The sequence below is a fragment of the Ostrea edulis genome, chromosome 8, assembly GCF_947568905.1.
Source record: "Ostrea edulis chromosome 8, xbOstEdul1.1, whole genome shotgun sequence".
NCBI lineage: Eukaryota > Metazoa > Mollusca > Bivalvia > Ostreida > Ostreidae > Ostrea > Ostrea edulis.
Genome location: NC_079171.1, coordinates 50,060,262 through 50,204,440, shown reverse-complemented (window position 1 = coordinate 50,204,440; position 144,179 = coordinate 50,060,262). Strand labels below are relative to the sequence as shown.

The 144,179-nt window shown below is 34.8% G+C and overlaps 2 protein-coding genes across 4 annotated transcripts; both read left to right on the top strand.

Annotated features, from left to right (window-relative positions):
• Nucleotides 1-25,217: 25,217 nt before the first annotated feature.
• LOC125661867 (transient receptor potential cation channel subfamily M member 2-like) lies at nucleotides 25,218-60,788 on the top strand. Its single transcript, XM_048893994.2, has 22 exons — nucleotides 25,218-25,616; nucleotides 33,063-33,122; nucleotides 34,347-34,509; nucleotides 37,998-38,194; nucleotides 39,124-39,250; nucleotides 39,646-39,793; nucleotides 46,476-46,587; nucleotides 47,200-47,311; nucleotides 47,613-47,896; nucleotides 48,043-48,150; nucleotides 48,394-48,459; nucleotides 48,813-48,999; nucleotides 49,706-49,843; nucleotides 49,924-50,023; nucleotides 52,404-52,635; nucleotides 52,731-52,793; nucleotides 52,963-53,115; nucleotides 55,325-55,591; nucleotides 56,576-56,768; nucleotides 57,216-57,375; nucleotides 58,725-58,897; nucleotides 60,197-60,788. Exons 3-22 carry the CDS (start codon nucleotides 34,347-34,349, stop codon nucleotides 60,307-60,309), a joined length of 3,096 nt encoding a protein of 1,031 aa, XP_048749951.2. The 5' UTR covers nucleotides 25,218-25,616; nucleotides 33,063-33,122; the 3' UTR covers nucleotides 60,310-60,788.
• A 26,563-nt stretch (nucleotides 60,789-87,351) lies between these two features.
• LOC125661865 (transient receptor potential cation channel subfamily M member 2-like) lies at nucleotides 87,352-136,965 on the top strand. Of its 3 annotated transcripts, XM_048893989.2 has the most exons (22): nucleotides 87,361-87,545; nucleotides 87,627-87,801; nucleotides 88,399-88,559; nucleotides 88,832-88,915; nucleotides 89,252-89,384; nucleotides 91,082-91,235; nucleotides 92,559-92,670; nucleotides 94,133-94,241; nucleotides 99,230-99,492; nucleotides 100,220-100,327; nucleotides 101,894-101,959; nucleotides 106,448-106,646; nucleotides 109,292-109,441; nucleotides 123,152-123,251; nucleotides 124,982-125,213; nucleotides 125,855-125,917; nucleotides 128,582-128,734; nucleotides 130,319-130,579; nucleotides 131,026-131,218; nucleotides 134,628-134,787; nucleotides 135,688-135,839; nucleotides 136,305-136,965. In XM_048893989.2, the coding sequence occupies exons 1-22, from the start codon at nucleotides 87,492-87,494 to the stop codon at nucleotides 136,424-136,426; spliced, it is 3,204 nt and encodes a 1,067-aa protein (XP_048749946.2). In that variant the 5' UTR covers nucleotides 87,361-87,491; the 3' UTR covers nucleotides 136,427-136,965. The 3 variants fall into 3 exon arrangements, with proteins under 3 accessions (XP_048749947.2, XP_056002351.1, XP_048749946.2); XM_056146376.1 differs by lacking the exon at nucleotides 130,319-130,579 and having other exon boundaries at nucleotides 87,360-87,545; XM_048893990.2 differs by lacking the exons at nucleotides 134,628-134,787; nucleotides 135,688-135,839; nucleotides 136,305-136,965 and having other exon boundaries at nucleotides 87,352-87,545; nucleotides 130,473-130,579; nucleotides 131,026-131,159.
• Nucleotides 136,966-144,179: the final 7,214 nt, after the last annotated feature.

Sequence of the window (144,179 nt, the reverse complement as noted above, 5' to 3'; positions counted from 1 at the left end):
GCGAACAATAATAGTAAGGTCTTCCGCAGGAGACGGAAGACCTTAATAATAATAAGAAAAGTGAAAAATCAACAATAGAATAATAGAAGGGTCTTCCGCTGAAGACGGAAGACCCTAATAATAATAATAATAATAATAATGAAGAAGAAGAACGCCAACAATAATAGTAAGGTCTTCCGCAGGAGACGGAAGACCTTAATAAACAGTAGAATCACTAGAAGGTCTTCCGTTGGAAACGGAAGACCTTAATAATAATAATAAGAAACAGAGTAAAAACAATATGTTCCCAAACTTTGTTTGGGGAACATAATAAGAAACAGAGTAAAAACAATATGTTCCCAAACTTTGTTTGGGGAACATAATTATGTATATTTATTTACCTAACTCCTAACTTTTAGGTTTTGGAGTCTAAAATAATTTAACAGGAGCCATCAGAGAAAGACTGGTGCAACCTGGTAAATATTTGATAAACCTGAATCTGAATTGAAATACTTACAGCAATTTAATGCTTTCTAATCCCCCAACTAATTAACAAAAATCAGGGTATGTGTGTGACCGGTCGACGGGGGATGTTTACTCCTCCTAGGCATTTAGAAATAGTATACCAATATACCAAAACAAGATCATATCCCAATTCCCCAACTCTGTCACCCCTCCTCTGACTAAAAAAGCCGGATTTTTTGTTTCTTCGATAAAAAAAGAAATAGAAATAAAGTTATCATTTAAAAAATTGTTATGGAGTACTCAACACAATTAGCATGGATACATCTTGGAATAAATACAGCTTGAAATAAATCTTAAAAGTAAGGAATTTATTCATTTGTGAATTAATTAACTACCTTAAGGAATATTCATATCATCATAAATATCTATTTTCTTTTTACCAAAATGAATCCATTTCAAAACAACAATAAAACAAACACAGGTTGTTCCATAAGATATGTTAAGACAGAACTGTAGCAACTCAATTTTTAAAAGGAATACATAAGCCTGATTAACATTCAAAATTGACATCACGTTTCATGATTTAATGCTCTGCATAGCGCGCCATACATTTTACATGCATCGTCATCTTGCTTAAATCGCATAGCAAATGTATCGGTGCTTCAATCGCGGAGCAACTTTATTGGTGCTTTCGTTAATAGGTCTGTATTTGTTTTATACTGTATATAATAATGATTGAATGCCTCATTTCTTAAATTGCACCCACAATTTTTTTCGGGTAGACCTACACGAAAGTGACACCAGGCTTGTGCATTGTTCGCCCGTCATTTACGAAAACATACAAAACATTGCATTGGAATTAAATATTGCAATTAACCCCCCCCCCCCCCCCCCCCCCCCCCCCCCCCCCCCCCCCAGTATTTAGCATTTAGATTTTAAATTCCACAATTTTGTTTACAAGCAAAGACAAGCACAATGTTATGATGATGCGCTAGTTGAACATTGTAAGGCAGCAGATATCACGGAAATTGATTAATCGCGAAATACATATACACAACATTTCTGAAATTTCTCAATGCATGAAAGCCTATTTACAGGAACATGTATATAATATTTATTATAATTGTTTTGATTGGACAAATATAAATCTAAACGAGAATTTACACATCAATAAATCCAAAAACGCTATGTATACATACGCGCCTGAAAACAAATAATATAGTACGGGGTAACTATAAAAATATTTGAAATTGATAATTCTGGGCACGAATTGGAATTATAAGAATAAAACATTCTTTTTGAAGAATATATTGATGTGTAAACTTTGGACATTTTACTCACATACTTCGCATTTTTATTCAGTTTGAGAGTTTACATATCGAAACATTCCTCAAAAAGAATGTTTAAACCTTTATTATATACTTTCAATTTCATCTCCTCTTTTTTTTTTTAAAGCTTGCGGGCATATTTCACACGATATATGCCCGGAGACATTCCGGCCCGAAAACATTACGTCACAATCAATACACAAGCAAATTACTACGTCGTTAATTTTCAATTTTTTCGTGTTTTTCATCTTTTACTCAGTTAAATTAATAAAGAAATTGATGAAAATAAATTATTGTTAGTTTCTAAATGAAATTGAAAGTATATAATATAAAGGTTATAGACTTTGTATGGAAAAATATGACGAACTCGTTTTTTGTCGCGGACGGACCTCGCAAGCTCGGTCCGTGTACGCGCCAAAAACCTCGGTCGTCATATTTTCCCATACAAGGTCTATAACCTATAAATATTGAATAAAAATTATTTCCACAAATGTTGGGGAGATGAATCTTCAGTACCTTATATTACATAGATCACTGTGACTTTATCCACTGTGTTGCGTCTTGATTAGCATTTATATGTAATTATTTTGTCACACATTTTCTTTTCTCCCGGATACAAGTACGTCGCATATTTTTATTGTGACGCAAAAATACGGTGGATTGACATAAGGGGTGGTGGTGTTTAGAACAACACTTTAAGGATGTACTCGTAAAAAAAACCAAAATCTAATACGATATAAGGGCATCAAGGGGCCATCTAAGGGGAATACAGGTAGAGTTTACTTGTATTTTATCTGGATGGTGAATAATTAAAGGGAAAGCAAACACAAAAGCATACAATTTCAGATTTCAAATTTCAAAATGATTTTGAATCATTTGACAGATGCATTAAATGACGAAGATGTAGAAAACTTTATGTATATCAATAGTGTGAAAGATCTTTTTAAATTATTTGAGAAATCAGAAAATGTTTAATTAAGATAACTTGTTCTACTGTATGCAGATGACACAATATTATTCTCAACAGAACTTCAGTATCAATAAGATGTGTTTCATAAATATTGTAAAACTCGGCACTGAAAGGTCATTAGTATTAAGTCCAAAATTATCATTAACCAATCCTACGATTATCAAATAAAAAACATGAAAGGCCATTAGTAATAAGTACTTCCACGACCAACACAGTTTTTAAATATAACAATGAAATTCTTAAAATAGTTGATAGTGATGCATTCTTCAAAATTTTATTTTATACTGAAAAATTACAACAGTCCTTAGTTTAATTACATAAAACATATTTGGAATGATTGTGGATTATCTTACCTATGGCAGGATGCGACTCCGCTTAACAATATAGTTTTTTTTCACATTTTGTATGATAAATTCAAACAAAGCCGAGCGAGTGATATGTATATTAAGAACAATTCCTTAAAAGTAATTACAGTATTTCAAACATACAATCTGTATAGAAAAGTACTTAGATTACCTCAAAACGTTTGAAATATTTTAATAAATTTAGAACTGGTAATGTAAGATAACCAGGATAGAGAGACCTACCTAGATAATGTAGAATTTGTCAACTGTGTAACAGAAATGGTATAAATGTTGAATATCATTATATATTGGATAGTACTGATATCTGTAAAACACGCTAGGTAATCCCATGTTTCACAACATTACTACACAAATCCTAACATTCATGAATTTAATCAACCGTTCAATGTAACTAACAGAAACACATTATCAAATTACGTATAATCATAGATATTAAGATGGTGGTGGTGGTGGAGGGGGGGGGGGGGGGGGTTATCTGGGTTAGACATTCTTTTGAAAGCGTTAATCATAGCTGTGCTCTTTTTATCGCTATGTTTGTAATTTCGTTTCAGGTGTTTTCGACTTGTTAACCGAGCAGTTCTCAAATCAATAAAAATGTGCGGGGTGTACACCCGTTTTCGCATGGGCTATTTAGATGGGTGTGCGAAAATATAGTTTGTTTATCGTGGATATGTAAGAAAACATGATTGTATAGTCGTGTAGAAAAGGAAGGCCTTCATTTAAATTGTAAATTTCATGATCCCCGGAGTAGAGGTTCTGACTCCAGGATAGTGCCAAGCTTGGCATGTAGTGTTTGAATGTAGAACATTTCAATAACATCATCTTTAATGCTATTGATACCAACATTAAGACTTAATAAATATCTAGAAGGGACAGGTAGTCTTTTACAGGGCCGTAAATTACATGGAGGCGGAGGAGCCAGCTGCCTCCTCCAACTTTTGAGCCAAAAAAAATTAAAATTTAAAGTTCATTAGAATTTATGTTGTTTCCAATAACTAAGAACATGATACCTCCCTTAAAAAGCATTCCAAATCTTTCTTTTAGAATGAGTTAGTCAAGTAACATCTTAGAAGGCCCTAGAATCAAGGATTTTGCACGAAACGTGTTCAGTGTGCACAAAATGTGCTCAGCGTCTGGAGGCCTGGGCGGCCCCCAGACCCCCGCCTAATTTCCTGCCTCCTCCAAATTGAAGGTTAATTTACGGCCCTGCTTTTACCAAAATTGTAAAAATTATGATACCAAGGGTAGGATTTTGCGTTCCGTGGTGGGACCGAATTTATTATAATGACTTATGTTTATCAACGTTCTATAAAGTTTATATTTCAACACGGTTAACAGTTTCAGGACATGGTTTCCTATTAATATCTCTTATTTTCATACGGAAAATGTATCATTTAGTTGTTGATTGATTTATTGTATATTGTTTAACATCCCTCTCGAGAATATTTTACTCATATGGAGACGTCGCCACTGCCGGTGAAGGGCTGCAAAATGTAGGCCTATGATCGGCGCTTATGGCCATTGAGCAGGGGGGATCTTTATCGTGCTACACCTGCTGCGACACGGGACCTCGGTTTTTGCAGTCTCATCAGAAGGACCGCCCCATTTAGTCGCCTCTTACGACAAGCAAGGGGGTACTGAGGACCTTTTCTAACCCGGATCCCCACGGGATTCATTTAGTTGTGACATAAGGACTAATACATGGACTTCTGTTGTTCCTACTTGTGAACATTTCAGACAGAATCTATTAAGTCAGCTAAGCGCTTTTCAGTACTTTGATTTCTTTTCAGCATGTTTGCTTTTGTTTTGTAATACTTATACATGTATGCATCTTGTTTTCAATGCTTTACTTATTTGTATTGTAAGGATATAAAACATTGATTGGTTGCATGATTAAATGATGATTTTGTTTTAGATTATAACAAATTCTGTAACCAAGAATTAATAGAATAGCCAAAAATTATCAAGTTTTCGTTTTAATCGACCTAATGACGTATACAGATTCAGGATCTGAACGTGGACAGTGACGTTATATTACTTAAGGGGGGGGGGGGGGGGTATGAAAACAGGAAAATGACAATGAAGAAAAAACCCTTTCTGATAGAAGACAAACAACCAAATTAACAAATATTTCTAAAATTCACATTAATTTAGTTCCCCGGTATTTGAAAGAAATGTGTCCAAATATTTCGGTAATTTATCAATAATTCTGACGAGTACACACTTCCTAGATGTAGACTTGAAGAATATGAAAATTAATTTATACCTGACACAGTTAGAAAATGTATTATTGTTTAGCTCAGAAATAAGGAGGATAGCTTCAATTGATAAAGAAAGAAAAAAAAAAGGAAAAAAAACGCATGAAAATAACTTCATTTAAACAACTTTTATATTACTCATATGGTCATCGATATCTTAATATTATTCATGTCAAATTAAGACATTCTTTTATTTTGAATAATGATCTTTATCGTAAAAATACCATTGCCTCTCTAAATTGTAAATGTGGTCATAGTGAAGATGCCCACCATTTCTTCTTTGTGTGCAACAGGTACACTCAAGAAAGAAATTGATTTTTTTTTCAATGAACTGTTTCAGCTATATGTCATTGCTGTTGTCGATACCCACCTTTTATTATGGGAAAATGGACAATTTCAAAATGATGTGTGGATTTTTAGAAGAACTATAACATGTTTTAAATACATGTAGACCACCATATCATTGATATATAAACTATTTTTCATGGTATGCCTAATTATGTATCTATGCATACCGGTATACATGAATATATACAATACAATATGTTCAAATCAAATCAAGAAAAAAAAATGTGATTCAGTACCAGAAATAAAATTTGTTGTGTGACTGAAAAAATACATACGTATACGGTGTCGGAACGACATATTGGCTAGAAATGAGTAATACATAGTTCTAACGATGTGGAGCGTAACGTTGCGCGACGGGGCGGATCTAATGAAGGAGGGTGTATTGTGCAACTTCTTGGTTTCCCGCATCTGAAAATACCAACCGCTCACGTCAAGTTTCCAATTCCAACTCCTTGCATTGTTATGTTCTGATAATGTGAAACAATTTGATAGCCCCCCCCCCCCTCTCTATATCCCACAGTCCCCCCCCCCCCCCCCCCCCCCCTCTCTCTTCCGTCATTGCCTTAGCGTTAGTTTAGTATGCACGCACATGATAAAATAATAATAATGCCATTTACTAATACAGCGATATTGTACTTTTTCTATGAATATATGCAACTGTATAAGCTTGACATCAAATGATAGTGATAAACTTGAATATATCTAAGCTTTTTAATGGATGCCAATGAATTATCATGAGAGTGATATAAAACGGTTTATATGTAGGATTTTAATTATTTCATTGTGAAAAGTTAGATTGAACATTGAAAACCACAAAGAAAGGGGAAAGCAGAAGTCCCTGAAAAAAAAAGTTGCATGAGGTGGAACTCACTCTTCAAAATTCTGGATCCGCGCGTGTATATTGTATGTTGTAGCACTCGCTCTAACTGTATTACCGTCAACATTACGAAAAATATAAAGACTAATCTCATAAATGTAACAGAGAATGAAAGAATAAAAAGGCAGGGGAAACACGAATCCCTGTACAACACCATCCAGAAGTGGGACATTAAGAGAAAATCGATTGTTTAGTTCATCTTAACTCAATTCTCTGGACAATTCCGGCTTGAGTCATTGAGTACACACATACTGTTTATTTAAAAAAAAAAATACAAATTACGAGATACTGGATACAAACATTAAAAGTTCATGTATATGATCTATTAAAAGAGAAGAAGATAAATAGTAAAATATTGAAATATGAATAGGAACAGATAAATGTTAAAGAGCTTGGTTTTTGTTTATTTATTTTTTTTTTAAAAGTGGATTTCAGGAAACTTTACATTTTATTTTCGCACTAAGACACGACGAGAAGGATCCAGGTGGTGAAGTGAGAAAGTACAGAAAAAAAGTAATGGTAGGTGTGCACGGGTATCGTTTAAATATAAATTTCTTAATTCCCATTGAAAAATAATCTGCATACAGTTACATCGCGCAAGGTATTGGTGTTACTTTCATAAATGCATAATAAAATGCTTCCTCTGTGGTTTTTTTACAGATGCATATTTTGTGAATTATTAAAGTCTTATAAATCAATGGCAAGGAAAATATATAAATATAATTTATATATAAAATATAATTTACACGCATTTCATGAGCAATAACGCAGATGTCGTCAATTTTCGATGTCCCGCGTTACATAAAATAATCATACGCTTTATTCACGGATTAATACAATGATTGTTTTTGTCCCAAATACGTAAAAATTGGTGCATGATTGTGACGTCCTTATCTAAAGACCATAAACCAATTACTTTAAACATTCAGTTCATAGAATTGATATAGCGACCTTGAAAATGGCAAAGACAGTGGTGTCCCGTGTTTGTAGATAGACTCCAAATGCAAATCATCATGACCAGTAGCATAGTAGCATGCCTAATGCAGGGAGAAGTTGACTATCCTTGTTCCATTTATAATGTACATATATCATGAAACACAGTGTGTCCCAATATTATATAATTCTGAGTATATCCATGAAGTAGACTGATTTTATCGATGTCCAATGAAATGTCCTTATTCTACAAATACCGCGCTTTTTAAACAATTCTACCATTTTATGTCTTATTTCTAAGCATTATTCCAGCGCGAATATTTTAATGAATATAACTTATAGAAAGTACATAAAATTTACTATATAGAATATACAAGATTTCATTTTAGCCTGCGTCCATTTCGGAAAACGAAAAGATACTTAATGTTCAAATAAATGGCCCATGTGATTTTGTCGCGCAGTGACGTGACGTCAATGTACACAACCTACGTCCAGCTAAACGTAAAATGTTGCTATTATTTTTTTTTTAATGATCTAAATTAAAATGATTTTTAAAGCCAGTATACAAGGCTATAGCATGTGTATCTCATATATATGTTTTACTCTGGTAAATATACTTTAATTGGCTTTATCAAATGACAATTGTACAGACTACATTTTGTTGCATGTACTACTGTATGTATGCATATAAAAATTCAGCATTGAACAGATACACTTACGGTGTGTAACACTTACGGTGTGTAAAACGTTGCAATATTATACAAATCTTGATTTATATACGAAACTTTTTAATCATATTCGATAACCTTGTTATTCAGATGCGAAAAGTTTGAGTTATATTCGATAATCTTGTTATTTATTTACATTTGGTAACCTTGTTATTTATATTCGATATATAAATCTCGATTTATATTCCATAATATTTGATTCGTACTTGATAATGTTGATGTACACATGCTAGATGTACGCATGGATTTAGTCATATTGATTGTAGGTGAAATGCAAAATTTCAAAAATTAATAAAAGAATTGACTTCATTGACCATGTTCTGACCTCGGGTATCTTAAATTTAACTAATAGAGCTACTCTGCTAAAATTAAACTTTAATAAATATACAGCACTACCAGCCGTGAGACATTTGACCAAGGCTATTGTCTGAATTGAGTAGTTGACCTTGCCCTAATATGCTGAATAAACCCAGTAGCTATGTCGAAGTGAAACAAAAGTAGGAATCGAAATCAATATATCTCATTCTGTCTGTGGAGCAAGTACTTCCGGTTTGTTGCACCCTTTAGATCGCCCGGGATCACGTGATTAATTAGGGTATAAAAGCAGCGATTTCAGAGCTCTTAGTCAGTTCCAGACTGAAGTCGACCAGTGTTAGTCCAGTGTACAGCTTAGGTGAGAAATCAAACTCGGTTAACAAGTCTTACGTGTCTGTATAAGGCTTTCGAGACTTTGTTGTTTTTATTACGAAAGGTGTGAATGTTATTTCACTTAGTTAGGAAGCGCACGCGGTCCAGGACTGAATAGGATATTTGTACATATTTTTAATTAAAATACTTGATTGAGAGCTTTATCATTTATTTCATTTTTCCTCAAATTGCTCAGACAGAGCAACCGCATCTTCGAACCCAGAAACGTTACATAAATTTGGTGGCAGCGTCGAGATTCGATGAGGAATATTTGTTTTATACATATAATCAATTCTTAAATTAAACACCTACAATGGGCGATAAAGTGGATGAGGAAATTTCATTCCTGGAGAAAAGCTGCGAGCAACTGCGCAAAGAATTAGAGAGGTATTCTACCCCTGTAGATAAACGTGCGCAAGCACGCGATTCGGGAATAGATTTTTCAGTTGATCTAGAAAAAAATGTAGAATTAAATTTTAGTCCTCAGATTCCTACTATTCATGCAATGCAATGATAAAGCAGTGGAGTAGAAGGATTTTAACACCTATAGGAAGAGTCACAGTCATTAAAACGCTTCTCCTCCTGAAACTTAATCACTTATTTTCTGCACTACCAAATCCCAGTCAAGAAATCATAAACTCATTATCACTGGAACTCTTTAGATTTATATGGAAAGCAAAATGTGATAAAGTTAAAAGAGTAACGGTTACTTAGAAATGCATGTTGGGTGGACTTAACATGACCAATATAAATAATTTCTTAATATCTTTAAAGTGCTCATGGATTCAAAAAGTATTAACATGCAACCCATCCTGGATGAACATTTTTTAAGCTTCTTATGGAAAAGGAGTGGTGAATAAAATCTTAGATTTTGGGGATGAATATATATGATGAATATATATATTGTCTGCTGAAAAATACTTTTAATCCATTTTGGACTGATGTTTTTACTTCATGGATGAAGTTTTCCAACATGCACCAGCCTGTAACATCCCCTCCCTTAGTAGGAGGTGGATGTGACACAGCTATGAACTAGCTGAGAGCCCCACGATATAAACTTTACACACTTGTTCAAGAAATTACTATTTTCTATGAATATCCACTGACCTTTGAACTACTTAAGTGGTCATTTGGAGGGTACGCATTAAATAGCTGCCCCTTACTTTCGTAGCAGGTGGGAGGAAAGTCGGTTTTGGCGCAGAATTAGTGATCATTTATTCAAGTGCCTATGATACTAATGTGGGTCGGTCAGGAAATACATGCGCCATTGCTTCCTTACTCTAAAGAGTCATGTGAGCACAAGCACCAGAACGGTGGTTAAATATAGCGTGTTAGATCTTATGTAACCCACCCCCCCCCCTCCAATGAAAGAAAGATATACATGTATACATATATCACAAATTAAATGAATTGAATGTCAAAATCTTGTTAGAGTATCGGTGACGTGTTGAACAACCTCACCTTTATATTTAGGACCCTGGCGGGTGTGATCGATTGCCCCTGGAGTATTTCGCCCATGTGTTAGTACTCCAGAAGAGTAAATGGAAGCTCCCACCCCCTCTCTCTCTCTGTCTCTGTCTCTCTCTCTTCTCTCTCTCTCTCTCTTTCTCTCTCGTAGAGTAAAATAAAACGTTTCGCATATGAATATCAAGATTTCTCGCATGTAAATCAAAATTTTCGCATATAGATATCAAGATTATCGAATACAAATCAAGTTTTCCGCATATGAATAACAAGATTATTGAATATATGTAGCATATAAATCAAAATGTGTATAAATGCACCGTTTTACACGCCATATACAGTACCATTCAAACTTTCATATAATATTAGGGACGAGATCAAAAGTTCAACATCTAACAACAACAAAAATCTAAATTCACATAGTTTTCACGAGACCATCCCCCGCAAAACTAAATATGATATATATAATCGATTCACAAGTAAAACATACGACTATAAACAACACTGTGTATACCTGTTCTATTGTTTATTCACAAATGACAGTGAACATTAAAACGTTAAAATGTGATATTATTTGGAGGTTTTTAACTCTCACTTCAACTCACCGTGGTTATTATTATTGTTATTTTATTCATCTATAAAGCGCAAAATTACATATACGGGTAGTTTCTATGTGCTGGTTGTTGTGTTTTTTCCACTAGAGTGTGATCGATGTCGGATGACAGAAACGGACCGGCAGGAGTTTTTAAACACCCCCTCCCCTTTCCGCAAAACTAATTGAATTTCAGATTTTTATATGACATCGATCTTTTGATCCCGCCCCTAACCGACCGCCTCCAGGCTGGTAACATGTTTTGATTTAGTAAATAAGCCATGTGCTCATATATATACACTGTACGAAACTAATTTCGTAGCTCTTCTCTCTCTAAACATATGGGACGTTTTGAATTTATGATTAAATAATTTTTCACTTGCATGACGCCCCCCCCCCCCCCACCCGCCCAACAAAACTCGATTGTAAAAGCTTAAATCTATAATAGTTTTAAAAAGACTTTTTTATTTTATTATGGATTTCAGAAAGTGGATGAGAAAAAAAAAAACATCACAAAGGGAAAGGCTTTAAAGGCATAGGATCTAAGATATTGGTAAAATTTTGTATGTTCCAAAGGGGTGACAAAATTAAAGATCATAACTAGAAAATCACAAAAAGTCCTATAGAATGTTTACAAACATATTGAATATGATAGTAATTACAAAATAATTCCCAGTTCTCATTTGCCTAAACTGGTACCCTGTTGACTTCACATCTCTTATGTTTGTGTGTAGCCACCAATCAGCGGGGTACCAGTTTAATATAGTGTCCTCCAGACAAACATTTTATAAAGGGCTAAAACGTCTAAATGACTTCAATTTCAAAGCGCTGCAGCTATATATAACTCATAATTAATTGTACAAATTTGTTTTGTTTTTTTTAGTTCTTGCAAAATATTGTGATGTCATTTTTTAGATAAAAAATAGATGTACATGAAACTCCAAAAACGCCGAGAACTAAAGCTATCATTGTAGAATAAAACCAAAAACTATTAATCGAACTGAATATAAACAAATGTCAGAGGTGGTGAGAAAGTACAGAACAAATCGGGCTAAAATGTGAGAGAAAGAAACACAAAGAAAATCTAGAAATTCATTAAAACATACAACTAGCCATGCAGTATATATCCCAGAAAAAATCTACACTTTTTTCTTTACTGTGTTCAAATTTCTCAGAGGTCATTCATAAGAATTGCAAGCCTTATTTCATAGAATGGTTAGCTGTAAAATGCGAAAAGAAATCAAAATGAAACGAAATCTACCGAAGCGAAACGAAACCTACCGAAACGGGTATCCTTATTCCATGCGACATGCCTGCTGTTGTAGGGACAGTGAAATAAATTACAGTACGTATACAGCTGCACTTTGGAGTATTTCGTCAAAAATGTTTTTGCATTTGAATTAAGAATTCATATTTTTTATGAATGTACACTATACACGTACAAAGATTTATTTTGAATTTTTGAACGATAAATCATGCATGTGCTATAGTTATGGTATTACAGCTTGGAGATAATGCATTTGTTTAAAATGTGACGATTCATTCGTGATTCTTTTGCTACAATTTATGACATTATAAGCGTAACGTAAAGTGACACCAGTACCGTGCGCTTAGTGTGTGTATTTGGAAAAAACTATCTGTGATTGAAACACGAACCCCCCCCCCCCCCCCCCCCGATAATGGCCAATTCCAAAGATGGCCAAGGTCACAAGGACAAAAATCTTGGTACCAGTAGAAATATCTTGTCACAAAAAATGCTCATGTGCAATGTGAAAGCTATAGCACTTACTGTTCAAAAATTATTAGCAAGGTTAACCTTTTGAAGAAGTAGGTCAAACTCCAAGGTCAAGGTCACAGGGTAAACATGTTGGTACACATGGAGAGGTCTTGTTACAAGGGATACTGATGTGAAATATCAAAGCTCTAGTACTTGCTGTTCAAAAGTTTTTTATCTGCAAGGACAAGGTTATAGTTTCAGACAGAATGACATAATTACAGAATGACAAATTGACAGACAAGACCAAAACATTATACCCCCAATCTTCAATCTCGGGGGCATAAAAATCCACGTTCAATTTATACCTCTTTTCTTTTATATTTGTTTTGAAATTGATATTGCTCTTATCATGCAATAAATGCATGTTTGTAATAAACAAGTTCGATGGAGTAAGCTGACGGTCACACCCGCCGTGAGCCTTATTTCCATATTGTGATCAGGTAAACGGTGTCATCCGCATGCGGAAGGCTGGGGTTCGAATCCCGACCACGACAGACCTAAGTCGTTAAAACTGGTAGTGACAGTTCCATCGCCAAACGGTCGGCTTCAGATGTGGATGTCAGGGGTCCTCGGAGATGACCTTAAAAACGGATGTTCCATGTCACAGTACATGTAAGTGTGCACGCTAAAGAGCCCTCGCTGCTTAATGGCCGTAAGCGCCGAGCTTAGGCCAAAATTTAAGCCTTTCACCGGTCTTGCATCGTCGGAAACCTACGGTCGGTCGCTCTCCGTTTACCTCCCGTGGAACACAACGCCAGTGTTTTCGCATAACTCATTAAAATACATGACTTTACGTGACATAACGAGGACCAATGGGAATCGCCGTAAGTATTTTCGGAACTCAAAGTGTCAGCTGTAATGGTGGAGCCCATGAAAGAGTGTATATTTTGCTGTGTCATTCTCAAAGATATATAGATGAAAACTCCAGACTTTGCACCCAACATGGCTGATTATTTTGGCTAATACTTCCCTTCAGTTTTACATATGCCCCCCCCCCCTTTCGGAAATCCTGGATCCGCCTCTGGTATGTTTATCATCATGACTCCTAATAAATTCAGTCATGCAAGATACAATTTAAAGATTAGATGCAAATTTGAATTAAAATATTGTCTTACAATCCCGTTCAGATGCCATTTTGTAATTAGCGTAGGTGAGACATCAATTGCGTTTACACGAGAGAAGTATATAAAGAAGGTCCCAATTACTGGCTGAAATTGTGCTGACAACACAACTGGAACAAATTACTGCAGTACCTAATACGCAGGCAAGTTTAACATACCTATATTAACCGATGAAGTAAACGCTTGGTAACAGGCTTTTTCCTCTCCTGTCTTTATAGACACAAATACACCCCCGTTTCAATAATGCAGATAAAGCATATCGCTGAAAGTTTTATAACTTGTCCAACTTAAACATAGCCAAAATCTTCGCTTCGAAAGCATGTTTTTTTATGCTCCCGAGACTGGAAATAAGAGTTTTTTTTCATTGGTTGGATATCGCATTAAGGAATGGTAAAGCGACCAATCGCATATATAAGCCGAAACACACCTTCCAGCGAAAATACTGGCGTTGTGTCCCACGAAGAGCGACTGACCGTGGGTTTCCGACGATGCCGGTCTTGGTGGACGCCTCCATATGAGTGAAAAAATCTCGGGAGAGACGTTAAACAAAATACAATCTTACCAAACTTGAATCTCATACAAGGAACAACATTGGATGATTTAATTTTAGCTTATTGCGTCATTCTCTGTCCCAAACCCATGTTTTGAATTGTGACTGATGTCAAGGGTTAATGTGGGGTAACGAATCAATAACCTTTGACTTGTGAAGATGTTTTACACCCTGAATGACTCCATAATTATGTCCCAAAGTGACTGTAACATATAATAATATTCAACATTTAAGAAGGAAGTACATTGGCAAATGTAAATATAGTTATTTATCTGTACGTATATTGTTGGTATTGAATATCTAAAATCAATCAAAATACAGAGTGTTTTAACTGACTGAATTGTTTTGTAGATATCGATGTAGATGTATTATGGAATATATCAAAATGCTATCAAATGTGATCACCTCTCACTTTGTTTAATAATGAAAATCATTCAGGAATTTGACATAGTGTACATTAAAACCCAAAGGCATTATAACACTAATATCATTTCAATTATCGCAGTCATAATTCAGGTTAAATCAAGATACAAATCTTATTTCCAATAGAGTCATTACTAGATCATCGCTCTAATCAAAATGGCTCCTCAATATTCGAAAAAGGGACGTTTCAGAATTTAAGTTTATACATTCGAGAAAAAAATAGCAAAAGTCATTTCGGACAGACACAAGTTCTAGTTATTTTGCATTATTTGCAATGACAATTTGATAATATTATAATGAAATATTTTAAATACTGTATGTTAGGATATCTCTGGTTAAATAGGATGATAGATAAGCGCTTACCATTCTACACAATAAAATCCTGATATGTCTTTCAAAATTCACAAAACGTACATTTCACCTTCTTCTTAGCCTATGTTTGTTTACTATGTTGAATATGTTTCTAATACCTATCGGTCGACAATCTTAATTTTTGGTGCCATTGTAATAGAAAGTTAAACACTCATCCTTTCATTAACATAAAAAAGGACCGCCCTTACGATAAGCAGATTTAATTAACATACAGCAGTAACTACCACTTCGTTTAGATATATAATTTACACCATCTTGAGATGTAAAAATAACACTGTGTTGATATAGACAATTAACACTGTGTTGAGATGTGTAATTAAAACTGTGTTGAGATGTGTAATTAACACTGTGTTGAGATGTGTAGTTAACACTGTGATGAGATGCATAATTAACACTGTGTTGAGATGTGTTATTAACACTGTGTTGAGATGTGTAATTAATACTCCGTTGAGATGTGTAGTTTACACTGTGTTGAGATGTGTTATTAACACTGCGTTGAGATGTGTAATTAACACTGTGTTGAAATGTGTTATTAACACTGTGTTGAAATGTGTTATTAACACTGTGTTGAAATGTGTTATTAACACTGTGTTGAGATGTGTAATTAACACTGTGTTGAGATATGTTATTAACACTGTGTTGAGATGTGTTATTAGCACTGTGTTCAGATGTGTAATTAACACTGTGTTAAGATATGTAATTAATGCTGTGTTGAGATATGTAATTAACACAGTGTTGATATGTGTAGTTAGCACTGTGTTGAGATGTGTAGTTAACACTGTGTTGAGATGTGTAATTAACATTGTGTTGAGATGTATAGTTAACACTGTGTTGAGATATGTAGTTAACGCGGTGTTGAGATATATAGTAAACACTGTGTTGAGATATGTAATTAACACTGTGTTGAGATATGTAATTAACACTGTGTTGAGATGTGTAGTTAGCACTGTGTTGAGATGTGTTATTAACACTGTGTTGAGATGTGTAGTTAGCACTGTGTTGAGATGTATAATTAGCACTGTGTTAAGATTTGTAATTAACACTGTGTTGAGATGTGTAATTAATATAATTATACCCCCGCAACAAGTTGTGGGGGTATACTGGAATCGGGTTGTCCGTCTGTCCGTCTGTCTGTCTGTCTGTCTGTCGGTCTGTCCGTCCGTCCGTCTGTAGACGCAATGGTTTCCGGGCTCTAAAGCGTTATCCTTTCCACCTACCGTCACCATATCATACATATGGACTACCCATGGGATGAAGATGTTCCCTATCGATTTTTGGGTGAAAAGTTCAAAGGTCACGCCCACTGGACATCGAAGTAGCAATATGGTTCGGTTTGTCATACCATTTGTTTTTTACTTTCACAAAAGAGGTCATTTATACCTATTACCAACACCCTTTGGGAGATTGGGGTAAGCGGGGGGTACTCTTAGTGAGCATTGCTCACAGTACCTCTTGTTAACACTGTGTTGAGACGTGTAGTTAACACTGTGTTGAGATGTGTAGTTAACACTGTATTGAGATGTGCAATTAACACTGTGTTGAGATGAGTAATTAACACTGTGTTGAGATGTGCAATTAACACTGTGTTGAGATGTGCAATTAACACTGTGTTGAGACGTGTAGTTAGGACTGTGTTGGGATGAGTAATTAACACTGTGTTGAGATGAGTAATTAACACTGTGTTGAGATGTGTAGTTAACACTGTGTTGAGTTGTGTAGTTAGCACTGTGTTAAGATGTGTAATTAACACTGTGTTGAGATGTGTAATTAACACTGTGTTGAGATGTATAATTAACACTACGTTGAGATGTATAATTAACACTGTGTTGAGATGTATAGTTAACACTGTGTTGAGATGAGTAGTTAACACTGTGTTGAGATGCATAATTACCACTTAGTTGAGATGAGTAGTTAACACTGTGTTGAGATGAGTAGTTAACACTGTATTGAGATGCATAATTACCACTGTGTTGAGATGAGTAGTTAACACTGTGTTGAGATGCATAATTACCACTGTGTTGAGATGTGTTATTAACACTGTGTTGAAATGTGTAATTAACACTGTGTTGAGATGAGTAGTTAACACTGTGTTGAGATGAGTAGTTAACGCTGTGTTGAGATATATAGTAAACACAGTATTGAGATATGCGATTAACACAGTGTTGAGATGTGTAGTTAGCACTGTGTTGAGATGTGTATTTAACACTGTGTTGAGATATGTAATTAACACAATGTTGAGATGTGTAGTTAACTCTGTGTTGAGATGTATAGTTAACAATGTGTTGAGATGTGTTATTAACACTGTGTTGAGATGTGTAATTAAGACTGTGTTAAGATATGTAATTAACACTGTGTTGAGATGTGTTATTAACACTGTGTTGAGATATGTAATTAACACTGTGTTGAGATGTGTAGTTAACACTGTGTTGAGATATCTAGTTAACACTGTGTTGAGATGTGAAGTTAATACTGTGTTGAGATGTGTAATTAACACTGTTGAAATGTGTAGTTAACACTGTGTTGAGATGTGTAGTTAACACTGTGTTAAGATGTGTTATTAACACTGTGTTGAGATGTGTGATGAACACTGTGTTGAGATGTATAGTTAACACTGTGATGAGATATGTAATTAACACTGTGTTGAGATGTGTGATTAACACTGTGTTGAAATATGTATTTAACACTGTGTTGAGATGTGTAGTTAACACTGTGTTGAGATATCTAGTTAACACTGTGTTGAGATGTGTAGTTAACACTGTGTTGAGATGTGTAATTAACACTGTGTTGAGACCTGTAATTAACACTGTGTTGAAATGTGTTATTAACACTGTGTTGAGATGTGTAATTAACACAATGTTGAGATGTGTAGTTAGCACTGTGTTGAGATGAGTAGTTAACGCTGTGTTGAGATGTATAGTTAACAATGTGTTGAGATGTGTTATTAACACTGTGTTGAGATGTGTAATTAAGACTGTGTTGAGCTATGTAATTAACACTGTTTTGAGATGTGTTATTAACACTGTGTTGAGATATGTAATTAACACTGTGTTGAGATGTGTAGTTAACACTGTGTTGAGATATCTAGTTAACACTGTGTTGAGATGTGAAGTTAATACTGTGTTGAGATGTGTAATTAACACTGTGTTGAGATGTGTAGTTAACACTGTGTTGAGATGTGTAATTAACACTGTGTTGAGATCTGTAATTAACACTGTGTTGAAATGTGTTATTAACACTGTGTTGAGATGTGTAATTAACACTGTATTGAGATATATAATTAACCCTGTGTTGAGATGTGTGATTAACACTGTGCTGAGATATGTAATTAACACTGTGTTGAGATGTGTTATTAACACTGTGTTAAGATGTGTAATTAACACTGTGTTGAGATGTGTAATTAACACTGTGTTGAGATATATAATTAACACTGTGTTTTGATGTGGAGTTAGCACTGTGTTGAGATGTGTAATTAACACTGTGTTGAGATGTGTAATTAACACTGTGATGAGATGTGTAATCAACACTGTGTTGAGCTATGTAATTAACACTGTGTTGAGATGTGTGATTAACACGGTGTTGAGATGTATAGTTAACACTGTGTTGAGATGTGTAGTTAACACTGTGTTGAAATGTGTAATTTACGCGATGTTGAGATATATAATTAACACTGTGTTTCGGTGTCTAATTAGCACTGTGTTGAGATGTGTAATGAACACTGTGTTGAGCTTTGTAATTAACACTGTGTTGAGATGTGGTTAAAACAGTGTTGAGATGTGTAATTAACACTGTGTTGAGATGTGTAGTTAACACTGTGTTGAGATGTGTAATTAACACTGTGTTGAGATGTGTAGTTAACACTGTGTTGAGATGTGTAATTAACATTGTGTTGATATGTGCAGTTAGCACTGTGTTGAGATTTGTAATTAACACTGTGTTGAGATGTGTAATTAACACTGTGTTGAGATGTGTAATTAACACTGTGTTGAGATGTGTAATTAACACTGTGATGAGATGTGTAATTAACACTGTGTTGAGCTGTGTAATTAACACTGTGTTGATATGTGCAGTTAGGACTGTGTTGAGATGTATAGTTAACACTGTGTTGAGATGTGTAGTTAACACTGTGTTGAGATGTGTAATTTACGCGGTGTTGAGATATATAATTAACACTGTGTTTTGGTGTCTAATTAGCACTGTGTTGAGATGTGTAATTAACACTGTGTTGAGCTTTGTAATTAACACTGTGTTGAGATATGTGGTTAAAACAGTGTTGAGATGTGTAATTAACACTGTGTTGAGATGTGTAATTAACACTGTGTTGAGATGTGTAATTAACACTGTGTTGAGATGTGTAATTAACACTGTGTTGAGATGTGTAATTAACACTGTGTTGAGATGTGTAGTTAGAACTGTGTTGAGATGTGTAATTAACACTGTGTTGATATGTGCAGTTAGCACTGTGTTGAGATTTGTAATTAACACTGTGTTGAGATGTGTAATTAACACTGTGTTGAGATGTGTAATTAACACTGTGTTGATATGTGCAGTTAGCACTGTGTTGAGATGTGTTTTTAACACTGTGTTGAGATGTGTAATTAACACTGTGTTGATATGTGCAGTTAGCACTGTGTTGAGATGTGTAATTAACACTGTGTTGAGATGTGTAATTAACACTGTGTTGAGATGTGTAATTAACACTGTGTTGATATGTGCAGTTAGCACTGTGTTGAGATTTGTAATTAACACTGTGTTGAGATGTGTAATTAACACTGTGATGAGATGTATAGTTAACACTGTGTTGAGATGTGTAATTAACACTGTGTTGAGGTGTGTAATTAAACAGTGTTAAGATGTGTAATTAACACTGTATTGAGATGTGTAATTAACACTGTGTTGATATATGCAGTTAGCACTGTGTTGAGATGTGTAATTAACACTGTGTTGAGATGTGTAATTAACACTGTGTTGAGATGTGTAATTAACACTGTGTTGAGATGTGTAATTAACACTGTGTTGAGATATGTTATTAACACTGTGTTGAGATGCATAATTAACACTGTGTTGAGATGTGTAATTAACACTGTGTTGAGATGTGTAATTAACACTGTGTTGAGATGTGTAATTAACACTGTGTTGAGATGCATAATTAACACTGTGTTGAGATGTGTAGTTAACACTGTGTTGAGATGTGTAATTAACACTGTGTTGATATGTGCAGTTAGCACTGTGTTGAGATTTGTAATTAACACTGTGTTGAGATGTGTAATTAACACTGTGTTGAGATGTGTAATTAACACTGTGTTGATATGTGCAGTTAGGACTGTGTTGAGATGTGTAGTTAACACTGTGTTGATATGTGCAGTTAGCACTGTGTTGAGATGTGTAATTAAAACTGTGTTGAGATGTGTAATTAACACTGTGTTGATATGTGCAGTTAGCACTGTGTTGAGATGTGTAATTAACACTGTGTTGAGATGTGTAATTAACACTGTGTTGAGATGTGTAATTAATACTGTGTTGATATGTGCAGTTAGCACTGTGTTGAGATGTGTAATTAACACTGTGTTGAGATGTGTAATTAACACTGTGATGAGATGTATAGTTAACACTGTGTTGAGATGTGTAATTAACACTGTGTTGAGGTGTGTAATTAAACAGTGTTAAGATGTGTAATTAACACTGTGTTGATATGTGCAGTTAGCACTGTGTTGAGATGTGTAATTAACACTGTGTTGAGATGTGTAATTAACACTGTGTTGAGATGTGTAATTAACACTGTGTTGAGATGTGTAATTAACACTGTGTTGAGATGTGTAATTAACACTGTGTTGAGATGTGTAATTAACACTGTGTTGAGATGTGTTATTAACACTGTGTTGAGATGCATAATTAACACTGTGTTGAGATGTGTAATTAACACTGTGTTGAGATGTGTAATTAACACTGTGTTGAGATGTGTAATTAACACTGTGTTGAGATGTGTAATTAACACTGTGTTGAGATGTGTAATTAACACTGTGTTGAGATGTGTTATTAACACTGTGTTGAGATGCATAATTAACACTGTGTTGAGATGTGTATTTAACACTGTGTTGAGATGTATAGTTAACACTGTGTTGAGATGAGTAGTTAACACTGTGTTGATAGATATTGGATTTCCTTCACTTTAGCAGTGTCACGCTCAGCCAGTCTTTCTTATTGAGGTTGAATGACACAATATTGAGTACATGATTTCGTCTTGCATATATGTAGCTGTTTCATTTTCGTTGAGAGATCGATTGGTAACAGATATAACTATAAATTTCTTAAAAGCAGAAAGTCCCATGGCAACAGTCACAGAAATGACTTTGTTTATGGCGTATTTGACACTTTCAGTTCATTGTTGAGTAATTACATGTAATAAAAAAAAACTGTTTATATAGGAATTAGTATATGACCTCGCTTACTTCTTGTTTTGACAATAATCTGGAGTGAAATGAAGTCTGTCATAATTTTGTTTTAATAATCTTTATTATTATATACCAAATAACCACAAAGCTTACATTTCTTCGATATCAATACAAAAATCTTTTTTTAAGAATATGATTAATATTTTACAATAAATATGATGAAAGGGATAAAAATTTAACAATAATTATCAAAATTTAAAGTTTGAAATTAGATAAATTCTCAAAGAAAATATAACATTATTTAAGAAATGAGGTATCATTTTAAAATATCTATCGGGATACAAATACAGGTTGGTCGCGTGATTATATTCCATAAAGCCCGAATTTCATAAAATTTCTAATTGTGACTTTTTGTCCATGGTCCCATGGTCATTTCGTCCATACTTTTTTGTCCTATGACTTTCTGTCCTACATGCTTAAAAGAAACTACACAATGTATACTGTGTAAACTTAACATTAAACGTACAATTTGTTCTGAGCTACCTGGAGTTTTTTTTTTAAATGTTTGTTTCTTTTTAATCGCTGGACGTGCTCGCGCCGGCAATTATTAGGAGGGTACTCAACAGTCTTCCAATCAAAGGCACCTATCGGCAAATTTACAGAACAAATAGTGTAAGGAACAATAAAAATGTCCTTCTCATGCAATTGCGCTTCAGTCTAAATACCGACCCAGTATCATATATTTCTTTAAAGTATTTAGAATGATCTTGTGCTGCAATAGCAAACACATGTTTTGTAACATGTTTTGAAATGCGTTGGAATACGTACATGCATACATCATGTACAATGTAAATAAATAATTATGTATATATGAAACGCTGGAACACAAGGATGACTTCCTGTTTTCAATGCAATTTCTGCTGCCCTCGTTTATAAAACAATACGCCTTTTGATTTTACAAAATGTCGATCACCCCCATACTATCAACTAAGCATTTTACGTTCCGTTCCATTTTCCATTCCACGTTTTAGCAACACACAATGATTGTTTACAAACAGCCAAACCACGCGATATCTTCCACCGATTGTGACAGATTGAGAATGTTGTTTCACAAATATAAAGAAAATTGAAAATGAAAAAAAATTAAATACCGAAAAAGAAATAACCCTTCAAATCTTATTATTTCTTCTCTGGTATTCACCTTTAGAAATGATTTTACAAGCCTATCCAATTAATAAGAGGTTTTCATTCCCCTGAAAACAACATTAAAAAGATAAAGTTACAATGGCAACCTCTTGTTTTGCTCTCTCCCTTTACCTGTGAAAATGTGATCGCCATTTGATAACATTCTTTCCATTCTCTGCCCATAGATATTGCTGTCATAGTACCACAATTACAATATTCTTGTAAAACACGTTTTAACTTTTATACAAACGTTTGCCTACTGCCTTGTACACACGAAGAATTCAATTTGCATTAAACGCAAGTTAATGCGAATTAAATCTGAACTGCGTTCACACGGACATTTTAATACATGTGTATTATACTTTCGTTCAAAGTGTGTTCTGCAGCTATAGCAATTTTACCAGTATTATACTATAATACTAAGCGGACATATTTACACCCTAACTTTTAATTTAGAGATAACGTTATGTAATTTTCAATTTAATACAATAATTCTACGAAACCAATATTAGATTTATGTATTTTTTCTTTGTTCTATTAAATTGAGAAGAATGAAGTTTGATATGAAAATTAAAGAAAATCACAATATTGCTTTGGAATCATTTGAAAAGCATTCAAAATTATATAGATCTAAGCCTAATTTCTTTTATTTTACATGTATTATCAATTACCCCATTTTAATCCTCACCTTGAGTGCCAGGGGCCCCTGGATTGGACACATCTATAGCACAGTAATTACAAAATCATATATATGTGTCAATTATTACATGTATTAAAGAAAATAATGTTACATAATACATTATTGTGTATACTTGTAATTAGAAATAGGGAAAACTGTTGGCTGCTATAATATTGTTAAATTCAGAAATTTGATTTCAATGCTGTATGCAAGTAAACAAAACATAGCTCAAGGTATTTTAATTCTACACAAGAGAATTCATTGTTTACTCTGCGCTACGCTACTAGAGACAGGACACCTCAAATACTGAGTTTCTATGTCATATAAAGGAGTTATTATTACATAATATTATATAACATATGAATATTCATAACGTACGGTGCATGCAAAAAGGGGTTTAATCATCATCTAAGGCACCATGGATTGGATACATTTATATAATACAAGTTTTAGACATAATTAAGAAATTGTTTGAAAAAAGGAAAAATACTTTCCATGTTTTAAGTTAAAGTGTGATACTAACATATTAAAAAGTATACACAGTTTTACAAAATACAAGATACAATATGTAAAAATCTAAGTGGGGTTAATTCGATTCAACATTTCTTTTGAATGTGAGATAAATTGAGATTATACTCTTACATTTGATTTAGATTATGGGGTATACTTTTGAGATTTCATCAGGCGAATAAATATACCTTCGGAATCATTTGAGAACGGTGGAATGTTATGAGGCAAATATGTGAGAATTTATCGAATGATATAAAATTGTTTTCGAATTATTTGAGAACATTCTTGAGATTGTCGAGAAATACAATTACATTTAATCGAGATGAAATAATAAGACATATTTCTAACATTTTATCAGAGGAATGCAAATTCTCATGGGTTAATGGTTTTCAATGTTTCTCTGAGTGGTATTGTGTGGTAACATTGTGTTGAGGAAAAACCAAATACTCTTCTTCTTAGATGTCATTTAATAAAAAGGTGCATATAGCACTGCGAAATGCGTTCATTTCATTAATTCAACAGTCCCATTATTTTATAAATCATTTTTGCCATAAGGATCGAACTAAATCGAACAACAATATGGATTACTAGAAAACATTTTCAATTTTTCATTTCAGGAAAAAATATTTCATAAGGAAATCCCCATCTTAAATACTAATATAACATGCATCTATACATGTAATTGTTTAGAAAAGTGTTCCAAGCTTCCAATACTTTATTCTTTCCTTTATTTGGCAATTGCAGCAAATCATTGGACATTTTGTTTTGATGTCAATAGTACTATCATAACTTGTATATCCATATAGCATCATTACAAGTCAAACCTAAGGATTTTCAATACTTTCAGTACTTTGATTCATTTTGGAATTGTCTTTCATACCATCAACGAAAAGCATAGTGTAGGTGCATTGTACATTTTGTTTTAAATTTAGTATTATGATATAAACATTTAAGACGCTGGTTAACATTTGTTTTGATATTGTTTTACTATCGTTAATTTGATTAATTAATTGAAAATATTCAAAGAAACAAATATGGGAGGAAAATAATTCAGCTTATACACTAACACAAGTTTTGATACAGATTTCATTGCTCATTCATCCGGTTATACGATAGAATAGAAAACGAAAATACAATTTCGTAGAAACTCTCGATCAATATTTTAAATGCTTGTTCATTCAAAACATTTTCAGAAAATCGTTTAAATCACCCAAGACACACAACGTTAGTGTCATGTGTAGTCAGCACGATATTGTGCAACAGACTTAACCAATAAAAGGATTTTCTATACTAACTGTTAGAAATTTAAATATCCATGCACAGAACAAAAATGTTACCAAAAAAGTCAGAACTTTGATATTGAATTCATTATAAAAAAAAAAGAGAAAGACAAGGGATTGATTATTTTTGTATGTCTTGTATGCACATCTCGGAGCAGGAAAAAAAATCCCGCATGTGCAATAGTAGAAAGTGTGATCCAAAGAAATGAATTTATGAACTATTTTAGTTAGCCAGTGTGAACATACGTGTCCCTTTCCCTCTCTCCAAAAGGACAGGCGACAACCAATCTCGGAAGTGAACGATTTCATGTCCCAACAGGCGAGTGCGGAAGGCAGGTAGGGCGATAATTTTACAGGTGTAATTTCATGTAAAAGACCTTTGTGTTCATCTCGATGTTGTACCTGCGTCCAGTCATTTTGGTATAAATGTAGACCGGTGCTGCGATGCTGACAATAGCTATAATCAATTCATTATGCCTTTATACCTGGCTTCTCATAGATAAGATAGCGCGCCTCGTCATATTGCTTGCTTCTTTGAAATATGCTGCTGCTTTTTACAATGTATGTGAATTCAACGTTCGTTTTTGTTATGTTTAGTTTTTCTTCTATACATTTTTACCTGTATATTCTTGCAGGAAATGTTTTGTTTAATTTGTGGTATATCTGCATACATTTACATGTGTGTGTTTTTGCTTTTGATGTGCTTTGTTATAGGTAAATGTGATAGTCGGTTAAAAATGCCCCGTTGATTTGTTGTATGTAATAAAGAAAAAAAAAACTTACTTCGAATAAATAAAAAAAAACATTGCCTTACTTTTCGGCATTGAAATACACACAACTCTGGTATAATAAATACTGCTTTACTTGACTCAGATGGAAAGGTAATGGACCTCGCTATGAAAATACTGCCATGGAGTTACGCAGGTTTGCTTAACACATAAAGCATTACAGACGGTAGAAGTGAATAGGTTATTTGAATAGTAAAATCCTTTCTTTACTTTGTTAAAAGGGATATGAAGATCGTAAACATTGCAGAATAAATTGCATAACATGCGTCGCAACCATTGCGAGATCGACATAATCATTACCATGTATATGATACAAAATAGTGAATAATACGGCCCAAGGGCTAATATTGGTTGCGGGTTGATATGGAGTGCGATACACATTTTGCCATGTATCGTTTTTATAATATATTTGATAATAGTGAATTTTAAGGGCTCATTAACGGATAAAAGTTAGAAACAACAATTACTGTTTTTGAATGATTTAAGATATCTATTGAAGACAGGCACCGGTGTATGACTTAAGATAACAATTTAGATACACTGTTTCCCTTGTTTTTAGTTTAATATCACTATTCGCTAAATATCATCGCTACAATTTGAACAACTCTATAAATTCCCCAAGTTCTCTAATTCTCCTCGCTTACGATTCCAACGTTCTCCCTCCCATTTCTATCCTTCTCCATTCGTTTGCAAAATTATATCGTTTGCTTTCAAGAAAAAAATTCCGAGGTGCTCCGAATGAAAACTAAGGTGTTCCGGAAACGTACAGTAAGGAGTGAAATATAGGGTGTTGATACAGGGTGTGTGATGAAGGGCGCGTGCCTGTGTTCATATGAGGGATGTAGAAATCCTGTATTATATAACAAATATATAATAAATAATTATACTAACCAGGGTATGTTTCACTATGTTAGTGAATATTTCGTTACAGCGTCGTGTTGTAATATCACTCGACACAAGCTTCTCATTTTAACAACATATAAGACACCCAGCCCATCGCAATGACTTGTTAATTTAAACTTATATTTAATTTAATTTTTGAATATTACAAGATATGTTTTCAATTATGTTAAAAATATAGAAATATTTAATTTTTCTATTTGATTCTTTAACGCAGCCTACTTCTATTGGCACCAGAATTGAAAGCTTTAAGTGTGCATTCAATTAGGTATTGTACAAGCTATTAATTACATCAACTACATCATTAGCAAATATATAGAACCAGATTTCCTCCACAGTGAATTCTATTCGCTGTAGTTTATAGCTAACATTTTAGTGGGAAATGTGTGGTGTTTTATCTGCATGATTTTATCTATGAAATGCTATATAGATATTTCCCTGGCAGTATACCAAACCTTTTGACAAAAGTCAATGCAATTGTAAAGCGCTTTTTTTTTTATAATTTCAAATCACGAATTCTATGGTAGGTCTATTTGCATCCTCCTAAACAAATAAGTTAGAATAAAATAATTTAAAGAAAATGCATTTGTTTTAAAATGAAGCGTGTTTCTCGACTATTTTCTGTAATACATTCTAAAACTAAATATTCATTTTCGTTCTCGCATCCCCCCCCCCCCCCCCAAAGAAAACCCCACTTGCACAGAATATCCATGCAATTGTTATAACGGCCCAAAGAAAAGAAAAAGAAATATTTGTCCAAAGCAAAACCCAGTTTTTTTTTTAAATAGAAGAATAAAAGGTTTTCAAAAATCAGCATTGAATTAAATTGTTTCAAATTAAGAGGTTGCATCGATTTTGATGTCATTTATGTTTGTTTTTTTTTTTGTTTTTTTTTTTTTTTTTTTAAATTATGACGTAAATCGCCTAGTCATGTTCCCTATGTACATTTTTTCCTTTATTCGCTATAACCTTCACAAGATAAAATATAAAGCCGGAGAACTCGAACGCATGTACCCGATGTGTTTTGGTCATGATTTAAACTTGTAATTGTCACTTTAAAATGTTCCTCTGTACCAATTAACGGAAATTCAATATCTTAACGTCGACATCTTAGTTGAACTTCAATGCTTTTTTTCCGCTTTAAAAATTGAGGTTTTGATACAAGACCCTGTTCAACCTCGTATTACCGTTGTCTTTTTATGTAGAGTGTGGTTTTGACGTATGATTTAAGATCCGTCATACCTGTTCACTATTCGTTCTGATGTTTCAATTACATAGCCTTTAATATCTACTGTCACCATCAATTACATACACTCAATTAACTTATAAGCAGTCATGTTTATCTCCATACAATTTAACAATCTTTAAAATCAACCAGGTTTGTTTTTAGAATAAAAAAATCAGATGACGCCCATAAAAACTTAAGGTCGCTCGCTATACTTGGAATGAGTTTATCAAATCAGCATGGAATGATTTAATCAGGAAATATATGATATGTAATAGGTACATCTATCAAAAAGGCAGGAGATATGCAATTCCGGATAAAAAACAAGGTTTTAAAAATTGTATTTCAATAAATATGAACAATAGATATGCTACACTCTATCCACTGCACTACAATGAAAGACAAACAACTAATCGATCGATAAAAATAATTTCACAAAACATTTAAATCGCCATTTTGAGATGTAGTGTCATAAAAAGTGTAAATCTTTGTGTAATGATAAAATAAACAGAAGTTTTAAACGCAAGCATAGATCTAGAATACGCCCATACATGTTGATCGGTGTGTATTACCGTATACGTACATATCTTTTGACAGGGCGAAATTAAATTAATTACATTTGATTTCTGGATGAAACATGTATTCATTGTTTTTAGCACCCCCACCCCCTTCGTCGCCGATTTTCCAAATATACTCAATGTCTGTATATTTCCTGCAAGTAGACATTTATTCCTTGATTGAAACTTATAATATTTTACAGAACTGGCATTTCTCTTAGCTTTTGAAAAGAAACCAAGGACCGTGTTGTTAATAGAGGTCAAATGCTAATGCTGAATACCTGACCCACTTCGTTAAAGCATGTAAAACACGTGTTCTAATGGATCCTAGTATTCTCTAAAGCATGTAAAACACGTGTTCTAATGAATTCCTAGTATTCTCTAAAGCATGTAAAACACGTGTTCTAATGAATTCCTAGTATTCTCTAAAGCATGTAAAACACGTGTTCTAACGAATTCCTAGTATTCTCTAAAGCATGTAAAACACGTGTTCTAATGAATTCCTAGTATTCTCTAAAGCATGTAAAACACGTGTTCTAATGAATTCCTAGTATTCTCTAAAGCATGTAAAACACGTGTTCTAATGAATTCCTAGTATTCTCTAAAGCATGTAAAACATTCCTAAAGCAGTAAACCCGTGTTGAAAATGGAGATCACAAATATTCAATCTGTGACAGAATGTACATGTACCCCCTAAAGTTTCCAAATTTAAGGTAAATCGTGGTTTACAAAAAAATGTACTAAACGATAAAAGAAGCAATGATTTCTTCCACTCCCGGAGAAATAAATAACAAAATATATTGATTTCCCGAATTACTTCATTGGGAGAACTTTAATTTTTTTGCAAAACCCCTTAAAATTGCGTCAAAATGACACCTTATAAAAATGATAGAAAACAGTACAAATGACTAAATAGGAATATATTTCAAGCCCTGTAAAATCTGTAAAATACAGGAGCTTCCGGGGGTTCACCCCTACCAGGGCTTTGTCCTGGACCCACTGGGGGCCTCATGGCGGCTCCTAGATCCACTACTTCATAAAGTGGCGTTCCCCGTAACCGCAATTCCCGGATCTGTCTCTGCCCTCTTCATATGAACTGTCAAAGTTAAAATCGTAAAGACTACCTTTCCATGGTCGTATTCGTCTTAATTTAATCCATAATCTCTGTATTACTTTAATCGCAAAGATTACACCATCATAAAAGATTCTTGATAGTGGTAAGCCGTTTACATTTAATTCCCATAGACTTTATGCAATTCCCTACTTTACACAGAGCCTTTAAAATATGAATACATCCTTGTACATTTCTATACCGTTACACAATAAATATATAATGGATATACTTGTGTATTATTACTACAGTAACTTGATCCGAATCGAGTTGACAGGCGCGGATCATCAGATCACACGAAACGCGAAGCGTGATCCGACTCTTCTGATCAAGTTACTATAGTAATGATTAACTTTATCATATACCCACTTAAGTATTTTTAGATCCACATTTATAAGATAATAAATGTAATCCACAGAGACCAGTAGCGGATTTGAAGGGGGCGCAGTCGCCCCCCCCCCCCCCCCTAACATATTTAAGGTAAATCGCGGTATCTTGTTTCGGAAAATGTACTAAACGATAAAAGAAGCAATGATTTCTTCCACTCCCGGAGAAATAAATGACAAAATCTTTTGATTTCCCGAATTACTTTATTGGGAGAACTTAATTTTTTCCAAAAAAATTTGGGTCATTTTATTGATTTCACCTTATTTTAAAAAATGATTGAAAAAGTACAAATGAGTAAGTAGGAGAAATATTTCAAGCCCCATAAAATCTGTAAAATCCAAGACCCACTGTCTCATAAAGTGGCGCCCCCCGTAACTGCAATTCCTGGATCCGCCCCTGGAGACATACAGTGACATTATATTTTGTGTACACAGTTTTGTTTGACACGCGGTCGATATTTTCCAAAGAAAAAAAAATGCATTGACGTATTGTGACGTCATCAGATTCAGAGGATACTGAATCGTAGTGTGGTGATCCGAAAAAGGGGATCCCACTCTATGAAATGCACAGTATAAAAAAATCCACCGAAACATTGATGGGTATATTGTAACTGTATTTAGTTAATGTAATATTTATTGATTGACTATATCTCTCGACAATTTTTCATTCATATGGAGATGTCACAAAGACCGGTGAAGGGCTTCAAATTTCGGCCTATGCTCAGCGCTTACGGCCATTGCGCAGTGAGGGTTCTTTAGCGTGCTACACCAACATTGCACTAATTTCACCCTTGCTTTATGATCCCCTACACATATGAGTAGTATTTAGGCCTAACGATGTCTTTACGTTATAAAGTGGCGGATCTACGAGGTAATGGAAGAGGGCATATTGTGCTATAGAAAAACAAACTTCTTGATTTTACCAACCACTCACGTCAAGTTTCCAGTTTCAACTTTTTGTTAATCCTGATAATGCAAAGCACGGCGGTACAGTCCCTGAAACGTTCTTCTTTCCCATTTGAACGGTGAACGCAGTGAGCTAACAATGAACGCATGCATAATGCACGGTGAAAGCAATTTAGTGAACGGTGAGCGCACGGTGAACGCAATTTGGTGAACGGTGAGCGCACGGTGAACTCAAAGTGAACGATGAGCGCATGGTGAACGCAAAATGGTATATTCTTTCGGTATATTTCGGAGTTTCCCCTTGGATTGTACTTACATTTAGTATTTCTCTCTGTGTGTGTCTGTCTCTCTTTCTGTCTCTCTGTCTTTCTCTCTCTCTCTCTCTCTCTCTCTCTCTCTCTCTCTCTCTCTCTCTCTCTCTCTGTTGTCTTAGCGTTAGTTGAGAATGTATGTACAGGATGGAATACCATAATTATTTCTATGAAAATAAGAAATTGTAAGCTTAACATCAAACGATGGCGATAAATAGATTTAGACTTTTTAGTTTATGCCAATGAATAATTATGAGAGTGGTGTGGGTTTTAGAAAAACGGTTCCTTTAGGATTTATTTATTTTATTCAAATACAAATTTAAAATGACATGAAATATGTTCTGCAAAAATATAATGCAAAAATATATTCCACATACCCAATATATTAAACATTGAAAATAACAAAGAGGGTGAGTACAAAGGGTACTGTCTACAGGCACTTCTGTTTTTGATTGAACCCCTAAAAACCAGCAGCATGAGGGTAGAACCCACTTTTCAAAATTCGGGATCCGTGCGTGTACAAATGTATATTTAGTAGCGCTCGCCCTAACGGTATTACCGTCAACATAACGAAAAATATAAAGATCAATCTGACAAATGTAACAGAAAATGAAAGATCGAAGGCAGGGTAAACACCGACCCCTGTACAACACCATCCAGAAGTGTAAACACCGACCCCTGTACAACACCATCCAGAACTGTAAACACCGACCCCTGTACAACACCATCCAGAAGTGTAAACACCGACCCCTGTACAACACCATCCAGAAGTGTAAACACCGACCCCTGTACAACACCATCCAGAAGTGTAAACACCGACCCCTGTACAACACCATCCAGAAGTGTAAACACCGACCCCTGTACAACGCCATCCAGAAGTGTAAACACCGACCCCTGTACAACACCATCCAGAAGTGTAAACACCGACCCCTGTACAACACCATCCAGAAGTGTAAACACCGACCCCTGTACAACACCATCCAGAAGTGTAAACACCGACCCCTGTACAACGCCATCCAGAAGTGTAAACACCGACCCCTGTACAACGCCATCCAGAAGTGTAAACACCGACCCCTGTACAACACCATCCAGAAGTGTAAACACCGACCCCTGTACAACACCATCCAGAAGTGTAAACACCGACCCCTGTACAACGCCATCCAGAAGTGTAAACACCGACCCCTGTACAACACCATCCAGAAGTGTAAACACCGACCCCTGTACAACACCATCCAGAAGTGTAAACACCGACCCCTGTACAACACCATCCAGAAGTGTAAACACCGACCCCTGTACAACACCATCCAGAAGTGGGTCATTAAGAGAAAATCGATTGTCTAGTTCATCTTAACTCAATACTCTGGAGAATTCTGGCTTGAGTCATTGAGTACACACATACTGTTTATGAAAAATACAGATACTGGATAAAAACATTAGAAGTTCATGTCTATGATTTATAAAAGAGAAGATAAGCAAGTGTTGCCTCACAATAAAATATTGATATATCTATAGAAACAGGTATACTTTAAAAAGCTTTGTTTTGTTTATTTCTTAAATGGGTGGATTTCAGGAAACTTCACATTTTATTTTCGCACTAGGATTCGATGTGAAAGAACCCGGTGGTGAAGTGAGAAAGTAGAGAAAAAAGAAAACTAAAGGTAGGTGTCAAGGCCATCATTGAATGTACATTTCTTAATTCCTATTGAAAAATAATATGAAAAAAACACCTGTCAATCTACATGTATATCTAAACCAGTTTTGATTTGTACTTGTACTATTTGATAAATGATTCTGCCGGGGTAGAATTAGGCGCATTCAGATCCTCCATTTTGACACAGTACCTTAAAACCCGCGGGAGAAATGACATGTGATTGTTTAATATTTACATTCACTGAATCTTTTCTCGGTGGTCAAGTTTGATACAATTAAAAAGTATCTTTTTAATGCAAGTGTTCCTCGCACTTTCATTATTTCTAGTAAATACATGTTTTAGAATATTGACTTGGTGTACTATTCATAATTTGTTTCATGAAGCAAGCAGTCGAAGGGGACTTTAGGTTTGCGCTCCGTCTGTCTGTCCGTCAGTCCTGCAAATCAGTTTAATGTACTGGTAGATATTCATTTGATATTTGGTACATTGCTTTGTCATAACAAGTTACAGTTCAAGGTCGAGTTTCGTCTTGGTCTGTTGATTTTTCACTAAGTTATGGCCTGGACCTGGAAAAATAGCATGCATTATCAATTTTCTGGATTTTTTTATGTGCTTGCAGATATTCAGTTGATATTTGGCACATTGCTTCCCCTTAACAAATTACAGATCAAGTTCAAATTTCCTCTTGGTCCGTTGATTTTTCACTAAGTTATGGCCCATGGGCTAAAAAAATAACATGACTTTTTTTAGTGTGCTTGCAGATATTCATTTGATATTCAGTACATCATGATGATTGCTTTGCCATAACAAGTTACAGATCGATTTTGAGGATTAGGTTTCTAAGTGAAGTAGGCTGACGGTCATACCGCCGTGTGGCCTATATGCATATTGTGATCAGGTAAACGGTGCAATCCGTAGTCAAAACTCGAATGTAACGAACGGCCTAACAACTGGTATCAAACACGTCAAATAGCATTTGACCCAGTGACAAGTTGTATTTGTAAATTAAATCGTCGTAATGACCATATAATTTGCGAAATGCTGACTTTAAACGAGTCTGTTGAAACTCCTGAGACATCAACATATTTATCAGTAGTATGCCTCCATCTAAAAACCGATCATACGCAGAACATGATCTTGTGTATAGCATTAAACATAAAATTAAATGCAATAAGTTTATTTTCAATTTTATTGCATTTGATGAATGATTTATGATTTCGATTGTCATTAGATGTCTGACGTACAAGGTTCTTGGGACAGAATAAAGGGCAAAGTGAAGAGCACCCCGACTATGGTGTTTTCCGTCATTGGTGATTCCGACAGCTTTGTCCCCAGACCCTGGGCCAAAACAGTGTTCCAGACAGCACTGATAGAGGCGGCTAAAAATGGAGGGGGTAAGTAGGACAATCACGCGTATCAATTCAATTTTGAAAGATTTTACAAAGGATTTTATTTTGTGGCGGAAGGATTGTTTAATCTAAAAACTCTAAATTCGAATGCATTTACCGCTTATGTTTTATCAAAAATATCGTCCATATTTATACTCATAGATGTTTATATCAATTTCGTAATTTATGGTACAAGTAGTAGAGGCTGAGGGCTAATGTTGTAAATGAATTCAACTTCAGTTTCCCAAAATGGACCTGAATAATGAAGATTACGAGCACCGAACAATCCAATAAATAGTTTCTCAAAAACGTTTATTAATTTACACCCAATTTTGTATAAAACTTTTAACATTTTAGCCAATATTTCTAAAATTTTGTTCATATTTCCCACTTTTGTAAGTGTCATTTTAAATTTTGAAGCAAAAATTTGTAGCATATGTGCAACGCGAGAAACAGACAATACCTCTATAATGTTCTTTGAACTCTCAAAGTCTATATGATGATATTTTCCCCGTATTCTAAGTTCCAAAATGTCAATTTACTCCCGATGCATTAAACTTTCTTTATCTACGTGGTTAGAAGACATGAGCATGCATTAATTTCAAGTAATAATGGATTTGTATTTCTTGTAAAATGTTGATACTATTAGACGAAACAAGTAGACGTACACAATTCTCAAGTAAATTTGGTCAAGTTTAACACACTACAGCTCAATGCCAAACACAAAAAACCCATGTTTAGCTCACCTGAGTCGAAGGCTAAAGTGAGCTTTTCTGATCAAAATTTTCCGTTGTTTGTCGTGGGCGTCGTCGTTGTGGACTTAAACGTTTCACATCTCCATCATCTTTTACAAAACCACTGGACCAATTTCAGTCAAACTTGGTACGTATCATCCATGGATTCAAGTTTGTTCAAATGAAGGGTCAACCCCCTTCAAAGGGGAGATCATCACGAAAATACAAAAATATGGTGGGCTCATTTGAAAATGTTCTTCTGAAGGACCACTGGACTAAAATAGTTCAGACTTATATGAAAGCTTCCTAACATAATTCAGACCCAAGATTGTTGAAATCATGGATCCCAGAAGTAGGGTGGGACCACAATAGAGGATCAAAGATTAACATGCGAATATATAAGGACAATCTTTCAAAATCTTCTCAAGAAGCACTGGATCAGAAAATTTCAAATATGAAAGCTTTCTGACATAGGACAGATTCAAGTTTGTTCAAATCATGGTACCCAGGGGTGGTGCCGTAATAGGGGGGGGGGGGGGGCGGTTCAACATTTTACCTGCGAGTATATAGGGTAAATCTTTTAAATCCTCTTCTCAATATCCACTGAGCCAGAAAAGTTCAAGTTTATATGAAAACTTCCTTACATACACTGTAGTGTATCTACAGAACTGTAGCTCTCTGAGAATTATTAGGACAGATAAGAGAGCTAAATATCCACCCCTTATTAAAACCTTCGATTTACGGCGAACAATTTTTCCTTCCAAATTTTGTATACACGTATATAATCTATATGGAAATACCTCGGTATTCTGTGATGCCTGGCCTTATGACTTTGTCCTGGAGGTTTAACCTACTTTAAAATAAAAATTCAGAAATCTTACCTATCTAATATCTCCTAAACTATTTAAAATAGAGCTTTTATATTTTGTATATATATTTCTTATAGCAAGGTCTTCATATCATACCATGACAGTACCATGATCTATGACCCTGTGACCTTAGCCTTATCCAGAACAGCAATATCATGTCAGTCATATTGGCGTTGCGGCATCTCTGTGTTATGTGAACTCATTTGCAGTGATGTTGTGATCCTTTGAGACTAGGTTGGGGCCACAATATGGGGTCAAATCTTTTCATGAGAATAAGAATTGATTATTTAAAAAAATCACATCTTAACAATGGCAGGGCCTCGGCGACCAAGGTGTGCGATGTGGCCCATGAGCCTCTTGTGTCTTTTTGATATCATAAACAAGGGTAGATACAGAAAGAGGGTGGGTTCCAGGGTGTCCGGATCCCCCTTTTTTGAGGACAAAAGTTTAAGTTATTAAATTTTAACGAGTCTTGAATTATGTGAAACGTGTATACTTAAATGCTTCATTCCAATTTATCAACACCAGTATATTATTTAATTCTAGAATAAATATTTACGATATTTTTCGTCGGATGCTAGTATCACTAAATATTATTTTTGTTAAAAAGTATATGTAACATACAAGTTTTGTTTAAGAAGTAGTTCTACTTAGACAATTTGAAAGTAATAAAGAAGTGCCAAGAAATGCTTAGAATTCAGGATTTTGCAAAGTTTACCCCAGCAATTCTTGGAGCCTAGGCGCCCTCACATACCCGGCTTTTTAGGAGAAACCTTTAATTCAGCTTTATTTCATTGCGAAATAAGATCTGAGTATGGCGATTAGAATGACTAGAACTTTGGAAACAGGTAGTTCATAAACTAAGCATTTTCATGTACATGTATAAAATGTCTCAAGATCTCCTTAAAGATGATATGTACACCAACAAAAGGTATAAATAAGGTGGGGGTGTATGTTATCAAAAGTACGTAAAAGATCAGGTTCAAGCCCCCCCCCCCCCCCCCCCCCTTCTATGTAAAAAATGTAAATCTAATTCCAAAATATTGGCAATAACACAAGATTTAGGTGCGTGTGGGGACCTGAAACAGGGCACCATGAGAGAAAAGGGGTTGTCCCCAAACGTGTCTTTAAAAGGTTGTCTCGTGGTATGTGAGGTAGATCTGTCTTGCTGAGGACAGATTTATATTAGCAGCACCAATACATCTTATTTGCAATGCAAGGATAAATCGATGCTTCAGCAAACACGAGTACCAAACATTTTTGTGACGTTTCTGAAATCACTGGACATTTACAGTGTTTTCAATGTTCCTAACTGTCAAAGTCTGGGTGTTTTTTTTTCCAATGATCCTGATTATTTGAGTCTTTCCACATCGGTCGAGGTAACTCAGTGGTAGAGCGTTCGCTTCGCAACCATAACAGTAAGGGTTCTTTATCTTGCCAACGCCTGTCGTGATACGGGGCCTCCGTTTTTTAAGGATCTCACTTCTGAATGTCGAGCTGTTGGTGAAGGAAGGATCACTACCTATGTTTACATCTTAGCTTTCACTCTGCCGTGGCACCACCTCCTAGTCACGAAGGAAATATTCTACCACTGGGATATCGCAACCGGTCACGCGTTGTATGAATCAATGTTACTGGTCTAATACGATAGACTGATATCTAAAGTTCTGTACACCAAACTGTATGACGTCATAACGTCCGTTTTACATTAACTTTTAGCACATTCTAAATTGAATGTGCAGTAAACTAAAATAATACGCCAACGATAAAAAAAAAACTTATTATCCATGGTAGTTATAAATCAATATGAAAATAGAAAAGAGTATTTCTGTATTATAGATAGAAGTTGAAAGTAAAAGCAAGGTCAATCTGTTTCTTGTGTATGTTACAGAATCGTGGATATTATACCGAGGTCATGACAGTGGGTTGTCCGATATCGTACACGAGGCTTATATAAATTATGGAGACATGGAATTCGGAACAGAAAACGACACGAAGCCAATGGAGGACGAGGAACGACACGTGAAACTCATCAGCATTGGGGGGAATGAAGTCAACCCCCTAAAGGGAAACGGAAATGACGTAGAGGCAAGTAACCCGCTAAAAGGGAAACGGGAAGGACATAGAGGCAAAGCACACATGCACATATCATTTTCCGAGAACTTTAAAAACTTTGTTTGATTGTGTCTATAATACTTTACACTCCAAGACAAAAAAAAACAAAAACAAAAAAACACTAATGTCGATATGTCACCAGTTTTAAAAGTGCGCTTCTGACGATAAAAGCGCCAGTATGTGAATAGCTACAGTGTATAACAAAACACTACTCTCAGTATGTGAATAACTACAGTATAAAACAAAAAGCTGCTCTCAGTATGCGAATAACTACAGTGTATAACAAAAATCTGCTCCCACTTTTCGTGTATGATATAGTGCTGCATTTGTGTACTATATGATCTTATTGTTTCACTGTAAGCATAAATTTTAGTTCGTTATAGTATTGTTTTTCAAAATTTCAAATACCTTTAGCACATTAGAGAATGATATCTTTTTCTCATATTTTATATGTATGTAGTAATAGTGTATATCACGATATCCAGTGTACTCTATGTTGTATACATAACGGAGAATGTCAGAAATATGCACCTCTAAAACTCGTATAGTTGATGATTTGAAAATTGTCTACTTATATTGCATTTCTAAAATCCAGCAATAATTCTTAACCTAGATAAGTCTCAACTGAGGAGGACTTCCTTCATAACATTGACATATAAAGGCAGACCTTAGTTTGTGACCCATTAATATTCTTAAAGAATGTAATTATACAAAAGTTAGTTAATCTCTGTTTTACGACCACCCCAATTATTATGATTAAAATGCATGGTTATGAAACCGATAAAAACGATTGTATTAAAACTGTTAATAATGAATCATAGCGTAACGCAATTGAAGGAATGTAATTGAAGCTCACTGGACATTGCTTTCAGACAGATTAACAAAGGCATGTTATATTTCAGACGATCAGCATAACCACGCCAATAGAATACAGGGAAACGTCGGGCGCGGGAGAGGATTTTTTGTTAAAGTTTGAAAAGTTTGTTTCTGAACAAGAAGTATCTTTCTTCAGTCAAAAAATGGATTTCAGTGAGTGTCATTTATATATAACACGCATTAAAGATATAGATTTAAGTAAGGAACAGTTACATACATTTCTGTCACACGCATTATACATATGGAACTAGTGGCATTAGATATCACACACATTAGACATAAAGAGCGAGTGTCATTAGATATCACAGCATTAGACATATAGAGTAAATGTCATCTAGTTATCACATGCATTAGACATATAGACTGATATATATATATATATCTATATATATATATATATATATATATATACATGTATATATATAAATGAGCCAGTGTTATATCACACGCATTAATTACCTCTACACATTCGTCAGATTGATTATGGAAAATCTGTTTTTTCTGATTGACAATGTTCTGATGTTGGTTATAGAGATATCTTTTTCTAGGAATGCCTGTTCCCATAGCAATCATTGTTTGTGAAGGCGATATCGAAACCATTGCGCACATATCCGCGGCAGTGGAAAAGAAACTTCCTGTGATCATAATGAAAGGCTCAGGAAAAGCTGCAGATTTGGTATTGGACTACCTGGAAAAGTACGAATATTATTCTCTCAATGGACATTACTAAGTAAACCAAATTACCTATTCTAATAGCAATGGTAACGAGAAAATGTTTTCAAACGCTCTGAAAAGAAATATGAAATGCATTGGCATATCTACGAGTTTGCAGTAAGTTTTGCCGTAGAGCGTTCTGTCCTAAAGTCAGAAATGAAAACAAGAGATGTTTGTAAAATACATATGCCCCCCATGGTGCAAAATTGAAAAAGGTTATACACACACACATCACTTAATTTAGAGTAGTATCATCAATTCAAAATATTGAGCAGACAATATCTTCCTATGTCAAGAGTGGATTGACCATGTGCCCTAAAAATCAATAGGGGTCATCAACTCCTGAAGATGTACCAGTGTACTAAGTTTGATGTCTGTCAAGCAAAGGGTTCTCAAGATATTGAACGGACAGTATATTCCTATATCCAATTTGACCCTTGACTTTTGACCATGTGACCTTAAAATAATTAGTAGTCATCTTCTCCTGAAGATGTACCAGTTTACCAAGTTTGATGTCTGTCAAGCAAAGGGTTCTCAAGATATTGAGCGGACAGTATATTCCTATGTACAGTTTAACCCTTGACCTTTGACCACGCGACCTCAAAATCAATAAGTGTCATCTTCTCTTGAAGATGTACCAGTATACCAAGTTTAATGTCTGTCAAGCAAAGGGTTCTCAATATATGGAACAGACAGTATATTCCAATGTCCAGTTTGACCCTTGATCTTTGACCATGTGATCTGAAAATCAATAGGGGTCGTCTTCTCCTGAAGACGTACCAGTGTACCACGTTTGATGTCTGTAAAGCAAAGGGTTCTCAAGATATTGAACGGACAGTATATTCCTATGTCCAGTTTGACCCTTGACCTTTAAACATGTGACCTCAAAATAAATAGGGGTAATTTTCTCCAGAAGATGTACCAGTGTACCAAGTTTGATGTCTGTCAAGCGAAGGGTTCTCAAAATATTGAACGGACAGTATATTCCTGTTTAGTGTGACCTTTGACCTTTGACCATGTGACCTCAAAATCAATAGTGGTCGTCTTCTCCTGAAGTTGTATCAGTGTACCAAGTTTGATGTCTGTCAAGAAAAGGGTTCTCAAGATACTGAGCAGACAGTATATTCCCATGTCAAGTTTGACCCTTGACCTTTGACCATATGACCTCAAAATCAATAGGGGTCATCTACTCCTTAGGATATACCAGTATGCCAAGTTTGATGTCTTTCAAGCAAAGGGTTCTCAAGATATTGAGTGGACATTATATTCCTATGTCCAGAGTAGATTGACCCTTGACCTTTTGACCTGAAAAAAAATAGGGATCCTCTTCTACTCATAACTAACCCACATATGAAATATCATTATCATCAAGTGAATGGTTCTCAAGATATTGAGCGGACAACACATGGTCTACAGACCGACCGACCGACAGACCGACCGACCGACCGACAGGTGCAAAACAATATGCCCCCTTTTTTTCAAAGGGGGGGGGGCATAAAAAGTGAAGATAACAAATGTTTACATTCGGCTTAAGATGTATCCAGTGAAATGTTGGATTTTTCCACTGTGGTGTTCTAGCTCATATATTTCTACATGCACCTTTTGTCAGACTGATGTTCTCTTAAGAACTTGAAGTTAAACGCGATGAATTTGTTTTAAAATCATGTATAGTGTCAATATCTGTTTTTTTTTTAAAAATTGCAAATTCATGTTATTAAGAGCCATTCTCTGTAACCACTTAAACATTTATATAAGGGGTCCGGCACGCACTGTCACCGATTTTTTTCAAATTTGGCACATCGACTTAATCTGGCATAAGTAATGTAAAACCATCATAATTTGGTTGCTATGCAACTCTGTTGCCATGGTAACACGTGCGTGCCATTCAAGTCACAAAAGAGTCAATTTTCACATGAAAAATGACATTTTTTATTCAACTATACTGGATTAAGATGTTTGAGTTTTTATTTAATCATTATCAAATGATACTATATAGCATTTTTGTTATTTAGTTTGATATTTAGTTAAAGGTTTGAATAATTCTGTTATATTTTCATTCTGTCTGAAAAAGAGGGTTGTTTGATACATTCTGAAAAAGCTAATTTAGAGGCAAATTTGAATGATGAATAAAAATTCCCGCATTCAGCTTGAAATCTATAAATGCTTGTACAACATACATTAGATCTAGTAGTATCATATAACAATGAGACATGTTTGGGAATCTACCATCTAAGCTGTGTTTCCATGGAAACAAAATGAAGCATTTCGTCATGATATGACAGTAGAGATGCATTTTTCAATGTAATTCAAAATACAATTTTCTATGTATTCAAAGTATATAATATTAATAACCGACTGCTGCTGGTTTTAGATTTTAAATTTTAACAAGTTTAATATGAGAATTCATGTTGGTTGCCATGGAAACGAAAATTACTATTTCTTTTCAAATTCGAAATTCATGCAAAATAAATAAATTTTTAGACCAAAAAAAAAAATGCTTTTATAGACAGATTCAACTGAAGTCAATGTTATAGTTGATAAAATATTAATACTGATAGATAATTCATATTACATTGTTGCTATGGTAACAAAATATCACAACACAGCAAACTTGATGTTCACATTCTTTTCAAGTAAATCTCATTTTGTTATACGTCATGCATGTTATTCAATCATAAAAACTCTTAATTTGTAACGGATAATTAAATCAATGCATAGTTTTTGTTTTTTATTTATTTTTTTCTTCTTCAAATGTGCATGATTTCTATTTGTGTATTGTACATGTATCAGAAATTGCATTGTATATCTTGAGAATTCATCAAAATAACTACCATATTTAGAAAATGCATATTTGAATATTTCAGTTATTTCAAACTATCATGTACATTTTTTCACCTTGCCAATCGAATTAAGTGTGACATTGAAATTGAATCATTGATCTTAAAAATTGTTCAAGTTAAATAAACTAAATAGGATACATAAAGATTGTAATTTATCATTGATTCATGAGGACCCCCCCCCCCCCCCCCCCCCCCTTTCCGCAGTTCAATATTAGCTCTGCTTACTATGTATGTGAAGAAATATTATGCCAGTGCCATCTATAAAATCTATTAAACTAACATTTCTTAATACATGACTTGACAATTTACAGTTACTTATGAGGAAGTATTTTGACCTTGACTCGTGACCTTGGCATTTGATTCAAAACAATTGAGGGCCTCTATTTTCTAGAGTCTGGACGTCCATCATTGTCACTCATTTAACGCATCTTTTTAAACATAGGCATGTGAATTATATTTCAACATCAAAAGAAGACCTTGCTTGTAACTGTAACATATACCAATAATGGTCATATTGAAGTCATTTAGTATGCTGGGAAACTTTAATATCTGACATCGTTGGAACCCACGGGTTGATTCATTGATTATCATTTAACGTCCCGCCGAAGAATTTTTCACTCATATGGAGACGTCACCATTGTCAGTGAGGGTTGCAAAATTTAGGCCTATGCTCGGCGCTTAAATTACGGCCTTTGAGCAGTGGGTTCCGGTGATGAATATTTCATAATCGTATCCTATTATAAATGGTATACCTTTATTTTAGAATCATATATTACAAAATAGACAAGATAAGCACACACAATCTTTTTCATTTTCTAATTTTGCGCATATATAGTCATCATAGCTAATCGTCTTCTCAATGGCATAGAGGCAACTAAAATATAATGTGATCTGCTGTCCTGATAAAAATTCTTTCCGGTTAAATGAACCACACCCTATCATATCCTTTGCGGCAACATCGAATATACACTGATGCTTCTGACTTGGCCCCCACCAAAATGACAATGTGACACTTCCTACAAAATCAATAAATAAAATTAATTTTAAGAGAAATACCAAGATGAATATATGCAAGCATATCAAAATCTTATGCTCCATCTAAAATGTATTATTTGTTCTCCCCATGTCATCTGCATCTACTACTACATGTAGCTGCAATATGTATTCCTTAAATTATATGTTTGAATGAAATCTTATTCAAACCCCCTTTTTACGGTAGGTAATAACTTACTTAAATACATGTATTCTTATTTAGATTTAGTTTTATCTAAACTCTAAGGTGATTGTATGACCTCAATTAATCAACACATGGGTTAATTATAATATTCAAAACAGTGAGAATTGTTTTGCGTTGTTTTATCACTTGAGGACTTATGCGACGTTTCTCAATAATATATATCAATTTTCATGAATGTGCACTCTGTCTCGTTTCTACCAAAACAAAAAACAAAAAATCTTGGGGTACGTCGCATTACCATGTCTGTTTTAGAGATAGCATACTGGTACTCAGTATTTTGATAGTTTCTAATTGTTGCAATCAAAGGTTATGTATCACAGCAGGTTGTATATATATGGACAGTACAAATATATTTTAGCAAACAATGGATCAAATCCAGGACCCCTGCATTACAAGATAGGTTGTCTAATCGCTAAGCTACCCAGGCCGGTAAAATTTGAATTTATTTCCCGAAATCATACAATAGCCCTTTATATCAAGAAGATGGAAGAAAAAAATCCAGAGAAAATGTCAGAAATGTTGCTTGTATGTCCCAAATAAATACTTTTGTTTTGTTAGTGGCATGTGTAAAATGAAAACAAAATCAAGATGAACAAAAAATAAAAAATGGAGTAAATTCTCATGCATAACATGTATAGGCTAAGGTGTGTATCAGTATTGGTATTTCTACAATATTTCAATTCTGTGTAATTAATTGAATTTATTCATAGAATTGATAATTTTTTAAAGTATCATCAAAAGTAAAGAATAATTAATACATGGATGTCTAATAATACTGAATAGTGTCCCCACCTCAATTCACTTCTCAGTTGAGTATCTGTACATGTATACCCCCCCCCCCCCCCCCCCCCCCCCGAACTAATACAAGTAGAACAGATTAGAGATAAAATTCAATGTTATGACCCATTACTTTATTTCACGAAGGAGAGCTTATTCAATGTTTCCTCATGTATCAATGGAAAAAAAAGTATGCAATGGCTTAATCACAACAGGGCGTCTCTTTTCTTTTATGTAATATATGTATAATAATGAAAGCTCATGCATTTTTCAAATGAATAAATATCTATGATTTTTTTTTTATGATTCTATTACTTCATTCTATTATAAAACAGATAATGATAACGATTTTGTATTTATAATCTCAATTTCATCCTAGTCATACGATCCCCTACAGTGTGCTGCATTAGGCCTAAGTAGATCTAAGTACTGTAATGTGTGACGCCACAGTCTACATTTTGACGTCATATCAATACAACTGACAGTGGGGAGTTGAAGGGTGAATATTTAGCACGCACGCACATATGTGCCATGCTATTGGCAGATCTAGAGAAACACAATGTCTATGAAAACATTTGACATCAAATTATTGTGGTCAAGTTGATTAATTCTAGGCTTGTGAATGGATTTCAAAGTAAATAGACTAATTACCTGTATTACTAGAATGCTGGTACTCGGAGATATGTCTCTCACACCTTCTCCTTTCGTGTGGGTGAGTGGAGAGAATATTTTGAATGCCACGTATGTCTTCGTCTAAACTTCTGTCAGCATGCAGTAAGACATTATCCCGCCATATTATTTTTGTTTCTATGTAATTTCACTGCCTTATCACGTTGAAGAGTTTCAAAGGGGAATAACTCTTGGTTACAGAATGCATTTCCCCCCATAAATCATTCACTTCAAATTGTATGAAATAGGTAGATTCCCAAAAGTTTTAGTTTAGATTTATGAAGAAAGTAGATTAGTTGTTTTAAAAACCTGTGTCACTTTATTTGAGGTGGATGCAAATAAAAGTTATTAAGACATAAAAACCATTGAATTTAAACACAATTTTACAGATTTGTTCAATTATAAAAATCACTTAGGATTGTCCATTATTCATTTTTTTTCTTAAATGAAAAATATGGGATCTGTTTTATAATTTAATATGAAAATTAGAATTTTAAGACTATTCATAATCTTTTATATTCAACTTTTGTGCCAAAACTACCAAATTCTAGAAAATAGCCAAAATTGATAAAATTGTACCCGTTTCCATAGCAACCATGATCACTATTTAATTTTTAAATATATTTTCTTGAATATGTTATATAGATGTTTCATTCAGGCGAGTTTCGTGAAAATCGGTGACTATGCGTGCCGAATTTTTTTAAGTGGTTACAGAGAATGACTCTTAATTTGCATAATGATGGCAATAGTTTACTTGGAAGCACTCGCAATAAACACTGCAAATAACTCAAATAATTTTACAAATAAACTCGAAAAGCATAATTTTGTGTGACAGTAAATACAGTAACCATTACATTTGATTGAAAAATTGTGTGCTTATTGCCAGGTAGGTAGAACGAAAAAATGTAGGAAAGTTGCATTACATTAATATTTAGGTTTCTGTATAATGTTAAAGACCAACGCCATTATCAAGCATACTTTGGAATATCTGAAATTGCGAGGACTTTGGAGACCCATGTGTATGGTTTTAACAATCAGTTAATCGTAAAGTTATTCAATGGACTGATCAAGTCTGTGGAAATTTACCAACTAATGAATATAATTGAAATGTGTCGAATAAGATATTTCTTGTCTTGAATAGCCCAGAATTATTGAGGAAGAAGGCCAGCTTGTTGTTTGGGATACGCTTTGACGACAACAACTACGACAAGTTGACGGAATACCTGAAGACAATTAAAAACAAAGAAGATTTGGTTGGTTCATTTTCATTCGAAATATGTTTTCTACTTTATGAAAAAAGTGAAGATCAATCTCAAGAAAATGAATTGAGAGTAAATAGGAGTGCGCATTATCTGATACATATCTACAATATGATTCTAGATTATTTACTTGCTTTACACAACTTGGAGCATACCCAATATCTTTTTCGAAGTCGACCTTTGTAAATGAACTTTCTTCTGTCCTTACACCGTACAAATCACAAACACGACATGTCGCATGTACATTTATATGATCAACTGATTTACACGTACTTACTGATTTTGACTACGAATTGTTCCGTTTGCCTGATGAATATATAGGGTTTACGGCAGGTATGATCGTTCACAGGGAATGTTTACTAATCTAAGGTACCCGATCCCACCTTTGTAATACCCAGGGGTTCCTGTTTACCCTGTTGTTGGTTTTCTATTATTTATGAGATCAATTACTGTTCGTTGTCTGGATTTTTCATGATTAAGGCCCACAGTTGGATTAGTTTGAAGAAAACCATACATATTATAATCACCCGAAAAGTAGATATCAATACTTGTAACATGAATGTCTCTATCATCATTCAATTTAATACAGGGATAATATATTTAAAGATTGGTGTTTTCGATGTGGACAATGACGATCCATTGATGCTGTCAAACATTGTTGGTGAAGCTGTCGTCAGTTGCTGGGCCATGGAGAAAATTCTGACGGAAGAAATTAAAAGTATATTTACATATTAAATATTGATTAAAGTGCAGCTCATGGCTGACGCATACATTTCCACCATACTTAATGAGGAATTCGAAAGTATAATGATATCATATATTCTATTGTTTGCAATTTGACACATAAATAATTGACTTTGGTTTCATTTTGATACAATGTATATGCATTCGGTAAGACAAGAAGAGCTGATAAAAAGGAGAAATAGCATATGTGTTTTCATTACCTCTTAATAAGGTGCAAATTAACACAAATGACAGAAAACCAAATTATATTATTATATTTTCATGATCAACTTTAGATAATGAGCCCCCTAAATATGAGGATCGTCCCAGGACAGCATTTCCGAACTCCAAAATGAATGGTCTCACGATGTCCGGCTCCTCAGTGGCCTGGAAACTACTAAAAAGAAATTCGGTGAAGCCTGAGGAGATAACGATGAAGCAGCTATTGGGGGACTACCAGAAAGAGTCCAGACCTTATGTACTGAACCCGAAGTACGCTTCTCCTACGTCACTTCCGCTTTACTTCTACTTTGGATACCAGCTTCTTCAGGAATCAGAAGTATTGAAGCAAAGTGGTCATGTAAGTCAATGAACGTAATGACCTTTTTGTTCACTTTTTGTCTTTAAACACCGTTTGATCAAAATTGTCGATTGCCAATTATATTTAGTTGGTTAGGTTACACAACCATATTTTCGCTAAAAGAACAGTTTAATGCGTCGTTACAGATTTTGCTTTTTGAAGCACTGAAAGCTAACCGCTGTGACTATGTGAGAGTTTTATTGGATCAAGGAGTGAAATTTAAACTTGCCAACTTGCCAGAATTGTATGAACAGGTGAATCAGATTTATTGACATTTCATTAAAGAAAAGGGATGGTATACTTTAATTTTGTTTTTAGAATTCCCCTTATGAACATATAAACGAACAGCATTTATATCATACAAGTTTCCAAGCTCAGAATGTGTATCTTTGAATGTTTGTTTTAGTACAGAGATGAAGTTAGTTTCTAAAGATGTATTTTGAAATTTAGTTTAATAGACTTTTATTCATTATTTTTGAATTGTTTATATATCTTAGACTGTGTCCTGTAAAGACTGTAAGTTTAAAGAAGATGACTGTCTCCACATGCAGTGGATATTGAAGGTGAATTAAAGCTTAATACATCCCGACATTAGGGATGATATAAGTGAATCATTTGCCAGCTAAGAACTTTGAACATGACATTTTAGTATTTTTTCATGAAATGGTTGTTTACATTTCAAATTAAATGTAGATTTTGAAATATAGTTCTTTGGAAATGTAAAACTGTCAAATGTTTTCGAAAACAAATAACAGAAATACAAATATTGAGAATGTTTCGGATTGACTATATCTAACGTGTGCCTTGTTATATATAAGGCAAAAAAGCCGTCATGTTGTCAATCTTTGGTTATGTCCTGTTATTATGTTGAATTAATCATATAGTGAAATTTGTATATTATGTCTTCTTTTGGCAGCAAATCCAAGAGACCCACGCTAAGGCATTATGTCATAAACACAAAAGAATTATGAAGAAACTAAAAGAGGCAGAAAAAGACAATGAAAAAGAGAAAATAAACATATATAAAGACAAAGAGAAAGAATTACACACGTCAGTTGCAGACGCAGGCAAAGGGTTATGCCGCAAGATTTTGAGATATAAAGGTAACAATTTCTACATAAAACAATGGGAACGTAGATATAGCAGGGGGTTTACTTAATAGAACCTAACACAATGGTCTTCCACTCTTCCCCACCTTCACCCAAACTTATCTGATACTTTCAAGAGAATTTCATTAATTGCAGAGTGCATGTTTAACTTTTTTTGAAGTTTGCTTTTTGAAAGATTAACAATGGAAGTCACCCTGACGACATCAAAAGGAAAAGTACCATTATGGAATAAAGGTAGACGGAAATGATGTAGATCTCAAAGAAAATGCAGGTGGTGGTGGGGTCCATAGGGAGCACAAATTGATATTCCTTATAGGGCCTACGTGGCCGAGTGGTTAAAGCATCGCGCTCAAAATCACACAGCCTCTCACCTCTGTCGGCGCGGGTTCGAATCCCGCTCGCGCCGGTAAGTGAGAAAGTTTCCCAATTTACTTTCGGAAGGTCGCTTGTCTCTTCCCAGGTACATTGTATCTGGGTTCTCTCTTCCACCAATAAAAACTGGACGCCACCAGATAACTGAAAAATTGTTGAGTGTGGCGGAAAACATCACTCAATCAATCAATCAATCAACCTTATAGGGATTTCAACCTTTCGGTGTCAAAACCGTTTATTCCAGTAATAATGTAACGTGGTGAGCTCACACACATTACAGCATAGTCTGGCACCCTTTATCTTTGTCTCCCCTATCTTCATTTTCAAGGCACGATAGTGGCATCAAACGGAAATTACAATGGGGGCAAAGAAGATGGGGATATTTCGGATCTGTTGCTTTGGGCTATATTTGCCAACAGAAAAGAACTAGCGGAGATTTGCTGGCTACGAGGCGAAGATCATTTATGTGAGTTATGTACAAAATTAGTATATTTTCAAAAATTTTGTAAAAGACATCAATGAATTGTTTTGCTTTTGTTGCTTCAGTGACAGGTTTAGTATGCTCAGCTGTGCTACATAAGTTAGCTAACAAGGCAAATAATGTGAAAGAACAAATCCTATCAAGCGAGTTGGAGGAACATTCAAAGTAAGTATTCAATGGTGAAAGCTGGAGCACTGTTTTTGTTTTGTATGTATCCCTAAGCAGTATGTCGGCTTATAGTTAGTGTTTCGTACCTGGAGGTGTAAAGCTATATAACTAGTGTTTAAGTGTGATGGAAAATAAAATATATTATAACAATTATGATAAATAATTATATTGCCACATATTGCACTTAATAATTTTAATATGTAGACGTTTTGTTTGTTATCAGCTTTAGTAGTTTAGTTGTAGTCTTAAGTTTCCTTTTCCATTTAATTTTCTTTTCTACGTAAATATTCTATCGTCCTGAAGAAGGGACAATTCACTGTTGTTCGTGTCATTGGTCATTTTTAGTGCTTTGTATACTAGCGGAAAAAAGAAACTGCATTATAAAATGTAGGATACTTTTTTCTATATGCATTGTTGACATTTATAAAATCTAAACAATCGATAAAGGTGATGGTTTTGAACAATATCGAATAGTACCCGACTCAGATGCACGGACTTTTCCATGGTTATTGAACACATGTTGTTTATTGAAGTGTTCGTACGCACGAGTTTTACTGGCCAATACTGTTTGGAGTAAGAAGTGTAAAATGTTTGTGTGGACACTATTCGTTAAGGAAAGCACTTTAGTTTTGACAACATTTACCCTTCTGTCATGCCACGACTCGGCGACAACTTACGTAATCGTGCTGTTGGGATGCTTCAAGCTGGAATGGCACAACATATCGTAGCAAGACACTTTGGAGTTCATCGGAACACCATCCCGTCATTATGGAGATGTTTCCAACAAGCTGGTAACACTCGGGATCGACCACGTTCTGGGTGTCCTCGTGTGACGTCGCGTCGACAGGACAACCACCTTAGATTTGTGCACGTGAGAAATCATTTCCAGACAGCAAATGTGACTGCTCGTAGCATTCCTGAACTTCGACCAATCAGTCCAAGAAATGTGCGTAATCGTCTGCGCGAGCACAACATCAGACCAATACGTCCATCGGTTCGCCCGATACTGCTTCAACTCATCGTATGAATAGACTAGCGTGTTGCAGACGGCATCTGTGATTCAGAATACAGGACTGGGCGAATATTCTGATGAATCCAGATTTCATTTGGATAGCAGTGACGGCCGTTGTAGAGTGTACCGTCGCGTTTGGGAGCTGTACCAGGACGCTTGTTTTGTGCAACGTCGACATTTCGGTGGAGGTAGCGTTATGGTGTGGGGTGGAATAACAGCACGTGAAAGGACCCCTCTACAAATTGGCAATGGAAATCTCACCGCCGTACGCTATCGAGACGAAAATATTAAGCGCCATGTGATACCCTTCATACCATGTGATACCCTTCATACAGAGACAGCAAAATCACATCATCACTCTGCAGCAAGACAACACAAGGCCACATGTTGCACGTGTAGTCAGGGACTTTTTTGTTCAACAGAATGTCGATGTCTTGCCTTGGCCAGCTGTTTCCTCCGATTTATCGCCGTTCGAGCACGTCTGGGATGAAATGGAACGTCTACGACGTTTATCAAGTCAGCCATTGAAATTGGCCAGGCTTTAACCAACATTTGGAACAACATTCCTCAAGTATTTCTGAACACTTTAGTGGCATCAATGAGGCGCCGTTGTCAAACATGCGTGGATGCAAATGGTGGTCACACGCGTTATTAACTTTGTTAATTCAAGTTCGAATACCAGTGTCTTTCGAGTGTGCTTAAATTGACGTTATTCGACGTTAACATTAATGGATTATGAAATGTTGTAACGAATACATTTGTTAACAGTATTACAAAAAATAAAATTTGTTCATTGTTTTTTTTTTATTATCTTTTCATATATTAAACAATGCACAGTTTCTTTTTTTCCGCTTATATATATATATATATATATATATATATATATATATATAGTTATGTTATTTCTAGGAGAAAAAAAAACAAAACAAAGCAAAGAAGAAAAAACATGATTGATATTAATAAGCTGCATTCTTCAGAATGGTTTAGATAACAATGGTTTAGATAACAATATACATAGCGATGTTTGTGAAAAGAATAATTTGGTTGAAACTGATGGAGATAATAAAGATGTAGCAAATAACTTTGATCAAGTAGAGTTTTTTTTAAAGGCATTGTTACCGCTGAACATGAAAATCCTGATATTAAGAGAAACATGCATCATAAGGATATTGCTGGTTTATAAGAAACTGAAAATATATCTCGCACCATTCATCTGAAGCATATCTATATAAAAAGAGATGAGTTACCGTAGGATTATCTTACTCAATAAATCACACTAGTGATATTGGGTGCTATCGATATATTTCAAAATCATGGGTCTACCTCATCAACAAGCCACAGTCATACTTTTATTTCTCTTGATAGATTGTTTGAGCAACGCTGCATAGCAATCATGGACCGCATGTACGAAGAGAACACGAAACACGCCATTGATCTGATGGATGATGAGGCCGTGATCTGGGGAATAACATCCAGTCCTTTGACCTTTGCGTATGAAAACTTCATGTATGACGTAGTGGCGCACACGTGTTCTCAGAAGAATATGAATAAACAGTGGTACAACAATCTCGCCCCGGACCTAATGCCATTTTTAAAAGTAAAAGATCTGAGTGAAGATTATCATACTTTCGAAATTCACAAATTATTGTCATCACCGTGAACTGATTTATCACAGTTATGATTTTATTTCAGTCTGCGTTTAGAAAACCTAAGAAGTTCTTTACAGCACCATTGACAAAATACGTTTACAACTACGTGCGTAACATATCATGCATAGTGAAAGATTTATTTTATTTACTATATATACAAGAGTAACACTAATACTGAGTTCAAAAATTGGTTATTCAAATTTAATATAGCATTATTATATCTCATTGAGAATGTCTTATGGAAATCATTGCATGTGTAGTTTCTTTATTTGCAGATAATGTTCTTTTCTATGTTGGTGATGTACAGTGCTTTTGTACTGACCAGTATCAGCACTGAGTATTACGTCCAGGACATCGCCAGAGTCTTTGAATATTATGTGTATTTCTGGGGTGCGGGCGATTTTATTGAGGAACTCATCAGCTGTTTTGTAAGTATCATTTAACAATCAAGATACACGTTACAAGTTTTAATTGACTGATTTACTTTCAACATCCCGTCGAAAATTTTTAACTGATATTGATACGTCACCAGCTGTAGGTGAAGTACCACATAGCCATACCTATGTTTAGCACTCAGGGCCTTAGGTCATATCCGGAAGACCCGTGATTCTCACTTCTAAATGCCGAAGATTTGGCAAATCGCTACCTGTGTTAACGTCTTTGACATGGTCATGTCACAAGAGGGTTCGGACTCACTACCTCCCGTTTATGAAGCGAACGCTCTAATACAGCTACTGAGACCTCTACATGTGTAAAGGAAAAATATTACGAATAAATACATATAATTTGTAGGCCCAATGTTTATGGGAGGTAACAAGTGCGACCTCCCACTTAGATTTATGATGTAAAATGGGTACATGTAGTCCCTGATCCTCTGCCAAAGGATGATCATTTAAAAGTGATAGTCGTGGGGTTTTCAGATATGATTTTAAATATAGATGTCTTGTGTCTTTAGCGCATTTCAGACCCCTCACTGTCATTGTCCTGCACGTCAAGTATACTTTTGAATCTGTGGTAATACCTGAGTGAAAAATTTGAGAATGGACGTAAATCGAAGAAGAAAAATGTTTCATTATACCCCCCGAAGGAAGTTCAGGGGGGTATATAGGAATAACTCTGTCTGTCTGTCCGTCTGCCCGTCCGTCCGTCTGTCTGTCTGTGCAGATTCGTGTCCGGGCCATAACTTCTTTGTTCTTTGACTTAGGCATACCATATTTGGCACACAGGTGGATCACCATGAGACGATATGTCGAGTACCTTCATGACCTCTATATGACCTTGAACTTTGACCTCAAGATCAAAATTGATTATAGGGTTTTAACATAGTCATACCATAAGACATGGGTGTATCACCATGAGTCTATGTGTCATGTACATTCATGACCTCTTTATGATCTTGACCTTTGATCTCAATGTCAAAATTATAGGTTTATGCCATGGATTTGTGTTCGGACTATATCTTCCATTTTCTTCTACAAAGGCATACCATATTTTTACACTCAGGAAAGAGGTAATTTGTACCTATTAACAACACCCTTTGGGAGATTGGGGTAAGCGGGGTATTCTTAGTGAACATTGCTCACAGTACCTCTTGTTAGATTTTATTTCATGAAAAACTTCCCGTATACGTTCAGTAAAAAAATATATAAACTGTGGATATCATGGAATTGGGATACCTATAAAATCCTCGAGGATTTAGTTCCATTAATTTATATAAAGAGTCCATAGTAGATACTATCGCATGTATTGTGTCATGATAATAGGTTACACGTTTGTTGACACGACAATTATAGTGGTGTTTGACCTCTATTTTTAAGTTCTCATTTGATAGGCATATCAATCAATCATGGTCCTAAGGTTTTGCGAAAAGCACCGTCATAAAATATTTGTAATGGTGTTAGATTTGATATCAAGAATTCGGGACACATAGCCGCGTATTTAAGGAAGTACTCTACATTGTCATAATGGCCGACTTCCTTAAAACATTGATGAAATTATGAATATCAGCCATATTTGTCTATTCATTTTAAAAATTCTCGCCTAGCTGAGTAGCTCAGTAGATTAGCACGCCGACTGCTGAACTGTATATCACGTGTTCGAGCCCAGCAGGGATTTGAATTTTTTCTCAGATTCCTTTCAACTAAAACTGCATTTTTTGACTAAATAAAGTAGATTTGGAAGTTTCCAATTTCAAAATATTCTTGTACATATCCTTCACTTTTCATCCATATGAAATATTTCTGATGTAACATACGTCCTTAAATCATCAAACATGTTGATGGAAAAGTTAAGATCAATGATATGATTCCTTTACAGGATGCAAATTAAAGAGTATGGCAAACACGGATCACTGGGTACACCATAAATTAGATCATGTGCCTAGATGGAATAATCTCTAATCGAAATTAGTATATAAAGAATGGATTAACAATTGCAGTGGAAAACGTCAGACAGCATTTGATCAAAATACAAATTGCATTTGTAAATTGGATCGTTATAACGACCATAGAATTTGCGAAATGCTGACTTTAAACGAAACTGATGAAACCCTTGTAACGTCAGCAAATAATACAATCCAAATTAAGTTTCTTTTCTTTAAACTGAACTGATACCAGATTTCTTTTTATCATACTCTAGGGATGTCTGGATGCAAAGGGTCGTTCACATCGTGGATACTACTCCCGGATGAAGAGATACCTGTATGACTTCTGGAATGTGGTGGATCTTTTGTCGTACGCCTTGCTGATTACTGCCTTGTTTGTGCGTCACATGCACCCCTCCGAAACCTTTACCGTCGCCAGGAGAATGTTTTCGTTATCCCTGCTGGTTATGTATTTAAGATTTCTGGAAGTATTTCTCATCCACAGACGATTGGGACCCACTCTGATTATGATAAAGGAAATGGTACGTGTTTTAAAAGAAATAAAATCATGTATAGTAGTGCTTTAGTGTTAAATAACATAAGCGTAGGAGGAGTAAGTATCCCCTGTTTACTGGTTAAATCCTATCCTGATCAGGAAGACAGAGTAATACGCAGTCAAAATCAGTGTACGAAGAAGAGCCTAACAGATGAAACACGTCAGACAGCATTCGACCTAACTACATCTAGTAGTTTCAAATAAGATCATTACAATAAACAGAGAATTTGTGAAATACTGATTTCAAACGAGATATTGAAATCCTTGTAACAACTACTTATATATCACCAGCATGCTTTGATTTAAAAAGGATTATGTGCAGAACATCTTATAGAATACCGAATCAGTTAAGGGACAGTTATCGACAAAACCCATCTTTATGACAAACCCCAATGACTTCAGCTTCTTCATCTTCAACTTCCCATATTTATGTAGCAATATTCCATTTTCACCTGCAAATGGTGTTTATATCTCTCAACTGATTCGATGCGCAAGAGCTTGTCCTGTTTATGGTCAATGTTTAAACCGAGGCAAACTACTGATAAACAAGTTGATGGTACATAGGTTTCAACAGTGTAAAGTAAGGATTTCGCAAATGCTATGGTCGTTATAACGATCTAGTTTGCTAATGCAACCTATCATTGGGTCAAATGCCGCCTGACGTGTTTCCTACCGATTGTTAGACCGTTCTTGATACACTGATTTTGACTCCAGATAACTCCTGCTCAAGATATAGGGTTCACGGTGGGTGTGACCAGTCAGCAGGGGATGCTTACTCCTCCTAGGCACCTGATCCCACCTCTGGTATATCCAGGGATCCGTGTTTGCCCAACTCCCTACTATATATTGCTTATAGGAGTTATGAGATTGATCACTTATTCGTTATCTTCATCTTTTATATATTAATTAATTAAAACATGTTCTATTTCACGTTCGTTAATAATTGTTCCTTCACATTATCATTTCATAGTTGAAGGATCTGTTTGGATTCCTGTTCGTGGCGGTCTTTATTGTGATAGGAGTTGGGATTTACTACCATGCGAACCTCTGGCCGGATTATCAGGGCATGTGGGATGGTGACTGGACGAAGTGGAGAATTTGGCAAATTATTTACTACCCCTATTTTCAACTCTACGGAGAGTTATTCAATGACTTTCTGGAAGGTAACATTATTATATTTTCAATGTTCACTTGTTTGAAGTGAATGTGATAACCCATAAGTTGTAAGAAGTCGACAAATTCCAATAGCCTCTCTTTTTCTAAACGTATTGTTATTGATATTTAACAATCAATCCTGCACAGAATTATGAAATTAATTTTCAATGCTTTGAAATCATTTGCTTTTGCGGTGTCTTGTTTTCAGGGTTTGTGAACACCAATGGTGAATTTTAAATTAGCAGAGGCTTAATTTCGCGGTTGAGGCAATATCACTCTTTATTGGATTTAAATCAACGAAAATCAGACTTCCACGGAAATGTATAAACTCGTTTTAATCAACTTTGATGAAATATTGACCATTGGTAGACCATTGCTATCAGAATTGTTTTCTTCATATTTCAATCTGAGAAACATCTTGAAAATTGTTTTATATCATCATTTGACATTTCTAGGCAAAGACCTATCAGACTGTTCTCACAATACTTCGGTGTGGCAGTCCGACTCTTCCATTGAACGTTGTCCTCAAGAAGACTGGACAGTGTTAGGCGTTTCAGCAATTTACATGTTATTCTCTAATCTTGTGTTGGTCAACCTCGTTATTGCCATGTTTAGGTATGTCATTTCGTTATCTTCACCACCATTTTTCTGTATTTAGAAATATAAACTGACCGTATCATCCGTTATTATGTTGATGAACAAAAGTTTTATAGAAAGTAACTTGTAACACGCCTTTATTTAGGATTTCAAACATTTCGGTTGAGCATCACTGAAGAGACAATATTTGTCGAAATGCGCATCTGGTGCATCACAATTGGTACCGTATAAGTTTTACATTATGACCCCTGGGTCGAGGCCTCTGCTGGTGGACTGTTAATCCCCGAGGGTCTCTACAGCCCAGTAGCTAAGTACTTCGTTACTAGCTTGAAAATACGGATGTATATTTAATTGCTGTTATAAAATTTAGAAATCCATTTCAAAATTAAGGATTATCTCCCTCATGCATAGCTCTTATCCTTGGTCGAATTTGGCTCCACTATTTTGGCACGCTGGTTTTGGCTATATTTAGCTCTAAAACTTCATAGTTATTTCGGATTTCAAACATTTCGGTTGAGCATCACTGGAGAGACATTATTTGTCGAAATGCGCATCTGGTGCATCAAAATTGGTACCGTATAAGTTCTACATTCCGTACTCAAGTTACGAGTGACACCGATCGTTATTATACTATAACATCTGTTATGTGTTTCAATGGGATCATACTCTCTGTCAACTGTTAAGGGACGTTCAAAATCCTCTAGATAATCATCACCATTTTTCACATTTATCTAAATGATGTTTGTGAAACTTGGATATGTACAACCGTCAGATAAAGTAATTTTTGGTTAGGACACTCGCTTCACATAATACACCGGTAGTTAATATACCGGTAAATAGTGACGTAGGGGTGACCTTAAATATACCGGTATATAGTGAGGTATAACATAACGGTAAATAGTGACGTATGCTATACCGGTATGTATTGGCGTATAATATACCGATAGATAGTGACGTATAATATACCGTAATGACGTATAATACACCGGTAGATTGTGACGTATAATATACCGTGATGACGTATAATACACCGGTAGATAGTGACATATAACACATCGATAAGTAGTGACCCTTCATTCATTGACTGTTTAACGTTAAAAGGTTATAAGTCATAAATCTTTTGTTCAAAAAGAAGGTTCTATGTCACTAATAGTTGATATGATAACGAATTTTCTGCCACGAACCTAAGCGCAATGTGTAGGTTAAATTTTCTAACATTTCATCTACAGCGGGTGTTTCTATTTGGGGTACACACATCTCAAACTGGTCGTATATCAGTTACAAGCAAACGACAATCTTTGATATCCCATTTTTTTTTACATTTGTCAGAAAAAGTTTTATATACAATATTTCAAATGCTTTTGCAGCTACACATTTGAACGAGTTCAAGAAAACTCCGAAAAATTGTGGAGGTTTGAGAGGTATACCGTCATCAATGACTACGAATGGAGGATTCCTTCTCCTATCAACCTTGCATTCCTTCCTTATCGTTTTTGCTGCTGCCCAGGCAGGAAAGGGTGTTGCCTATATAAGTGCAGAGGTGAGTTCGGGAAGTGAATCTTAAACACCATGTACGTCTGAAAGTCAGCAAAAAGTTTGACATGACAAACATTACACAATTTGTATGGTATTTATATTAAAATACATTCATTCCAATGTCGTGCAGATTCATTATATGGGGAATTGATGCTTCCTCGGACTAATATATGAACATTGAACGTGCGATTTAGCATTCATTTAGCATACTAAGAAAATATTATTTTCAAGATTTTCAGGACACACTAAATCATTTCAATATGCAAGTATTCCCAAATTGTGTGATTTTTTCTTAACACTATGGGCCATTGGATCCTAAGTTTGACTTAATAAACGAGCGTAGGTAATACATGTTAAAATCATCAGTTTCTCTTTAACAGCAGGACAGTGTGATTGATTGAATATTGTTTAATGTCCCTCTAGGGAATATTTCACTCATATGGAGACACCACCACAGCCCATGAAGGGCTAAAAAATTTAGGCATATGCTCGGCGCTTATGTCCATTCAGCAGGGACGGATCTTTATCGCGCCACACCTGCTGTAACAACTGGACCTCGGTTTTTGTGGTCTCATTCGAAGGACCGCCCCATTTAGTCGCATCTTACGACAAGCAAGGGGTCATGTGCCATATAATTTAACACATCAAAGGTCATATGCTATTAATATTACAGCACCACAAGGTCATATTCCATTCATATTAAAGCACCACAACACGGCCATGTACCATTCATATTAAAGCACCATCACAAGGTCATATATGATTGATATTAAAGTATCCCCATGTTACATGGATAAAGGTATGAATATGATTAAGTATAGGGGCTAGTGTAGGGCATCCATTTGGGTTCAAATATCTTTATGTAAATAAAATGGAAAAAAAAATCTTTTGAAGAACAGTAGAGCCAAGGAAATTTGAGTGAAGTTTGGGTACATCTCCTGTTTACGTGCAATTACTGCGCATTTAAAACACTTTCAATCACATGGATTGATAAAAGTGTGAGATCGAAAAAGATTATATTCCTACAGAACATTCCTATATGATTAATGATGTTATATATTTCAGACTTAACAATTGATTCGTTGGTTGATGAAAACGATTTTTATCTCTTCTGTGTTTTTTCCACTCTGATCAAAATCAGCTCCTCGATCTGCTCCTTAGGCGACACCATAAAAATAAAGGAGCGGATTGAGGAACTGATTTTAATCAGATTTTAGTTATTCTATTTTAACATTAGACTGTACTCGACTCTTCATCATTGAATGTTGTGGATATATTCGACTTTCATTAAATATTTTGATAGAAAGTTGCTGCCCAAAGCAAGTAAAGAAAGAACAAGAGGAAAATAAAAAAGCCCGGAAGTTCCGTAGAAACTTTCAGAGGATAACAGCATTCAGAATTCGCAATAAACTGTAGGGAGGAAGTGCATTGTCGTAACGTATTACCATGCAGTTATAAAAAAGACAATACGTTCTGCGAATTTGAAACGTTTGGAATTTAAGGTTTGAAGACAACGTTATGTTACATGATGTGAGTGCGTGAAATTCCATTCGAGTTACGTAACGACTGCACGATATTTAGATTCTCCCAATACAAAACGAGACATAGATTACAAAGAATACGACGAGTTCTATCATAAGGAACTCTGAATGTTTGAGATTATTTTGAACTGAAATCGTATAACAATTTATCTATTGCTTTACGCTGTGATGTGAATGATTCCGTCCTGATAAAATTGCATAATTGTAGTAAAAATGGAATATCATTGTAATATGTTTTTTATTTATGAATTTCAATAGATACGCTGTACAGTTTTAGGTGTCATGAAACATGTCTGTAAGTTTAATGCAAATATGTTTGTAGCAGATAAACACTGGATATAAAAATTATGTCTACACTGTGTTTTTATTTCATTTTCAAGATCCTATTTAAATTTTCAGAAACGTGCTGTGGCGTTAGCATTTTAATTGAAAGGAGGAAGTCCTATTAGGGTTGTTCAATACCTTAAAACATTTTATGACACTAAGTAACAAGATCGCGATTCGAACGTAGTTCAGTCGATAAAGTATCGGGTTAGTTGACCCACAAATCTCAAGTTCAGTGTCTGTTCTTTATGATTGAAATAAATTTTTGATCATCATTTATTTTGTCCAAAAATTGTATATTGCCTTTTTGACATGTGCAATCATTGCATATCCTCATACATTTTATTATGAAAACATTTCGTGCTGATTTGATAAACCCCTTCAACGTGTCGTGAGCTACACTAAGAATACGAAATCTGAACACAAGAGGTGGAATCAGGTACGTAGGAAGAGTAAATATTCCCTGCTGACTGTTCACACAATGAGCCCCATTTCTTGATCACGTAAACAAAGTAATCAATAGTAAGAATTAGCATGTAAAGAACGACCTAAAAAGTGTTATGAAACACACTCGAAACACATGGAGTAATAATGGGTGGAATTTAATGTAATTTGAATCCTTTACCTAGTCCATCCCAGTAATGGCGAATTACAGTCTCAGTCGGTGATGTTGTATAAGGTTTTCCGCAGCTAAATGACCAGGTCGATATAGGATATAAGTTATTGTACAATTAACACGGACAATATGATATAGGTTACGACTGTGCCATTGACAGACTAGCAGTAATCCCACTCCTTTAGAATTATAGGTCCAATCTTATATTCGATTGTTGATGGTTCAAATAATATATCTTAGTATCAAATAAAAATGATGAAATAAGTATGTTGTTGTATTAATAAAAATTATCAATTAGCACACATATACCTTTTATCAGTATTAGTAAATTGCAAGATTCCTGAAACAACATTATCAAAATTTCACAAAAGCTGGTTATAACGATTTAATAGTATTCAAAACAATTTCATGAAAACAGCTCAGGTAAGGCTATCTGAGAAAAATTACAGTGCTGTTATGAATGTACATCTGTGCACTTCGTACCATATGGTGTCACAATGAAAAAATACGTCACAACTTACATGTTCTGATAGTTGTATCGCAGGGAAAGTGTCATAATATTTTGTCTTTATTCACTCCCGTTATCAATTGATAAGCTGCATATATGAAACCATTTCTTGTCGAATGAGTATACAATGCATTATATTATTCCTTTATGATAAGAAATAATTCTCCATTGTTGATATATAGTATGCACAAAGGTGATATTCACATCAGTTTGTAACCTTGAAATTGTCCCTGATCTGAATGACTGATGAAAAGTGAAGATAACGAACAGTGATCAATCCCATTACTCCTAAAAGCAATACAATATACATAGATGGGCAAGCACGGACCCCTGGACACACTAGAGTTAAGATCAGGTGCCTAGGAGGAGTAAACATCCCCTGTCGACCGCTCACACCGCCGTGAGCCCTATATCCTGATCAAGTAAACGGAGTTATCCGTAGTCAAAATCAGTGTGCCAAGAGCGATCTAACAATCGTTATGAAACACGCCAGACAGCATTTAACCCAATGATAGGTTGTATTGACGAACTAGATTGTTATAACGACCATATGATTTGCGAAATGCGGACTTCTATCAAGACTGTTGAAATCCCTGTACCATCAACTTGTTTGTCAGTAGCTTGTCTCGATTTAGAAACTGACTGTTCGCAGAACAAACTCTTGCGTATCGAATCAGTTGAGATATATAAACACCATATGCAGGTGGAAATGGAATATTGCTACATAAATATGGGAAGTTGAAGATGAAGAAGGTAAAATCATACAGTTTGTCATGCAGTTGAGTTGTCAGTTTGCCGTTAATGTCTACTTTCAATAAAATATGTAAGTATGAAGCAGAAATGGACGACTCTGTGGTGTCTCTTATTTCGAGCTCACATGGATATATCGAATCGACATATGAATGAAAGGTATCATTGTTAATAGACAAACCGTCGTCGATACCTGTAAATGTGGAATTGAAGGTCACAGCAAGATATTTTTCTTCTCAGGTCGAATTGTTTGAATAAACTCTGCTTCATATGAATATAATAACGGGTCAGCTAACAAAGGAACACAATTTGTGCCCATGGGAATTCCAACAGACTGAAGGAAGACCTGATCACCAAAGACCACAAAGATATTGTCAATGAGGAGCTCTAGCATATTTTTTATTTCAACTTCAGAGTACTTGTGTGTAGAATCAGAGTGGTGTTTAACAAAGTAAGTTTTTGGATGACTGATCATTTGATATGAATATATCTTTTTTTCCAATTTTGTTAAAGAAGCAACTGTCTATGATGTCAAAAGCCTAGTCTTTAATTTGTCGAGCAGAATGGTCGTGTACCGTAAATCTGGTTATTTTTGCTGTCGATTAATTTTTAGCGTTTTTGCGAGTAAGTTGGATTCGCAAAAATATTTTTCTCTACCGATGATGTTTCACACGTTGTTTTTTTTTTCTTCATGTTTTTACATAAATTCGCAGAAATAAGAAACAAAAAATAAATAAATATATAGGCTTCTTGCTAAAATTTGCAAAAGTACATCGATGCAAAAATATCCAGATTTACGGTATAGTGTTGAAAATCATAGGTTTTAATGTTGATGATTTGGGAAAGTTTTGAGATTTCAAGTTTACTTAAACTTTTTTAGAATTTTTTTTTAGAATCCACATTTGATTAATACCACTTCTGGCATATGTAGTCGCACAGTACACCTGAAATCTCTCTTTGACAGCTGTTAATATTTTCGTGAGGAGCAAAGATAGGGCCTTGATAGAATATTTACTGGATCCAGAAATGTATCTTTGTTTGTGAGGGTTTTTATGAAGTTAAGGAATCCATTATAGGTACGGTAACTCATATCCATCCGACCCATTGACTGGAATATTACATGTGTCTAAAACTGAAGCATGGTTTTGAAGAATTTCTTCTTTTGAAAGAGCAGTTGGAGTATAGGTACGATTACTAAAGGTGGAAGTAATGCCAAGTTCCTTTAAAATAACAGTTGTAATAATGAGCCTTACAAGCAAAGACAATGTTATTACAAGCTTTGTCAGCTGCAACCAAAACGTATTCCTCATGTAACCTATCTAATTCTTTTATCGTTTCTGGTTTACTAAACACAGAAGGATAGATGATACGTACTTTTGTTTTCATATGTCTAATGTGAGGTTTTGATATTCCTCTTATACTTTTAATTCATTCTGAAAATGTATCAAGTTCTTCTTTTCATATTTAATTCATCGTCTGGTATAATCCTCGACAGAACAAAAACAGTCCCTGAAACGTTCTACTTTACCATTTTTCCGTTCGCTCACCGTGCGTTTACCGTTCCCTCATCGTGCGTTCAGCGTTCGCTCTCCGTTCGTTCACCGTCCGCTCTCCGTGCGTTCAACGTGCGCTCCCCGTTTACAGTTTTGCGCTCACCGTGCGTTCACCGTTCACAAAGCATTCACCGTGCGTTCACCGTTCACTGTCATTCGGAACACTAAAGTCAAAGAATCAATTTTCATAACAAGGAAAAAATGAAAAAGGAACTTGTGCATAAGAGTGAGAGTAAAAATGCAATATCCTCCAGTTAGAATTTAACCCTTATACATGTGCATATAGCGATGAACGAGCAACGAACGCTGGTACGTGTACGAAAGTGAGACAGTTTCAGTTAATAAATATCTTGCCCCCACCCGAATTATCATTTTAATATTTTCAAGTATGGGCAAAAGCACAATTTATTTTATTTTATTTCTTCTCACTTGACAAGAATTCGATATAAGTTTATCATTTTTCGTAACCACCCCCTCTCCCTTACTTAAAAAAACTATGCTACACTGTACGTTTCAATGCACATTCGTGCTCAAATGTTTCTGATTATTTTACGCCTATCTTTATGAGCGACATTGTCAATAAATATATTCACTCCTTTCCCCAACTTTAAAAGTTTTGAACCGTTTGTCTCAAATATAAAGAGGAAACATTTCTCGTATATTTCTGCCCTACATATTATATAGGTTTTTGGCACACTGATTTCCCCTATAATAGCTCTAAAGCTTCATTGTTATTTTGGATTTCAAACATTTCGGTTGAGCATCACTGAAGAGACATTATTTGTCGAAATGCGCATCTGGTGCATCAAAATTGGTACCGTATAAGTTTTGCCTACGTATAGTTCAGTGCAATAAACAGTTTTATCTGCATCAAAAATATACAAATATCGCACAATCTAAATGTAAATTCATCGTCACACTATCTATTTTGTACGTACGTACATTAAGGTAAGGTTTGCAACAACAGAGAAATAACTCTAGATATACCTCAGTGCACTTCGTGCTTTATAACGTCATACTGAAAAAATGCGTGTAAAAAAATGTATGCATTATACATATCAGATTACTTCCAAACTTACTGAAAAAACTTACTTGTAGAAATAAAAATAGCAAATACACACAACAGTAGACAATGACCTGTGTAGTGCATTGTTGAGGATAATTTGAAGTATATGCCAAGACCACGATTATGCATTTCAAATACTCGACTAGTAATAATTGTGATATTTCAATTAGACATTTCCGAATAATGTGATGAAAACACAAAACGTCAAAAGTCTGTGGTTTGAACCAAACAAAGAATTTTAAAAAACAAAATCCAGTAAAATATATTTTCAATTCATTTGATGTTTTTGTGAATGAAAATTGAAAATAACGAACAGTGATCAATTTCATATAAAACCCATAGGCAATACAAAATAGATAGTTGGGCAAACACGGACCCCTGGACACACCAGAGGAGGGATCAGGTGCCTAGGAGGAGTAAGCATCCTTTGTTGACCGGTCACACCCGCCATGCACCCTTTATCTTGATCAGGTAAACTGGGTTATCCGTAGTCAAAATCAGTATACCAACAATAGTCTACCAATCGGTATGAAACACGTCAGGCAGCAGTTTACCCAATGGTAGGTTCTGTCGTTATAACGACCATAAAATTTACGAGATGTTGATTTTAAACGAGACTGTTGAAACCCCTGTACCATCAACATGTTTGTCAGTAGCTTACCTCGATTTAACAAGAGATCCAAGGTCGACATCGCTCACCTGAGTCACCTTGACTCATATTTAAAGATTTTCCTATATATTTGTATGCAAAACTTTGATTCCCCTTGTGACCCCATCCTATCCCTGGGGGTCATAGTTTTAACAAATTGAAAGAGAGCTTTCATGTAAATATCAGCTTTTCTGACTCAGTGGTTCTTGAGAAGAAGGTTTAGAAAGATTTTCCCTATATATTTGTATGGAAAACTTTATTTCCTATTGTGGCCTCATCCAAGCCCAGGGGACCATGATTTGAACAAACTTGAATCTGCACTATGGCAACACGCTTTCATGTAAATTTCAGCTTTTCTGGCTCAGTGGTTCTTGAGAAGAAGATTTTTAAAGATTTTTTCTGTATATTAGTATGTAAAACTTTGATCCCTTATTGTGGCCCCATCACACCCCCTAGAGGCAAAGATTTGAACAAAGTTGAATCTGCATTATGTCAAAAAGCTTTTATATAAATATCAGCTTTTCTGGCACAGTGGTTCTTGAGAAGATTTTTTAAGATTTTCCTTATATATTTGTATGCAAAACTTTGATTCCCCTTGTGACCCCATCCTATCCCTGGGGGTCATAGTTTTAACAAACTGAAAGAGAGCTTTCATGTAAATATCAGCTTTTCTGACTCAGTGGCTCTTGAGAAGAAGGTTTAGAAAGATTTTTCCTGTATAGTTGTATGTAAAACTTTATTTCTTATTGTGGCCTCATCGAAGCCCAGGGGACCATGATTTGAACAAACTTGAATCTGCACTATGGCAGCAATATTTAATGTAACTTTCAGCTTTTCTGGCTCAGTGGTTCTTGAGAAAAATATTTTCAAATATTTATCATCTATATTTGTATGTAAAACTTTGATCTCCTACTGTTGCCTCATCCAACCTCCGTGGACCCTGATTTGAACAAAATTGAATCTGTATTATGTCAGGAAGCTTTCATATAAATTTCCGCTTTTCTGGCTCAGTTGTTCTTGAGAAGAAGATTTTTAAAGATTCTTTCTGTATATTAGTATGTAAAACTTTGATCCCTTATTGTGGCCCCATCACACCCCCAGGGGCAAAGATTTGAACAAAGTTGAATCTGCATTATGTCAAGAAGCTTTCATGTAAATTTCAGCTTTTCTGGCATAGTGGTTCTTGAGAAGATTTTTAAAGATTTTCATTATATACTGTATTTATATGCAAAACTTTGATTCCCCTTGTGACCCCATCCTATCCCTGGGGGCCATGGTTTTTACAAACTGAAAGAGAGCTTTCATGTAAATATCAGCTTTTCTGACTCAGTGGTTCTTGAGAAGGAGTTTAGAAAAAATTTCCATAGATATTTGTATGTAAAACTTTATTTCCTATTGTGGCCTCATCCAAGCCCAGGGGACCATGATTTGAACAAACTTGAATCTGCACTGTGGCAGCAAGCTTTCGTGTAAATTTCAGCTTTTCTGGCACAGTAGTTCTTGAGAAGAAGATTTTTAAATATTTATCATCTATATTTGTATGTAAAACTTTGATCCCCTATTGTGGCCCCATCAAACCCCCGTGGGCCCTGATTTGAACAAAGTTAAATCTGCATTATGTCAGGAAGCTTTCATGTAAATATCAGCTTTTCTGGCACAGTGATTCTTGAGAAGAAGATTTTTAAAGATTTTCCCTAGATATTTTAATGTAAAACTTTGATCCCCTATTCTGGCCCTATCCAACTCCAGGGACCATGATTTGAACAAAGTTGAATCTGCACTATGACAGCAAGCTTTCATGTAAATTTCAGCTTTTCTGGCTCAGTGGTGCTTGAGGAGAAGAGTTTTAAAGATTTTTTTCTGTATATTAGTATGTAAAACTTTGATTCCCTATTGTGGCCCCATCACACCCCCAGAGGCAAAGATGTGAACAAAGTTGAATCTGCATTGTGTCAAGAAGCTTTCATGTAAATTTCAGCTTTTCTGGCACAGTGGTTCTTAAGAAGATTTTTAAAGATTTTCCCTATATATTTGTATGTAAAACTTTGATCCCCTATTGTGGCCCCATCCAACCCCAGGGGTCATGATTTGAACAAAGTTGAATCTGCATTATGTCAGGAAGCTTTCATGTAAATTTCAGTTTTCCTGGCTCAGTGGTTCTTGAGAAGATTTTAAAGATGTATCCTATATATTAGTATGTAAAACTTTGATCCCCTATTGTGGCCCCATTCAATCCCCGGGGGCCATGATTTGAACAAACCTGGATCTGCACTATGTAAGGAAGCTTTTGAGTAAATTTCAACTTTTCTGGCTCAGCGGTTCTTGAGAAGAAGATTTTTAAAGATATATCCTATATATTAGTATGTAAAGCTTTGATCCCCTATTGTGGCCCCATTCAACCCCCGGGGCCATGATTTGAACAAACCTGGATCTACACTATATCAGGAAGCTTTCGAGTAAATTTCAGCTTTTCTGGCCCAGTGGTTCTTAAGAAGAATATTTTTAACTGACCCCACCCTATTTTTGCATTTTTGCGATTATCTCCGGTTTGAAAGGGACATGGCCCTTCATTTGAACAAAGTCGAAAATGAAAAAAAAGTTTACAACGCCGACGAAGACGCCGATGATGACGCCGACGACGACAGACAATGGACAGATTTTGATCAGAAAAGCTCAGGTGAACTAAAACTGACCATACGCAGAACAAGCTCGTACGTATTCGCATTAAATGAGATATATAGACACCATATACAGTTGATCATGGAATATTGCTACTTAAATATAGGAAGTTGACGACGGAGAAACAGAAGTCATCACATTTGTCATAAAGTTGAATTTTTAGTTTGCCGTAAATGTCTACTTTCAAAAGAATATCTAAATATGAAGCAGATGTGGACGACTCTGTAGTGTCTTTTATTTCGAGCTCGCATGGATACATCGAATCAACATATGAATGGAAGTTAATATTATTAATAGATAAAACGTTGTCGATATATCTAAATGTCGAATTGAAGGCCACAACAAGAGATCTATTCTTCTCACGTATAAGTTTCTGAATAGATTCTGTTTCATATGAATAACAAACAGGCTAGCAAATAAAGGAGCACAATTCGTGCCCATGAAATTCCAACAGACTGTTGGAAGACCCAATCACCAAAGACCACGAATATATTGTTAATGAGGAACTCGGGCATATTTTTTATTTCAACTTCAGATTACTTGTGCGTGGAATCAGAATGGTGTTTAACAAAGTAATTTTTGAATGACTGATCACTAGATATGAATATTTCCGTTTTCCATTTTTGTTGAAGAAGTAAGTATCTATGATGTCAAAGAGTCTAGCCATTAATTTATCGCGAGGAATGGTCGTGTAAAATGTTGAAAAGTCAAAGGTTTTGATGATGTTAATCTGAGAAAAAATTTTGCGATATCAAGTTAACTAAGAGTTCTTTAGAAATTTTTAGAATCCACATTTGATTTATACCACTTCTGGCATATGTAGTCGCACAGTAAATTTGAAGTTTCTCCTTCACAGCAGTTAATATTTTCGTGAGGAGTAAAGATAAAGGCTTGGTCTGTTGCAGGAAATCCACAATTTTAATGGCACATGTCCATTTTACTATGTTTTATCCATGCTAATATTATGGACGTCTGTGAATAGCTTACCGCATCCCAATCCCCTTTTGATATTAAGGATAGCTACTTTTTCTCTGATTTGGTTTGGCTGGCATATGCTATTGATGCAGGAATTTAGGGAACTGTATTTAAGAATAAACATAAATCTTTTGATGAAAGTAAAATTGATGCAATGGGTGTTACTTGTTATAGATTCAAATATTAAGATAATTTTCAAAAAAGCTTTTTGTGTCATCGACGTAACGAATATGTATCATCAATTCTCAAACGCAAGAAATGATAAATAAAATTGTAACCAAAACAATTTCCCAAAATATGTTGTTTTTTTTTTGAAAATTTGATTCACACAATTGAATACGTTGTTCTATCTCTTTAATATGTACATATATGCAATTTTTAGATAATGATAAGCACGAATTTATTACCATAAAGGTACGTTTTAAGATAGATATATTCTGATATTCCAATAAAGATAATTTCCTCGCAATGAAGATAATATTCTTTAAAAAATCAAACATGGAAATAACAATAACATTGTATCGAATTCGAATATCTCGTTATTTGTTTTTTTAAAATTTATTTTACATCATTTTATAAATTACATATAACTTAATTTATCTAATATATACATAATTCATATCATATTGCACGTAAACAATCTTGCCAATATATACCTCTATATTGAATGCATCATTACACATGACAAAGCGATCATGATTTCATGACATGATACTGTATAAGATATTGATTTTGATTATACAACATCATATCAAACAAATTCACCCGTTAACATCCCGTTCAAAACCCCGTATATTGATCTGTTCATGTCGTAAAATCTAAAATATTCCAACCTGCATTTTGTATCCTCGCTAGCCTTCCTTGCTAAAGGGACACACACATTCGATATCATAGTGAAACAAGTTCCACTCGCATCTACAATTTTAGAATGAACAAATGGAAATAACAGTGATCAATGTAATACTTTTTGTAAAGAATACAAAATTATGAAAAAAGTAAATATGGATCCCTGGATACACCAAATGTAGGATCAGGTACCTAGGATGAGTAAGCATCTCCTGTTTACACATTATATCAGCCATTATCTCTAAATCTTAACCAGGCAAACGGACTGATCCTTAAGTCAAAATCAGTACATAAAGATCGGTCTGATAATTGGTATGAAAAAGACACCATTCAATCTAGTAGTTAGAAATCGAGATACATTTAACCTTTTTTTGCTGAAATATCGCACAACCTGTGTTAAAGAAGACAAAACAATCAAACTATCATTTTGTCATTTCATTTTCTTTTTCAGAATTGAAATATAAAGATACATTGTGTCGACTGAAATGCAGCTATTTTAGCGTTACATTCAACATCAAACACTCGCAGGATGCAGTTATCTTTAAAATATTAAGTCATACAAACGAGGCTAAAACATTTAACCCCACCTTGTAGGAATAAGGAGATGGAAAGTAGGCATACTAAAATAGGAAATTTTTGCATCTTCTGTTTGTTCCTAAAGAAAAAGAAAGGTATTGAATTGGTTAAATAGTAGATGTTATATTAGATGTACAACACATGCTAAAGATGTATTGAATGTTTTTTTAATCGTATATATCTTTCAAATATCAAAACTATGATGGAGTCATGAACCATAGATCGTTTATATTGCATTTTAAACGTTTCGTTGAATGTTCTTTTTAAAGAATTTATTTCTTTACACAGTATTGTGTTATGTATAACATACTAGGGATTAGGTAGTAGGCAGAGCCTATATAAATATTTCCCTTATGTAATAGATATTTTTGTGATAACAAATTTTGATTTACCAAGAAGAATGATGAAATATTTGAAAACCCCTTACCCCATCTGGAAGAAAAGGAATAGTGAAAAGGAGAGAAACATCTCACACACGTGTCCCGTAGATTACAATATACATGTATATGGAGAAAAAAAAGCGGATTTGTCAATTGTCCGTGGAACCCAAATCATACAAAGAGCGTATTATTTATTCGAATTTATTTTACGTGATTTGCTTCACACAGTTGGTTCATCAACATATTTTACCTTCGGTATCATTAGCAATTGGAATGATATCCATTAACAAATGAATGTGATATACATGCGAACAATGAGCTTATTTAAAGGTGAAAATGATGAACAGTGTTCAATGTAAAACTTACACGGTACCAATTTTGATGCACCAGATGCGCATTTCGACAAATAATGTCTCTTCAGTGATGCTCAACCGAAATGTTTGAAATCCGAAATAACTATGAAGTTTTAGATCTAAATATAGCCAAAAACAGCGTGCCAAACAAGTGGAGCCGAATTCGTCCAAGAATAAGAGCTATGCATGAGGGAGATAATCCTTAATTTTGAAATGAATTTCTAAATTTTATAACAGCAATTAGATATACATCCGTATTTTCAATCTCATGACTCCTATAAAAATACAAAATAGGGAGCTGAGAAATCATGGGCCACCGGAATATACTAGAGGTAGTATCAGGTGATTAGGAGAAGAGACTATCCCCTTTCGACCGATAACACCCACCGTGAGCCCCATCTCTTGATTAGGTAAAGGAAATAGTCAGAATTAGTGTGCCACGAAAATAAAACGTATGAGATTCGTGCTACTCATGTGTCACTTCTTGCCAATTGTATCACTTATGAAAGTGTGTTGAAAGGTTGGAAATATTTTGAGTATACTGGTATGTATCGATTTGACATTAATGGATAACATGACATCGATACATCCAACTGTCGAGTTGAAGGCAACAGCAAAAATTTACTTCTCACGTGGAAGCTGTTTAATAAATTCCACCTTTATAAGAAAAAAAAAACCCCCCAAAACAACATATCAGTTAATATAGGAGCACAATTTGTGCCCATGGGATTTGATCACCAAAACGTCAACGATATTATTAATGAGGAACTCCAGCATATTTTTTTCAATATCAACGTTATATAATGAAATGAGTAAAAACTAGAAGGACACAATACATATGGAAAAACTTTGGACGTTATTAAGAATATGAAGGATGAGAAAGCATGGTTCGGATGGTTTCACAACAGACTACTACACTGTTTTCAAAGATATTTCCTAATTTTTGGTTAATGTCAGCTACTGTGCTCGAAAATGAACTTTCAAACACAATTCAAAAACTAGGAATTATTACCATTTTACCAGAAGGAAATAAATGTAGAGAAAACTTGAAAAACTGGAAACCAATATCACTTTAAAATGTATCTTTCACAGTGATATATGTATGCAATGCAAATAGGATTAAACAATTTATGAACTATATAATAAATAAAAACCAAAAGGGATTTATAAAGGGTAGATATATTGGAGAAAATACCGGAATTGTGTATGTTATTATTCATGAAACTAAAAGTAGACACACTAAAGGGTTACTTCTGCTTATTAAGTTTGAAAATGCCTTTGATTCAATATCATGTTCATTTATTTTCAAAGCATTACAGCTATTGAACTTTGGCTTAGACATTATTAAATGGGGGAAAACATTATGTAGTGATGCAAAATTATATGCAAATCAAAATGGATTGTTTTAATCTTTTTAAAAATAGGGCGTGGTTGTCGAAAAGGTGACCCATATTCTTCTTAGCTATTTGATACATATGTAGATATAATGGGGTTATGAAAAGACAAAACAGTAAAATCAAAGCCATACACATACACAAAGTTTATTTCAATATGCAGATGATGTAATCCTGTTTCTAGATGCAACTGAAAAAAGTATCAAATCTTTTTAAATAACATTTTAGCCAAAGACTTCTAACAAATAATAGCAATTAACGTTTTCAATTCCCATGACTATTTTTTATCTCAATTGTTTGAACGTCTGTCCGAGTCCTTTATGCATGTTGTATTAAATATTCATATCATGGACCACATCTCAGCAACAATTTGGACTTTAACATGTCGTATTATGTGTGTCAGCTATGGATTGAATTGCACATACAAGCTATACGCTGGATGTGCTCGCTCCAATAATATCACGTTAAGCATATTAAATATTGACAAGCTTTAACGAAATCAAGTACATCTAAGATAAAAATTTTGTACTAGAGCAGTGCATGTAAGATTGACTGATTGTTTTATGCCCTGTCGAAAATTTGTTTCTAACATCGAAATAGTCTCATAAATTTGGCGCTATATTTAATGTTTAAAGACCCATGTAAAATACTGTGCAGTTTCTTCGCGGATCACTGAATGTGGGCTGAGCTCATCTATGGTCATTGTTATTTACCTGGCCAAGAGATCAGGGTACTGTGTATACTTTTGATGTACACAGGGAGGGTTTCAGGGCCGTCTGCAGTGTTTCTGTGGTCATAGTGTTTGTATAACGGTTGTATCCCTATGGCTAGATGACACAGTCTACATCACCCCTTTTTCTCTCTTTTACTCTCAGTCATTGGCTCAATGAATAATTTCTTTTATAAATATAGAACTATCATAACTTGATAATAAAAAATTATTTTAATAAGTTACAATTTTAGAAATCAATGGGCAAATTATTGTTGGATCTCTGATTGTGTAATTTATAATACATGTATATAGAGGGGGGAAATTACGATTATATTGAAATTGCGTTGTTCAGGGGTCTTTTTAAAAACAATAGAATTACGAGAAAATAGCACTTGTGGACAGGTCATTGCTACCAAGACTCTAGAATACAGGTCTTCCTCAAGATCTAAAGAATGTCAGTAGGTAATGGTCATTATTGTTATCGAAACTCCTCTCTGGGATCCCTCCAGACCACAGTCTCTACAGATGTCACTCCACCTGAGATATTTTGTTAAATGTTTGATTGAGAGACGGCTACCAATTTGAGGGTGTTAACTTAAATTTGGGTCTTTAAGGCAGTGAGGTGGTTTTTTTCAATATCCGCAGTTATGGCACTTTTACGTGCCCATGCCTGTCGTGTTTAGAAAGTCATATCCGAAAAACCCGTGATTCTCACTTCTAAATACCGACAATTTGTCCAATGACCAATCACCATATATGTTTACGTCTTGGGTTGAAGGCGGCCATGGTACGAGCGGGGCTCGAACTCACTAACCCCCTAACACGAATTGAATACTTTATGGATTTGCGGATGGTCATACTGCAAATAAACGGTTTAACCATACCTCCATTCACAACGAAACCAAAGCCATCCGAGAACTTGGAAAATGTGCTGAAATCAATCACGATTGGATGAATGCAAATAAACTGACAATGAACACATCAAAGACCGAATTCATTTTATTTGGCAGCAGGAGGCAACTGGATAAACGTAGCACAAAAGTTATTAACATTAATGGTGATGAAATTGAACCAGAACGTTATATAAGGTACTTAGGTGCATATTTGGATGAAACTCTCAATTTTAAGGAACATATAAAAAGGAAATGCCGAACAGCTATGATCAATTATCTTAGGATTAAAAGTATTCGCAAATATTTGACAAAGGAAGCTACAGAAATTTTGGTTTCATCTTTAGTAATTTTTCATTTGGACTATTGTAATGTGATTTTATACGGCATAGCACAGACTGAAATATGTAAAATGTAAAGAATCCAAAACATGGGTGCGAAACTGATATTAAATCGTAAGAAATTTGACAGCTCTAGGGATGCTTTCATTGACCTACATTGGTTACCTATCGATTCTAGAATATCATTTAAATTATTGACCGTCATGGATAAGTGTCATGTGGGCGAAGCGCCATTGTATTTAACAGAACTTTTAACGAAACAGGTACCAAATAAAAAGTTGCTCTCTATTTAGCCTAAGTTATAAACGCCATGCTCTCACTTCCTAACAACGTGTAGATTAAAAAAATAATAATAAACAAAATTGCTTGATTGAAATAAATATTGTGATTTCCACTGTACATTTGATCATTTTTTAAAAAAAATATGTTTTCAAAATGCAACCGTGACAGTAGGTCTCATCGTGAGTTCGATTCCATCTCATATTGCAATGATATAGCGTATCATAATCTATTTAATTAAAAAAATCAAATCTAGTTGTAATTGCACTATTTATTTAAAAAAACAACAACGCTAATTACAGATATTCAAAGGAATATTATAACCAAGTAGTGGTGCATGTTTAACATTGTTTACAATAAATTAAAAATGTTGATACAATCAACTAGCTGATTAATATCGGCGAGATTTCTGGAGGCGGACAGTTTGGAGCGATGTTTATCTTCCATACTGGGATAAACTGAATTTTTTGCCTGCTTCAACATTTTGTCTTTGCCATCCTATTAACTCTCTAATATCATGAAACTTGCATACACTTTCTCACCTTTACATTCTTTAAACATGGATTTATCAATTTCTTTTGGGAAACAGCATTTTTTGAAAATTGGGAATATTCAATCATGCATTTGAATATATTGGGAGAAAATAACAAAAAATGATGGACTTTGTGGCTACAAGTTTATTTGATTTTCAGAGTTAATTTTCAACACAGGATTGCGACTTTATAATTTATTATACCGTTATACCTATATACACTGTACTATGGATTTACAGTCATTGAAAATGATTAAAATATTGGAGAAAAATAACAAATGACAATAATTTTATATGTAGCTCTGGATATTCGAGTTTCTGGTCAATTTCAGATAGAAAATTCAGATGTATAATATTATGCAGTGGTATAGATTTACAGTTACTGACAATCGCTTTGGCTTATGGTTGATCGATCCTCATGTGATGTCATAGGTTTTTGCAAACATATTTATTGAATTGAACTTTGTGCATGATAGAAATAAATCCATCAGAGGAATTTCATTCACTGTATAAAAAAAAATAAATGGGTAGCCTATTGATACTGAAAAAAAAATCATAGATAAACATTGTTGAAGTTGTATATGGTTTTAAAGAATTGAAAACTGAAAATTTCATTTGGGGGGATGATCCATTTTTACATTATTGAATTTTTGATTATCAATATGATAGTAACACAATGACCATCATTTTTGCAGTTACTGTCCTTACAACGGAAGTAAAGGGTGTGCTTATCGATTAGGTCCTAAGCTTCAGATAAAATAGTAGTAATACATAGGGTATTGTAAATATTACGGTATCAAAATCTTTATTATGGGTTGAATTTTAACATGTATCATATCTCTTACAATAAAAATAACAAAGTTTACTTTATTTCATTTTACAAAGAAAACCTTTTAGAATATACATATCGTTAGATTGAAGAGATTTGAAGAAGGGGGTATAGACGTATCCAGTATTTGGTGATTAGGTCTGTCCAAATGTATTAATACCACAACTTTCATAAGTAATCTTTTTTGAAAATATTATAACTCGCGTACGTGAGAAAACAGATTTCAACAGAAAAATCACATTAGAGATACATACCGGTATTCGATAAAGGCCTACTAAAGACATTTGATGTACTGTACATTTGTTCTCCACAATGTGAAAGGATTACATGCGTTGGTTGCACATGCGATTTCTGGCATATTCATTGCAGTTTTTGGTCGTCAATAATATTGATAAAAAGTAAAAATGAAGAATTGCTCATCCTTATTATTCTGATCTAAACTGAGATACCATGGACTGCGAAAAGTCATATACGGCACACATAAATATAATAAATGACTAAGAAGTTTGTACAGTCATATGAAAGGTGAAGATAACGAACAGTGATCAATCTCTTAACTCCTACTAGCAATACAAAATAGATAGTTGGGCAAACACGGACCCCTGGAAACACCAGATGTGGGATCAGGTGCCAAGGAGGAGTAAGCATCCCCTGTCGACCGGTCACACCCGCCGTGAGCCCTATATCCTGTTCAGGGAAAGAGTTATCCGCAGTCAAAATCAATGTGCCAAGAACGGCTTAACAATCGGTATGAAACATGTCAGACAGCATTTGACCCAATGGTGGATTGTATTGACGAACTAGATCGTTATAACTACCATAGAATTTGTGAAATGCTGACTTCATCATTTTTCAGTAATTGTACTTAATTTCTACAAAAAATCCTTAACGTGCACGTAATTACAACCAGATATAGTAAATTCTCTATCTATTGCTTCTAATGACACAATCACTTGAGGACCCCATCATGTTGTGTATACCCTGTATTCAGGGGAAAATAACTGGTGCTGCACTGTGAACAATGTATCCCATTATTTGTAGTAGTGGGTAATGAACAACGTGACAAACTTTGGTATTTGGGTGAAAATATGTTTCCACACAAATAAATCTAATCAAAATTAGATCCTGTGATCCATTCATCTACTATTCGCTTATGTGTAGCGATAGTTGATGAGCGGATCATAGGATCTAATTTTAATTAGATTGACACAAATAAAACAGAAAACATCACAATTTAAAGTGTCTTTTAAAGATTATACAATATAGATTCCATAAGTTCAACAAGAAGATCCCGACCACCTTGTCATCCACATATATATAACTAAAAACAAAAAACCCAGATCCACCCATCCCACTCTTCTGAAAATTGTGTAAGGTCAAAAAACATAAACTCTTGTTTCTGGTAACATTTTAAACACCCCCTACTCAAGATATTTTTTTCACTTTTCTGGAAAGTTTAATTATTGTTGAGATTGTTTCTTTCACCACAGACTGTTCATGCACACATATATCTATTATTTTCTAAGACTGAACACTACTTGTTTACACGAGTTGTCCCAAACATGTGAACCTTTTCAATATTTCATACACCACTTGAACATTTCTTCTTCTGTATTTTCAAATTGCTGGGAAGTGATTTTATTTTTTTTCTATTTTGACTTTAAATATCATATATTGATCGCGATTTGTGGTATGGATGTAAAAACAGCATTTTAAAGAAGGGTGTTAAATATCGCTGTGAGAGGTGTTTTCTTTATTATTTCAGTCTACGCGAAAGTCTATAAATTTTCAGCACAAACGGTCTAGTGAAAATGCAAATTTGACCAGTACCAGCAATTTTTTTTACCAGACCGAGCTTTTTCCAATATAATTAAATTTATGGAATATCAAGTGCAGAACATGTGGATTTTTGTCCAACAGAGATTTAAATCACGAGTGTGTTGTAATTCAACATTTTCACCACTCAGATACCAAAAGAATATCGTCCTTCAGATCGATGTAGTTTACCTTTACGTGACGTACGTGACATTCCTGTCAGTACCGGAGTGAAATCAACATCATAAATATGGTCTGCGAGTAATAATGACACATGCACAGTTACCAAAGCTTAGGGGGAAATGTTCTAATTCATGCAAACTACCGAGGTTTCAAATTCTTTTAATTACAAAAATTGGTTTTAAGAGCAGTGAGAAGGGAAGATATGGCAAGTAGTGCTTATTTTATTCATCGGACACTCGGTCATGTATCCATACCTTTTCAACCAAGCTGACCTGAATTCTACGAGGGAAAACCCCAATTATCCTGTAATTTTCGCATAGCCTGTTATTTGCAAGACTATGCTGATGTGTACTGTGATAACATTTACATAACATAGATTTATACTCTATGATCTGGAGTATTATTTTGTAACAAAAAAACCCATATGAATTTGACATCATTAATAATAAAACTATGAAAAAACTGTGACATTATATGCACAAACACTTTTCGTGAGATATTGTCGATTGGGAAGTTGTAGGATAATTAATGCACGCACACCAAATGATCATTATGTACGGTGTTTATTGGGGTATGACTCCTACATGTAAGAAAATTAAACAACAGATCTTTATACCCATGATGTGAGGCAGCTAGGCTAAGTGCTTTAAAAATAAGGACTGTCTTGAGAAGGGGTGGGTGGGGAGTCTGGTGCTAAATCCCTGTCCTCGCCGATTTTGATTTATAATAGATTTGGTCTCCCTAGTGAAATGTATATATTATGCATTTAGAATTTGGTTGCTTTGTACTTTGGTGTATATAATTAAGTGGATAAAAACGGAAAACATTTTTTACAGATTTTTTGTCAGAAACATATAAAGCCAAATACCACACCTCTTCTGTAGTTCAAGAAATATTTAGTCTACAGCCCTGCTGAGATTCATGCTGAAAAAAGGTATAATGTAATTTTATTTTGTTTATTGGATATAGGGCCCATGGCGGCTGTTACCGGTCGACAGGGGATGCTTACTCTTCATGGGCACCTGATCCCAGCTTTGATGTGTTCAGGGGTCCGTGTTTGTCCAACTATCTATTTATGTATTGCTTATAGGAGTGATGAGATAGATCAGTGTTCGTTATGTCCATTTTTCATTCCGTACATGTACACGTATCAGTGATTTGTGTAAATCACCCATTTGATTTGCTCAGGATGCATAATTTCATTAACTTAATGGATGCATAAAAAATGAAATTAAGTATTTTAAAGGTGGTTTTATTTTCCCCGGTAATTAGTATGAAATCTAAGCTCCAGAATGTACTACACACCGGAGATATTCCGAATGAAGAGTTATGATTATTATTTGGCCAACTTGCAATGCATTAACCAATGAAACCAAATTATATATATATATATATATATATATATATATATATATATATATATGACAGGCAATTGCATCGCTTGGGGTCGAATTTACTATATAAAGAGTAAAGGTATAGAACTCTAAATATAGGGTACCCAAGTTAGCCGATGTGAAAACAATAAATTAATTGATATGAAATTCTACTTTGTATTTCAATTTATTCATACATAATCAATCTACATTACTACCAAAGTTCATCCCGAAATTCCGTATACTTCCCAAGATATGCAGAAATAAAATCGGAAAAATGCCCATTATTTTTTGCTTGACTATTAGCTGGGCCCTGACACTATACGACTACACAAAGCGTTTGAGCATTGCAACAAGCTATCAAATAGAATTTGCAGCATAAAATATCATTTCTAAAATGAATTTCTTACCCCAATTCATAACCCCATGAGCCTCTTGGCATCAAAATTAAGATAGAACTGGTAGTTAGGACTTCATTTTAGGGAAAGTGAATAGTTTGTCTTTTGCTAAGTTATAGTCATGGTGAAAGGTCAAGAATTGCAACGTAAGTGACATTTGTGTTTCATAAACACATCATGGTTTATGACTGATCAGGATTGGTTTGATGTTTGTTTTAATGAAGGTGCTGTGGCAACTCTTGAAGTTGGTATTGTAGGAAATTCCAACTTATTTATATTTTACATATCACAATAGGGACATTTTATGTTTACACTTTATATGAAACAATAGGGCACATTTTTGTTTGTTTATAATTTACATGACACAATAGGGGTCAGATATAGGGGATGCTTGCTCCTCCTAGACACCTGATCCAGGGGTCCGTGTTTGCCCAACTATCTATTTTGTATTGCTTGTAGGTGTTATGAGATTGATCACTGTTAGTTATCTTCACCTTTCATTTCATTTCCCTGATTTTATTTCTAATGATGAATTCAGTTACAAGCATCAACCCCTGTAAGTTTCCAATATATTGTCAATCACAAATTTTAAGATAGCTTAAATTTTCAAGGTTTGTAAGCTTACACTTACACACAAGCTTACACTTACACATATAAGTGATCAATTTGCTTTATTTCTGTGAAATTATATTGTACATCGATGTAGGACTCTCTCTCTCTCTCTCTCTCTCTCTCTCTCTGTGTGTGTCTCTCTGTCTCTCTCTCTTCTTTTCAATCAATATGTACATGCGATGATGGTAAATAATAATGTGATTCTCCAAAAGACAATACACTATACAGTAAAATATCTCTATGTCCAAGTCCGAGAGACCTCGAAAAAACTTAGAGATATCCGGGGGTTCGAGATATCCAAAATCGATCTTGGATATTTTTTTGAAAGGAGGATATTTGATGCATAGTATGGGATTTGCATTATAAACAAAAAACCCGTTTCCGTTTCTTATAGTTTTGTTTAAATATATATAAACATCCAATTGAATTCACAGTGTGTTTTAAAATTAAGATGATCGTGCCTGTATGCTTACTTTAAGTTTACTGATGTCCAGGCTCGACTGGGATGTAGTTATTGCGTTGTAATGAAAAAACTTATCACGTAAGAAACAAAACAAAAGACGGATTCAAAAAGAAAGGAAAAAAAAAAACAACTTTTAAATGTTTATTAAAGAAATTTTCGTGTTTTCTCTGTACTAGTTTTAATGATGAAGCGTGTATTATTAAATGCATCATCGTTATTGAGAGCATTACCTTCAAGCGTACTTCGACGATTTTGTGCGTTTATCTAACCCACATGTTAATGATAGAGTGTGTTGTCATTCAAACCTCCATCCCTGGAATCGGGTGTGTTAGTTCATAATTGGCGGTGAACTTTAGCCGTAATGTTGAAAGGCTTCACTAATCACCCAAGCTGTTGTATTTTCATTTATTTGTTTCCTTTGACATATGTTTTTGTATTTTGTATAATGAAATGTTTATTTCGGATTACAAATGTAAAACTTGTACGGTACCAATTTTGATGCACCAGATGTGCATTTCGACAAATAATGTCTCTTCAGTGATGCTCAACCGAAATGTTTGAAATCCGAAATAACTATGAAGTTTTAGATCTAAATATAGCCAAAAACAGCGTACCAAACAAGTGGAGCCAAATTCGTCCTAGGATAAGAGCTATGCATGAGGGAGATAATCCTTGATTTTGAAATGAATTTCTGAATTTTATAACAGCAATTAAATATTCATCCGTATTTTCAAGCTAGTAACGAAGTACTTAGCTACTGGGCTGTAGAGACCCTCGGGGACTAACAGTCCCCCAGCAGAGGCCTCGACCCAGGGATCATAAATGTAATACGCGTATTTTCACACAGATGTATATTTGCGATCATTATTCCCTTATTTATATAGCCAAGTTTGTATGTGATCATTGATAATTCTGAATTGTGCATGCAATATATCCAACCGGATAGTGTATATGTAGATGCCTGATTCTATAAACTGCAAAACACCTGACCAAGACAAATATTAAATACAGGATTTTTTTCGACTTTGATATATGCCCTCATTGATTGACACGGGTGAAGTCTGTCGCAGTCTGTATAATGGAATGACAACGTGTTTTAAAGTTCTGTCGCGATACAAATGGGATTTATCATTTAGTTTCGTGGATTTATCAGAATAAAGAAAATCTAACAGTTTCGGTAAGTGCAGATATTGTGTACCAGTTCAATAGAATTATGATTTTGATACGTTGTTTTTTTTGGCGAGCATGCCATGTGGATTTCATTTTAGGCATGACATGCGCCTGCATTTTGCAAGAATTTATATGAATAAGATATAGTTTATGCTCTTTGCTTAATCCATTCTATCAGTATGTAATTGCCAAATGATTTCTCCGTAATCATTTCATTAAAAAAAAACCCCTGCAAATACTTGCATGTACTTGCAAGTATACAAGAAACGCTTTTTGCATTTCTGTCTAAATTGTCTAAATTTCCAGAAAGTATTACTAGTATACAATAAATATTTTGTAATTTTAAGCAAAACGAGATGTGTTAAAAAGTGATTGTATTTATTTCTCATTCCCTCTATACTACTATCGGAGATATGCACTGATGGAATCCAGCTGGAAAATCATTCAGGTGTGACGATCACATTGAAGGTATATACGGGTAGAATAAATTAGGCTACCTGAGAGAAATCATCTTCGGAAACCCACGGTCGGTCGCTCTCCGTTTACCTCCCGTGCGACATAGCGACAACATTTTCGAATAACTCATTAAAATGCATGACCTTACGTGACCTATCGAGGACCAATGGGAATCGCAGTAAGAATTCCCGTAACTCAAAGTGTCAGCTGTAATGGCGGTGTCCATGAAAGTGTGTGTGATTTGGTGTGCTACTATCAAAGATATATATATGAAGACTCCAGATTTGGCACCGAAAAAATGGCTGATTATTTTGACTAATACTTCACTTCTCATGTACCCCCCCCCCCCCTTGGAAATCCAGGATCCGCCTCTGGTATGTTTATTATCATCACTGCTTCATGACACCTGGATAAAATCAATCATGTATGATATAATTTAGAAAGTAGATGCAAATTTGAATTATAATATGGTCTTACAATCCCGTTCACACCTCATTTTGTAATTAGTGTAGGTGAGGAATCAATTGTGTTTACACAATGTAAAGAAGGTCATGAATACTGGTTGGAATTGTGCCGATAACACAAATGGAACAAAGTACGGCAGTACTTAATATGCAAGTAAGCATGCCTATATAAACCGATGAACTACCAAGTTCGATAAAAACACATCGCGCCCGTATGTTGGATAAACGTGGCGAGTGCTGAACATTGATTCATGCACATAGATTCATACGCAGTAGTAAAGGCTTGGTAACATAGGCTTTTTCGTCCCCTGTCTTTATAGACACAAATACACCCTCCGCGTCAATAATGCAGATAAACCATCTCGCTGAAAGTTTTGTAACCTGTCCAACTTAAACATATTTGTCCAAAGCAACACCCCTCATTTTTTTTTTATACAAGAATAAAAGGTTTCCAAAGACCAAATTTTTAATTGAATTTGTTTCAAATTAAGAAGTGATCGAGTACATACGTTCGAGTTCTCCGGGTTATTTAAATGGCTTTCTGTAAATATATCTTAGCTTGTGTAGGCTACAACGAATAAAAGAAAAATGTTTATAGGGAACATGACCGGCAATGTACGTCACTAAAAAACATTAAGAAAAAAAACAAAAAAACAAAACAAACAACTAAATGACATGAAAATCGATGCTGTGATCGTAACTTTAAAATGCTCCCTTGTACCAATTAACGGAAATTCAATATCTTGACATCGATAGCTTGGTTGAACTTCAGTGCTTTTTTCTCCACTCTTTTAAGATTGTGTTTTGATAGAAGACCCTCTTCTTTCGTGTTTGTTTTTAAAATATTTATTTGCAGAATGTGTTTTTGACGTTTAACTGATAGCGAATTACGGTAGGATAATCTGATGTCTTTTCAATTACACATGTACATAGCCTTTAATATCTACTGTCACAATCAATGATAAACACTCAATTAAGTCATAAACAGTCATGTACATCTCCATACACTTTAACAATATTAAAAATGAACCAGATTTCTTAAAAATCAAATGACGCCCTCACGAACTTAAAGTGGCTCACTAGGCCTGTAATTAGTTTATCAAATGAACACGAGATTATTTAATCGTGAAATATATGATATGTGATTAGTACATATGTCCAAAAGCAATTCTGGACCAAAAAATGATTCAAAAAATATATTTCAATAATATGAACAAAAGATATGCGAGCCACTAACGTTACATTTATCCACAGCACTACGATATTAGACCAACAAATCAATCGATACAAATAATGTCACAAAACGTTTAAATCGCCATTTTGTGACGAGCATCATAAAAATGTAAGTCTTGGAGCAATGAGCTATCTTATAGGGGGTGTCATTTTGTTACAAAAAATGAATTCAATGAAAATTGCCTCATTTTATATATTTCACTCATAATATATGTATTTAATGATTTCAAACATTTTTACCCTCAAAGTAGGCACATGAATGTGTAATTTTGGTGATTAGATAATTGTTGTCTTCCAAGAGAACAAATCTTCCTTATATATTTCTTCACACTAAAAGCGTTATCTAACGTAGTTTTATTGGTTTCTCTTGTTTTTCTTTTTAGTACAAAATAATTTTTTTATTACATGTAGTCGTTAAAATATACATTCCCATGGCATTGAGATATTTTGAGGAAGAAAATATGGCCATCACTTTCATAGCTAATGTCCCTTTAAAATAAACAGAAGTCTTAAAAGTGAGCATAGATGTAGAAGAAGGACATAATTGTCTGTCGATTTTTAATATCAACACATATTAGTTTTTATATATTGAAATCCCCGAATCTCTATATGCATTTTGACATCCACTTTTATTATGCGCTAATGCACATACATATGTATCTATTAGTTATATGATTGTACACTTGGTAAAGTTGTTTAAATACAAACTTATGTATGTTTGTACCTGGTGTACCATTGTATGAATGCTCTTAGTGAATAAACTAATTGAATTGAATAAAATCTTCAATATTTCGAATCAAACCTTCTGAAGAGGGGCTATAGTGATAATAGAATAAATGAAAGCATACATGTGGTACAGCCACGCTGTGAATTTAAGCGACGAAGAACAGGATGTACCCCTTATTTTATCACCAAATACAACCCATAAAGCAAAATCTTTCAAAATTCTGGCACATCCTCTAGAGAGAGAACGACGTTTTCTCTGTTCTACATTGTACCTATCGTATGATTGAGACCGACGCAATAAGAAATTAGGTAATATGCGCACATCTTATACTGAAATAAAACACCCCTCAAATTTCATGACAATTGTGAAATGCAAATAAACTCTTGGTGAAACGGTTCTGCATGCAGCTAAAATTCAATCTATCGATCAATCGATTAGCTTAATATTATAACCTCTTATCACAACACAGAAGCATTTAAATAGTGTAGTCAAATGATTGTTGAGGTACATGGCTGACGGGAGCCATATATTTTCTTGCTATATTTATAGGGGTGCTATATTTATAGGGGCTATTATTGAAGTACTTTTGGATGAAATATGTAATCCGATACTCGAGGACGGAGGCTATGCAGCAAACATTGAAAATAAACGTGTGGTGAATGGCTAAGTTGACTGTTATGTACTGTCTAGAGCTCCATCGGCGATAATTAAATCGCCGTAAACCAAATCATTAGGAGTCATGTTTCCTTCCTTGTAAAATTATACTGACAAACATATATTCTCCAAAACTGTTCTTGGTTTCGTTTCTTATTTAAAATTTTCGGTTTTAATTTATTTGCTTTCCTTAAATTTAATATTTTCGTTTTTATCTAGTTTTTGGTTCTTTTTGTATATTGATTTCCTTTTTTATTTGATAGTTTTGTTATAATTTTTTTTTTAATTTCAATTTTTAAAAATATACTTTCGTTTCTTATTTTATGATTTCGTTTTATGTCTAATCATTTTTTTTAAAATTTTTATCAGTTTCGCTTTCATTTAATATTTTCATTTATTATTTAGTTTTGGTTTTTTATATATGAATTCCGTTTTTTTATTTAATGATTTCTTTTTTTCTAATTCAGCTTTGTTTTGCACTAACGAACTTTTGCATAACTATGTATGAAAAACAAATCCCAGATTAGCTTAGGTCTATTTACGGACAGTTCGCTTTTAAGTATAAAACCCCTAAAAAGCACAATTTTACGATATCTGAGGATTACAAAATGTACCTTGGAATTAGAATTGTTCATTTCAACACATAACTACTTTACAACATGACGTATGAGCTAGCATTATCAAATATTAAAAACAGCTCTCCGGATGAACGAATTCTCTACTGCGATTACAGCATATTGGTGATAGATAACAAAATATCTTTAACTCTCTCTTAATTAGTTGTGTTGAGTGTTTTAAAACAAATACTTCACTCCCGCAAGCAAGATGTTATAGGTCAACTTTAAAAGCCTCTTTTTTAGACGATCTAAGGTCGTATGAAGTTTGTATGGTGATATTCCAAAATTCATTTCAGACGTTTGATGCGGTAAGAGGTATTTGTATTTTTATTGTAAAACTCGACAAATATACAATTTGTTTTCTGTGTTTGCATTAGGTATTAATTACTAATTAAATTTACATACCTTAAAACTATTGCATTTAAAAAACATGTTGAAACGTATCTTTTCGCGTTTAGCATCGCACGAATAATCTCATCTAGTGTTGGGTAAAAGATTACTTACTCTCATATAGTGTTGGGTAAAAGATTACTTACTCTCATCTAGTGTTGGGTAAAAGATTACTTACTCTCATCTAGTGTTGGGTAAAAGATTACTTACGCACTCTCAGCACATCGGAGTTGAAGTTTGATGGGCAAAAATGCAACAAGAAGAGGCTAATTACATGTACCCCAGTACTTCTACGGAGAGGCAGGTAAGAAAATCAAGAATATCCTTCATCTACATGTATATCTCTCTCCACGTCAAACTCGATAAAATTAGGACACCTTTTCAGGATTTTGACTTTGATGCCGTTTGGGACGGAATAGTGAAAAATGTTTACAAATCTGACGTCATCACTCCTACAATGGTGTTCTCTGTTATTGGTGATTCCAACAGTTTCGTCCCAAGTCCATGGCCAAAGGCAGTGTTTCAAACGGGACTCATTGAAGCAGCGAAAAATGGAGGAGGTACAGTAACTTTTTCTTTCCGTATTTTAAAGCGGCTTGACTCTCTTTGATAAAGCATGTTTTCATTTAACAAAGTCGCCCCAAACCGGTTGAAGGAAACTATGGTGTGAAAACTGTAATCGTAATTATTGAGTACGGAAATGTATCTCTATTTGCTGCACATGCATGTAAATTGTTACCTTGATGTATGAGCCGTCACTTGATTGTCATGCACACCTTACATTTCTACACACATATCCCCTAATACTATTTCTTCATATCCACAATAAAAGGAGATCTTACATGATTTCTGAAATTGGTTTAAATTTTATAGTGTAGTAATATTACTATACTTTGTACATTGGCCTGGGTAGCCAATTGCCTAGGTCACCTGACGACAACACAAGAGTCCAAGGCCCGATTCCTGATTGATCCAGAGAATTTTCTCCCATTCCAAATTATTTGTTTAGTAGTGTCCATATTTTTACACTTCTCATTTAATAATGTTATTGCATACCTGTCAAAATTACAATGAGAAAATAATGACGGGTAATTTTTTGAGTGAGATCATAAACCCTGAAAATAATGCATTAAATATTGACGATCTTTACAAAACAGATACCTGGATCATTTACCGTGGAAAGAAACATGGATTGTCGAAAATTATCCGGGACGCCTACCGCGATTACGGAAATATGGAGTTCGGTATCAAAAACAAGGAAAAACACCTAAATAATGAGGAACGGCACGTGAAGCTAATCAGCGTTACGGGAACACAAGTAAAACACGACTCAAAGTCAAGTCCCGCTTTCAATTAGACATACATGTGTACATTCTATTTGCAAATTTTGAAAACAAAACATATTCGGCAAGTTTCTTCTTTATCCATGCAGTATTTCTAACTTGTGATTTAAAATGAACTGCGTAGATAAAGACAGCCGACTTCTTTCATACTGTTACAAAGCATCCCCCTCTGAAAATATGCGTTCATACCTATATTATATAGGAAAATTGCTATTTCTAATTTGATGTATGTGTATATTTCATACAGACCAGAGATGGACTTGCTCCAGAGCATTCCCTCTGCCTTATGAATGAGGTAGAGGAACCGACGGTCATTGTTGTTTCTGATGAGGTGAGTAAAACAATTCGATATGAAAGTAGCCGTCCATTTCAGAATCATCCAATAATGCAAAAGGGTGTATTGTCTGGGGATATTCTAAACAAATAATCAAATTCGATGTTAAATAGCTACTATACCAATAATTATTTCGCTGAAGAAAAAGACTCACTGAGTTTCGTGCTCTTTATGTACTAAATAGTTATCTGCATGCACAAAGACCATGATATGAGTCAGAATAAAATAAATGACGCATTAGGATTCCGAGACAATATCCCATCTCTACGTCACCCTTTGTGTGACCAGTGATCATACTTAATGATATGTTTTAAGCTTTTTCTTTTTAAATAGCAAATCGGAGACGATGCGCAGTCTAAACTGGTTTACAGCATACAGTTGCCTGATGTGGAAAAAAATATGCTCGTGTTTGAAAAATTTGTTTCGACCAAAGAAGGCACCTTTTTCAGTCAAAACAAGGATTTTAGTAAGTTTCTATTTTACATTTACTGTAGTAGGATTATCACTTATATATAAATAAATGCTATGTTTAATGTATTATAACAGAGACACTGTATACTGTGTGTGCGTGTGTGTATTTCATTATTATTATTTTAATACGCCCTGAAACTTATATTTATTGTTATCTAGCATATTAATGGTATCCTGTGTTTTCATGTTTTATCTGTAAAACCAGGATAGGTACAACTACAGACTGTTTACATGTAAAACTTATACAGTACCAATTTTGATGCACAAGATGCGCATTTCGACAAATGAAGTATCTGCAGTGATGCTCAAGCCGAAATATTGAAAATTCGAAATAACAGTAAAATTGTTAGAGCTAAAAGGAAAACTAGAGTGCCGAAAAAATGGATCCAAAGTCGTCCAAGGATAAAAGATATGCATTAGGGAGATAATCCTTAATTTTGAAACGGATTTCTAAATCTTATCACAGAAATTAAATATACATCCGTATTTTCAAGGTAGTAACTAAGTACTTAGCTAGTGGGCTAACATTATGTAGTAATGTATATATGCATTGTAAAGCACCTTTGAGCGTACATAGTGCATAAAAAGGATGCTAAATAAATATTGTATTATTATTATTATAGTAGTGACTGTTAAAGCTGAAATTTTAAAATCTTATTTACAATACTCAATTAAAGTATTCTAATGGTCAACCAAAATTTCTATATCAGTGTTTGAGTTAGAAGTGAGATACAGCACTCGCATTTTTTTTCCAAACAAGGCTCATGTCTTGTTTTTGTTTACATATAGACTGCTTAATAGAAAATAACATGTTTAAAAGAAAATGAGATGTAATAAATACTTGAAACTACTGTATAGAGGAATAATTTCTCGGGTTGTATATTTTCGCTTTTTTTCAATTTTAGACACTTTCACGGGTTCATAAATTCGCAGATTCGAATCACTATACCCCCTTTTTTAAGACACATGCATCAAAGAAAAGTAGAGCTATTTTTAACATTATATCAGTGAGCTTTATTCAGTTCATCTCAACGGGGTTTAAACACAGTTTGGTCACTCATTTGAAATCATGCTGAACTGGTTGATATAGGGTAAAATTAATTTTAAACCACCTCGTTTATTTTGCTTCCCGACCAACGGAGATGTAAAGAGAATGAAGAAGTATGCTCAGTTGCAGTAGCAAATGAATTGGTCGATGAAATTCAAAGATCTTCAGACTTGGATTCCGCAACGGATACCGGTATTGTATTTGACAAAAAAATATTCACGGTTTCTTAAATTCGTGGATTTGCCTAGACCGCGAATATTGCGAAAATGTCCACCGCGATTTATTTACCCCTATATAGTACTTAATTTTGTGTTCAGAATTTATTTGTAAATTGCAAAAATCTGCTTTAAACGAACTTTTACTAGTATATTTAACCTATGTATATAAAAACATGACACGAGCCTTATTTACATAACAATGCAGTTTGAGCTCCGCACCTCCAATATACCTTGATAACTGGATTTAAATTTTTGCTGACCATTAGAAATACCTTAGTTAAGCACCCTAAACACCAAAAAAGAGAAAATAAAGTTTGAATTTTTTTTCAGCTCAAATCGTGTCCATGTCCCTCTAAAGTTGAATGAAAATTAAGACTATACAAAATGCATTTACACGACAATCAATAATCAATGGAAATCTTTTAGGAATCAGGGTGCCTGTGCCAGTTGCAATTATAGTGTGTGAGGGAGACATTCTCACAATTGCACACGTAGAGGGAGCCTTGGAAATGAAGCTACCAGTGATCGTAGTGAAAGGATCTGGGAAAGCCGCAGACCTGATCGTGGATTACTTAGAGGAGTATGAAGAAATATTTTCTTCCACATCTAATTGTTCTTAATTGTTACAATTTTAACAAACATTTCAGATCATATACGTAAGACTAATTTGCGATGGTCTAAGCCAAAGTGCGGTGTTTTCTTGACGCTACGAACGCCGAAGTGCAATGATATGCACCAAAATGCGATGGTTTCTCGACGTTACGTAGGGCAAAGTGCGATTGTCTGAGCCGAATTGCAATGGTTTGTTGAGATTACGGAGTCAAGGTACGATGGTCATGCTAGGTGCGGTGGTGCGGCACGCCAATGTGCGATGGTCCATCATTTGTAGGTACACCACGTCAAAGAGCGATGGTCTGCAACACCAACATCCGATGATGCGGGATATGGTAACGTTTGTGACGTCACCCTATTATGATTTCATCCATAGTGTATTTCAAAATAAAACCAGATAAATTGGTGATTAAGATTGACATCGACAATTAACAACGGTACTAATATTCATTATTATTATTATCATTATCATTATTTGCATCGATTTTGCGTTGATATTTTGATGAAACAACCCATGGTTGGTACACTCTGTACCAAAACATTGTGTCCATTCAGTTTTGGAAACCAACGTACTTCAGCGTGTCACCTTTCGTACTTTAACGCATTAATATGTATCATCAGACTTTGGCATGTCACACCATTGCAATTTGGTGTGTCACACCATCGGGATTTGGCATCATCATTTGCACTTTAGGGTGATCATCGCCCTTTGGAGTCATATATAAAAACTAAATTAGGATATTGTCGTTGAATAATGATTGGCTAATGGTTGGCCACTGATGAATTGTTCATATTTCAATGCACATGAGTCGTTCAATGTATATCACGTCTTGCGATTAATTGATTGATTGTATAGTGTTCAACGTCCCTCTCGAGAATATTTCACTCACATGGAGACGTCACCACTGCCGGTGATGGGCTGCAAAATTTTGGCCTATGCTCGGTGCTTATGGACATTCAGCAGGGAGGGGTCTTTATCGTGCCACACCTGCTGTGACACGGGACCTCGGTTTTTACCATTTCATCCGAAGGACCGCCCCATTCAGTCTCCTCTTACGACAAGCAAGGGAGCACTGAGGACCTATTCTAAACCGGATCCCCACAGGACTTGCGAAATATTGTAGCCATTATATATATTATAAATGTAGGTTATACTGTTAAAATCAGCGACAAAATGACCAGGGTCTATATAGAGCTCGAGTATATATATACATACTCTTTTTTGTCACTTCAATCTTAGAAGACTTAGCATGTGCAATCCAACAATTATTTCACAGTACTTTCTATGTAGTCAAAACTCGCTGAAGAGAAAAGCAAGCTTACTATTTGGAATACGATTTGATGACCAAAACTTCAAAACACTGGAGCAATACCTTAGCAAAATAAAAGAGAAAGAGGAATTGGTGAATATACTTATCACTATGTTTAAACTGATTCTGATAACTTCTTTCTTCATATAATTCATTGGTTTATTTGTTTATTTTAATTCTCAATTGAGAAGTGTTATCTCACAGAGGAAATGACACAGATGTTGACCTACATATGTGTCACTGTAGGTAATGATATGATAAAGAACCCGCTCTTATACGGTACTGAGTGACATACAAAGGTTTATATTGTTGGCATTTCACCTACAGGTGAAACCAACTACTAGCCGCCTTAATCTCAGCGATTTGTTTTAGGCTGAATATTTGAACTGAAACCTCTTCCGAATATCATACCAGTGTCACAAAAAGTGAATCGGTAAATCTTGCCTGAACTTCGAACTCTTGGTTAAACTGGATCTCTTTCCCGCTTCAACTTTTCGCCTTAGACATTATATTACCTCTCTATCTCTATGGAACTTCCATTTCTCACCTTTACATGATGTAAACCCCACAGGAAATCAAATTGGTTATTTTCGAAGCTGTTGAAAATGACCACCGTTGAATTTTATAGCTTCTCAACACTAATAATTTGTGCTACATATGTATCATTTAGTATAGAAAACTATGCCTGGTAGTATAATAACTTTCCCAAGTCTATTTGAAGGTGTATTTAAAAATTTACCTCTTGTAATGATTTATGATTATAAACAGTTACTGATAGGTGCGTGCAGACAAAAAAGTATCGCACTGGAATAAAGCTACTTTTATATTAACGGTAATGATTTTAAAAAATTGAAATTAACAACGACATTCATTTTTGTTGAATTGGATTGTGATTGGATTAAAACAATTTTCAGAATGAATATATAAGACAGTGTTTGTGTAGGGTAGGGTTTAAATGTCACAGTACGTCAGAAAAATTTAAACTCTTCGTTCAGTTGTGTTGATAATATCTGGTATATACTATTCAGCACATCAACTACTGCTGCAAAATACTGATGAAATTGGGTGCAGCTATTTCAGATTTATTTGCTTAGGAATATGGAATTCTTAATGGTCGCTTTTTAAAATAGTGCTAGGTTTGAAACTCAAGCATAATTATATTTTTCATGATGTCAGAAAACACTTCTCTGATCGAATAAAAGCACTGATATTGAGTACAGATTTCCCCGTTTATCTTATCAAAATTTAGGGCTCAAAGAGGATGTGACCGGTCGACAGGGTATGCTTACTCCTCATAGGCACCTGACCCACTGGTATATCCAGGGGTCCATATTGTCCCAATTTTCTATTTGGCATTCCTTTGTATTCCTTAAATGAGTTATGGGATTGATCACTGCTCGTTATCTTCACCTTTCATCAATAATTTTTCCAAACTTATGTGTCTTTTTTAGTTTGTTACATGTAAACATGAGCATATTCTTGACTGTTAAAACCTGACAGAACTATTGTGTATATCACTTGTTTTATGCTTGAAATATCGGTTTCCTCGTTGCAGTTAAGCTTTTTTGATGTAAACAACGATGATCCTCTGATGTTTTCAAACGTTGTGGGCGAGGCCATTGTTAGCTGTTGGGCCATAGAGAAGATTCTAGGAAACAAGGAAGGTAAAATGCATCCCAAACATAAGGGGTGTGCATATTTAACTGAAATGTATATATATATATATGACTGGCGTCATGAGAAAAGGGTCCTTATCTTTCGACGTCACAATTTATAGTCAAAGTTCGTGAACCTGAAACGTAAAAATCGCGGCAACGTAACAAAAATAGTTTGTTGATTGTATTTGCTTACACTCTGGATGCATTAACTATATAAATAATCACACGGCAGTTCCAACATAGAATCTGTATATGTCCGAAATGAATTTTAGTTAGATATTGCATGTCATTATTTCACTGAACGGGTACAAATTTTATACCTGTGTTTTTAATACAAATGTAGCAGTCTAGTAAATACGTTCAGGTTTTCAAATGTAAATGTTATACACCACGTAAATTTGTTTATATGCCGAGTCGTACCGATATTTCTTAATTATCGTAGTACATAGTGTTCCTAGTTTTGATGCACCTTTCATTTTAAATTAAATATATATTTATATCCATACAGTATTTGATTTATCTCACATATATAGATATATGTACAATACTGTATACTTGTACCGTACATATATGTAAGAACTAATAGAAAGAATCCATCTATTTTCCAAAGATACTGATATCTTATATGGAGCTGTCAAATTAGATTTCTAATAGTCCACTATCTTATTTCAATTTGAGACAAACATTTCAGGTCAAATAATGATAATACAGTTACTAATTATTTAGTGGAAGTTTTATGTCTAGAACCCAAAAGGTGTAGTATTGTATGTACTTTACATGATTAAACACAACTTTATATCGCCATTTAAAGTAGTAAATATTATCTCTATATATTACATGTAACCATAATGAATATCAAATAATTTGATTTCAGCTTATAATGAAAAAAATTAAGAAAACGTGCTTACGATATACCATAAAGTCACGTAGTACAAAGTAAAGGGGGTACGGAGAAGTTGGCTAATATTATTGACAACCCAAAAAATCAACAAACTCAGATAGATGTGTTATTTGTCAAAATCCGGGGGGGGGGGGGGGGGGATGCCACTAAATATATCTTGTTTTTAATGTAAAACTAATTGCATGTAAAAATAACGGAAATTAACGTTTTGAAAACAAGGGGGGACAACCTATCATCGCATAAAGACCTTAGGGTTCTTGCATATTGTACTTGTAAGAGTATTATGTATAAGATGTTTTCGCTGTGCATGATACTGGTATGAAGCATATGAAGAATGAACTTTCAAGTCACGTGACAACAATGAACTCGCCCTTTTATTTCCGCATGTGATTTTCCAATACAGTGAAGAGTACGGATTGCAACTCTTTGGAGTACCCTATATCAAATATACAGCCTAAACCCCATACTGTTCTTTTGCTAGCATCCTCGAAAAAGATATGCATTTTCAAAAGATGCAATTCTGTCTCTGAGGGGAGCAATGGTAGATCTGTTATAATTCATGTTAGCTGCAGAACTGTAACTAAATTCATGTTTATTAGTAAAGTTCTACACATTTTAAAAAAGAGTAACTATTTAAATTATCTCTTTAAAAAGTTGATATGGTGTCTTGAAGATATTGACATAATGGGAAAAGAATTATATGAAGACTCAGGTGGAAATCTGAATTTAAGTCAAAACATGTTAGTTGGTACCCCCCACCCCTTTTCGATCCAGTTCGCCTCCCCAATGTCAAATACTTGCGGACGCCCCTGTGCGTGCATGTTTATGTAAACCTTTACTATTTCACTCACACAAACGGAATAAATGCGACGCGTGAACAGCGAATGTTCATACATAAACGCTACATGTATTTCGTTTTACTACTGCATGGCCGGTGGTTACGCTACCATACTGTAAAACATTGTAACTGTATCCTTGGTACAAATCATCATGCAAACAGAACAACAACAAAAATGTAGAAACTGACAATATAAGTATAATCAAAATTTCTCGAGGTACACTCATATACAAAAGTAAAACCTTCTTTGCGCTTCAAAACACTTGAAATTACAACAGAAATTATGACTGCTGTATATCAGTTTGAATTTTTTTTCTTCACATGACTTTTTGTAACTTGGAAAACGGTTTCTAAATATTACAAACGATATATTGCAAAATAACGGAATGTATTATGTTTTTTTTTTCAATTTAAAATATATTCTATGGGTATGAAATTTTATATATAGAAATATTTCTGCACCTCGACACGCAGTTTACCATGAATGTATAAACCTCACTCAAGAGAATAACACGTATACTCACGCGCCGTCCGATGCCTCTTGCTCAAACCAACTGTCTCAGGTTCTTCAACCTTGAAAATTGTACAATCACCACTTGATTGATGAAGACTATAAGATCGGCGTTGATGGTTCAAATGCCGTCTCATGACCCTAACACTGTTTTATTCATGGTACATCATACATATGACTATCCATTCGCGATAGATGTGCAGGTTAAACAATACTTACTTTCTCTGTAATTAATTGATAAACACATTTTGTGTTGGATAGCGCTCTTTTGCATCAAGTCTGATTATTTTATTAGATCAGAATAGAAATTGCTACGTTATGCCTTACTTTTGTTGGTGCATTCTGGTTAGATCATATAAAGATTTCATTAGCCTGACCACATTGAAAAGTCTAGCAGATCCTGGATGCTCGTACATTTATTGATATCTCTCAACGGCAATAGTTTTAATGCTTTATTTAATTAAAATGTAGTTTACATTTGCGATAGACAATGATTTTCTTTCAAACCTGGTAAGATCATTGCAAAGTGAAATGTACCGCGTAGTCATCGTTCACAAAACGTTCCTGTAGTGGAACTGGAATACACCAGTTTGTTTCTGAGGAGTTTTGTCATCTGTCGGGTATTTCAAAGTGTGCTATTTCGAAATTTTCACTTTCAGTTCCGGTGAATGATGAAAACCTCATTGCATTGTGTCGAAACACAATTGTTGATATATTTTACAGGAGATTACCGCGGGTTTTAACGAAAGGTCAGATAACTATATATCTAATTAAAAACAAAATGAACTTTATTATATTATCATGAATTAAATTCATAAGACAAAAATACATGTATCATCAGGTAAGATCGTTTGTAAAACATCCAGTCAAAGATGTACCGTGCCTCGTTCTGACTGTGGAATGAATTCTCGCGGACAAGTAATGTCACTGAACCATATTTATTCATTTACTATTTAGCCTTATTCATTCATTTATGCATATTTGTGTTGAAAGTGAGTTCCAAACACATATGTAAAACGAGTGCGTAAATATGAACTTTATCTGAAATGTTAAATTGATGCTGCGTCTTTCCGTGCGAATTCACCGGTGTTCAGGTCGTTGGAAATTAAAATATTACCATTTCTATGCAAGGTGAAGATAACGAACAGTGATCAATCTCATAACCCCTACAAGTAATACAAAATAGATAGTTGGGCGAACACGGACCCCTGGAAACACCAGAGGTGGGATCAGGTGCTTAGGAGGAGTAAGCATCCCCTGTTGACCGGTCACACCCGCCGTGAGCCCCATATCCTGATCAGGTAAACGGCGTTATCCGCAGTCAAAATCAGTGTGCTAAGAACGGCTTAACAATCGATGTGAAACACGTCAGACAGCATTTGACCCAATGATAGGCTGTATTGACGAACTAGATCGTTATAAAGACCGTAGAATTTGCGAAATGCTGACTTCAATCGAGACTGTTGAAACCCCTGTACCATCAACTTATTTATCAGTAGCTTACCTGGATTGAAAACTAACTATACGCAGAACAAGTTCTTGGATCCTTATTTGATTCCTCTAATAAAGTCCCGACAATAAAATTTGACCTTATGTCCTTGACATTTTAATTTGACCCAAATTTCAAAATTTTACCGAAATGTTAACATTGCTTATACTTTTCAAATAGGAAATGATACATCTTTGATTTCATGTATACATTCCTTGTTATCTGATTGCTGTTCTAAAATTTAGAAATTCATTTCAAAATTAAGGAATATCTCCCTCACGCATAGCTCTCATCCTTAAACGAATTTGACTCCACTTTTTTGACACACTGTTTTTCCCTATAATAGCTCTAAAACTTCATTGTTATTTCGTAATTCAGACATTTCGGTTGAGCATCACTGAAGAGACATTATTTGTCGAAATGCACATATCTTGCATCAAAATTGGTACCGTATTAGTTTTACATTACAAAACCTTCATTTAGGTATCAACGTGTTTGACTTTGTCACGTTTTTTCCAACTTTTGACCTTGTATGATGGTCATGTTGTAACCATACAGGGCTAGATCGGGGCCACGATGTGGGCTCATCATATTCCATGGGTGTAAAGACTGCAAAAAAAAAAAAAAAAAAACTGCCGGTAAAGAGATACAAAATTTAGGTATATGCTTGACACTTATGGCCAGGGGTCGTGGGGGATCTTTATTGTGCTGTGACACGGAACCTCGGTTTTTGAGGTCACATTTCGAAAGACCGCCTCATTTAGACGCCTCTTACGACTCACAATGGGCATTGACGTCCTATTCTAACCCTGATCAGATTGGAATTATTTCTTTGAGTTTGGACATAAATAGTGCATGTACGAGGTAACCTATTTTGCATGTTGGTCCCGATTACAATAAAACTAAAATACATTCGCAAAATTAGACAAAAATGCTACATATCAAAATCGTGATTAAATGCATATGTATGAAAGGTGAAGATAACGAACAGTGGACAATTTTATAACTCCTATAAGCAATTCAAAATAGATAGTTGGGCCAACATAGTTCTTATAACTACCATAATTTCATTTAATAAGTTAAATGAAATTAAGATGATTAATTACGTTTAATAGTTTATAATCTAGTCGTGGAGTTAATTACGATCGTCGCTCTGAAGCCATATCATAACTCTGAACATTTTATGAAGATTATAGTACATAGTGCATTTGTTTTTGTCCAATGTGATCTTAATTTATCGCCATATTCATTTCAGAAAACTCCGGAGTGGGGAGTGTTTACACCAAAGGACCTCCTCAATATAACGTTAATAGCACATTTTCTATTGGATTCACGAAGCTAAACCAGGATTCCGTCACTCCGCAAACAAAGCAGATGACCCAGGTTCTTAACGAATATAAAGAATCCAGAACGTATGTCATACAATCGACCTTCTCAACGCCATCTTCATTGCCTCTGTACTTTTATTTTGGTTACCAGTTATTGCAGGAGTCCAATCTACTGCAGAGTTGTGGACATGTAAGATACAGAAATACTATACATTGAATTCTTAAAAATCGAAAAGGCTTAAAGGGACTGGTTTACGTTTTTTGAAAGAAATGTTTTTTCAACTTTGACGTTAAAAATTATAAATATAGCTCATTTAAGGTTGACAACTAAACTTTGGACCGTCTGAATGCAAGGATAAAAGCAATATTTTAGCTTTGATTCTTTGTTATGTAAACAAAGACTCGAGTGTTTTTTATGTAAACATACAAACCAGTGAAAAGTTAATTTTATAATTGAAAGTATCTTCATTTTGTACAATCACAAATTTTAACTTTTGAATAGCACATTTTATTTGAAGTATACATGGGTTGCGATATAGATATATATATGATAAACTTGGATCAATACCCATTTATTTTGAAAACCCCGTAAACAATAACACACCTCAATTTTTTTTTTCAACACACATAGTAAATTCTATATAATGAGTTTCTGTCATGATGAATAATCATACTTCTTTTGTGAAACCTTCTAAAAATATTAAACTGTACATTTTGATCATTTAAAGTGAAAAACAAAATTTGGAGGGAAATCGTGAATCAGTCCCTTTAAACCCCAGTATCCTTTGATTAACATTACGTCTGCGTTTGTTTTAAATATGTAACATCTGTATGCATTCCTGATTGTTTTCGTCATTGTCAATTCATAATATGGAGACAGCAATTATTTTCCTTCACGTGACTTTGTTGTATTTCAGATACTTTTATTAGAGGCACTGAAATCCAACAGATGTGACTATGTGAGAGTACTTCTGGACCAAGACGTAAAACTGAATATGAACGATTTACCCGAATTGTATGAATCTGTAAGTATGTAATCTTAATGCATCTCATTTGGGCAAATATAGTTTTTTTCCCCACGATATTACCTTATTATCTGTATTGGTATCGACGAAGATATTTGAAAATTAAAAAACGGTTTTGTACTTTACACTACAGCGCACCCGTTGTCTATAAATTACTTACTTTCCGTTATACCGCATACATGAGTCCGTCATCGTGAACTTAACATCTATTAGAAGTTCACCATACCATAAAACGTTGATGTGCTATTATTCCCTTCCTTGTTTAGTCTAAAATTCATCCTTTGCTGCCCGTTATTACTGCGCAGTATGATGATACACATGTAATTAAAATCAGACTGCATCAGTACCTACATATTTCAAAGTAGGTAAGTAATTCAATATTTTAAAGGTAAAGATAACGAACAGTAATAATTATCATAACTCCCATAAGGAATACAAAATTAAAAGTTGGGCAAATACGGACCCTTGGGCATAGCAGAGACGGTATTAGGTGCTTAGGAATAAGCATCCCTTGTCGACCGGTCCGATCCGCCGTGAGACCTATAGGTTGATGAGGTAAACGAAGTGATCTGTGGTCAAATTGATGTATAACGAAATGCCTAAGACTTGGAATAAAACACATCGGACAACATTTCCCCCAATGACAGGTTATGTTGGAAATCAAGATCGTTTTAATGACCATATAATTAGCAAATTGCTGACTTTAAATGAGACTACTGAAACCCCAGTATCGTCAAAATGCTTGTCACTTAACTGCCTCGATTTAAAAACGGATTATGCACAGGACAAGCTCATACACATCCAATCAGTTGAGAGATACAGACACCACATGCAGGTGATAATGGAATATTATTACATAAATATGGGAAGTTGACGATGGACAGTTGAAAGTCACCCCATCCTTTGTACCGCGGATGATTCAGTCCCAACGTACCCAATACCCATTTATTAGTCACCATCCGTCATACTACACGAAGTGCTATCACAGTGGGCCTGCTATCCATTAATAAATTAGCACCCCTTTTATTGCACGTAAAACTGTCATAGCGCACCTGGTATCCATAAATGAATTCCCATATGTCGTATCGCAGTGGAGGCCTTTACGACGCAACTTAATGTATATTGATAGTTCACCATTCATTGTACGAAGCGTCATACTATTCTCCATCTTAAATGAATATGTTTACTGCATGATATTATATCATATCATATTTTGTTGAAATGTCACATATTTGACACTCAAAGATGCAGCAGGTAAGGGGATGGGGTCGATATTTTACCAACGTGTACAATGACACCTAAATAGAAAATATCTGTGTATCTATGATATCAGGTTCACGTCGGTAATAAACATCCATGTCGGGTTCTTCTAAAGAGAAAAACACTTAAAATTCTCTTTCCTTTATCTTTAGTGTAGTTTCGTTTGAACAAATGTATCATTTATATAAAGAGAATAGTCGGCACTTTTATTTACGATGTTTTTTTTCTCGTTCGCCAATAGCCAGCACTCCCAACGTGTCAAAATTAAAATGTATGCATTTATTTGTGCTATCATTTTACTTTCAGACAGTATCCTGTAAGGATTGTCAATTCAAACATCAGGATTGTTTGCATATGCAGTGGATTTTGAAGGTTTGCACAAAATAACATATAGCATATGTGTTCAAATTGTATCATATGGAATGGTGAAGATAATGAACAGTGATCAATCTCATAACCCCTATCAGGAATACAAAATTAAAAGTGGGGAAACACGAACCCCTGAAGATACCACAGATGGGATGAGTTGCTTTGCAGGCGTAACATTAGCTATTAACCATATCAATGTTATTGGTAAGATACTAATAGAAGAAAACAGTTTTAATATGAAAGAAAGGTGAAGGTAACGAACGGTGATAAATATAATAACTCATATAAGCAATACAAAATAGATAGTTGGGCAAACACGGACCCCTGGACACATCAGAGGTAGTGCCAGGTGCTTAGGATATGTTTTGACATAATTACGTATTGAATGCAATATATATGATAGACACATATGATGATCTGGAAAAAGTAGGAAAGCCTATCGTGCAGAGATTATTTAACAGTTTATGCTTCATTTGCTTATAAATCCTTTACAAGTGGACTTGTAATTTGTAAAATGAAAGGTAAAGATAGTGAACAGTGATGAATACATGTATCATAAATCCTATAAGCAAAAGGTGAAGATAACAAAGACTGATCAATCTCTTAACTCCTATAAGACAAAATAGATAGTTGTGCAACACGGACACCTGGACACACCAGAGGTGGGATCAGATGCCCAGGAGGAGTAAGTATGTTGCTACATAAATATGGGAAGTTGACAATGGAGAAGCTGAAATCATCCCATTTGTCATAGTGTTGAGTTATCAGTTTGCCGTTAATGTTTACTTTCAATGTAAAAACTTATACGGTACTAATATTGATGCACCAAATGCGCATTTCGACAAATAATGTGTCTTCAGTGATGCTCAACCGAAATTTTTGAAATCCGAAATGTCTAAAATATCCCCAAGTATGGAGCAGAAGTGGTCGACTCTGTGGTGTATTTTATTTCGAGTTTCACCGGGATATATCGAATCGAAAGAATGAAAATTATTATTGTTCATAGATAACACGTCGTCGATATATCTAAATGTCGAATTGAAGGCCACAGCAAGAGTTTTTTTCTTCTCAAGTAGACATTTATAACAAATTCTGCTTCATATAAATAGATGAAAAACGACCCAACAATATGTATGTTTAGTATAGCTTGCTCAGGATACTAAGCAAGCCAATTTGTGCCGTATGAATTAATTCAAATACCAGTATAGGTTTTTATTAAATCATCAACTGTTTGTACTTTGTATAATAGAAATGTTTTCATAAGTGATACAAATTTTGACTATTGTATAACGCTTACAGCCACAGCAGTACGGGGTCTTTATCATTCCTTTCTAAGGTTTTTTTCTTAAAGATTTATAATTTTGATTTCTAATACCGGGCGAGGCGTTTGTGAAGGAACAGTTTCTACTTATGTTGAACATCGTAGTTTGAAACTTAAGTCCGAATTTTGAATCATATACATCATATTGGCTTAATTGATAAATGTTCTGCAAAAAATTGTAAAACTTGTGATATACTGATCACTAAAAATTCATTTAGTAGTAATTTAACTGGACGTAGTTTCTGTACCAAAACGTTTGATAATCTGACTTGTAAATCTTCTAACGTTGTCTACGCCATTGAGTGTAACCTGTGTGGCTTAATTTATGTGGGAGAAACCAAGGGTTCACTTAATAAAAGAATATCGGGGCACAGATTTCAAATTAATAATGGTGGTAACCAACTTCTTTACAAGCATTTTAATGCACCGGACCACTCCATCTTGTCCATGAGGGTAAGGATTTTAGAAAAAAAATTACCATCACACAAACAATCCTACATTAAGCACCCCTTTTCGTAGACAACGAGAAGATCACTGGATCAGGACCCTAGGCACTGCATTTCCATATGGATACAATGATAATGTATATGATGTGGGAAATTTGACTAGTCCACAAGGAAATAACGTTAATGTGATGGGACTTTTCCCCAATACCCAAAGACGAAAACGCAGTCACGGACATCGTTCATATAAAAGACCAAGTATAAATGATGTCACGTTTGATTCACTTTTGCCTCACGTCAACAGACAATTGGGTCCACATCATATTCGTACAAAACTTTACTATATTCCATTGAGGGTTTTACATACGTTATTTGAAGAAGCTATGGCTAGTCTATACTTGGATTTTTCAACACCTGAATATAGACTTAACTCTATGATTATGGATGTTGCCTACCACAGGCTCTATAAACCAGCACGGACCATGGATGATATTCCTTCCAAATCATGCCGTCAGTTCCTTAAGCTCAAATTTACAAACAAAGGAATAGATGCCGTCAACATAAGCAACATTCTTCGTCATAAAAGGGTTCAGTCATGTATTCCAAGTTATTTCAAGTTCAAATCTACACCCTGTATTTCCTACAGCTATACTTCTACTATTGCATCCAAACTTTTTAATTATAAACAAACTTTGCAGTGCTTAGATATAGATCATCTTATACGTAATCCACCAACATGTTTTTGGTCTTCATCTTCTTTCAACTACAGTCCAGCTGGACATGTCATTACTGGTGATGTTGATATAGTTGAAAATGAGGACCTCAAATCACTTATTCTTAAAGGTCCTAAATACAGAGTACCTCGGTCTTTTAATTGGCGACATAACTTCATCTCTATTTTGAGTTCTGTCGAAGATTATGCCAGACGATGGGCTAAATATGAAAAAGAAGAACTTGATACATTGTCAGAATGGGTTAAAAGCATAAGAGGGATATTAAAATCCCGCATTAGACACATGAAAACAAAAGTATGTACCATCTATCCTTCTGTGTTTAGTAAACCAGAAGTGATAAAAGAATTAGATAGGTTACATGAGGAATATGTTTTGGTTCCAGCTGACAAAGCTAGTAACAACATTGTCTTTGTTTGTAAGGCTCATTATTACAACTGTATTTTAAACGAACTTGGCATTAATTCCACTTTTGGTAATCATACTTATACTCCAACTGCCCTTTCAAAAGACGAAATTCTTCAAAACCATGCTTCAGTTTTAGACACATTTAATATTCCAGTCAATGGGTCGAATGAATATGAGTTACCGTACCTATACTGGATTCCTAAACTACATAAAAACCCTTACAAACAAAGATACATTGCTGGATCCAGTAAGTGCTCTACCAAGCCCCTATCTTTGCTCCTCACGAAAATGTTAACAGCTGTGAAGGAGAAACTTCAAACTTACTGTGCGACTACATATGCCAGAAGTGGTGTTAATCAAATGTGGATTCTAAAAAATTCTAAAGAACTTTTAGTAAACTTGAAATCACAGAATTTTTCCCAAATCAATAGCATTAAAACCTATGACTTTTCAACACTATACACGACCATTCCTCACGATAAATTAAAGACTAGACTTTTTGACATCATAGACAGTTGCTTCTTCAACAAAAACGGAAAACGGAAATATTCATATCTAGTGATCGGTCATTCAAAAACTTACTTTGTTAAGCACCACTCTGATTCCACGCACAAGTACCCTGAAGTTGAAATAAAAAATATGCTAGAGTTCCTCATTGACAATATCTTCGTGGTCTTTGGTGATCAGGTCTTCCAACAGTCTGTTGGAATTCCCATGGGCACGAATTGTGCTCCTTTGTTAGCTGACCTGTTTTTATATTCATATGAAGCAGAATTTATTCAAAAACTTCTACGTGAGAAGAAAAAATCTCTCGCTGTGACCTTCAATTCGACTTTTAGATATATCGATGACGTTTTGTCTATTAACAATGATGGCTTTCATTCATATGTCGATTTGATATATCCCTGTGAGCTCGAAATAAAGGACACCACAGAGTCGTTCACTTCTGCTTCATACTTAGATATTTTATTGAAAGTAGACATTAACGGCAAACTAACAACTCAACTGTATGACAAACGGGATGATTTCAGCTTCTCCATCGTCAACTTCCCACATTTATGTAGCAATATTCCATTATCACCTGCATATGGTGTTTATATATCTCAACTGATTCGATATGCAAGAGCTTGTTCTGGGTATAGTCAGTTTTTAAATCAAGGTAAGCTACTGACAAACAAGTTGAAGGTATAGGGATTTCAACAGTCTCGATTGAAGTCAGCATTTCGCAAATTCTATGGTCGTTATAACGATCTAGTTCGTCAATACAACCTCGCATTGGGTCAAATGCTGTCTGACGTGTTTCATATCGATTGTTAAGCCGTTCTTGGCACACTGATTTTGACTGCGGATAATTCCGTTTACCTAATCAGGATATGGGGCTCACGGCGGGCGTGACCGGTCAACAGGGGATGCTTACTCCTCCTAGGCACCTGATCCCACCTCTGGTGTGTCCAGGGGTCCGTGTTTGCCCAACTATCTATTTTGTATTGCTTGTAGGAGTTATGAGATTGATCACTGTTCGTTATCTTCACCTTGCATATATTCTTTAAAATGTATGAAAAAAAAAAAAAACGAATTCTTATTTCAGCAAATTCAAGAAAAATTTGCAAAGAAGATCTTCTACAAAAATAGATCGATAAAAGAGAAACTAAGGAAAGCTGAAAACGAAAAAGATGAGAATGACCTGGAAAAATACCGGAAGAAATGCAAGAAGAAGATTGGTGAACTTGGAGCAAAAGTAGTCACATCCGCCAGAGGATTATGTCGAAAACTGCTGAAGTATAAGGGTAAGAAAACATGACATTAACTGTGATTAGTTAAGCACTGATCAATTGTTCTTTTTCGTTAAATATTAATTGATTTGATGTTTGATAGGAGTTCGTTATCTTCACCTTTCATGTTAATAGAAGAAAACGGTGTGCAAAAAAATGATAATGATAAGTGCCTCAAATTACATACCCTCCCATTTGTGTATTACTTGCTATGGTGGGAGAAATCATTGGAGGAAAATAGACATCATGAACTGCACCTTGTGCATTAAGGAAAATGATGGAGAAAAGATTCAAATTTTTTGTTATTTTTTTTATATGATGACTGTTGTGTTTAGATTCTGATAGGAAAGTAGAAATAACCCTGTACATGAAAAAAGCTATAAAATACTCCTCTTTGATTCACTGTAAATTGTGGGTAAATATTACATCCTGTGGGTATTCGTAGTAGAATAAGTCATCTGCTTGTTGTAAGAAGCGCATAAATGGGGCGGTCCATTGGATGAGACTGCAAAAATCAAGTCCCTTGTCACAACACGTGTGACATAATAAAGATTCCTCCATGTTCAAAAGGACGTTCCAAGGATAGGCCTAAATTTTGCAGCCATTCACCAGTAATATTGACGTCTCCATATCAGTGAATAAGTCTCGAGCTGGACGTTAAATAATTTATAACCAGTAATGGGTCATAACATAGCGGACATCATTAAACGATAATGAAGTAATGCACACAAAGTCAATGCTATGTGATAAATGAAATAAGAGAAGATCTAGATACAGCAGCCGAACAAGAGACGTGTTCTTTTAATTAAAAGACAGAAAAGAAATTTTGTTGCTTGATTCTAGCTCTTATCCTTGGACGAATTTGTCCCCACTTTTTTGACACACTGTTCTTGGCTATATTTAGCTTTAAAACTTCATAGTTATTTCGGATTTCAAACATTTCGGTTGAGTACCACTGAAGAGACATTATTTGTCGAAATGCGCATCTGGTGCATCAAAATTGGTACCGTATAAGTTTTACATTATTAAAACAGCTCTGCACAATTATTTAAAATACCGATATCCTAAACAGTCCCCCAGTGGAACTTCTACAAATACGTTACCTAGTGCAATTAATCAACAGTGGAATGAATAAACCCTAATCCCAGGAAAGAAAGGATCCCTTTAAAGTAAGATTAAAACCCTGTTACAGCGTATTATCATGTACAGTGTACGTTTCAATCCATAATCCAAAAAATGCGGAAGATATTCAGCTTGTTAATAATCAATCCCATCCCTATCTTAGAAAAAGACCAAAATATGACCAAACAATTTAGAAGCATAAACAATCCTAAGTAGATGACAAGACCGTTCTCTTAAATCCATATTACACGTATCCAGAGCACTTTTTCAGCAGCAACAAGAAAACCCTTATCGTCAGGATATGCAATAAACCCCAACACGTGTATTAAAACGGAAGCAAATTTACAGGTAAATCAACATTGATAATGTACATTTCTTCCAATATCTTGTATGTAATAAATTGCGCCGTCTGTGGAAAAAAATATATCGGCACCTTACGACACAGAGTAATTATGCATCATCAACAAAAAAGGGAATTGTCATGCCAGTGGACCCAAGTCAGTGAACATTCGAAACGATCACAGTTAGAACCTTTCGACTTTTTTTTCATTTTACAGAGAGATACCACGAAAACGGAGCGTGAAGCAAAGAAAAAAAAAACCTGTTTCATCGAAGATACAAACCAGCATTAAATGCTACCTAAACTGTAAATCGATTCTGAAACATCTCCCTATATTATAGAAATATATCATTTCACTGTTAATATGACAAAAGTTAACTGCAATGTAATCAAACTATAATATTGTACATATTGTCTACTAATTATCTTGCGCATACGTCAACTGTCCTGTATTTTTTTTAATTAACGGTGCATTAATGCCTTCATAACTAACTTCGGTAAGGCGTAAATTAAGAGATTATCATAACTCTTGAAGATAAAATTGAAAATGAAAACATTTTAAGCGTTCTGCGTTCTGAGTTTTGTCTATCTATATATGTAAAACTTATACGGTACCAATTTTGATGCACCAGATGCGCATTTCGACAAATAATGTCTCTTCATCTATCTATATATCTATCTATCTGTATGTATAACATTATCTTACATCACACTTATGAGTGTGTATGACGATGTTTCCAAATGATTTATTTACTCTTCATCTATGTGTTGAGTTCTGTGCTATCAACAATGATAGCATTTGGACATGGATACGTTTCATTAAAGGGTTATTATCGTTTACACAATATGTCTTCCTCTGTATGGTTTTGAAATTTCCTTTTCATTCATTTGCATCACGTGGGGATCCGGGTTAGAATAAATCCACAGTACCCATTGTTTGTCGTAAATGGCGATTAAATGGAGCAGTCCTTTGGATGGGACAAAAAACAAAAACGAGGTTCCGTACCACAGCAGGTGTGCCACGATAAAGATCCCTCTGCTTAATGGCCATAAGCGCCGATCATAAGCCTAAGTTATGCAGACCTTCACCGGCAATGGTGACGTCTTCATATGAGTGAAATTTTCTCGAGAGGGGTGTTAAACATTATTCAATCAATCAATCATTTGCATTATATTTATCGGCTTTACTACCTTTCAGGTGAAGACAAAATCTCAAAACCGAAGAAAGACTCCGAAGGGAATCTGGAAGTTAAGGATACCGATGTATCAGATATCCTTCTTTGGGCATTGTTCGCCAACAGAAAGGACTTGGCAGAAATTTGTTGGCTGAGAAGTAAAGACCACTTATGTAAGTGTAAAGAATTATCATGTTCTGTTGCCAGATATTCATGTATCAAGTACTCATAAAGTTTTGTACAGGTGGCATGCATTTTTCCTCTTGAATTACGCATGATTCTCAAAACAATCGTTCATTATACTTATGAATTATTGGTAAAACATAACTATCGGGTAAATATTGATTGCGCTTATAAGATATGGACTTGCCCGAAAATTCTAATGTAAACGAAAACTGAACTATTTGTTCAGTTACTTTTTCCATTCGTAATATGTACGATATGTTGCTTCTTCGGGGATACAAAATATTTACATATGAATAAAGCTAAATAAAAATGCAAGCTAACAGTAAAACTATACCCCAAAACCTGGAAACAAACAAAACATCCACATAGTCAAATTATCGAGTGTAATATGTGGCAATAAGAATGTCTGTCTGTTCTACTCGACCCTCAAGACTGAAGTGAACTAAGGAAATTCGTGCGAATCCTGGTTAGACTAGATCCTCAGAATAGAATCAATGGGGTGGTCCTTCGGATGAGACCTCGAAAACTGAGGCCCTGTTACGGCACGTTTGGTCGTTTTGGCACCCTTGGTCGCCGACGACCATTCGTGCCGCATGTTTGGTCGCCGGCGACCAATCGTGTCGTGAGGATGGACACGATTGGTTGCCAATTTTAGGCCGTACCCGAGAACGAATGGTCGCCACCCAAGCCCCAACTCCAAAACCCCAACTTTGCTTTTCTCTTTCTCCTCATCCAGCACCTATTCCCCTTCCTTCTCTTTCTCCCTTCTAATCTTCCCCCACCTTCTTCTCCAAATTCTTCATCAATTTCTTCCGTTTTGATCAAACCGAACTAGTCTTTTGAATTGGTAGGTAATAGCTATAAGGGGGACATGGCGCTTTCTGATAGCCTTCGATTAACAATTAGATGCTAATGGACGCTCCCTAGAAAAATCACAGCACATCTTATTCCGATTCAAAACAGCTCTTCAAACCTTCAACATGTTTCAAGTGTGCAGAAAATATGCCTAATTTTGCATTTCATAAATGTGGCGTAAAAGGGTAGACTAACAAGAGGAGAGAGTGCACGAAACATTGCATGGATATACATGTACCCACAAAACTATAGTATTCCTCCATAGACGGCTACTCTTCAACAAGTCAGAGTTATCCCCGCGCTGCTCTCCAATCATCCCATGTAATATTTATTTTTCTCTCTTTCACACACAAACACACACAGTCTCCGTCTCTCTCTCTCTCTCTCTCTCTCTCTCTCTCTCTCTCTCTCTATCTCTCTCTCTCTCCCACGCCAAACTCAATAACAGAGAGAAAGACAACTGTGTCTCTGCTTAATACATTTAAAAATAGTGGCTCAATTTTGAGAGAGCCAATTTCATGTAGGAAAAGTGCTTCATACCTATGAAGTTGCAAATTTATAGATTTGCTTACTCCACTTGTTCAATTTGATGCGTACTTTGTAAAAGTATCAATTTTGTAGCTATTTCGTACATTTTACTCCATGCTTATCGCTAGTACAGAAGTTGGCTTAAATTCCTTTTTTTATTTTGTCCATCATGATAGTACTGATATATTTCTTTTTTACATTAAGTTAACATGGTAAGTGGTGGTAAAGTGTTGTTCATGAATGTTATGTTAACTAAAATTAAAACTGCGCACGCAGTGTTGTTTTTGCCGAATCTAAAGATTTCATTTTCTTATCAAACCATGACAAATGGTAGTACTTGGCTTTTATTTCACTCTATGTGCTCATGTGTATATGTACACACTCATACTTGTCAGGAAGTATGTCACGCAATATTTATATTTACTCCTTTATGAATGTATCTGACATAATCTACATCTATTTTGAATAAGATATCTAATAAATTTATGGAGAGGCCCTCCTGTATGTTACCTTTATAATGTCCAGGTTATACACAATAGACAGGCGGTATCATGGGACCTTTATAATGTTTCATAAGAACTCTCATATAATTTACAGTGTCCAGGGGTCCGTGTTTGCCCAACTATCTATTTGTAATGCTTATAGGTGTTATGAGATTGATCACTGTTCGTTTTCTTCACCTTGCTGTTGATAATATATTTCATAAAATATAAGATATTTTTAAACTATATAAGATATCTCATAAGTTTTATAAGATATCTTGTATATTAAACAAGATATCTTATGAAATTTATGAAATATCTTATAAAATATAGAAAATATCTTAGAAATTTATCTTTGTAAGCTATCTTATAAAACATCTAAGATATCTCAAATGTTTTATAAGAAGATCTCTTATAAATGAATTTTTATAAGATATCCCATTAGCTTTATGAGATATCTTATAAAACATACGGGATATCAAATATTTTTTATAAGATATCTTAAACATGTTATAAAAGTAAATTCATATTGTTTTGAGTCAGAATTACCCAGCAGCAGAATTTACTAACAAAGGCAGTCAAACAAGTAATGACATTAATTTGCAATTATTGGAAGAAAATTATGATGATAACAAAATAGTAACTTACAATAGGTGACCAATCAACAATGTCCGTGCCGAGCTAATTCTGTATACAAAACAAATAACAAATCAGCTGTTAATTTCCAACGAAATTCCTAAATCCTAATTCCAGTTTTAGAATAATCCGAAATGCCCAAAGTGCTTATCTAACCAGAGCTTATTATCAGCTAAATTCACATTGTATTCATAATGAGAATACATTTTCTAATACATTCTTGAAAGACACAGTTCGTCATCTTTCTACTACGTGATAAACATCGAATGTTAGAACAATATAGGTTACAGGTATCCCTCAAGTGCAAGTATTACACAACAATATGATACTTTATATAGTTTATGATATCTTATAAGAAATCATTGATGATATATCTTATAAAAATATAAGATATCTTATAAAGTTTAAGAAATATCTTATAAAACATATAAGATATCTTAAATCTTATAAAATATATGACATATATTATAAAATTTCTTTTATAAGATACCTTACAAAAGTTGTAAACTATCTTATAAGAGTTAATGAGATATCTTAAATCAAAAACGTTAATAAGACATCTTATAAAGTTTATGAGATATATTATATACTATATCTCGTATAAAAACATATTAAGATATTTTATGTCTTTTATAAGATGTCTTACATGATTTATGATATATCTTCGAAGAGGAATAAATGTAAAAACGGAGTGCCATAAAGATGGTATGTAAGAGTATTGTGTTGCTAAAATGTTGCAACTCGTGTGTTTGAAAAATATATTCCCATCAATTTCTATCCAGAAATGACCAGGAGTCGTATGCATAAAAATTCTAAGAAATTTCTTAAGTATATACTTAAATTTCTTAAGTATATACTTAGCTAAGTAAGATTCTTAAGTTCCGTTGCATAAAAGCTCTAAACAACATGCTTAATTGTTCTTAGCTAAGTACATCGCAATCTGCTTAAGTTTATCGTTGCTATGTCAAACGTCATTTCCGCTTTCACTTTACCGTAAACACAGATTGCATGGAGTTGAACATTTTCTTGATAAGTCTCTCTTGTATCGCTAATAAATGATGAAATACTATAATTTTTTGTGTTATGCAAGGTTAATAAAATAAATATACCAAAAATCAAATGTCGTTTTATATGACGCTATATCCGATTTTATTGTCTGCATCTGCATTGATCCTTGAAAATATGGCAGAAAGAGAAGGTGTTGAGAGTCAGTCATTACAGACAACTAAGAAAAGAAAACCGAATTGGATAGCAGATGAATGCTTGTTTTTAAGCAAGTGTGTAGAAGAAGATAAAAGTATCCTTCGAGCTAAATTCGGAACGGGGGTTACGACATTAAAGAAACGGGACATATGGAGGAAAATCACAAATGCCATCAATGCCTCTTCCTCCACCAAGCGAACGGTAGAGGAGGTTGAGAAGAAATGGCACAATATACAGATGAAGGGGAAAGCAGAGCTGGCAGACGCACGACGTAGTGTGAAACAAACGGGTAAACGAATATATATTAAATCTATATAGTATATATATAGTATGCATTTCAAATTTGCTTGAAAAACATACACGAACAAGACAAGCACTAAATCCATTCCCCGTAATGTACTGATGATGAACTATATTTCTTTACTATCACATCTATAAATAAATAGATCTTATAGGTTCCAGGTTTTCATAAACTTCCTAGACCTAGGCACTCGAGGGTAGCCTAATTGTATGTTATCTTACCGTACCATCGAGTATGTATCCAAACAGGCCCAATATCATATGTTGTTTCTGTATTCAGCAATCAAATCCTTAACAAATTCGAATATCGCAGTCTGCACAAAGTTATACACAGTAAACAAAATGTCGAAATATGCATCGTCATTGACTGAAATGACGTAATATTATTCAAAGGTTATGTCCCTTTTTTCCCCTTCTTCCGGTCATGAATAGATCCTTATAAATCATGAAAAAGTAAGTGTGGAAAGTTAGCTTACATAGGTGACGTATAAGCCATTACTATTTTGATAAATTTTTAATTTAACTTAATGACAGAAAAATATGAATAATGTAAAACCTTTGATCGATATGACCCTTCTAAATAAACATAATGTGCATGCATAAAGTACAGGGATAACCCACGGAAGCTCGAAATTGATTTGCAATGGGGCCCTTTGATGCACGGATATTGGCACTAGGGGATCGAACTCGGGTCGCAACTGTTACTGTAGAAGCGAGAGCGCTAACTCCGCCCTACCCGGACACCTGCGTTTTTGACTATGAAATCTCTAAATTATGACAAAAGTTCAGAATGAGAATATATTTATCTTGATTTAATTTACCTAATGACTAATTAAAAAAACAACCTTGGTGATTTCATCTTAAATTTGATAGAATAAGTAAGACTTTGTAATGTAGAAATAAATATAGGATGTCCCATGGTTTGTGGTTTGATTTGAATTATGTTCAACAAGCTGTGTATTTTCTAGATTATACAGAAAATACATAATTATTATATGTGAATTTTCCCCCAATAACTACCCACCCAAAGCTGGCCCTATCTATGCAATACAGGCACTTAAAAAGGAATTTTTCAAACAATTTTTCATCATCTAATTATTACCAGGGCGGATCGAGGAATTTCGAAGGGGGGGGGGTACAATTAATTCTGGTTTTCAAAATTGGGGGTACATCTTAAAGATGCGTAATTCATACTTTTCTTTAGCAAAATCATGTGACGAAAGGGGGGGGGGGTTCTAACTCCCGGATCCCTTCTGGATCCGCCACTGATTACAAACTTCAGACAGTCTTTGATTCCTTGATGCATTTGAGTATGAATTATTTTCTTTTATTTCTAAAGAATAAATACTTGCATTAATTTCGAAATTACACATAATTGCCTAATTTTACATTTTTTTTATACTAGCAAGTATTCTTCTATCCCAACATTCAAACGCATCAATTACCCCCCCCCCCCCGATCAAGATATGGGGCTCACGGCGGGTGTGACCGGTCAACAGGGGATGCTTACTCCTCCTAGGCACGTGATCCCACCTCTGATGTGTCCAGGGGTCCGTGTTTGCCCAACTATCTATTTTGTATTGCTTGTAGGAGTTATGAGATTGATCACTGTTCTTTATCTTCACCTTGCACTCACAAACGGAGTAAAAGTGCAAAACACTTTTATGTTAAGTTTGTGTGTAAAATGTCCAGAATTTACACATAATAAATTCTTCAAAAAAATGTTTGATTCCCTGTATTATCAATTTCAAAAATTTGAATAGTTCTCCCGCACTGTGTTATTTATTTTCAGGTGAGTATATGTACGTATGCATAGCGTTTTTGGATTTATTGATGTGTAAATTGACGATTAGATTTGTTTTTGTCCAATCAAAACAATTGTAATAAATAACATTAGAATTATATTACCTTATTTATCATAACTTGTTTTGGCACCAGCGTATTTTGTTAAATTTTGTAGGTGGTGGACCAGCGGGAAAACCTTTAACGCCATTAGCAGAAGCAATTGGGAGTGTTATTGGTACCAACAATATAAGTATCAGTGGGATCCCTGGTACAGTTGACACAACATATCTAATGTTCGACAGATCAAAGATCAGCACGGGAACCACAGCGAGTACGATGTATGTTCAGGAATTTTATATACCATTTCTTAATTCTTGGATCGAAAATTGAAAAAAAAAACAACTTATCAATGTATAAGAATTCGATTCCTTTTGTTTCAGTGAATCAGATGGCCTTGTGACTCAATATCTCCATGTCATCAGCACCAGTGAATCTGGAGATGGGCAGCAACAAATAAACTTTGTTACTGTCCCACAGCCAAACACATGTCCTACCAATTGTTGCAACCATACCGTAATTGACCCGCATCTGCAAAAGCAGAAGTTAGAACTAGAAATTGAGAATCTCACCCTCCGAAACAAGTTTATACAACTTCAGATTGAAATAATTGAAGGAGTAGATACAAGTAGTGAATTATAAGCGCTTTGGCACGAATTTACTCACATTTAGTAATTATCAAATAGTTCTATAATCTTGAATTAAATAATGTTGCCAGTACTTTTTTAATTATTTGTATCTTTTCATTTACTGTTACGCAGTGACCACATACCTGTTTACATAAAATGAGCAGAAACAATGTGGTTTCTGTAAGCTCGATCATCTGTACCTTGGATATCTGCAACTATGTGGTCATTGGCATTTCCATTGTCATTGTAAGCATCTGCGTTGTCATCATCTTCAGGGAGGGGCAGATTGAACATTTTTGCGATGTTATGTAAAACTCCGCATGCTATGATGACATTGTTGGCACGTTGAGGATGCTGACGTATTTCCCCATGAAGAACATAGAACCGTCTTTTTAAATGACCAATTGTTCTCTCAACAAGGGTGCGAGTGCACTTATGCGACCTTTTAAAAATGAAGATATACTTTGAGAAAAATAATTAGGGGTGGGGGTGTCAGAGGTGCGTGTTACATTCATATATAGATAGAAAAGAGAGATGTGTGTTAATGAAAATATGCTGTTCCAAAGTATATCCACATGAAGATGGATATTAGAATCCAGAATGCGTTAGTGTTTTGAATATACTTTTGAGCTGTATATTTTCTTTCTTTCTTTCTTTCATCTATTATTTTTGTACTCTATGTTAGTCCCAAAGTCATGTTTTTTCTAAAGTTTTAAAGATACACGCATGTCAACAACAAAAATTCGACTTGTATCTTTCGTAATAGTTAACATGAATGATAATCTGTTTCTTATGCAGAATGGGGCGAGCGAATTTAAACTGGGTCGAAATGCCTCGGTACCGTTTACCGAAAGCAGCAACCCCAACAATTTGGATAAAGAACAATGTCCTCATCATGATGGATGTGCTGCTAGAGAATATGAGAATATTTCTCTTAACATAAGCGATAAGTGTTTATTTTTCAAAGTCCTCCGATTTATATTAGGCTCTAATTTCCTTACCTGTTGTACCGTGACTGTGGACCAGCTTGTGGATTTAAAAAAGGTATCAGCAGCCAGTCTTTCCCAGGATAACCGCTATCACCGAGAAGATGGCATTTCACGGGCAATAAACGTCGTTGAAAGAGCTGAAATAGACCACTCTCCCTCAGTATTCTGGCATCGTGAGTCGCTCCCGGCCAGCTTGCCACGATGTCTAAAATCTTATAACTGGCATCACATACAATCTGTACATTTATACTGTGAAAGTTTTTCCGGTTGACATACTCCACTTCGTGTTCACGTGTCGCACATGAGTCCCATCAATCGCCCCAACCACGCCAGGGAAACCAGCAATGGCAAAAAAGTCAACCTGGTGCTTTCGAATAGTTCCTGGGTCCATTGGAAAGGCAACGAATCGCTTGACAATATTTGGTTGAACAAGAGCCGTAGTAACTCTTTGAATTATTCTTGAAACCGTTGACTGGTGAAGACCAAAGTTGTCACCACTACATAGCTACATCTTACCTGTAGCATAGTATCTCAAGGCAACCATGACTTGCACAATTGCAGCTACACTGTGATTTCTGTTGGTCAAAGGCATAATGTCATTTTGAATTAAATCTGTTATAAATTCAATTCCTTCCTGATCAAATATAAATCTGTGCTGCAGTTCTGCTGCTGTCATTGATTCTAAAGGATTGATTCGTGGTTTGAATGTTCCCTGTTTTCTGTCAGCCATTTTGTTCTTGCTAAGCACTATGCTTAAGAACTTAAGACAAGTAAAGACCATGCTTAACTTTAAGCATATACTTAAGAGTTAAGAAGTTTTATGCAATGTGCTAAGCAATATGCTAAGTAAAATCTCAACCTGCTAAGCAGGAAATTCATACTTAAGTATATACTTAAGGACTTAAGAATTTTTATGCATACGACTCCAGATTTTTTATTTGTTGGCTTTGTATCGTACTTGACTTATGTCACAAAAGTGTGTAGATATGTGCGTTTGTAATACAAAACAAACTTTATTACACATGAATGCACACACATACGCACACACGCATACATATATACACACATGCACGTGTATGCCCATGCAATGTACATGTAGCGTGTATCCGTATTAATTCGCAAAATGCGGCGGTTGAGATCCCTCAGATAACTTGCTGAGGATTCTAGCAGTTCAATATATACATATCAATGATTGAAGTAACGTATTACAATTTTATTAATCAATTATGTACAAATCCCGGCTCTTGACTTTACTCTCGTGGCTCTGTTTGGCTCCCGGCTCTTGGCTCAATCCGGCTCTGGTAGCTCAGCTCACTTTGTCTCCCGGCTCTTACAGCGCGGCTCAATTGGCTCTTTTGAGTCCCAGCTCTTACAGTTCGAGTTTTGATTATTACAATTAATTAAAACAGGAAAGACTTGTTCAGTCACGTCTGATTTTTAATGAAAAGAAATAAACAATATGAATATTACCTTTTATCTACGGTACTGCCGATCTTCTCACTCTGGAGTCAAGTGCAAAAATGATATTGAATCCACCGCCTCGCTTCTTTATATACCCTTTAGCGAGACTAACGCCACCTATCGGTCATACTCTAAAATTAAATCCTACACGATCGGAATATCTTTCTCCGGATCGTCTCATACACATACACGCGCGCACACGCTCACACCGTCACTCAGATACACACAGACATGCACGAACAAACAATATTGCAAACATATTGCAAAACAAAAGCAAAGTTGATGTTTGGGACAGGAGGCTGGGTGGTGACCATTCGTGCTCGGGTATGGCCTAAAATTGACGACCATTTGTGTCCACCCTCACGGCACATTCGGTCGCCGGGCGACGACACGTGCGGCATGTTTGGTCGCTGTCGACGAAACGTGCCGCACGAATGGTCGTCGGCGACCAAACGTGCCAAGGTGACCAAAACGTGCCGTAACAAGGTCCGGTGTAACAGCAGGTGTGGCACGATAAGGATTTATCTCTGCTCAAACACCATAAACGCCGAGCATTGGCCTTAATTGTGCAGCCCTTCACCGGCAGTGGTGATGTCTGTATATGAATGAAAAATTCTCGAATGGTACATTAAACAATATACAATCAATCAAATAGAGTCACAGACAAAGAATAGGTAAGTAATTAGTACGATTAAGGGTATGTTAAATCGTTCTACATTGTATGAAAACTATGGTTTCCATATTGCAGAAACTGTGCGTAAACTATACGGACACTTAAGAAAACAAATGGTTTACGCAAGGTATCAGTTTGGAAACTTCAGGTTTACAAGGGTTTATAGGGTGCGTAAACCCAGGCCGTCCTACATTCAAGATGGTTTACGCAGCGGAAAGTTTCTGCACTGTTTCCACATCACTGAAACTAGTCGCCACCCGCATAGATTACGCACTACTGAAAGTACTTCACAACCTACAGTGTAGGTCTATGTAGTGCGGAAACCCCCAGACACTTATTAAAATGAATAGCTTACCCTTCTCTAAAATATGACATCATAATTGAAACAAGGATATGTACACACAGTAACACTTTAATATTAATTTTGTATAGTGTGATACTAAAATTTAGAAATGATTCAACAATGGTTTATGCAAAGCAATTATCTTAAAATGTATAAAACCTGAGATATTACCAACAACGAATTAAAACAAAACACACATATTTTATATACCATGTTTTTATCAAAGATTCAAATACTTTTATAAAGATTATTGAATAATAACATTCACAATCTTAAGTCTGGTTGAACAATATAGGATATGTACAACAGTACTAGTGTAGACAAAAATGATTCAGAAATGTGTGGGAGGCAAAATTGAAAAAAAGGGGTTACAAACATGCATCATTTAATTGATGAAAGTGAGGTAGTGCCAGAACAATTCAAACATATTAAGAAGACAATATCTTCCCATGTCCAGAGTGGATTAACCCTTGACCATGTTACCTCAAGATCAACAGGGATCATTTACTCCTTAGGATGTACCAGTATAGTGAGTTTGATGTCTGCCATGCAAATAAGTCTCAATACATAAAGGGGACAATGTAATACTATTTCCCGTTTGATTGATTGATTGAATGTTGTTTAACGTTCATCTCGAGAATATTTCACTGAAATGGAGACATCATCACTGCAGGTGAAAGGCTGTAAAATTTCGGCCTATGCTTGGCGCTTATGACCTTTGAGCAGAGAGTGATCTTCATCACGAAGGACCGCCCCTTTTCGTCGCCTTCTACGACAAGCAAGATGTACTGAGGACCTATTCTAACCCGGATCCTCATGGGATATGTCCCAATTGACCATTGCCAATTTTTACCAAAACCAATAGACATCTATTCCTTACGATGTATCAGTGTACATGTACCAAGTTGAAGGACTGTCAAGCAAAGTTTTCTTGAGATATTATGCAGAGTGTATTGACCTTTAACCATGCGACCCCAAAATCACCGGAGACCATCTACTTTTTCAGATGTATTAGTGTACCAAGTTCCATGTATGTCCAGCAGAGGGTTCTCTAGATATTGAGCGGACAGTATCTTCTTATGTCCAGATTAACCATGAGACTTCAAAATCTCTGTGGGCTATCTACTTCTTAGGATGTACCAGGGTACCAAGTTTGATGTCTGTCAAGCAAAGGGTTCTCATGATATTGAGCAGACAGTATCTTCCTATGTCCAGTTTGACCTTTGCACACGTGACCTCGAAATCACTACAGGTCATCTACTTCTTAAGACGTACCAGTGTAGGAAGTTTGATGCCTGTCAAACAAAAGGTTCTCCAGATATTGAGTGGACAGTATCATCCTGTCTAGTTTGACCTTTGACCAGGTAACCTCAAAATCACTAGTGATCATCTACTTCTTAGGATGTACAGGTGTACTAAGTTTTATGTGTGTCAAGGAAAGGATTCTCAAGATATTGAGCGGACACTATATTTCAATGTCCGGTTTGACCTTGATAGTTGACCATGTTACATCAAAGTCAATAGGGATAATCTGCTTCTTTCAATATACTAGTGCAGCAAGATTGATGTATAACGGACGGATATAAAATTCAAACTTGATCTGTAATTTATGACAAAGCAATGTTCTAGATATCAAATGTATATCTGCAACAACGGGGAAAAAGGTGCGTAAACTGATCTGACGGACAGATGGGCATAATGCAAACCTAAAGTCCCCGTATATTTTATCTGTAGGGTACTAAACACAACCTCTAAGAGATCGTAGCAAAGTGATTTGTAAAGAATATGTGACTTTGATTTAAGAATGCTCAATTTGTATGAAAAATGCAAACATTAGAAAATATATGCATTATCTTGACCTTTGACCCTAAATTCAAGGTCGGAAGAGTAAGAACCAGAATTAAGAAACCTAAGCTGAGTACCATTCATAGTATCAAAGATATTAATAACGATTGTTAAGCCGTTCTTGGCACACTGATTTTGACTGCGGATAACTTCGTTTACCTGATCAGGATATAGCTATCACGGTGGGTGTGATCGGTCAACAGGGGATGCTTACTCCTCATATACACCTGATCCCACCTCTGGTGTGTCCAGGGGTCCGTGTTTGCCCAACTATCTATTTTGTATTGCTTGTAGGAGTTATGAGATTGATCATTGTGGGGTATCTTCACCTTGCATTCAAGTCAAAACAAAATTAATTATAAGGGATGATAACTGGAGTTGACAAGAATTCAAAGTTCTATATCAGGTCACAAAACATCTACTGGATTTGAGAGGAGCTTAAACACCTTGAAATGTGTAAAATCTCAATGTTGGCTTTGACCTTTCATCTGAAAGTATGGCTTATGTGCAAGTGGTTCCATGTCTCCAAACACATTTATGTAAAAATATGGATTCAAACAAAGAACTGCAGACATTCAAGGGAAATAACCAGGTTTAAGGGTCTTCAGATCAATTCGATTGATCTCTCATTGATTATGTTTTGAAAATGAATTCATAATTAAAGGTTTTGTGTCTCTGTATCTTTCGATTTAATAACTAAGAATATCAATAACAAGTTGATTTTTAAAGCAAGTCAAGTCATTGTTTAGCAACGGTTTGATGGTCCTAGAATATATACTTAGAGAAAAGTAATAAAAAGAAAGATTGTAGTCAAAATTCAAGTATGTAGGTTAATGTAAGACTTATACGGTACCAATTTTGATGCATCAGATGCGCATTTCGACAAATAATGTCTCTTCAGTGATGCTCAACCAAAATGTTTGAAATCCGAAATAACTATGAAGTTTTAGATCTAAATATAGCCAAAAATAGCGTGCCAAACAAGTGGAGGCAAATTCGTCCAAGGATAAGAGCTATGCATGAGGGAGATAATCGTTAATTTTGAAATGAATTTCTAAATTTTATGACAGCAATTAAATATACATCCGTATTTTCAAGGTAGTAACGAAGTACTTAGCTACTGGGCTTTAGAGACATTCCACCAGCAGAGGCCTCGACCCAGGGGTCATAATGTAAAACTGATACGGTACCAATTTTGATGCACCAGATGCGCATTTTGACAAATAATGTCTCTTCAGTGAAGCTCAACCAAAATGTTTGAAATCCGAAATAACTATGAAGTTTTAGATCTAAATATAGCCAAAAAATAGCGTGCCAAACAATTGGAGCCAAATTCGTCCAAGGATAAGAGCTATGCATGAGGGAGATAATCGTTAATTTTGAAATGAATTTCTAAATTTTATGACAGCAATATCTGATTATTTGAAAATATCTATTCTATATCTGAACTCTATATGCTGCTCAGATAAACGGAGTTATCCGAATACTATTATGTTCAATACCTTCACCTTCCATACAACCAATGCCAACATAAACATGTCCAAACCATGTACAAAGACATTTTATTGTATATTACTCATTTCAATTATCTCATTTGCATGGCCTACTCTCGCATGCATATGTTAAGGTGTTCTACTTAAAATGTAGATTTTACATATTCAAAAATCTTGTACAATTACGTGAAACGAAGAGTGTTGGTGAAATAACCATAGTGTGTTTGAAAGGGCGTGTATTCGCCTTCTTTTAAACATAGCTGGGTATCAATTTATGATTTGCATAACCCCGTGTGAACGTTTAATAACTTATGTTTAAATCCAGTGTTTGTTTTGACTTTTTGAAAAAATATTAACTTCAATTTGATATAAATGATGGATTGTAGTAATGGATTGTATATTGATTTTGTTCTATCAGTGACCGGGCTAGTTTCCTCTGCTATTCTCAAGAAATTATCAAAGAAAGCAAATAATGTGAAAGAACAAATTCTGTCCAGGGATTTGGAAAACCATTCCATGTGAGTGAATTTTTATCTATTTCCTAGTTTGGGAATAATCCTGATCAATGTATATAACTAATAAACTATAGATATCTGCCCTCAAAATTACACACCCTCCCCATAAAACTCTCACATATAGAGGAATGTGAGCGTAAACCTAGCTGTACTCACATTTTAGGTGATACTGTTGCATATTTTTCGAATATAACTTTTTGATAAAGTCCGTACGTATGTACACGGCATGCCCAATAACTAGAGAAACTGTTTATAGAAATGATAAGATCACGTGGAACTTGTTGTTATCATCCATAAGGTTGATTACTACGCTTTTCAAGATTATAGTGTTTTGCAGTTGAAAATCAAAATTTCGTTCTTTCTGTATATCAAATTTGCTTTGAAATTTTTGCAATTCTGTATTCAGGCCCACCGAATTCATATTCCACAGTAAATATAGGCGTATTATTTTTTGTTAATCGGGACAAACTACCGATGAAAGCGTTGATGCTACAGAGGTATCAACAGTGTTGCTATATATCAGTATTTCATCAATTTGCAAAGCATTAAATGTCATTTGGTCAAATGCTCTCTGACAACTTTCATACAAATTGTCAGGCAGTTTTATATCCTGATTTTCACTACAGATTAATCAGTTTACATGAATACCGGTAGTGGTAGATCAGTGACAGAGCGTTTCGTTTCGTAACCTGTAGATCGTGAGTTCGATCTCCACCAGTACAACAGCTACGCGAAACTCAAAATGTTAAAATAGGTAGTGATTGCTCCTTCACCAAACGCTGAGCATTTACAAGTGGGAAGCACGGGTCTTTCCAATATTACATTAGAAACGAAGGCTCCTTGTTACGACAGGCGTTGGGGCGTCACAGAACCCTTAATGCTACGGCCTGAGCGCTAAGCATAGGTCTTAATATGAGTGAAAAAAAATCATCGACAGCAAATAAAATAAAACACCTAACAAGCCGTTTACATCAACAAGTTATAGTAATGTGACCAGTCAACTTTGGATGTTACTCACCCTAGGCACCTGATTCATCATCTGGTATGCCAAGAGATCAGTGTTGGTCCTTTTCTTATAGAAGTTCGCATCTGACATTTGGAGTAAAGTCATTTTTGGAAAGTGTATTTTTAATTTCTACGTTGAAGGAGCATTAGGGAATTGAAAAGGTAAACTAGGGTCGCAATTGTTTTTGAGTTACAATGTTCTAAACATGACCCTTTTGCACTGATAATGTATTCAATTAAACTTGATTTGTCTGTTGGTGTCAACACAATATAAATAACAGAAATCATTGCATAAAATAGATACACAATGTCTTCTAACAATACCGATAAAATGTTTTTATTTTGCAAGTAATGGAAGTAGATAATGACCTTTTTGCACTTGATATACGAAAACAAAATCTTGATTTAAAATTTTCAAACTTTCAAATCAATCCTATAAAAGTACAAAATTTTATGTGCGGCAAGGACGGACCTTTAACATACCAAGGGTTGGGTCAATCTTTAATCTGGGAACAGGTTGAACAGAACGATTCATTTAGTGTAGTAGTGCGTTCCATAGTCTCCAATTTAGAATATTATACCACTGATAACTGGCTTGCATTATCCCACGCTGCCTACAACAATTCACTTTATATAATTACCCCACAAATCGTTTTAAGTAGATTTGCAAAAAAATAGGTTTTTAATTTATCAATTTTCTTAAAGATAATTGTTCACTCTTTTCGCAGGTTATTTCAAAAACGCTGCTTAGATTTAATGGATAGAATGTATGAGGAGAATACGAATGACGCCATTGACCTGATGGATGATGAAACAGAAGTGTGGGGAATTCATTCCAGTCCGCTGACGTTCGCCTATGAAAACTTCATGTATGACATTGTTGCTCATACCTGTTCCCAGAAAAACATGAATAAAGTATGGTACAACAACTTGGCTCCAGACACATGGCCATTCATATGCGTAAGATCGTATGGTTTTTGTTTCCACAAAATGCCATAATTTTTCCGATAATTAGAAATAAACGCGGTTAGTGGTTGGCTTTGGAGTTCGAGGGAGGCAAATGATCGCCAATCTAGGCGACAGTCAAACTTGAGACGTTCGAATAACGTTGTGAGTGTCTGATCACTAGGTACCCAGGATCAAAGGCAAATGTACACGATTTTTAAAAACAAAAATACTGAAGTATATAATGAAAATTGTATCACTATATCATTTTATTGCTTTCAAACCTAGATAACTTGATATATTACTGCATAGATTGGTGACATCATTTGTTATAAGTTTGCTGTCAGGTTCAACGTTCACGGGTAGATGCAGGAGAAAATATTGCTTCAAATTTACCCAATGACACAATGGTTTAAAATAATGTCCAATCAATAATATCTACTTTGTGTGAGGGCTGATGGACCCCCTACTATATGTCTAGATGTGAGATCAACTGTTTAAGTGATCCAACAATTAGGGATATAGGAGACTTATTGGTTTCTGGTGCCTCTTGTATATATCAGATATGTCCATGTATAACTATGTGTAGTTGCACCAAAACTATGTAGAAAGTCACAATTTGCCTTGCATATTATTCATGCTTTTTATCTATCTAGTCTGTCGGAAGAAAACCAAGGAAGTTTTTCACTGCACCATTAACAAAATACATCTACAATTTTGTAAGTATATAAACAATTACAGTCGCATTATTCTTCATACAAAATAGGTCAAAAATGTTTCGTTTCAATGATGGTAAATGTATGTGTTGCATACAATATGGGGAAATCTCTGAAAAATACGGAATACATTTTGACTACTATATTCATGATATACTTCAAACTTATTGAGTCACAACATGTGCCAAAAGTGGAGTAAATCAAATGTGGATTCTTAAACAATTCTAAAGAACTTTTAATCAATTTGAAATCACAAAACTTTTCTAAAATCAATGAAATCAAAACATATGACTTTTCAACACTTTACACGATCATTCTTCATGATAAATTAAAGACTAGACATTTTGACATTGTTGACAATTATGTCGTCAACAAAAATGAAAAAAAATCTATATCTAGTAATTAGCCATTCAAATATTGCTATTCTGAACACTACTCTAATTTAACACACAAATGCTGTCTGACGTGTTTCATACCGATTGTTAAGCCGTTCTTGGCACACTGATTTTGACTGCGGATAACTCCGTTTACCTGATCAGGATATGGGGCTCACGGCGGGTGTGACCGGTCAACAGGGGATGCTTACTTCTCCTAGGCACCTGATCCCACCTCTGGTGTGTCCAGGGGTCCGTGTTTGCCCAACTATCTATTTTGTATTGCTTGTAGGAGTTATGAGATTGATCATTGTTCGTTATCTTCACCTTACATATACTATGAGGTCATCCATCAGTCTGTTGGAATTTCCATGGGCATGCATTGTTCTCCATTAGTAGCTGACCTTTTTAATAATCTTTTTAGGCAGAATTTATTGAAAAGGGTCTTCATGGTAAGCCACCAACTCGACATTTAGATATATCGACGGAATTGTCTCCATTAGCAATACTCATTTTCATTCATACGTCGATTTGGTACATCTCGGTGAATTCAAAGTTTAAGCCGTCACAGAATCTTCCACATCTGCTTCAAGCTTAGATATTTTGTTGAACATAGATGTTAACGGAAACTAACACCTCATCTTTATTACAGACAGAATAATTTCAGCTTCACCATCGCCAATTTCTCATATTAATATAGCAATATTCAATTTTCGCCTGCATATTGTGTTTAGGCCTCTCAGCTGATTCGATATGCAAGGACGTTTTCTAATTAAGATAAATTTTTCAATTCTGTAAAGGCTACTGACAAATAAGTGAATGCTACAGGGTATTCAAAAGTCCCATTCAAAGAAGGCATTTCGCAAACGATATAGTTATAACGAGCTAGTATTGGTATTGGGTCAATCGTTGTCTGACGTGTCCCATACTCATTGTTATGTCGTTCTTTACACACTGGTTTTGACTACGGATTTCCCCATTTACCTGATCAATATATGGGAATCGCAGCAGTTGTGGTTTGTTGACATGGGGTACTTATTCTCATTAGATCAAATCCAGTTCAAGGGTCCGTGTTTGCACAACTATAAGTTTTGTATGACTTAGAGGCTTGCGGGATTGATTACATTTCGTTTTCGTTAACTTTTAGTTAAAACGTTTTATATTTGGACGTATTTTAACAAAGACGTTTACGGCAGTCTAGCAAACTATCTATAAACTTCAATATGCTCATCATCAACTCTCCATAATTATGTAGCAATAATTTATTTTTACTTGTAACACGCAATTTGATTGGCGAATGAAAATGAAAAAAGTTTATATTGTATAATGTAACTTAGAATGGGGACACGCGTTCTTGACAACCGAAACTACTTCTTTTAATTTGCATGGTAACACCATCACCACAAAATGCCTTTGTTTCGCCATATTTTCGATGTTAAACAAGGCATATTTTTTACTTTTAAGTACATGGAGAACCAATGATAAAACTCGATACTAAATCTAATACAGCGATATCATTTGCAAAATAATGGTAGGCCTGTATCAGGTACTTGCAACTTTTCTGTTTCATCATAAAATATATTTTCACTTGGGATATTGCTAGATCCGCCTATCAAAGCATATATCTTTATTGCGCCATATATTACAAAATGTACCAGATAATGCCACAGCACATGAATACTGAGATTGATCACTATTCGTTATCCTCGCCTCTCATGGATTTACATGTGGATCGCATTCTGGTAATTGCTTACATTTTACCTTGTCGGATTTAATAGGCAAGAACCTACGTAGGTAGTGGTAAGTTTTAATTTAGCTGAAAACTTTTATAAAGTCAAACAACAACAGATCATGTAGCATTTTCTAATGGATGGCGTATTTTGTGAGATGTCAGGTTTAGATGCCCAGTTATCTATTTTGTATTGCTTATAGGAGTTATGATATTGATCACTGTTCGTTATCGTCGCCTTGTATGTATAAAATATGCATTTAGTGTCTCTGGTATTGGAGTTAGTATCGAGTTTTACCATAACTGTTTCATGTACTTACAAGGAACAAAAAATATACCTTGTTTAACATCGCGAAAAAGACGAAACAAAGGCATTTTATTTATTTTTGGCAAACTAGATCGTTAAAACGACCATAAAATTTGCAAAATGCTTACTTTAAACGAAACTGTTGAAATCCCTGCATCATCAATTTTGTCAGTAGTCTGCCTCGATTTAAAAACTATCCTATTTATGAATTTGCATGCTCTATTACATTTAAGAGATCAGTCATTTTTGTCATAAAGGTGATGTTCTTCAGTATGCTGATGATGTACAGTGCCTTTGTATTGACAAGTGTTAGTACGCAGTATTACGACAGATTCCTAGCGAGATTTCTGGAGTATTACGTCTATTTCTGGGGAGCTGGAGACTTGATAGAAGAGCTCATTAGTTGTTTTGTGAGTATTATCTCAACCCTAGAAGAGATCCATAATTAGTTGTGAATTTTTTAACTTAAGTTTCTATAGTTACAGAATTCTAGAATGTGTTTTTGATTTTCTACTTTTTATTCGAGATGTACATATGTATTTCTTTGTCACATTCTGTTTTATTTGTATTCGTGTTGTTTTACATCTTATTCAAAATATTTTCACTGAAATGGAGATGACACTAGCTTTAGCTGAAGTACCACTAATCTACAACTAAAATTTGAGACAATTATCAATTTGGCCTTTGGGTATTGGTGACATCTTAGCACCCAAACCACTCGGGAGTCTTGTCACTGTAACAACACATTGATATGGAACGCATGGAGTCTTATTGATTGATTGGATATTGTTTAACGTCCTTATCGAGATTATTACACTCATATGTAGTCATCACCATTGCCGGTGAAGGGTTACAAAATTGAGGTTTATTGTTTTGATAAATAATTTTATAATTCTATTTTCGGCATTTATGGTTGGGATAAAAAGTATTGCGAAAATAGAATTATAAAGTTATTCATAAAAAGTAAAACTTTCCTGAAACCCATATGCATTTGAAAGCGTTAATGCAATCAAAGTTCAATGGGATAATGATGTACTATTCATCTATTTCTATCGATTTTCAGGAAAAAAATACTCCATGCATATCCATGGGGATAACAAAAAGAATAGTTTCTCAGTAACCCGTGTTTGTCGTAATAGGCGACCGAATGGGGTGGTCCTTTGGATGAGACCGCAAAAAACCGGGTACCGTGTCACACAATTTTATATTTAGTTCGAACTGAATCTTATAATTGTATGGAGTCAGTTGCCTGAGTTTGTTAGAAGGTGTGGTTCTAGTGTATCTTTTGAACTAGCATACTTGCAGCATTGTTACTCAAATAATGTAAAACTTATACGGTACCAATTGTGATGCACCAGATGTGCATTTCGACAAATAATGTCTCTACAGTGATGCTCAACCGAAATGTTTGAAATCCGAAATAACAATGAAGTTTTAGAGCTATTATAGCCAAAAACAGCGTGCCAAAAAAGTGGAGTCAAATTCGTATAAGGATAAGAGCTATGCGTGAGAGAGATAATCCTTAATTTTGAAATGCATTTCTAAATTTTATAACAGCAATTAAATATACATCCCTATTTTCAAGCTAGTAACGAAGTACTTAGCTACTGGGCTGTAGAGACCCACGGAGACTAAGAGTCCACAGCAGAAGCCTCGACCTAGGGGTCATAATGTAAAACTTATACGGTACCAATTTTGATGCACCAGATGCATAAGTGATAGATAAATATGTATATGTTTATTTTTCCCAGTGATCTCGTGTGTATATTCTATGTATATGCTTTATATTATGTTATCTATTTTTTTATTCTCTCATTTATTTGTCTGTGAATATATTTTATACAGGTCCACAATGTAAACTATTCATTTGATACTAATTGTGCTATCCTAAGAAAATATAGAATTTATTATTCTTATTATTATTGTTATTATAATTATTATAGTGCAAAAACCGCAATGATGCCATTCAATATCCTTTCTTTTTTATGCAACAGGGTGGTTTAGAATTCAAATCCTATCGTGGTTTAAAATCTAGGATAAAACGGCATATATACGACTTTTGGAACATTGTCGATCTTATTTCCTATGTTTTGCTCATTGCTGCATTGTTTGTGCGTCATTTCTACCTATCAACATCGTTCACTATAGCCAGAAGGATGTTTTCTCTATCGCTGTTGGCCATGTACCTGCGTTTTCTGGAAGTGTTCCTCATCAACAGACATATGGGACCAACTCTTATAATGATAAAAGAAATGGTAATATTGTTGTTATTGCAGAACGTGATGTTTCAACGTAGTCCTAATGTAAGGAAGGTTTAAAGGCAATATAGTTTTTAAAATGGCTACTTAATATGATTGGAGGATTTAGAAAATGTGATATCCTAGACGTAGTATGGAAGGACGTAGAGATTGAGTGTCATTTAGGTACTATACACACACAAGGAACAATTTGGTGTCCTTTAATGTCAAATACAACAAAGGATTATCAGTTAAATATCATGTCGTTTAAAAGACAATTACACTAAGCTTTCATTTTATGCATGATGTATAATCTGACCTTTTATAATTAATTCGTATAAAAATAATACAACATTCATCATATGTATTGTTAATTTTTTTAAGTATGGATGAATGGTGAATATAATGACTAGCGATCAATCTCATCAATCCAATATGATTTATAAAACGCTTATTTTTTTCAGTTGAAGGATTTGCTGAGATTCTTGGTTTTGGCAGTTTTTGTTGTGTTAGGAGTAGGGATGTATTATCATGCCAACTTGTGGCCGGATCATCAGACAATTTGGGATGGATACTGGACTGAATGGAGAATCTGGAGAATTATTTATTATCCTTATTGGCAACTTTATGGAGAAGCCTACAATGAGTTTCTGGAAGGTAACATTTACTTCTCTCATTTCCGTATGTTTGTGCCGTATTATCTTCTCTCTATAAGTTTTTTTTCTGAAATAAAGATCGTTAGCGGTATTTTTATCTCAGGGATACCATTAAATAATTTTTTTATTCCGATGGAAAAGTGAAGATAACGATTATATATTAATCTCTCAAATATCATCATGAATGAAAAAATACGTGTAGAACAAGCACATACCTGTGGACATACCAGAGGTGGGATCAGGGACCTAAGAGGAATAATCATGCCCTGTGGACCGGCCACATACGCCTATTGGATTTTATTTTTGATTATGTAAATGAAGTAATCCATAGCTAAACTCGGTATGCGCAGAACAACAGTACTGTGTATAAAATAATGTACTTCGCATCTTACGACATCACATTGAAAAATTATGTCACAACGTATTGGTTCTTACAGTGTCGCGCATCGTTGGAAATCCACGATTGATTAAGCGTCTGTCCTCTCTCCACCATCCGTGGATCCATTCACTCGTTCTCATGAATATATATTCTAAAATATCGTCCAATCAAAGTAATCGTTATAGTAACGGAACTCTTATGTTTTCAAAGTTAGTGTTAACTAAACTTTGCTATCACAACAATTCTATACCGAAATTGGGCTGAAAGCGTCTTGAGTTGACAAATTCGCTTAGGGTGTTGCAAGAGCGCCCAATCAAATTGCCTAATGAGTTATTCGTGAGAGCAAGCGAATAACATGAATGAACCCCACGAATGATGGGGAAGAGAACGAAGCGTAATCGACTGTGGGTTCTGACGATGAGTGTCACAGGGGAAGTGTCATAATATTTTGTTGTTTTTATCTACCGTTCTCAAGTGATAAACTGTATACGTGTGAAAATTTCTTGTCAAATGTTTGTGAAATAGTTATATATTATACCTCTCTCTCTCTCTCTCTCTCTCTCTCTCTCTCTCTCTCTCTCTCTATATATATATATATATATATATATATATATAAAAATTGTATAGTATAATGTAAACATTATACGGTACCAATTTTGATACAACGGATGCGCATTTAGACAAATAATGTCTCTTCAGTGATGCTCAACCGAAATGTTTGAAATCCGAAATAACAATGAAGTTTTAGAGCTATTTTAGGGGAAAGCAGTGTGCCAAAAAAAGTGGAGTCAAATTCGTCTAAGGATAAGAGCTATGCGTGAGGGAGATAATCCTTAATTTTGAAATGAATTTTTAAATTTTATAACAGCAATTAAATATACATCCACATTTTCAAGCTAGTAACGAACTACTTAGCTACTGGGCTGTAGAGACCCTCGGGGACTAACAGTCCACCAGCAGAGGCCTCGACCCAGGGGTCATAATGTAAAACTTATACGGTAGCAATTTTGATGCACCAGATGCGCATTTCGACAAATAATGTCTCTTCAGTGATGCTCAACCACTCATATGTCCGTAGTTTGCTTCCATTTAGAAAATGACCATACACAGAATACTATGTTGCGTTTCGAATCAGCTGAGAGACATCGATATCATATATAGTTCATAAAGTAAAGTCGACGATGGATAAGCCGGTCATCTTGTTTGTCGTTAACATCTATAAGCATGTGTGGAAGACTTATTTCTTTTATTTCGAGTTTACTGGGATATTTTGAATCAATAAATGAATGATAATTTAAGAAATAAAACAACGTCGATACATATAAATGTCGAATTAAAGGTTACATGAAGATATATTTCTTCTCAAATAGAAGCCCTGTAAAAGATGCATTATGCAGATGATTTGATTTTCCCTTAACTGGATATTGTCATTGGATGCGACACATCCATTGGAAGTTTTTTAGATCAGTATGTTGAACAAAAATCAAATTTCATTAGCCCAGTGAAGAGATGTAATGTATGTTATCAATATCTAACAATAGACTCCGAAAGACTTGCTCCAGGATTACTGCTTGCATATTTAATATTGCTTCGTATTTGAAGTGAAGTCCGAAAGATATAATATAATCTCTTTTGATTAGTTAATCAATCCAAATCTTAAGTTGGTTCTCGATAAACTACTCTGAAAGAGCAAACATGAGAGTACACTGTAGGACACGCTTTGGCAGATCTAACCCAGTTTTATTTTTTTAAATTTATATTACGACTTTGTAATTTAAGATAACACGATATGAAGTTAATGCATTGTTTATTAATGCTGGCGTTGGATCTTACCGAATACATTTAATAAGTTTCGATAATGTTTGAATAAATGAAAAATATCTTCACCTTGCATATACCTGTTCGTTTCTTCAATCCGGGAGTTTAATCTTGATTCAGCCCTATTGACATTTTCAGAACGAAGCGCCAAAAGCATTACGTCACTATAGACACCGAGGTTTACAACCAATCGCACATTAGGCGCCAAACCGAGGGGCTATGATTAGTTTACAATCTGATCAGCATCAAGTTGCGTCGGTGTTCAGTGTTAGGTATACTTATAATAGTTTTGACTGGGCTCATATTTGATGAAGATTTATGATTTCATCTCATACATGTGGTGTATATTGAAAGTGAGATAAAGCATTAGCTTTATCACACGCCCGTTTGATAAAGCATTTTCGGTCCGAACTATTTTTGACACTGTCCCCACTTGGATGACCTATTTTGTGTTCATGCATACATGTATCGATGCATAAATAAAGCGTATAACTTGTTATTCTGTATTTATTTATAATTTCTTTCACAACAAAATTAAAATGATGTTGCCCCGACTGTCATAAAAATATCAACTCTATCAAAAACTAGATATATAATCTACTCAAGAATCACGATCAGAAAAAAAAGAGATTCACACATTAAGTCTATTATCATCGACAAGGAATCAACCGCCAACTGGAAGGCCTTAACTGGAAGGCCTAGTCGAAAGTACTTCGACATGCTGCGGTACCAAGCATTCAAAGCACAGTCTCTTTTCTCTGGAGTCATATTGAATGTAACAAATCTCAACAGCTTTACTTAATAAAGTGCCTGGGGAATTTCTCTCGCCCTCTGGTTTTTACAGATTTATAGGAGAATGAAATAGGTCTCCTATGTAGTGAATTTTACTATATATATATATATATATATATATATATATATATATATATATTATTTTTGATAAGGAGAAATTAATAAAATGACGTAGATTTTACGGGGTTTTGCGGGAAATATGTAAAGTCTCCCTATAAAATTAATTCAACAAATCAAAAGATTTTGTCATCCTTTCTCCGAGAGTGGAAGATATTATTGCTTCTTTCATCTTTTACATTATTCTAAACAAGAAACTACGATTTACCTTAACTTTTAGCAAAAACCCTTCCTCTACGCAATATCATTTAATTGTAACTTCCCCCACTTGCGTGGGATTTCATCTAGTGTTATATATATTCAGGAAAAGAACTATCAGACTGTTCAAATGTGACATCAGTCTGGCAGAATGATCCTTCCATAGAGCGTTGTCCTCAAGAAGACTGGACAGTGTCAGCCATTTCAGCAATTTACATGTTGTTTTCCAACCTCCTCCTGGTCAACCTCGTTATTGCCATGTTCAGGTAATTTATTTTCCAACCATGAGAGTGTTACCCGTTTCCGTCCACCTTGTCGTCATCCTATCATTCCGTCAGTTTTCGGAACTCTTTTTTGTTTTGCTTGTATATATGGACCAAGTAGTTGGCATACGAGGTCATATCCTTATATTGACAACTTGTAGATGGAATAGGAGTTTGATATTGATTGAGTTCTTTTCACAGAAGTTATTGTCTTTAGACTTTTAAAACTTAAAATTAATCACTGTATTGTGGACCGTTCAGTCTGGTGTTCTTGTAGGTGATAAGCACATCTTAGTGTGAACCTTTATAATAATAATTTAGAAATCTGGTGTGCAGTCTGTATAGGAGTAAATATGTTCGTCAAATGCTTCTGAAATATTTTTGATAATTATTTTTCTTTGATAGTATATAAGTCAATCGTGAATAAACATCGACTCTGCGCAAGTGAGGGATAGGGATCGTTAGGCTTTGCTGATTTTTTATGCAAAGTTCATCTTGAACTTTAATGACCTCATTTAAATAAATTATCTTCCCAATTCATGAGAACAAAAGTACAATTTGCTTTATTGCGTTTGTACTCAACGTTTAGACGCTCAAGGTTGGACGTCAGCAGGGGCATTCGTGTCTTACCGATTCAGCATCTAATATTTACATACAATATATATGATTATAAGTTCATTACGATGTGCAATTTTGCATACTTTAGGAACTATAGAAAACATCGTTCGTGATCTTTGATAATATATATTGATCATAAGCAAATATCACTATACCTGCTGGATAAGAAACACTGTTCTAATGAAAAGCGATTATAACGAACAGTGATATGTCTCATAAGTCCTATAAGCAATACAAAATAGACAAGTAGTATATACATAATAAATATTACTGTGATATATTTAGTTACACGTTCGAACGAGTACAGGAAAATTCAGAGAGATTGTGGCGGTTTCAGAGATACACCGTCATCATCGACTATCAATGGAGGATTCCTTCCCCAATCAATCTTCTATTCCTCCCCTATCGCTTTTATATCTACGTAAAGAAATATAGAGGTAAGCAATATTACGCATTCGTACATAATGTAGTCAAAAGCGTAGTACTAAGTAACTATACAATTATATTATATATATATATTGGCAAAATGTTCGGAACATGGCGAATTTCTGACACTTGGATCGCGAATTTGCTGCTTGTGGACGCGCACACGGGCCTTCAGTTTGTTGGTTTGTCCAAATTGTGGTCATTGAGATTTCGATACATTTCTATTTTAAAAAATGTATAATTTCTGCGAAATTTCCAGAGTTACAAAGGAGGAAGACTTTATAAAATTGTTTAATCCCAAACTCAATATAAAATAATTGTGTAAAATTGAAACTACATTGAACTGAACTCTGTAATTGATTTCCAAGTATTACATATATATATACATATAACCATACGGTGTGTATATGTATGTATATATTTATTCCATGTCGTTGAGTAATGAGTATTAGAATATCCTCATTTTTCTACTGTAGAATCTTGCAGCCGCAATCAAGTTGGAGAGGGAAACAAAGGAGATGATCCTCGTGATGGTGCCGTTGCATACAGAATTGATTTTCAGAAAATCATAGCCTTCAGGATATGTAACAAGATGTAGACACTGACAATGAAACATGTTTCTCGGAAGGTTTTTTGAACGAAAATTTAAGTTTAATTGAGAAGAAAAGATGAATTCGAGATCATAATAGACATTACAAAACAAAGTTTGACTTGATAAAATTGTGATTTTTTATCGTGGTAGGAAGTCATATCCCTAGGGTTCATTTATAGCGAGAGCACTGGGGATGTATCGTTAGTGTAATATTGAATCATGACTGATATGTTGATATGTAAAACTTATACGGTACCAATATTTCGACAAATAATGTCTCTTCAGTGATGCTCAAGCCAAAAGTTTGGAAATCCGAAATAACAGTAAACTTGTAAGAGCGAAAAGGAAAAACAGAGTGCCAATGATCTATTATATGTATTGTGTAGTAACTATTTTGGTTAGGAGTTATTCAGCGTGCATTTGTTTTCATTTGTTGATGTGTGTGTTTTATTCATTTATTTCATTATTTGTGGTTATTTTGCTATATAAAACAACGAGTTGCAGGTTATACATGTATCGTTGGAATAAAAATAATTTGTCTTGTTTAGTGACTCATGTGTGGAATACTATATTCATTTCGAATTCCTATATAAAGTACGATGAGATATGAATCAAGTATTAATCATTGTTTGGAGAGAACTACTGTGGTTATATGAATACCCGTGTATCACATTCATCACAACAAGAATCTTACAATCAGTGTAAATACAAGGACATCGTCTGTCACTGACACCAATTGTGAAAAGTTGACAGTTAACGTTTTGATAATGATAGTCCACCGAATAAAACAGTAAGATATATACTCATAAATAAAGGGTAAAACCAAAACCTTCCATACACGAACTTTGAGACTCACCAAAAGTGTGTCCACATTCAGTAGTGATTAATGACTTCGATGAATGACCTGCATTTTGACTTAGAGCAGTAATATGATTTTGACATTGTCACTAGCAGTCATATGGTTTTGACCTTGTCATTAGCAGTCATAAATTTGACTTTACCCTATGACTTTACATCTTGTACATACAATTAAAATTGATTGATTAATTGTATGTTGTTTAACGTCATTCTCCAGAATCTTTTAATCATATGGATATGTCACAATTACCGGTGAAGGGCTGCAAAATGTAGGCATGTGCACGGCTCTTACGGTCTTTGAGCAGGGAGGGTTCGTTATCATGCGACACCTGCTGTGACGATTTCTGGTCGTTTCGGCCATTTTTCAGTTCGGCCCCAAGTTTTTTCGGCCGTTAGTAGTTTCGGCCTAATGTCGTTTCGGGCCTAGTCGGTTCGACCTAACTTTTGAATACCTTTGTAGTACCAATAAATTAAGTCTTCTTTCTCATCTTAATATATCAAAATTGATATTTCTTTGTTTCGAAAACTGTTATATATGTCTTTGGTGTAAACAAGGAAGTCCACACCATCAAAGAAAATGATATGTCATTTACAGATTACATTACACAGCATGATGCTGATTAAATTATAAACCGGTACCATATGATGCAGTTATTTTTAAGGCACAACTATTTTAATGACAAAGATCATATTCTCATCTGCAAGTTTTTTATCAACATGAAATATACCCCAAGACTTTGTTTCCGTTGATGTTTTCAATATTCTGGCAATTAACATATTTTCGTTTTCAGAAATACGGATTGACAGAGAAACTAACGTAATATCACCTTTCAAAAATCTAACGTTCATTTCAAATGTTAATTTATTTGGGGGCTTATGTTTTAACGTGAATATTATATAGATTAGATGGACTTAGTGTAAAAATAAAACGCATGACATATTGATAATCATATTCTCCTTTCTGCAATTACGTGTAACTAGCTATATGAAAATGTACAGAGAGACAGTTTTTGGAATTCTTTTTCAAAATTTTCAGCAAATAAATTTGTGAATTGCACAGATTTACTGAAAATGGGGGATCATATTTCAATATCCATAGCTACCGCGCCGACCCAATATATTTCACATAGTTTGTTAGAAGTCAAACATCAAATATCCGCGACCCCCACTTGTTCTATCCAGCGAAAAACCTTTTGAATTTGCATGGAATATACAAGTTATACATAGATCATTGTACTATCCATACAGGCTTGTGGGATTTTTTTTCCTGGTTTTTTTTTTCCGGTTATTTTTCTACTCCCAACTATTTTTTCTTCAATTGTTTCATGATTATTTTCATTAGTATATGTATACATGTTTTTGAATCTCTTCTTTCTATATATTTTATCTTGTTTACATTATATAACTACATAAAATATTGTTTAATTAAATCAAGCAGTCCTGATAAACAATTTTTTATTGAATGATGAAACATCATCAAACTGCAGATTGAGCTTTTCAGAGCCTCCTGCTAACATTACTGATCTTTTTCAAAGTATTAGAGGGGGCATGTTGCATGTTGACTTATCCAAAATTCAAAAGTAAACAATAACAACAAAAAATTGTGCTTTTGTCCGAACTTCAAAACCCTAAATCGTGTACATGGGTGGGTGGGGGGTAACTAAAACTGCATCCCCCCACCTGATGATTTGTGAAGTGGGTGCATGGGTCACTACATGGATTGAATTAATAACTTTCAAGCATAAATGTTATATTGTTCATTGTTCTCACATTCCATCACTGCTACTATCAACATAGGTGGGGGACCCAATATATCTTTAATATCGTCAAAAATAGTGGGAGGGAACTCTCCTCTCTCTCTCTCTCTTTCTCTCTCTCTCTCTCTCTCTCTCTCTCTCTCTCTCTCTCTCTCTCTCATCGTCGCAAACCACGGGCTATTATTTCATTCTATTTCACAAACGTTTGTGAAATAGAATGAAACAATAACCCGTGGTTTGCGATGATGGTTTCATATACGCTATCGATCATTAACATTTTTCTAATTTCTATATTGAATTTTTTTTTTAATTTGGATGCATTAAAATAAGGAAGGCACAACTGAATCTAAAACATCCCGAGCGAGAGCGCGCGCGCGAGAGAGAGATAGCATTAGATAAACTTTTACAGGTATCCCCATAGCTATACCTAACATAGTACTTTTTTGCCTTTGGAATAGTATATGTGTGTATTATCTTCTACACATTGTGAGGACGTCCTCACTTAATAGGTTTGGTCGGCGAGAGAGAGAGAGAGAGAGAGAGAGAGATATCTCACATATGTTATCATTAAATATGTTAAACCCTTACAAAGAGTATTACAAAATTCTACAGCTAATGTTGTTGAGTATCCTATGCACAGCTAATTTACAAAACCGAAGAATTGGACATACGTAAAAGTGTGAACTCAGCTTCCCGGGAGGCCGTGACCGAATTTCAAGCATTAAAGCACGCGGACCTCGTGTATTACAATCAAGTTTTTACAACACTTCAGTATGGAATTAATCACTCGCATATCTGTTGATCGACTTCTTTATTTGTATACAAAGTTGAACACGTTACATTTATAGTAAAAAATAATTCATAATATGAATTTCTGATAGAAAAAAAAAATTATGTTCATCAGGTGAAAGATGGGATAAAGCTTTGTAGCTGAATGCATCGTTTACTGACAGTTCAAAAAATAATTGTACACGGGGAAAGTCGATGAAAAATGTTTTCTATCATTTTTTATAAGGTAAAATTAATAAAATTACGTAAATTTTAAGAGTTTTTGGAAAAGATTAAGTTCTCCCAATAAAGTAATTCAAGTAATAATTAAGTAATTCAAGAAATTAAAAGATTTTGCCATTTATTTCTCCGGGAAAGAAAGAAATCATTGCTTAACTTTTTTAATCGTTTAGTACATTTTTTCTAAACAAGATACTGATCTCACGGTGGGTATCAGGGACTAATTTTTTAGACAAGGCAGTCTTCTTGTGTATTCGAAATACACATACACCGTGTTCACGGACATTTTACACCGTGTGTTGGGGAATACTCGTGGTCTCTACTGTAGATTTTATTATCAACATTATTGTATTCACCCGTAAATTACTAACTGAACCTAACATACACTAACTACTCAAATAATAACATATCAGTTTACAGCGTACAATGCCTGGTCATGAGTCATAATTGTTTATTTTTTCACTAAATATATTTCATTGAAAAAATACCTTTTCGAATAAAGTTAGTGTAGTATTACTTGTAGCTAATTTTTTATAAATATACTAACAAAAAATGCACAATTGTTTGTAGTGTCTTCACATGATTTCAAAATGATTTTTAATATCTATAGGTTTTGCGTCGAAATCACATGTCAAATGCTAAATTGAAATTTTACAGCACAAATTTGTTGAGAAATCATTATATTTCGGGGTTAAAAGTTTGCCTTGATGATTTCAAAAACTATTCTCAATGATCATGGTATCAAAATTTGCCAAATATAATGGAAAAGAAAGTTCGAACAATTTTGCATATATTTCATAATCTTTTCTAACACTACGTCTACCTCCAATTATTTCCTCATCATACAAAATTTACTCTTCATTAAAGTCTCATAAATTCAATACACATCTATATTAACAAAAACAACATCACATTGTCGGTATTTTGTAGCTTACGAAACTTGGGCCGAAACGACTTGGTATCTGAGGCCGAAACGACAAAAGGCCGAAAAAACTTTAGGCCGAACAAACCTAGGGCCGAACTGTAAAAAGGCCGAAACAACTTGCATCGGCTGTGACACGGGACCTTAGTTTTTGCGGTCTCATCCGAAGGACCACCCCACTTAGCCGTCTTTTACGACCAGCAAAGGATGCCAAGGATCTGTTCTTAACCGGATCCCCAGGGGATAATCAATAATTAACGTTGCCAGCACAGAAAGCAATGTCCCATATAGGCGCATATTTCAGTAATAAAACTAATTATATATTGCTACCGGCATTTAAATCAATGATTCAATCATTTTCAATACATACTAAATGAATTTATTTGCAGATTCGTATCAGTTGAAAGCGATTTTCGGTCGAATTATTAATTTTAGATCAATGGTATATGTATATTTTTGATAAATCGAAGCATGTACAATTTTTAACTTCCCTCTGTGCTGTTTTTCATTCAAAAATTGAATATACATATTGTAAAAGCTGCTTATATAACTTGTACATCATCTAAAGTTCTACATAACATGAATATCAGGCGTTGTGTTCGAACAAGTCTAATCTCTATTTCGGTCCCTCGCGTTTAGAACTACATGTAGTGTTGTCCGCAATGCTTCTGGGTAAAAATGTCGCAGTCACTACAAGGGCGAAGACACGCTCGATGTAAACAGTGTACGCGTCATATTAGCTGCGACTTTCTTATCAAACCATGTAATTATTCACAACAAAAGGTCCGAAAGTACGCTGTATGCAGAGACTTGTCTGGAATTTGAAAACGTCTGTTGTACTTTCCAAACTATTGATATGTGTTATATATGGGGTTGTCCATGAAGTATACTGCAGTGATTGCGACATTTTTACCCAGAAGCATTGCGTACAACACAAATAATTTCTCACCTGGTATTCTATATCGCCACCTTTATTTGCATTGTGCGCTAATTTATTAATGATGATAATGTAAAGCTTATACGGTACTAATGTTGTTGCACCGGATGCGCATTTTGACAAATAATGTCTCTTCAGTGATGCTCAAGTGAAATGTTTGAAATCCGAAATAACAATAAACTTGCTAGAGCTATTTTAGGGAAAGACAGAGTGCCAAAAAGTTCAGTCAAATTATCGTCTAAAGATAAGAGCTATGCGTGAGGGAGATATTCCTTAATTTTGAAATTAATTTCAAAATTTTATCACAGCAATTAAATAAACATCCGTATTTTCAAGTTAGTAACAAAGTACTTAGTTACTGGGCTGTAGAGACCCCCGGGGACTAACAGTTCACCAACAGAGGCCTCGACCCAGGGGTCGTAATGTAAAACTTATACGGTTCCAATTTTGATGCACCAGATACGCATTTTGACAAATAATGTCTCTTCAGTGATGCTCAACTGAAATGTTTGAAATCTGAAATAACAATAAACTTGCTAGAGCTATTTTAGGGGAAAAGAGAGTGCCAAAAAGTTCAGTCAAATTCTCGTCTAAAGATAAGAGCTATGCGTGATGGAGATAATCCTTAATTTTGAAATTAATTTCAAAATTTTATCACAGCAATTAAATAAACATCCGTATTTTCAAGTTAGTAACAAAGTACTTAGTTACTGGGCTGTAGAGACCCCCGGGGCTAACAGTTCACCAACAGAAGCCTCGACCCAGGGGTCGTAATGTAAAACTTATACGGTTCCAATTTTGATGCACCAGATACGCATTTCGACTAATAATTTCTCTTCAGTGATGCTCAACCGAAATGTTTGAAATCCGAAATAACGATAAACTTGCTATAGCTAGTTTAGTGAAGAATAGGGTGCCAAAGAGTGTAGTCAAATTGTCGTCTTAAGGATAAGAGCTATGCAGGAGGGATATAATCCTTAATTTTGAAATTAATTTCTAAATTGTATTACAGCAATTAAATATACATCCGTATTTTCAAGTTAGTAACAAAGTACTTAGCTACTGGGCTGTAGGGACCCTCGGGCACTAACAGTCCACCAACAGAGGCCTCAACCCAGGGGTCGTAATGTAAAACTTATATGGTACCAATTTTGATGCACCAGATACGTATTTTGACAAATGATGTCTCTTCTGTGATGCTCAATCGAAATGATTGAAATCCGAAATAACGATAAACTTGCTAGAGCTATTTTAGGGAAGATCAGAGTGCCAAAAAGTGGAGTCAAATTCAAATTCGCCTCACCACATCAGTCCTGCAAATCATTATCAACCTTTCGGCCTAATTGAGGACTGAAATCTAGGTACGATATGGAAATCGGAATATTTCTTTACCGTATGTTTATACATTTATTACAACTTTCGTTTATTACATAATTACAATATTTGCATTGTCTTTTGTTATAAACAAAGCAAAACAATAAAGCAGAAGAGCTGCTAATTACATGATAATTACTAGTATTATAATGCATTACAAAATCATGCATTACGGTTCGACTATAAATGCTTATTGTAGTCGATATATTTATTATGACATCACAAGTATCACATAAGCAATGAAACGCGCCTTCATTTACAAGTAAGTAATGGATACCATTAATAAACTCAATTTAAAAGTCAAATAGTCGTTACAGGAATTCATAACTTAAGGTATTTTCATTAATTATAAACTTTATTTAAAAGTCAAACAGTCGTTACAGGAATTCATAAGTTAAGTTCTTGTCATTAATCGAAGGTAGATTAAGTGTTGCCAGCAAGTTATTCATCTTCAAAGGGTCTCCCACACCATTAATCATTGCTATAATACACTACTATATGCTCAGGCGTTTCAACGCAATTGATTCACGTGCTTAACATTTATTAATTTTCATCTTAATCAAACATATCACAGCGTCAAAATGTAACTAGCGAATCGATACGTTTTGAGGTATCACTCTCGAATTATTATTTTTTTTTGGGGGGGGGGTTCAAATATAAGTGACTTAGTAATCAATTTAATGTAAAACTTCTACGGTACCAATTTTGATGCACCAGATGCGTATTTCGACAAAAAATGTCTCTTTAGTGATGCTCAACCGAAATGTTAGAAATTCGAAATAACTATGAAGTTTATATAACGAATGAACTGCTTACCTGTCCCAATCTTTATCTTGATGCTAAAGCTCGGCATCCTTATATATTTCTTGAACTGTGTGTCGTACCATATGGAATTATGTTAGT

Excerpts from the sequence above, each read along its gene's own strand:
- LOC125661867 (XM_048893994.2), top strand. The coding sequence starts at position 34,347 with ATGTCTGACGTACAAGGTTCTTGGGACAGAATAAAGGGCAAAGTGAAG. Across the intron at positions 48,460-48,812 it reads ACATGCAGTGGATATTGAAG|CAAATCCAAGAGACCCACGC; the intron begins GTGAATTAAAGC and ends TTCTTTTGGCAG. Across the intron at positions 52,794-52,962 it reads CAAAATACGTTTACAACTAC|ATAATGTTCTTTTCTATGTT; the intron begins GTGCGTAACATA and ends CTTTATTTGCAG.
- LOC125661865 (XM_048893989.2), top strand. The coding sequence starts at position 87,492 with ATGCAACAAGAAGAGGCTAATTACATGTACCCCAGTACTTCTACGGAG. Across the intron at positions 88,560-88,831 it reads TCAGCGTTACGGGAACACAA|ACCAGAGATGGACTTGCTCC; the intron begins GTAAAACACGAC and ends TATTTCATACAG. Across the intron at positions 94,242-99,229 it reads GATTCTAGGAAACAAGGAAG|AAAACTCCGGAGTGGGGAGT; the intron begins GTAAAATGCATC and ends TATTCATTTCAG.